This window comes from Adiantum capillus-veneris, chromosome 16, assembly GCF_014529385.1.
Source record: "Adiantum capillus-veneris isolate H3 chromosome 16, ASM1452938v2, whole genome shotgun sequence".
Taxonomy (NCBI): domain Eukaryota; kingdom Viridiplantae; phylum Streptophyta; class Polypodiopsida; order Polypodiales; family Pteridaceae; genus Adiantum; species Adiantum capillus-veneris.
In genome coordinates, this window is record NC_140946.1 from 82,276,564 (window position 1) to 82,420,742 (window position 144,179).

Consider the following 144,179-nt stretch of genomic DNA (forward strand, 5'->3'; position numbering starts at 1 on the left):
TTCAATGTAGAAGGGCATAAGGTGCACATGCCTGTCATTAGACATTTGGGGTAGCCCTTCAAATTCTATCACTGCAAGGACCTGCACCTGGACCCGAACCTGCATCCGAACCTGCCTCGTCCCTCAACTGTCGATGCTCCTTGCTGTGAAAGACCAGAAGCAACAATGCAAAGATTGCCGACCCTCTTTGTGCAAGGACTTGCACTTGGACATGAACCTGCATCCGAACCTACCCCGTCCCTCAACTGGCGATGCTCCTTGCTGTGAAAGAGCAGAAGCAACAGTGCAAAGATTCCTTTTGATGGGGAACATGCAAAATCGCGGCCACATACTATTTGAGCTTCAAGTGCAGCTTCAGAACATGAATAAAAAGTTGACGTTCAAACTTTACAGGTCATGCATGTGGCACACACAAATACACAACAGATGCACATTGCTTGCGCAAGAAAGCCAAAAAACTACATTTTACTCAACAGTGGAAGGCAAAACACATAGGATATACAAATCACATGAGATTAAAGCTTCCCATGAGCCAAGTATCCTGCGGAATATTGAGCTGCGAGCCTCCCAACATAGAAAAGAAAACTTGCCACACATTATCCATGTACAAGTTGCTTTGACAATGCCATTTTACACCTAGTCTTGATTAATTAAAATACTGCACTGCGCAATTAGACATGCCTAATTCAAACGACAACAATCAAATGCAAAGTCCACCTAGTATCCCACCCTCATGATTAAGTGAGGTAAATTTAACTTAAGGTATTAACTATAGGCAATATGCACCAATTTAATCCCCTTTGCACAGTTCAAAAAATTATCTTTTGACGGAAGAGAAAGTCGATGTCATCCAGCATAAGAGCATGCCTACGCGTAAGATCTAATTAGATCAGAAAATGCTAATCTAGGAAAGGCTTCTGATAGCACATGCCATCAATCTGCAACACCACGAGTTGATATATTCGTGCTATGAAATGCCGGAATTCTAAACCTTTTTCAAAGGGTGTTGTTGTTTCTGGAAATGGACTTGAAGGAAAAGAATTTCTAAACCTAAGAGAGATAGAGCACCAGATAGTAAACGCAGAAGGCAAACGACACAAGACCTGCACCGTAAATAACACAAGCACAATCCATATACCCAACATATGCTCAAGAAGAAGAACAATACCCGATACACAACTCTCAAAGACGCCCAACAATCCCAACCTCAAGACTCACCTATTTAAACCCGTCATCACAGACCACAGCCGAAAACGGGAACTCTGTAGCAAGCCATCCCGCAATAATGAGCCAGATCCGGAGCCAATCGAAGAACATGGGCACAACATGGCAGAGATTGACAAAGGTGAGCATCAGCGCAGACGCAAGCAGTCCTTGAATCCGAACCTACACACGTGTGCAGCAGAGAGGCACAAGAGCCGCCTTCGCGCGACTCACGCGCATCAGAAAGAACTTTGCCACGTCAATTCCAGAAGGGGAAAAGTAAGGTGTCTCCTCCCGACCAATGAGGGGGGGACACATAGATGCCCCGACTTTGAGCTAAACGCTAAGGCTGCCAAAATGGCAGGCCAAAAATAATCCGAGAGAGTGGCCATGGAAAGCCCATCCAATAGATCACACAGAAAGGAGATTACAAATCAGATGTCGTTGCATTCAAACTTCATAGGCAACCCGTGCATACTTTACTAGTACGTCCCAAAAGTGAGCGAAGCGCAAGTTGCAGCAACCAAACAGAAAAACCTCGGAGGAAAAGAGCACTCACGTGGATCCACCTTAACACTCTCTGCGCAGCCACCTGCTTCTACCCGCTGTTTGCCCACTTGCAACTTGCAAGCACACTCGCGCGCGCACGCGCTCGCTCGCACAGTCGCATTCACTCAACACACATACATTCTCTCTCTCTCTCTCTCTCTCTCTATACCCCCCCCCCCCCCCCCCCCCGCGACACACACACACACACACACACACACACAAGCTGGCCAAGCGGTGTCGCCCAGTTCGCCTGTCTTCTTGCTGCCAATGCCCATCAAAGTGTCAGGCCGACAAATCATCATCTCTCTGCATGGTGAAAACCAAGACTTGGCTTCCGATCAATTGAGAAGCAAAGAAGATGCACGTACGTGGCAGTCGAGTGGATTCGAGCAGGCCCCCCGATCAGGCTCCAACCTCTGTATCTGTATACAACAGCAATGTATCCTACATGGATGTAATGAGCAGATTGCAGCAAGCATCAATGCCCCCCCCCAAGACAGGGAACCTGCTTGCGAGCTTCAGAGAGACCTTGCCTGTCGATGTCCCTATATCGGGTGGCTTTTTGCCTGCATCCTCATCAGGGAGCACAAGAAGTTTGGGGATAATCCGGTCGGGCTTTGAAGGAGCTTCATCAACTTCATCTTCTAACTCATTCAGCACTATGAATGCAGAAACCTTGTTAGCCTCTATAGGGAGACCTCCACCTTCTATGGACTGGGGTTTGCAAAGTACTTGGAAACAATCTGCACCCGTTTTGAATGTGACATCCAAGGGCTATTATACGTCATCGGAGCTGGATTTGAGCAGCGACAATCTGAGCATAGTGGCTCCAATTATGGCACGGACCACAGCACCTTTACCACCCTCTCAGTCAACCACATTCAAAACGCATACGGCACCACAATTGGGCTCAGGAAGAAGTGAGAGTGTGCTCGCTATGGCACAGGCAGCAGCATTGACTCAAGTATCATCCTCAGGGCCTGCCAAAGATCATAATGTTCTCATAAACCAGTCTCTAGACCACAGCTTGTTCATCAAAGCTGGAGTCTGGCCCGCTCTTGTCGACACACCTTTTAGTTATGCTGCTCGGCAAGGGAGTGCAGGAAGCAGCACTTTCACCGACCTGCCCTCCACTACCATCTCTCCAACAATCTCCTTCAACACCTCTATAACAGGATCAAGCTACCAAGCAGAGCTTGCTGCTGCCACAGTGAATAGCTATGCAGTCGATCACATAGGCGACAATATAACATCTTCGGATATGTCTTCATGGGCTCAGCAAACTGAACAACGCTACAATCTTCAGCTTGCATTGGCTCTTCGGCTTGTGGCTACGGCAGAAATTGCGGAGGAGCCTTACATTAATGCGAATAACATACGGGAGAACTGGCTATCCATTTCTTCGGGTCATTCCTCAGCTGCGGCAACTTCCCTACGGTTCTGGGTGAGATTTCTATGTTGTGTGTGCTCGCATTTGTCAAGTTTCCTTACAGCATTATTGCATGTGCTTTTAGTGTTCTACTATTTGCATGAAAATATAAGTTTGTTGTCAGTTTGGTCTCAAGCTTAATCACTGTATGAAGAGGACTGCAGAATCATGATAATATCAAATGAGGGCATAGCCAGGTGCATGGGGAAAAACTCTGGAGAGACATGCTGAAGTGTGAAGTCTCTCTAGGTTAGGGTGATTTTCATGAGCATATAGCGACATTGGGAAGTAGTTCTCCATGTTTACAGGGGACTGCAAGTGGGTTTCCAGCCAACGGGTCATGGTTGTCATCATAATTTCTCTGTTCATTGGGCTTATCAACCAGATTTGACATTGGGCTTATTGTCGGTTCGGTCATTGGTATTTCATGCTCATTGCCAGGCTGGAGCATATATAAAAAAGCATCAGAGACTACCAAACCTTACATGGTGTTTCAATGCACCCTTTAGATGCACTTGTTTATCAGGGCAACATGCATTGAATTAAATATTTCTTGAGAAAAACAAGAGAAGTTGGTCTGGTTTAAAGCAATGGCTAGGGACAGAATGTTCTCTTGCTTAAGACTAAGGTTTTTTGGCCTGTTTAAGCAACAACTTACATTGTTATGCAGTGACAATTGTTCGGTGTTCACAAAATCAAATGGACTATATATAATAGGGTTGATGTGCATCTTAGAAGGCCTATCACGTGTGTTCAAAGCCTGTTTTGAAACCATAGTTTTTTAAGGACGTTCCTTCAATAGAACTTACTCTTCCTTTTCAATTTGCAAATCGATTAATGGGGTTGTTTGATGCAAATCAGAGTGTAGAAAGCATCAAGGGAGGTAGATGAAATCACCTAAGTGCCATGTTCTTCCTGTAGCGGATGTATGAGAGAGTGGAAAACCCGAGTTGCTTGCACAAAGCTATGCTCCTGTGATTTAGCTAACCCAGCTAGCTGCTTAGTTCACACCCAGCAGCTTAGGATTCCATAGTATTCTTATTCTTATTCTTATTTTTGTTACTCAAACTTTGTATCAGATCCACCACATGTAACTTTCTGGTCTTATAGGTCACTTTGGCCTTTTGAAGACGTTAATATAACATTTCATTTGTGTGTGTGTGTATGTGTGTGTGTGTGAACTCACACAAAACACAAATGAGTTGACACCACTATGGAACTCCGGATACACAAATGCCATTGCAACACTAAATTGAAGGTAACCAAAGTTCTCTCTCGGTGGGCGCACCAAAAAGATGTGGGGAACAATAAAAACAAACCCAATGCCTCTTTAGCTCGCCCTCACAAGCTTAGGAAGGACATCAACACAAAACATAGAAAATCAAACACGGTTTTCGTCAAGTTTTTGAAGTTACGAAACTTGTTTAGATAGGCTATTACATCGTTAAGCAAGAGATCAAGGAGTAAAAGGAGATTAAATGATGAGGATCAACAACAATAAATGCAGGTCTTTATGATTCACAGCACTCAAAACAGTATTCAAACACTAGAAACACACAAACAGTGACGCAATTAACTGTAGAAAAGCCTTCCATTAACTGTTGTTTGTTTTTGTAGAAAATTCTGCGATCCTGATGATATGCCTACATGGGGGGTCTATGAGGGTTTTACTTGGTTACACCCCGGACAGACATGTAGGTACCTGGGTTTTACTGTTGGAGTAGAAATATTCCCTCAGCTGCCCCCGTCTTGCAGTCTTTGAGCAGGAAGCTATATCATTAGTCCTTTCAACACATCTCTTTGTCAACCGGGTCCTCCTTGGCTGTGTTGGATTCTTGGTGCACAGGAGTTACGTCTCAGCTTTGACAGTTGGTTAGGAACTTTCTTTGGGGAGTTTTTGATGGCACTCATGACGCATCAGATGGTCTACCATCATCCTCCCTAGACAGAGGGTGGCTTGGGTATCACTGGTCTAGAGATGCAGAGTTGCACATTTCTTACCAAGCTAATTGTCCATGGCTTGTTTCCGTGCAATGAACCTTGGAAGATTTTGCTACAATCTACTCTAGCTTCGGTAGTCTTGTGGCTTGGAGATAGAGCTATACACCCTTGGCAACATGGCATGCGGTCCCTTGTAGGAATAAATGAGCCCTAAGGACCTCACTCTTGAGAGCATCTAGACGCAGAGTGTGAGAGTAGAGGACCCTTCGGGAGTTGTACTTTGCTCAAAGATTAATATAAAAGAAATACAGAAAGGGGCGCCAATCTTTGTGGCTAATCTCTCTGGGCACGAAACTACGCCGGGCCGTGTTGACCAAATTGAACTGTAGTTTTAAAGTTGTGAAGTATTTTAAGTGATTCTGCTAGGTGCAGCGGAATGAATGTTGTATTTTCTCAAGATTAGTGATCTTTATTTGCTCAAGGTTCCTTTTAGTTCTTAGGGAAGGAGAGAGCCTTCCGTCTTGTAGAGTGCTGTGATCACGAACAAAGTGAGTGGATATTGTGCGTGCAAGTGAATGAGACTGAGAGAAGGAGAGAGAGAGAAAAATACGACATCCGAGAGGTTGTAAAACCCTCCTCCGAAGGCCCCACTCTCGTCGGCGAGAGTGGTCTAACTTTGATTGCACAAAGGTGTACAATGCGAATGCAATGAACTGATGCAATGGGACTATGCCGATGATGACGACGGCTAAGGCTGAAATCTGTGAACTTCTAGGGCTGAATTCGGGGTTGTCTTCGTGGCTGAAAATGACTGTTTTCTTGCTGTTTTTAATGGCTGAAAATGACTGAGTTTTCGGGGGTCGTGCTGATGGTAAAAAATGCTGAATTCTTGTACCTGCTAGGCTGCGTTTAGGGCAGATTTGCACCTGCTGAAAAACGCTGCAAGGGTTGGAGGTTCTGCCGGCTGGAAATGCTGCAGATCTGATGCGGTTTGGGCTGAAATTCACTAACGCTAGGGCTGCCTTTCCCTTTGCCGAAACGTTGGGTTGTGGAGACAAAAACGCTAGCAAATCTGAGATGCTTGAGGGCGATAGGCTGATGCGGGGAAGCGCCAAGGTGATGGCTCTGCTGCTAGAGAAGGAAAACGCCAGGTTGGGGTGTAGATGCAAAAACGCCAGGGGTGGTCTGAGGGGGTACTGCTGAGAAGTTGCCTGTTGAGCGGGAAGCTCCTGCTGCCTCTTCTGCCAGAAAGTGCTAACTTGGGTTTGCTTATATATTAACTTAGCAAAATTGCCCTACCTACTTTTGTTGGAAAGTCACTTAAAAATAATAAGTGAAAATAACCAAAAATAGGAAAATAGGCTAATTGCACTGGAAAATTCCCCTAACTGATGCTAAGGATTGTGATGGGAATTCCGATGATAATGGTGTGTGCAACCGGAGGATATGCATCTATGCCAAGTGACTGGGCATGCACGGTCTACGAATAGCTCACAAAAGTGCCAGATCACTGCTAATCTAAATTGACTGGATTGACTGAACCCTGCTGTGGTGTAGCTTGTCCACGGACACATAGGGTTGGGATGTGTCACGTGACATCGCCTCCTTTTCAAAGTGAGGTACTGGTACCGAACTGTATGGCGTCGAGGGAGATCGCCAACAGCATCCGGAATCTTGGAAGGGACTCTTCGCCGGCCCACTTTGCTGTGTGGGTTGAGCGGTACTTGAACTTCATAAAGGTCTGCAATGCTTGCTTCTTTGGGCCGCGCCGAAAGTGACACAAAGTCTTCTGTGGCTCCTTTGATGTTTCAACTTCGTCGAGTATCCTGCTTCTATCGTCTTCAAGAATCTCCATGGCTGAAAATTCCTGAAACCACCTCCAACACAAAACCATGAACATACCTATTCCATGTAAAGTGAAGGAAAAAAATATTGTCTTTTCTAAAGACTGTGCATGCAATGTAGATGAACAAATAGACGGAGTGACAACCCGCTCATCAAACACATGCAAACAATGAGGTCAAATCTTTTCTGGTTGATCGAAATCAATCAACTGTGGCAAATCACCATGGAACTGCCCATGCTTGGTGCTCATACTATCATGTGCTCGTTCGGAAACTGTGTCATGCCAAGGAAGAGACATGGAATGCGACTTCCTTACATACAAACTTTTCAACTTTTCATGAACAATCCGCATACATTTGTGCTCATCCATGATAGAAACGTGCTCAACATACAATATGTCATGCCTAGGAAAAGGGATCACATAATGATGCTGACTAAAATACAGGAAACCTTCACGAATGAAACACTCGAACAATGAGTTCGTATCAATCATGCGAACACATAATACTTTCTGTGATGGTTCTTTGGACCAAGCCTCGAGAGCCAAGATCGCTTCTTCGGGATCTATCGAATCGTCTTGTGGGGAATCTGTGGACCTCGACTCGAAAGCCAAGATCGATTCTTGGTGATTGATCGAATCTACAACGATGTTAGCTTCGCTAGAAAAAGCATGAACTAACACATCATCCTTGTGAACAATCACATCTTCTTCATGCAACTCATCATGCTTGTGAGAAATCACATCTTGATCATGCAAATCATGATGCTTGTCATTGGCATCCAAATCATCATGCTTAGTAATATCATTCAAATCATCATGCTTATCTTTGTCATCCATCATGCTTGTCATTCAAATCATCATGCTTATCATTGTCATTCAAATCCTCATGTAAATCTTTGGCATCCAAATCATGATGCTTATCATTGTTATTCAAATCATCATCATGCTTCACACAATCATGCAAATCCTGTGTGTCATGCTTTGGAGAAGAAGAGACTGAGAAAGTCTTCTTTTTCCGAATTTCTTGCATCGGTGTCGACACTTGAGAAAAGAGTCGCAACATCGCTTGCATTCGTGCTTTGTTCTCGCGATAAAATTCTGCTTGTCTTTCTTTTTCTTCCAAGCGTGCTTGCTCGCTCTCACGCGCTATGGCTGCCATTCCTTCTTTGTATTCACGATCTATGGCTGCCCTTCGTTCTTCGTAAGCCTTTCTTTCTGCTTTGTCTTCTGCATGTCTGCGTTTCATTTGTGCCATTCTTGCTGCATTTCTTGCTTCGTGTTGTAATTTCTGTTCCATAAACAACAGCTTCAACTCCTCCATTGGAGTTAGTGCAATCGATGTCGTAGATGGGGAAGGGTCAGAAAAACCTTCCGGTGAGGAAAATTCTTCTTCGCCTCTCTCATGCTCATCACCTCCAAGCGAAGTATCCATTCCACTTCGAGTGATGATCATTCTGAAGTCGTGGGTTCTTGTAGGTTCTTAAGTTCACAAGGAACTTGGGTTCTTAAGTTCACGAGGAACTTGGGTTCTTGAGGGTCTTAGGTTCTTGGGGTTCTTGAGGTTTCTTTCGCTTGCAAATCGCGTTGGAGAAGGATCTTCTCTTCACCCGAGTTCTACCCTTTTCTGCGGGCGCACCCCTTGGCGGCCTTGCGCTCACACCAAGGTTGCTTTTTCCCACCTCACGTCGAGTGGCCGGCCGCTAAGTGCACGGTCCGCTCTCAATGAGTGAAAAGAGACACAAGGGGAGGCTGGACAAGCCCTTCTTTCTTGGGATTCCTGTCACTCTTCAACAAAACACGATTAGGGAAACTCAATATGCTAAACTTTGTGTTGGTGTATGCTCATGTGTGTGTGTGTGTGTGGTGTGTGTTGTGTTTGGGAGCATATGTTAGTACCTAGTTCTACACCCACTATTGGGCACTGACGACGTTAGTGGGGATGTCGTGGTATTTAGTCAATACTATGCATGATGGAGTTGATGGTTATATTGTCTTGTGGGTGACTACCATGGGTCTGTACCTTGCACTTTCCTTTTAAGGGTGAATCAGGGCCTATCCTGGATTCATCTAGGTATATTTTTTAGTCGTATAGCGGACATGTAGACTTCACATTGTGAAGTTTTCGTCCGAGTTACGACCAATTGATATTGTGCTAATTCTTTCAATCTTTTGCGGTGCGTATGTCCTATCAACTACCTCATTTTTGTGCTAATTTTTTCGATTTAATGCTTCTTTTAGTACTAGGCTTCATTATGGTTGAGTTTGCCCTTGATCTCCGGAGTCATGACAGAAACTCAGTACGCTGAACTTTGTGTTGGTGTATGCTCATGTGTGTGTGTGTGTGTGTGGTGTGTGTCGTGTTTGGGAGCATATGTTAGTACCTAGTTCTACACCCACTATTGGGCACTGACGACGTTAGTGGGGATGTCGTGGTATTTAGTCAATACTATGCATGATGGAAAGTCACTTAAAAATAATAAGTGAAAATAACCAAAAATAGGAAAATAGGCTAATTGCACTGGAAAATTCCCCTAACTGATGCTAATGGATTGTGATGGGAATTTCGATGATCATGCTGTGTGCAACCGGAGGATATGCATCTATGCTAAGTGACTGGGCATGCACGGTCTACGAATAGACTCACAAAAGTGCCAGATCACTGCTAATCTAAACTGACTGGACTGACTGAACCCTGCTGTGGTGTAGCTTGTCCACGGACACATAGGGTTGGGATGTGTCACGTGACAGATTCTCTCTCCCGTGTTGCAACAGATTCTTGACTTGAGGTGCCCAAGTTTGTGACAGTGATATTAGAGCATTAGGCGTGTGTTTTTCTCAAAGCACACTGGTCCTATCAAAGAGTAGATAGAGCACCTGGGCACAATGTTTGAATTTTAGAAATTGTTATTGAAGATCCCGGGCTTATTAGCCACTCCCACCCTTCATACATCGTGCTTGCTTCCGTCTTAATCGCTGTGTCTTACAGGGCATAAAGCCATTAAGAATGCCAGATTACACATGGGTTCGCGTGGAGAATTTGACAGAGATAACACCTGTCAATTGAAATTTGGCAGTGGAACTGAAGAAAAGAATAAAGATTTGAGCAAATTTTTGGTGGAGAAGTTTGCCAAAGTAGAATATCAGCGTCCGCTGCAAGTTGACATGGGTGTGAAAAAGTTGATCAAGTACTCTAGAGATCCGAGATTTGCTAAACACCTGAACGATATCCTGATTGATGAGATTCACTCGAGATGGCGTAAGGCCATTGGGTCTCCTCTCAGAACGGGGTGGAAAGTTGAAAGGACAGACGAGTGCAGAAGAGTGGAAGCTTTACTCGCAGGAAGACCTGGAACAAAATTGTTGACCAGAAGATGAACCTGGTACTGGAAAGGACACTGAAAGAGATACTGATGTACTGACAATTTGGTTGTTTGTTACAGATAACCAATAATAGGAGCAAGTAACTTGCATCTGTATGGATTCGGAAGCATGGATCTTGACATCCACTCTTTTGCAACGAGGTGAGCCATCTCCTTGCCTCTTTTGCAGGTGAAATCGATGATGAGATAGTGATATCGAGAGCGATGGAACTCAAGAATGAATCGGATATCCTTTCGGTTCGAGATAAGAATGATGAATTTGAATGAATAAATGATGAGTATGTTGAATGATTCTAGTGCGTCAAGATTCCCATATGAATGAGATGACTAGATGCTGTGGTGAGCGCATCAAGAGTTTCTGTAGGATGAGATGGCTACACAGGGATCTAGGTGCATTAAGACTTCTGGATGGATGAGATGACTAAACACTGTGTTCAATATGAACTAAGTGTGTGAATGAAGAACTTCAAAACATGAATTTCCGAAGATGATTATTGATTTATGATATTAATGTTGTCCGGAAGAACTTGCTAGTTGTGTGCAGAGAACAGGTGAAATCGATGAGGATGAATGCAATTGGGAGCATTGACCGCTCTAGAATGAGCCTGACAACGATAAGTATCATGAATTTTGAATAAAACTAATGTTTTGTGGAAGAACCTGCTATTTCTGAACGAATAACAGGATGATGTTTATGGAGCAATGACAACTCCAGAATGAACTTGATAACGAATCATGAATCAAGATTAATTCAATGGAATGAATGACTGGACCACTCTGTTCATTATGAACTTAGTGATGGATTGGGATCTCCGAAAATAATTCTTGCACACGATAATGCTTGAGGCAAAGGATTCTCGCATACGACAGTGCTTGAGGCGAATGACTACTTGCACACGACAGTGCTTGAGTCGAAAATCTCTATAGACATGGTCGCAATATGGGATTAGTTAATCCGACATCAGCGAGGTCCGGAATAGATTTAGATGCGATTACTAAATATGTTGCTGGCAGTCATGGTCTGAGATTTGGATTTTTTTTTTCTCTGTGATTTGTCATGTGATGTCGAGTGATGCCCTGTGATGTGAGTGTCGATTTGTACAAGTGCTAGATGTGTCGTGTCTAGTGTGTCAGTACTAACAATCAGTGTCTACTAAGACAGTTTATGGCCTCTGTCTGTTTTGCTGGCGTAATCGAGCGATTACAATTCTTTCAAGAGGGGGATATGTGACAAACTGATGACGTGGCATGACCACCCACGGGCAGACTTGATGACGTGGCAGAGAGCTGTACGGACAGGCTGGCAGCAGTATGGATTCGAGTTTTGCATTGACATGCTGACGTGGCAGATTGTACGGATTTCCGTGTTTCACGATGGTTGCTGACGTGGTAGGGCTGTACGGATTTCCGCAATTTGCGCTGATGCTTTTTTATAGTTTTTCAAGACCAGTTGCTTTTGGGACAGTGTGCTTTTGAGTTTAACTGCTTTTGGGGCTCTGCTTTTGGGCATCCCTTGTAAGTATAAAAGAGCCCTAAGGGCCTCACTCTTGAGAGCATTTGGACGCACAATTGAGAGCAGAGAATCCTTCGGGAGTTGTACTTTTCTTAAAGATTAATATAAAAGAAATACCGAAAGGGGCACCAGTCTTTGGGGCCAATCTTCTGGGCACGGAACTACGCTGGGCCGTGTTGACCAAATCGAAAAGTTGTGAAGTATTTTAAGTGATTCTCTCTCTCATGTCGCGATAGATTCTTGACTTGGGTGCCCAAGTTTGTGACAGCCTCCTTTTATGCATTCTATCATATAGGTCTGGATTTCTGTGAGGAGAAACTTGATTAGGATGCCACCCCGTTGCAAGGAGGAGATAGTGAGACAACCCCTTCTACGGAACTCTCTTGTTTTGGAGACAATCGGGGGAGAGGAAGCTCATTGCATGGGCCATTTTGGATTCTAGATAAGCACGATCTATGCTTTCTTGGTGTGAGGCGGCCAAACTCTTACCAGCATATCAGATGGCAGAGCGGTTTGATATTGATAGAGGAGTGAGCTAAAGGATAGTTGAGATAGAGGTGGGACCAGGCCTTCAAGGTGCTGCCACTATGCTTGAGCGTGTGGGTTGCTGGGCTTACTTTGATGAGAAGAGGATTCCCATCTTAGTTAAGCACCTTCAACTACTTTTTACTGGCAGGACGGTTTCTTGTCATTTTTGCATCCTTTTCTGTGAGGAGATCCAGGGCCCCATATAGCAGTCAGAGTGGTGGGTGCCAAGGGAAAGAGACACTCTGTGGACCCTTATTTTCTAACAGAGGAGGCTTTATCCTGGCGGTTATGGAAATAAGAGGGGAGATCGATCTCCAGATTTATTGGGACCCATGGCAATGGTAGTAGCCTTCAATGCAGCATGGCCAGGCTCCATGGTCTTTTTTTGAGTCTACAGTCTGGGTTGGGCGCATTGCTCTAGCTTGGTGGGCTACTCGGTTGTAGAGTTGGTTACAGGAGGTCTTTCACATGCATATCTGAGACAGTACTGGTCACCACTCTGGGACCTGCATATAGCTAGATGGATCTCTTATTTCCTATGGTTGCTAGTTCATTTGGGGGACATGGGTTGCTTCCATGGGACATGATTCCAGATTAATAAGATGTATATTTCAGATTGTTGAGTCACCATGTCATTGTTTATGGATCTGCCATGGCTCCTATGCTGTTAGGAGAGCGTGTGCACTTTTGTTGAGCAGATATGGTGTACAATTTCGCTTTGTCACTTGGGGTGCAGTATCTTGGTTCATGCACCTTCTTGGAGAGCATTTGTTTTATGGGGGTTCTGACATTGATCTGGTGTTCTGCCATATTTGGCTTGGTGCAGTATCTTGGCTCATGCACCTACCTGGAGAGCATTTGTTTTATGGGGGTTCTGACATTGATCTGGTGTTCATGCTGACAGAAGATGGATATTTCCGTGGCACTTTGGGCATGATCCCCGTGATAACTGGACAGGGCGATCCACAATTCAGAGACATGATATTTGCACGATAATCAGCATCACCTCGTAGAACGATTGGAAGGCTCATTGCCTCCACGTTCTTAGCGCAGCACCATTGGGCTTACAGGAGGTGCTCACCAGAATTTGGCTTGACATTATCCACTCTCTTTGGAGTCAGTGGAATACATCAGTTGGTACCTCTAGGTCAGCAGGGAGCGGCGACATGTTTTTCTTGAGGTCGGTGCATATCAAATTCGTGCTTTATTTTTAGCAGAGGTCAGATAGAGTGGCGGTACACTTCACCTTGGTTGTTTCTACTCTATTCATCACATAAGCCACCTTGATGTACAACTTATTGTGGCCTAAGCCTTCCACTTTTCCATGGCCATGTGTACAGTATTGTACACACCAGGAGATAGGCGTCTTTGAAGTTTGAACATTTCTGTGGATTTCTTACACAGTAAATCTTAGGCTCAGAAAATTAAAGCTAAAGCAGGAATTTTAGCAGACATTGAGATAGGATATAGAGAGAATTTGGATAAGACCCAATTTCCCTCATGACATGAGGAGGCCACATCACTAGAGTCACTTTTCTCAGCTCTCAACATATACACTCATCATACGACCTACCTACATGGATACCCTGCTATCACATGGATTACAAACAGCTATTGGCCAGATCCGTACCTCATCTCATTAGTTGAGGATGGACACAGGTAGACGGGAGGAATAGAGACAGGATCAGATATGCCATTTCTGTCAGAGAGAGAGCTAGAAATGGAGGGGCATTACTTCTGCAGATGGATGATGTACTATGATAGCCCAAGGAGATACCCTTGCTTGTTTTGGGAGGGTTTTGGGCCAGTCATGCAGTGTGAGGTTTAGAGACATTTTGGGTCTTTTCTCTTGGAACTTCAAAGACATTGGACAACTATAATAGGGGCTCACCAGCCAGGGCTTCTAGGCATATTATGATCACTAATTTCTTCATCTCGCCACACTTTTGAGTACAACTGCTGATACCGCACAAGCTTCACCGACATCAACAGGGACACAACATTGGGAGACTTCATCTTCTAGAGGTATTGTTCTTGATAGAGCAGTGGCGCTCAGCTGGGCGAGACACCCGCGCCCCACCTGGGAGGAGGCCTAGACACCCTCTCCATATGCAGATCAGAGCTGCCACAGGGCGATGAATCCAAGGCATCCCAATCATGCAGGAACTTCTTCCCCTGAGAAAAACACCCAAACAGAGAGATTTTTAATAATTTCTTGTACAGTTTGGGATCAGGCATACTTTTAGATACACAATTTTTAGCATTTTAGCTGTAGGCTGAAGTTTCTATTTTCCTTGTGGGGTAGCTTTTCTTTGTATGTATGGTTTTGATCTCGGAGGCCACTCTGGCCTCTTTGAGACGTTAATATAGTTAAAAAAGCTCTCTGTTCCTACATTTCAGAAAAAAATGCATTTTTACAATTTTCCTACTTATGGTTGACTCAGACACATTCTTTGCATATTGTCAGCTTGTGTACAGTTCTGTCATTATGTTGACGGAATTTTCCTCACAATTCTATTGCTTTTCAGGTTAATGGAAGCCTAGGCTACAGTGACAAGATTGCAGATGGATTTTATCAGATCTCAGGAATGAATCCTCACATATGGGCCCTTTGCAATGAGACAAAGGAGGTTGGACGCTTGCCCTCTTTGGATGTTCTACGGAAGGTGGACCCCTGTGATACTTCCATAGAAGTGGTTTTGTTTGATAAACGTGGAGACCCACACTTGCGAGACTTGGAAAATAAGGCACGGGCACTTTCATCTAGAAGCGTTTCTGTCAGCGATCTTGCAGAGTCTGTTGGAAAGCTTGTATGCAGTCTTATGGGGTGAGTATCTTCGGTCAACATTTAAATGAGGTGTAGGGGCTTCTTGTATTGGAGTTTTTATATGAGTTTTAATTTGTGATGAATGTCAATCTGCTATGTGAAGAGGAGCAGCAAATTCAGAAGATGCAGAATTGTTATCTCGTTGGAGAGCTAGCAGCAGTTTGTTGAGGGAATGTTTCAGCTGTTTGGTGATCCCTGTAGGCAGCCTCTCAGTGGGTCTTTGCCGGCATCGAGCTTTATTGTTCAAGGTCTTAACTATATTTTAATCTTCTATTGCTCTTTTATGCTCCTCCAATTTCAGCGATCTCGTTCTTGAACACAGATGTTGTTTTCCTGTCATTCTGACACAAGACATGTTGATGAGCATCCTCTAGGCCAAAGAGCTGAGCTTTGAGATCCTGAGCTGTCGTGGATGACTGCTTGTGACTCCTCAAAGTATCTACAAGCTTTGCCCATATACTATATCAAGTTCTAGATATGAAGGGTATTTTTTAATCTGTGAGAGAAACAATGAGGCTTCCATATGAAACAATCTAGTTATAGCAGCAGTAGTGCTGAGTATCTCAACATGTGTCACGATTTTGCCTCAAGGCTGATGGTATCATGTTGATCGTCTCTCTGATAAATCGATATAAAAGAAAGGAGCCTAATTGAGGGTGTATTCCCTTATAATTGCAGATGTGGAAGGTAGGGGTGAAAAAAATTCGCCCCCACAGATGAATTTTCAACTTTATGAAAAGGAACATATGAATTGACAAATACAATGCTGTCTAAAAGTTGTGGGTCTAAAGGAGACGTAAACTGCACTGAACATACCTGCTGTCATGACCAGTCCAACTAGACAAGCTGCCAACTTGGTAAATCCAAAGGATACTCACAACTCGGTACATAGAAAACATATCAATCTTCAACTTAAAATGGTGTCTAAAACCATTGCCTAGGCATTGCTCGAGGTTCTCAAGGAGGCGTAATATGCACTGAGCACACTTGCCATTGCATCCACCTAAAAACGTGCTTTCTGTGAGACAATTGACAGTTGGATACTCTCAAGAGAGTAAATAGAGAATCCCGTGTATAACCTAGTATGTCAGGCCAAGGGCAAACCCAGGGGGGTCACGGACCGAGGCCAAGGGCCAGCTGCCTAACGGTGGATAGGGGAATACCAAATACGGAGGCCAAGGGCCTATTTAAAGGGTGGTTGGGCAGATGTATTCTCACGGCAGTTGCCTCAGTCTTACACTGGTATCAGAGCTCAGGGAGAGGGCAGCTATGGAGGAGGGGAAGTACAAGGGCATGGCCTGTAAAACCTCTTCTTCACTTCTGTACCCCTCTGTGTTGCTGCCTTTCAACTATGAGAAAGCAGAATGGCAAGGATGACCTGGTGGAAGATGCCATCCAAAAATGCAAAAAATAATTGAGCAAGTCCATCAGCAAGATCAATCGCCACCTCCTAGGTACTATTAATGTACTCGACGCGCGCGTGGCAGCACAGGAAAGCACGTTACATACAATCGAGGATCGCGTGAAGGCCCAAGATGAGGAGATCGCACTACTCAAGAAAGAGCTTGCAGAGGTGCAATTGCAAAATTTCCTCGAAGAGGAGAGCTTCAACCCTCAGTAATTGAAGAGCTTAACACGATTAAGGAACAAGTGCGGGCCATCAAAGAAGGTGGGGAGCAATAGAAAGAAATGACGACCTTGTGGGTAGATGTCATCACAAAGACACAACAAAAAGCAGAAAAGGCCGAAAAATGGATTGAGATTGTCAAAAAGGGAAAGGCAAGGAGATAACCCCCATTCCCACACCAACCATCAACTTAACTCTAGAAGAGGAGCAAAGCAGACGTGTGCGGGCTTTACACGTAAGGATATGTGGCCTCAAAGACCAAGATAATGTGGATGAAGAGGTGAAAGAACTCATGACTCTGGTGGGGGTCAGCGAGCAGACGCATACGAGGGCTTGGAGAGTGGGCACTAAGAAAAGTGGGAGTAACGGAGAAACCTCGAAGGAAAGGGCACTTATTCTCCGCTTCCCCTCCATGGAAGCGAAGGACTTCTTGAAGAAGAGACCGACTCTAAAGTTCTTGGAGATGACCTCATCCTCTCGCAGATTGCTTATATGCAAGAAGTAATGCCGGAAATTAGAGCAACAAGGGAAAAGGGGAAGATTGCTTTTTACAGGGATGGAAAGGTGGTGTTATTGGAGCGACGTCCTGCATGACGGTGCGAGACCTATGGGACCACACTAAAGATAGAAACATCGAATTGTAGTGGGTCACTCAATCTTGATGTAGGGGCCTGCTTCACAGGGAGAGACCATTTTCTACTCTGAGACGTATGAAGCCCCTGGGCAATCCATGCCACAGGTGAGCGGATATAGATGGGAGACAGCTTGCAGATAGGAGACCAGATCGGAGCATCGAGGAGGGGCTCATGGGGAGTGGCAGTTTTATTCAGGGAGAAGTTGCAGCCATTGATATGCATTGCGCGCAAGGATGAACATGCTAGGTACATGTGGGTGAGGCTTAGGGCAGGGATGGGCAGACACCTCTACATTACTATTTGTTACTTTCCTCCTAGTACGTCAGTATATGCATCACCTAGAGGACAATCCCCCTTTGCTATTTTAGATAATGACATATGGGAGTTTTCCAAGGATGGTGACATTATCATACTAGGGGATTTCAATGCTAGGACTGCCCACCACCAAACAATATTTTATGATACTTCCGGGGAGATGCTTAGGGAGCTGGACGTTACAGAGATGGGTCTATCCAGACTATCACAAGATGAGGAATACACTGAGTATGGTAGATACTTGATAGATATGGGAACCACACATAGATTGGCCATTTTGAATGGCCTACAAAGATTTTCGACAGCCGGAGGTTTTACTTGCTTTCCACACCGACATGGTGCCAACATTGTGGATTATGTTATGGCCCAGCCAGGTCTCATTCCATTCTTTCATGATTTCATGGTGGACACTAGGCCAGTTGGAGTAGCAGTTGATCATGCTATCTTGTCTTTCATCTTGACGTTTCATTTCAGCACAGCTCCATTAGAAGAGGTCCCCACACACACTTGGTATACCTTCATGAGGGAGACGGATTCGGTGTATATGGATGAGATATATAGGCAGCTATGCACCAGGAGCCGGGACGGCAACTGGATGAACTCACTCAGATACTAATAGAGATGGAGCATCAGAGGCATACCCCCACAACCAGCCTACACGGAGACGATCTAGGAGCAGCTGGTATGATGAGGAGTGTAGAGAGACGAGGATCAAATCATAGAGGAAAGTGCTCATGGGTATTACCACACATAGACAGTCACGGATTATCTTTTGCCGCCTAGTGCGACGAAAGAAAAAGGCTTATCTATCTCAGCTAGAGCGGGATTTGTGTCAGTTATTTATAAGTCAGGACTTAGGCGAAGCATGGAGGCTATTCCATGAGTATTCACCACCACCAACAGTCACCTCTATTGAGACATGGGGGGAATATGCCACATCTTTCTACACAGCACCTGGGCAACCACCTCTGTCGGACCCACTAGAGACATGCCTGGAGACATGTTCTTTCTTTATGCCGAGAGGGTAAGGAAAGCCATTGACAGGATGAAGACAAGGAGAGCACATGATCATGATGGTCTTGTAGCAGAGCACTTCATTCATGCTAGAGATATGCTTGCAGAGCTCCTGGCTATGATGTTTAATCGAGCCATGTATGAAGGCTTCCTTGAGACTTGGAGTATGTCTACGATTGTGCCTATTTTCAAGTCAAGAGATCCCATGATTCCCGGGAATTATCGCACCATCATGGTTGGTCACACATTAGCTAGGCTGTATGCATCCGTTCTTGAGTAGGAGCTGAGTAGATGGGCAGAGCGAGAGGGCATACGAGCACCAGGGCAAGCAGGTTTCAGGAGAGGTTTCTCTACTCTTGACCAGATCCTGACACTCAGAGCTATTATTGGTCAGGCAGACACCATGGCAAGAGGATCTCTTGTAGCTTTGTGGATTTTCGCAAAGCTTTTGACACAATGCCGAGAGTCGGACTTATACGCAGACTACAGGACATGGGTGTGCCTACAGGGCTGATATCGGGTATTCTGGCTCTTTACAGGACAGTGATGGGCCGGGTACGCACCACACCCCCTCCTCGGAAAAGCTAGCCGAAATGGTGACGTGGCAGATTTCAAATTGCAAGCTGACGTGGCACTACCGTGCGGACCCCCGTAAATCACGCCGCAAAAAGCGTTGGAAGGTAGTACGGAAATTCCACCTTTTTTGCAACGAGAAACAACAGGGAAATTTCTACGCAAAGCTTGATGGGAAAAATTCTATGCAAGTTACTTTATTTTACAAAGCTTGTGAGATAAAATTGCTTTATTTTAGGCTTTTGATTTTGAAGCTTTTGGGGCTCTGCTTTTAGCATCCCTTGTAACCTTTATAATGAACCCAAGGGAGCTCCCTCTGCAGAGCATCTGGACGCAGAGTCTAAGAGCGAGCAATGGCGAGAGTTGTACTTAGCTCGGTGATTAATAGAAAAAGAAATACCGAAAGGGGCGCTAGTCTTTGGGGCCAATACCTCTTGGCACGGAACTCCGCCGGGCCGTGTCGAATCAATTGTGAATTGTTTTGAAGTGAATTTGTGCTGTGTCGCGGTAGAATCTTGGAGTGTCCAAGTCTGTTACAGTGGTAGCAGAGCGCAGAAAGATTCTTCTTCTACGGAGGATCCGATCCTTTTTACAACGCACATAGCTTTTGGGAAAAAAATTTCCTGCCCCGACATTGGGCTTATTAGCCACCCCCACCCTTCATACATCGCGCATCAGGTGCGCTCCCGTCTTCATCACTCTGTCTTACCTGGCATAAAGCCATTAAGAATCCCAGATTACACATGGGTTCTCGTGAAGAATTCGATAGAGATGACACCTCTCAGTGGGAAGGCAAAGAAAAGTTGAAGATCCGGAGAAAAGAATGAAGATTTGGGCAATTTTTTTCGGACAAGTTTGCCAGAAAAGGAGTACAAACGTCAACTGCAGATTGGCATATGTGTGAACAGATTGATTAAGTACTCCAAGGACCCGAGATTGGTAATACACCTGAAGAATTACCGGATTAATAAGATTTACTGGAGATGGCGTGTGGCCATTGCTTCTCCTCTCAGGTAGGGAGTAAAGTCGAAAAGACAGATGAGTGCAGAAACTGTACTCGCAGAAAGACATGGACAAGCGCAGCAAAAAGCAAGGCTTCCGAAAGGGCAAGAAAAAGTCAAAGAAGCCTAAGTTTTGTCCAGTTTTTGACAATTCTACAGAGGCGTCATCTTCGGATAGTTTGGACTCCGACGATCATAGATTTTATGCAAAGAAGAAGAATTTCTGTAAAGCCAACCAATATGACTTCCTCGAAGATAAAAGCAAGAAAAAGAATTTAAAGAAGGTGGACTCTCGATTTGAATCCTTTTCTGGGTTCCGTGATGCTCGAACTTGGTGGTTCACTCTTCTACTAAGAAAGGAAGCTCCGGTTAAATGGTTGAAAGGCTTTTTTATTTCTTCTTGGCTGACTCGGGAGTACAAACGAGATATACGAACTGCTTGGAATCATCTTCGGATGACCAAGGGAGATTCTTTGGATGCTTATTGCGAGCGATTTTGGAACTCTTTTCTACCAGCCTCTTCATTTACGAAGGTCTTCTTTAAGGAACAGATTGAGCGGTTTTGCTACGGACTTCCTAGAGAGATCCAAGACTACCGCTTGGAACATAAGTTAAATTTTTTTGAAGAATTGATGGGTCATGTGAAACGGGGTTTTGCGATACATTCGGGAAATTTGACTTACCCCACTGATGAGATCTTGACTCAGAGAACCCAACAAACCTCTCCCAATGAAAGTAGAAAGACAAAGAGTTCCCATAACAAATAAAAGAAAGATACAAGTCCCCTACAGACTCTTAGAGAAAGGGTTATCTATCTCAAAGAGGAGAAGTGTTTTGGATGCGGGGAACATGGGCACATCTCTGCAAAGTGCCCCAAAAGGGCACATCAAGAACAGACTGCAAACAGGCCAAAGAGTTCTACAGCAGTAGAGGAATGTGGTAGAAAAGGCAGATGAAAACAGAACTGGTACCACATTGCGTGGGGCCCGAACTGCATCAGATAAACAAAAGTACAAACTTTGTGGCACCTAGGGCAAAGTGAAAGAACAGGAAGCCCTCATTTTCGTTGATGGAGGAGCCAAGGCCAATTTCTTTTCACTTGAATTGGCGGCTTGATTTGGGATTACTCTCGACAGGCTGAGGCCACAGTCGGAGGAAGTTCTAGCGGCACTTGGATGGGATGATGCCATTACACTGATCATTGGCATACTTCGTTTGCAATGTCAGGGATGTTTAGGCACGAGGACTTCTACGTAACGCCTTTGGGAGGTTCTGACGTCCTCAAAATCGCTTGGTACCATAAGAACAATACCATGGTTGACTATCGGGCTGAGAAAGCTACTTTGACAAATGAAGGGCACAGAGATTGTACTTGATGAAATTCAGCTTCTCGATTTTCTGGAGACAACTGAATGATGATTGAAGGTCGAATATGTTTTGACCTTGATAAAGAACGCCAAGATTTTCTCCACACTCATGCCGATTGCTTTTCAGAGGGTCTCCCAAGCGAGTTGCCACCAGCTCGTCCTGAGGATCATACCATTGATCTGATACCTGGAAGTACACCACCGAACCGGCCACCTTATCGTGTGAGCCGAGCCCAGAATGAAGAAATTATGAACGAAGTGAAAGACCTCTTGGAAGTCTTATCCAACTGAGTACTTCATCTTACTGCTCTTTGGTGTTGTTGGTTTTGAAGAAAGACGGATCTTGGAGAATGTGCATCAATTATAGAGCTCTCAATAAAATCACCGTCAAGAATAGATTCCTAATTCCTAGGATCGATTGTATTCTTGACCGACTACAGGGATCCTCGTGTTTTAGCAGGATCGATTTGAAGAGCGGATATCATTAGATCCGAATCACGTCGGGAGATGTCTACAAGATAGTTTTTCGGACGACTTTTGGGTTATTTGAGTTTTTGGTGATGCCTTGTGGCCTAACCAATGCTCCTGCGACATTTAACCGGATGATGGACAAAATTTTTCGAGAGTATAGACTATTTTTTGGCACTTCCTTTGACGACATCATTGTTTTCCCCAAGGATGAGGCAGAACATAGAAAACATCTGCAACAGGTCTTTCAGGTATTACGAGATCACAAGTTGGTGATTAATGCGAAGAAAAGTGAATTTTTTCCTACCTGAGATACACTTTTTGGGACACATTGTCTCAACAGCAGGAGTGTAGATGGACCCGGCCAAGATAGAGACTATCCGTGATTGGCCCGATTTGAAGAATGCCCATGAAGCTTCTTGGGCTTGTGTTCGTACTATAGGCAGTACATTAGGAAGTTTGCAGAGGTCGCTTCCCCTCTGCATATGTTGTCACAAAAAGAAGTCCTTTTCTCGTGGGGATCCATAGAGGTGACTGCCTTTTAGACATTGAAAGAGAAATTGACTACAGGACCAGTTTTGACTTTGCCGGACTTGCAGAAGTCATTTGAAGTATATTGTGATGCCTGTGGTCGTAGTTTGGGTGCGGTCTTAATGCAAGAAGGCCATGTCATTGTCTATGAAAGCCGATTGTTTTCAAGGTCGGAATTAACAACACAGATTTATGACAGAGCTTTTGGCGGTTATCCATGCTCTTCGGTGGCGACATTACCTACTCGAAACAGATTTTATTGTCTTTACAGACGATCAGAGTTTACGCTACTTCTTGTCACTGAAGCTGCCTATCGGAAAAGCAGATGCGGTGGGCGAACATCTTGTCACAATTTCACTTCCAGATTGTCCATGTGGAGGGACAGAAGAATTTGGTGGCAGATGCTTTGTCCCGGAAGCCGTTGGTTCTGGCTATTTGAGCGATGTATCATAGGAGCTTCGAGGATATGGTTAATTAGTATGCCACAGATATAGATTTTGAAGATATTTTCATTCGGGATGGCTACTTGATGAAGAAAACCATGTTGTGCGTTACACAGCCGTTGAGGGAAAAGGTTATGACCGAATGCCACTATCCACCTTTTACGGGTCACCGCGGCATTGCTACCACCTTGAAAGGCGTAGAGAGATACTTCTTTTGGTCGAGACTCAAGAAGGACGTGGACGATTTTGTACGCGTTGCTTGGTATGCCACAGGCATAAAGCACAGGGATTGTTACAGCCTTTGCCCATACCCACCCATCCTTGAGAAAGTATTGCAATGGATTTTATTTTTGATCTCCCAAGAACACAGAGTGGTCATGATGGTATCTGGACTGTTATTGACAGATTTAGCAAGCAAGCTCATTTCATTCCGGCGAAGAAAACAGTCAAGCCGGATCAGTTAGCGAGACTGTTTGTGGCCCAGATCTTCAGATTACATGGCATGCGTGAGACGATTGTCTCTTACAAGGAACCCAGATTCACGAGTTTGGTTTGGAAGGCTATTTGGGAGATCTTGGCACGCAGTTGCAGTTCTCGTCATCTTTCCACCCGCAGACAGATGAGCAATCTGAGATTAGAATTCAGTTGTAGTGGATTTGTTGAAGTCTTTTTCGTTAGATTTGAAGACTACATGGGAAAGGTTTTTACCTTTGGTTGAATATGCCTACAGAAACACGATCAACTCTTTGATGGGGAAGGTGCCATTTGAGATTATTGAATTTGCTACGAAGGTTCCACCCTTTCTTAGCACGAAAGATAAGATTTTTCTTTGAAGCCGACTAATTCACGAGGGACTTGGACTTGGTCCAGAAGGCTTTGGAGAAATCTCAGAAAAAGGCAGCAGATCGACATCGTCGCGATTTGAAATTGAAGGAGAACGATTGGGTGCTCTTACGTTCTGAGAAGGCACGCCTGAAAAAGAAAAAGTGAAAGGAGCGGCTTTTTCGAAAGCTTAGCATAAGATACTATGGACCTTTCCAGATTTTTCGGCAAGATAAATGATGTCTCCTTTGGACTGAAGCTACCCGATACTTGGAGAATTCACAATGTTTTGAAGCCTTTTGAAGGTGATGTGCCCGATGATGGGGAGCGAGGTGAGCAACCCAAAGTGGAGGAAAACGAGCAGATACTCGTTCTAAAACAGATATTAGCTTAGAAAGATAGAAGGTAAAGCGATAAGACGGTTCTTGGTTAAATTCAAGACCTACTCCGCATTGGATGCGAAGTGAATGGAGGAGGAGGACCTAGTAGATACTCTTGAGATTGTGACCTTGAAGCATTTGGTTTAGCATAGTCTATTCTAAATGGAACCCCGAACTCAGCTTGGGCGGAATCTGGTGCAGCGGGTATGCACAAGAGGGGAGTCGCTCCGCTCCTTTGTCAGCAAATTGCCTCGATTTTTGATACTAAAGTCACGGATGTTTTTTTGAGTTTCAGGGATACTGTGAGCCGACAGTATTCTACTGTAAGGACTTTATGAACTGGAACTCTCGATAATATAATACTGACTTGTTCTTGACTTATTTAAGTGTAAGAACTGATAGACAAAATGACTGCAACATTTCGGTCTGAAAGATCTCGATAGGACCTAGATGCGATTGCTAAATACATTGCCGATTAATCATGGTCTAAGATCGAAATGAATTTTGAATGTGATTTGTCATGTGATGTCCTGTGATGTCTTGTGATGTGATTGTCGATTGGTACATGTGCTAGATGTGTGTTCCTAGTGCGTCGGTACTAACAGTTGATGTCTGCTAAGACAGTTTATGGCCTCTGTCTATTTTGCAGGCGTAATCGAGGGCGATTACAATACTTTCAAGAGGGGGGTATGTCACAAACTCGTGATGTGGTTGCCCTGTACAGTTGGTGACGTGGCTGTCCCGTACACACACACACCCCCGCCTCGGGAAAGCTGGCCGAATTGTTGACGTGGCAGATTTCGCGCTGCAGGTTGACGTGGCATTGCCATATGGACCCCCGTAAATCACGCCGCAAAAAGCGCTTGCAGGCAGTACGGAAATTCCAGCTTTTTGCGATGAGAAAAAGCAGGGAAATTTCTACGCAAAGCTTGATGGGAAAAATTCTATGCAAGTTGCTTTATTTTGCAAAGCTTGTGAGATAAAATTGCTTTATTTTAGGCTTTTGATTTTGAAGCTTTTGGGGTTCTGCTTTTAGCATCCCTTGTAACCTTTATAATGATCCCAAAGGAGCTCCCTCTGCAGAGCATCTGGATGCAGAGTCTCAGAGCGAGCACCCGCGGGAGTTGTCCTTTTCTCGAAGATTAATCTAAAAAGAAATACCGAAAGGGGCGCCAGTCTTTGGGGCCAATACCTCTTGGCACGGAACTCCACCGGGCCGTGTCGAATCAATTGTGAATTGTTTTTGAGAATTTGTGCTGGGTCGCGGTAGGATCTTGATTTGGAGTGTCCAAGTCTGTTACAATAACCTCACCGTACAGGTGCAATTTCAGCGCTGGTTATGCGCTGTATTTTGACTTTTTTTCAGCCATACGGACGCCAGAACCATTGGGAACAGGTCCCTCTGACAAAGGACAGTTCGGAAATTGTTTAGGGCTGAAAACAGGGCAAAAACCAGTAAATACAGCGAGCTGAATTTACTGTGTTTGGGCAGAAATCAGATGGTTTATGCCAATGGAAGTGAGTTCTAGCAGGGGAATAGGTTTCGCACAAGTTTTTGGGGCTGTTATGTTGCCGAAATTTGGCCAACATGGGTGGTATCTAGCTGGATACAGGTAAAGAATTTCGGGTGAAAGCGAAAGCCTACCGCCCCACTAGCAAGTCATTCTGGATAAAACTAGCGAAAGGGAGGATTAATACCGTCTTGCAAGGGTAGTTAGTCACTTTTTATAAGTAGAGACATTATTTTCTCTGGGCAGGGACATTGTTACTGACACAGACAAATCAAGGAGATTCTGGCTTAGTGCGACAAGAGGTTTGGCGTGGGTATCTCTCTGGCACTAGCTTTGAGGGAGGCTATCTCCTTACCACCTATGTAATTGATTCCAGAGCCTTCAATATATTTAGGTTGGGTATAGACATCAACACAGTATGCTGGCCATATACCTATAGCATTCAGAGATAGGATTCACCAGTATGGCCTTAAGACAATGATGAGAATACTAGCTATAGCTTTTGCCACCATATACACAACAAAATACTAGCTACTCTTTCCATGATAGAGAGATACAAAGAATTGTATATATTTCGATTTGTCTCATTGGCCAACTTGGCCTTTAGTAGACGTTCAATTTTGAGTTTTATTTCTTTCTTTCTTCGAGGTCACAGAATAGAAGAGAGCACTTGGTTCACACATCTGACCTTCCATGGGATGAGAACTGGGTAAGTATGTACTGCCTTCATGGCTCCTTTTCCCCATTTGATGATTTGGACTTTCTCTTTTCTTTGTGTTGGCGTGCTTTTGCATGTATGTTTGAAAAGAATGAGCTATGTATCTTGGCAACAGAAAAAATAAAGCTTCCCTTTTTATCTCAAAACAAAATGCCTAGACCTGTCCTTCAACTGCAGGGGTTATCATCACCATTTGGCTTATTGTAATCATATAACCATGCTAAACTTCTTCTTGAATAGACGAATACTTGCCAGTTGATAAATAAATAGGACTAAACTGCAATTGCGTTTGTTTACTCACTAAAATTGAAAACAATTGAATGCTAGTGCTTTCTTGTTTCCCTACCATTGTTGGAGCTCAAACATAACGGGACATTAGTTAAGTGTTAAAAGATTCGTTTGATAATTTGCATCTTATATAATCAATTTTAACAGCGTGTCACTTATAGAAATACTTAACTTGGAGCGAAACTGATTTTTGTTAAACTGCACAGCTGAGGTTCTTTATAGGTTACTCATTTAAGCTGCCGTGGTAAATGAATGCATATAGAGCACTTTCTTCTGTATCTCAAGAAATTATCTTCAGACTTTTGCTTAAAATGCAGCAGTTATAGAATATACAGCTGCAATAGTGATTCGGAGCATGCACATCCTAGAGCATATGCTTTTTCTCATTGCTATAGGTTTGTTCTGTTTCTTCCCAGGCCTTGGTTGATTGTGTTGATCTTCCATGTCGCATAATAAGTGGTTGCAAGTACTGTGGCCTGGCTGATGGCGCATCATGCCTGGTTTTATGCGGAAGCGACAGGTATCTTTTCTGACAAGTAAGTGTGCATGTGTGCATGGTCATGCATGTATGTGCTTGTAGTAAGTGATGTGGATGCTTTAATATGTAGTGACTCTTTTGGAATATTTGTTACTGTAAGCAGAGAATGGTTAGTTGATCTAATGAGGAAACCTGGAGAGCTAAGCAATGCAGAGCCTTTCCTCAAAAGCTTGCAATCTCCATTCATCCATTCACCTTTGTGACTTCCACAGTTCAGGAATTCCTTAAAATCTGATCTGGAACTGGACTTGCAGGCTTTGGATGCTTCCCAACCAGGTACTGAGAGCTATCATGAAGGAAAGCTTTCTGTAGCTTATCTTTTTTTCAAATCTTCTGCTTTTTTTTCGTTGCAAGAAAATCTCTATGAAAATTTCAAGAAATAATCAAAGACACGTGGATCTTACCACTCTTTCTCGCTTTTTTTTTAATGAAATAATAGGTGCTACTCAAATGTCACGTAAAGCTTTTGTGCTGATCTGTCCTAAACTGGAGCGCACACAATATGAATAAACTCTTATAAATTAACTTTATTAATCAGTGAGAACCAAGATTGACAAAGAGGGAGAAAGGGGGACAGAATAACCGAGATCAACATCGTGCTTAAACAAGAACCCCCCCCCCCCCCCCCCCCCCCCCCGGAACCCCAAAATAAAATAAAATAAATGAAGAATCTTTAGTTGATGGGGAGAAGTTTACAAGCACATGAATCGAGTAGGGAGTGAGATCTCTGGAGTTCCATCGAGTTTGAAGTTTAGAACGGAGTGTGGGGGTAGTGCCTCGAAATTTTGAGAATCGAAGTGCTCAGCTTGAAAGGATCTCAAAGTATGACAACCTCCCAAGTTCCATCGAGTTTGAGGTTCAAAACAGAGCGTGGGAGTAGTTTCCCACCTCCGCAAATTTCAAGAATTGAAGTTCTCAACTCGAAAGGATCTCAAAACACGACAATCTAAAGCAAGCCTCCTCAGATTCCGATCCTAGAGTTTCTTGAGAAGATACTGTAGCCTTTCCGCTCTTGGAGAGAGAATTCACTTGTACAACACAACTTCTGCAACCAAACAGGTCCTCTCCAATCCTCCTAAGGCTGCATGTCCTCTCCAATCCTCCCATGGCTGCATAAGCTCTGGTCAATCTAGTCTCTACTGCTCTCCTCAATAAAACCATTGGTCCACTGATGACTAGTGCAAGGTAGGTGTATGTATCTATATATTCCATTGTCTCATGACCGTAGGTAAATGTGGGTGCTGACCTCTTGACCCACAGCGTGTGGTGTTAAACACCATCACCTTGGTTTGCCAAGGTTGACAAACATTCCACTATCGTGGGCAAACGTATGCAAAGCATCCAAGTGACACTGCATCCCCTCCGGAGCCCCCCCCCCCCCCCCCCCCCCCCCCTCGCGCGCTGCCCTGAGCTGCCCGCCAATCCTACGTGCTGCCCTGTAATGCCCGTCCTCCCCACACACACTCCCTCCTTGCGTTGCCCGCAGCCTGCCCTCCATTCCCCCACTCCCTCCTTGGGCTATCCTTCGGTGTTGATTCCCAACGGCATCGACTCGCCTTGCTGCTTCACCTCACTCTCATCGATGCCCTTGACTCCCTTCGCTCGCCTTCGGAGTAGCACACAAATGAAAGATTCTGCTCCGCCACAAAGGGACTCCACTGAAGCCCCCTCGCACGACCCCTCGCAGAACCCACCATCCGACTTGCTCTTTCACTGACAGAGCAAGCGAGCTTAGAGGCAGAGGTGGCACGCCTTCATGCCACCTCTGTTATCTGCAAGATTCTCGGCACCAGACCCAGCAAAGGGGAGGTGCGTGATCTCCTCCAGGCCCACCTTCTTGCAGAGGTGGGCAAGATCCTCGATGTTCAGCTTCTTGGACGTGGCTCCTACCAAATAGAGTTTGAGACTCCCGAGATGGTGTCCAAGGTCATTGCGATGAGCCCCTTGGCTATCTGAGCAGTTCGAGCTCATTTTCGACAGTGGCGCCACGGTAGCTACTGATGTTCTTGTTGAGGAGGCAAACCTTCCCATTTCGGTCTGCTTCCCCAGCTTTGAGGAGAGAGACCTTCCGCTCCTGTCCCCAGGATTGACTCAGAGATTGGGACCGTCTTGGAGACACCTCGCACGGCAGCCTCTGTAGCTGCCAAGGCAACTGGCATTCCCACAATCTGTGTTCTCGTTCGGGACACCCACACCCTCCTGAAGGTCATTCTACTACCTCAGCTTAGTGGTTGTTGGTTCCACCAGAGCATGGTCAGAAATCAACACTATTATCAGTATATAACGGTAATGGGATCCATGTCCCTGCCAACTGTGCTCCTCTATCACCATTCTTCTCAAGGTAGTCAGAAACCTCATCCACATACATACCAAATAGCGTAGGAGATAGCGGGCAGCCTGTTTCACCCCGATAGTGGAATGAACCAAAGCCGATATCCTCTCTGGAGTGTGTACATGCCCCACTATTGAATTGTATAGAGCCATGATCTCCCAAATCAACTCTGTGGGTACCCCCATCTCTTGCAATCTGCGCATCAATCTGGCTCTGGGCGATGTGTCAAATGCTTTGCGGAAATCCACAAAGATACAATAGATGTCACAAAGCAGCCCTAAAAGTGAGGCGCATAACACAAATCAGCCCTAAAAGTGGGGGTGCCCTTCTTTTAATAGGCCAAGTGATTGGACAATCGAAAAGCCAAAGATGGGACAGTGAAAAGCCAAAGGTCGGACAAATGAAAAGTGGCAACGCCAGCTCCGCTATCAAGATGGCCATGGTTTTTACACCTTGGAATTCCACAGCAAGAGTGGTGTTCTCATCTTCTCCCTCGTAGTACTCGCCCACCTTGTTAAATGGCACTGGCCTAGTGTTTAGTTGAGGCATTTCAAGTTCTTTGATCCCTTCCTCGATTTGAGTCATTGGGTTTTTTATGCCAAATTTCTCTAGGTATTTTCCCACAGTAGTCCACATGTTTGGTTTTATTTTGAGTAACTCTGCTAATGTTTTTGTACAGGTGACTAGAGTAGATAGAATATCTATTAATTCTTTTGAGTTGATGACCTTGTTGGAAGATAGTCTTTGTGATGGGACTGTAATAACATCTGACTTGGCCTCGTGTCCTCCCGTACAGGACGGTAGTGTTCTTAGTGAATGGGGTTGACTGTCCTTAGATTGTACACATCCTTTGTCTCTCCAATACGATTGCACGTCTAGATTCATTTGAGATCTAGTCTCAAATTCCTCTATTGGTGGAAGAGACACCTCTCTTCCATTACCCGTTTGGTTTACTCGTTTGCTTAGTTCACTTGCTTCATTGGCCTCTCTGACTTGTTTCCACAATTCGTCAAGACCATCTATTTCTTTACAACTTTCAGGTATAGCTAGGTTAAATCCCTCGGAAGAGTTATCCGTAATATTCAACACTGTCCTTGGTTCTGATGTTGGGTTCTTGAGCTTTGGTCCATGCTTACGACTGGAATCTAACTCGTTTTGTTCTTGGTTTGATGGGATTACTGGTGTAGGTGGGACAAGGAACACATCCTCATGTTTTCCAACAGGTGGTTCTAGTAAAGCTTGGGCTGTTTGAATCATTTTCTCGCACATTTCAAGCCTTTGCTTTTCTAGTTCCGCATATGGATATGTCATCCACCTCTGTTCTTGGGTTTGGATGTTTTTGAGTCGTGTTTCATAGCTTTTAGGAGGGCATCTAATGGTTCATTAACCTTCTCGACCAATACTGATCCTTATGAACTAGCACTTCTCGGTTTCTTCTCTGTGGATGATTCTTTTGGAGGTTGAGATGTCCGCGTAAGAGAAGGTGCAACCCTCTCCTCATGTTGTCTTATCTTCTCTTTAGCTTAGGTAAGCTCCTCAGCTAGGGATTTCTGCTCTCGTTCCCTACTGCTTTCATCCTAGCCCTTCTAGCTTTCCAACTATTCCGTTTGCTCTTGGTTTTTTGACTAGGGGCGTCGGTCTTTGGCTCACCCGTCTTTGGACTCGCATCCGTTTCCGTTTTCTTTGTCTCTGGGTTCTCATCAGCTTCCTTTTGAGCTTGCGCTCTTGTAACTACTTGAATTGGTACTACGTTTTCGTTTTCCGAGCTATTGGGTAGCTTAACGATCCCTGAGATACTCATTGTGATCTTTTTGATTTGTTTTGGATTTTTTGGACAGTCGAGGATCAAGTGAATGATGCCATAGATTCAAGACGATAGGCATTTACTTGAGTGATCTTTGTCTGAGGACATTGTTTGACCAAGTGGTTGTCACAACTTTTGTGACGATCTTTCTCTAATTGAGGAGCTCCTTCTTGCACTTCTTCTTAGCTGTAAAGAGGCTCTGACCTAGCTATTCACAGTGAACCGCAATATCCTTTCGTCTATCTCATATCTTCTTTCTTCATGTCGAAACGTAGGAGGTGGAGGTTGTACCGGCCTCACCACTCCATGTGTTTCTATCATCTTCTGTGTCGCTTCGAAGGGCAGTACCAGCTTTGGTTGCTATAATACATTGTAGTTGGTACTAGCGCTTGTTTCTTAGATGCTTCCATCATCGGCGTGTCTATAGGCATTGTAACACCTCGTACCACAGGTTGTTTTCCTAAGACCGACTTTAAACTTTTGGAGCATTCCTTGTAACGTATCTCGGTGGAGTAGATGCTATTGGAATAGGTTGTACATACCTCTCCCTAGCATATTCCATGCTATAGTAACACTCTTCTCTCGTAATTTTCTCTCAATTTCGCACCACATAAGCTCCCCTGGATAAGATTTTACGAGAGGAGCTAACCTTTTGACCATTTCCTCGATAAAACGTTTCTTGATTGATAGGTGGTTTTGCAATGGACTTAGTCATCTGTGAATCATTGTGCTGAGAGGATATGTTGTCCTCTTGAATTTTACAATCCTTTTCTTTATATTCCTCATAGTTATCCACTAGATAAAGAGCTTCTTTGATTTATTGATTTAGCGTTAGGCTCCTTATTATATGCAGATCCTTCTGAAGACCCGCATGTCTCATTCCCTGGATAAAAATCAGCATCAACAGTCGTGACTGCGTAGGTAGTTCCGCTCTCGGACAGTACTTGACATATCTCTTGAGCTGTAATGCCGCTTTCCGCACTGATTCACCCTCTTTCTTTTTGAATCTGTGGATTGGCGAGATCTATTGTGAGCTATGTCTTTCTATGAGAATTCTTCAATGAATTCCTCAAACAGTTCGCCTAGAGTCTCAAAATCCAATCTTTCCACTAAGTCAAACCATGTAGCAGCGTCATCTTCCAAAGTCAATCCGAATCCCGCAAACTGTATCGCAAAATGCAAAACTTCCTCTGCTCTAATTACTCTTCTGAAAGCCACTACCTGATCTCTTGGATCTTTATCTCTGGAGTATTTCCTATTTACCCATTTTTGGACTTGGGATGGTCTAACTCGCCGATTGTCTACAAGTCTAATCATAGACTCTCCCAATTCTTCTCTCGCTTCAGGCCTTCTACTATGGCTAGGTTCTTCTTCGAAGGGATGGGTCGTTCTCTTGGAGATTGGTCTATTAGGGAGAGTCACTTGAGGAGGCATGTCTGCCATCTCTGTGATCATTTCGTTTCTCGTTATCCCTCTAGAGGGAATCCAGGTGGCTCCCTTTTTGGGATTCTCGTAGGAATTCTCGTGTTTGGTGGGGGTATCTGTGGTCCTTCATTGACCAAATATCCACCTATTTCGAATGCAGGCCGTGGATTTGTGCTTTCTACAGCTATGTTTTTGTCGTCCATACTTGTCAACAACTATAGATTTCTATTGATAGTCGACTCCGTATGTATAGACATATAAGAGCTTGTATTCGTCAGCTCTTTTGGGTATGGCTCTAAGCACCTATAAAGGTTGACCTCACTGTCGTCACTGTATTTATACAGTCATTCACTCTCATGATCTGTCATCCAAATTCTCTTAAGAAAATTGGTCTTTATCAATCGCAAGTTTGGAAGATCCATTAGGGGTGGATGTTCCTCTACCGCTGGGATACCGTAGCTTGTATAAGCTGAGTTTGAATCTAAAGTAGACATGATTTCTGGGCTTAACAGCTTTAGCTTGATGTAAGAAGACCTATTCCAATATGTTCAAGTGCTTTGGTTAGGAAAAAGTCGAAATTATGCTCAAAGTTGTGACCGTTTTCTCACAATTCTCTTAAATTGTGACTTTTAGACACCCCTAACTTCCGGATAAATTTTGAGGCCTTAAGCGACGTTTTTTCGGACACTGACCAACATTGAATGACCCGAAGGGTCTTTAAATATTGTTCAGGGACCACACTGAATGTTGTAGAGCTACTCTGGAGCTTCGTTTTGATAAAACAAGTTTCTGAATCCGATACCGAGAGCTCAAGTTATGGCCAAAATAGTCAATCTGTGCCTGAGACTTCATACACGTATTGATGTCTATCGACTCAGAATTTCTCTAAACTAGCTCAAGTTATGGCCAAAATAGTCAATCTGTGCGTGAGACTTCATACACGTATTGATGTCTATCGACTCAGAATTTCTCTAAACTATAACTCTAGACTCTCCTTGATGTACTTTAACCATTCCAAGTCTTAGTTTGTGATTCTGATACTTTTAGACAGTTCTATTACTCCTTTTTCTGTTTGGTTGCTTGCAAATTCCCTGGGGTGTTAACTAAGCCCAAAGTGATCCAAATTGAATGAAATTTGATCTCTAGGCCTATTTTGCAATGGCAAACACTTATGTGAGCTCATATGTAAGTTTTGACCTCTAATTTGGCACTTCAAACATCATATGCGTATGATGTCTTTTGTGGAAAACTGAAGCGACTTTTATTCCACAGACTCCTTATCACTCAAGCAACTCTCAATAACTTCTAGAATTCAATTTGAACACTTTTTGTGCAAGTTATGATCAATAAAAGCACGAACCTTGCCCAATTTTTGTGTTCTGGCACTTTTTAGCCCAAATGTGCTCCAAATGCAATGAAATTTCAGCTAGAGACTTCTTTTATGCTGCAGGACACTAGGGTATACTCAGATGTTTGATTTGACCCAAATTTGGTCTCTAAGACATCATACGCATATGATGTCTTTTGGCTCAAATTTTACTTATATGTCTACCCAAGGTCTTTACCTTCTTGGATCTGCAAAAATCTCCTTAGATTCACAGATATGTGTCCAAATGTGTTGAAATTTTGCAATAAGCTTAACACATCACTTTCAAACCTCCTATGTAGTCAAAAGTGCTCATATGCGTATGATATCTATGTGCTCAGAATTGGATGAAACTTGGTCTCTAAGCTTGTTTTGTGGTGCTAAACACCCTGGTATGCTCCGGTGTCAGCTTTGGTTCCTAAAATTGCCCTTTAGACATCATACGCGTCTGATGTCTAACTGGTCAGAATGAGGTGAAACTCACTCCAAAGGTTCTTCACTACATTGGTAACCCACAACAACTTTCAGAATTCAAATCCAACATTGGTAACCCACAACAACTTTCAGAATTCAAATCCAACATTTTTTGTGCTAGATATGATCAATTCAAGCATTCAATTTGCATAGATCCGTATTGTGGCCTTTACAAGTCCAAAAATGCTTTAAATTCAATGAATTTTGGCCTATTTGCTCCCTAAATGCTCTAGATCACAAGGGTGCACTCAAATGTATCTTTTGATCTAAAATCTGGCCTCTAGGACATCATACGCGTATGATGTCTAGGTGGTCAGAATGAAGTTTTGTTTCTACCCTAGGTACTCCTTGATATGTAGATCTTGACTATGTGCTCACAACAAATTTTGGATGTCAAAATTACACGAAATCACCACTTTTTGACAAGGACATCCCCCAAAATAGTAAAACTCCGTCAATTCTCAATCTATATGCCCAAATGAAATGAAATTTGGTGTATGTGCTTAACACTACATGCAGACTATGGGTATCAAGTCAAAAAGTCAATTTTGTTGCCAGAATTACCCTGCAGACATCATATGCCAGACTTCATTCACAAGCATCCCCAAGTCTCTAGCACTAGTTTTCAAGCACTGCTACCAATTTTCATGCAAAAATATGTTGAGAATCACAAGTTTTTCTTTTTTCCGTTTCCGACACTCCGTCTTTTGCCTTTTGGGTGTTAAGAGTTTGTCAAAACTCTAGTCTCAGTGTGTACCTAGGGTAAAACCCCCCTTCTGAACACTTTGGTGCAGTCAAAATTTTCAAATTTGGTCTCTAGGTGCCTCTTGAGACAACGTACGCATAGAATGTCCAAGTTTACAGAATTGGAGTTTTTCTTCATAGAACCCTTGCACATGCCTCTTATATGCACATCACCAAACAACCATGCAAAAATCTCAACAGAAACTTGTTTATTACATTTTTTCCTCAAAAGCAGACTTTTCCGTGATTTTAAATGCACACAAGCCCTTCAAAAAATAAATCAGTAATGAATAGCTCTAGATCAAAATCAGCATGTCCTACATAAAGCTACTCCTACACATCATATGGGGTTTTGCATTTATGAGTAGAAAAACACTTTAGTGCCACACACAGACTAGCAAATGCTGTTATCACCTCACAAATCACTCGACCATCACAACCACTCTAATCTACAACTAATACCACAAATCCTAACTAAATCTATCTAGTCGCAAACCCTCGGCAAGACACATGCTTCCTCGTTGTCCACTTGATCTCGGAATATCCTCTTCCGGATCCACTTGAGAAAAATGCTCTCTTTATTTAAAACTTAAGCAAGCTACCATTATACGAGTGTTAGTAGGATTACCTACTCAAGGTCTTGTGTCCTCGGTAGCGGCGCCAATGTTGTGGGAGCGAATCACACCACCTATAAAGTGCATGCAACACTACCTAGATCTACGTAATGTCAATCGAGGACAAAGATGACACGATAGACGCACGGAGGCAATCTCTTTAGCTTGTCAGGCTAAGACCATCCCACACATACAACACTCTCGAAGGCCAACTAAACCACAATCAAGAATCTCTCTGTTCTCAACTACACCACCCAACCCACGTACACACAAACAGAAGGAAACTCACCAAATCATAACAGAACCATACGAAACTTAAGGAACACCATCCCCTCACTAGGATACACCTGTCCCAAAGCCTCTACAATCAAAATCCTCACTCCAAACTCATTTGCGAGAAACGTGTATGAAGACAGAGCAGAATTTTGGAAGTGACCGAAATTGAAATCTATGAGTACCTATGCGTAGCTTATGTCGCCACGATTCTAATGACTACTTGCACATAGAAAACAGACATCGTTTGATACACTTACGGTTGCAAATAGCTCATATATGCGTTAGCACGTGTGCTCCGTTTCATGTGGAATGTTTGGCGTTGTTGCGTAGCTCTCTCCGAGCCTATCGCGATGGTGCAGTCGAATCTCCAATGCGATGAGCGAGCGGGAAGTAGTGTCAGGATGAAGCTCACTCTCTCTCTCTCTCTTTCTCTCTCACACACAGTCGACGGTAGCTCAAAACTTTGATTATGATAGTTCTTTTTACAAAATGACCTAGGTACCTTATACATTAAGGCTACCATAGGTTAAACCTAAAAGAAAGTTCAATGGGTCAAATGGCTTTGTATTTGCAATCTGGAAGTGCCATTGCACCTCGGCTTCTGCAACTAGACTAGCTACTCATTACAAATGATGTTAACTATTGTTAGCATTTCATAACTCTCAAGAAATAAGACTTTGGTACGGAAATTGAGTTATGTTGCACTGTTGACCCGTGGGTCAACAACAGCTGTAAGATGTGGCGGACAATTGCTTCTAGTGGAGCTTATTTCAAGCTGTTTACCATTGATCTTCAATCTTCATAGGCTGTTAAGAAGTTTGCGAGACAAGTGGGAAGACGCCAGGTTTTTGGCTGTGAGATTTCGCACCTTAGCGAATGAAAAACACACTTATTTGAAGAAGAAAAACAAAGGAAAACACTCAACACAAAAGTCAATTCTCTTTCACCGAACTAAGTGACCTTGGACCCAATAGCACAAGTATGGTGCCAATTTGCCAAGCAAAAAGCAATAGAGTATTTCTTTGATTCAACATCAATGCACAGCCATGAAAGCTTAAGGACTTCCACACACACTTTATATAACCTTTTTGAGGAGATTAACCCCTAATTAGGAGCCTCACACGCTCGACAACAGGGTAGGAACAATGTGGGACTGTACTAGCACACCATAGAAGCAGCCTGTGATTCCCTTCACAGAGAGGCTTAATGCGCTGATCTCCTTCTTTCAAAAGATTCCCACACACTAGTAGTCATGTCCACCGTTGTTCATGTGGCATTTTGACCCATCTTTTGCGAGTTTTGGGTTATTTTTTACCATTTTATGGCCCTTTTTTGGGCCATTTTAACCTAAAAATGGTATTTACCCCCCGTAAAAAGCCCAAACCAGTTGGGAAAAGTCCCTAAATCTGTGGAAAATTCCCCCTGGGCTCATTTTACATGTTGCATCTCAACTTTCCACTTGGTAGACACTTTAGATGCATCGTTTACGGTTGCGCTTGCAACTTGCTATTTTTGGACGAGATCGCCCACATTGAACTTTCTTGGCGAGACGAGTGCTCGACCACATTGCATTAGGTCCATCAATATTTCCAAAGCATGTTAGGATCATTTACATTTGAAAAGCACTCACAACACTCCATCCAAGGCCATCACTCCCCATTAAGGTATGTACACGACAGCAACCGTTCCCACACATAACACACTATGTACATGATGGCAATTGTTCTCATTGACCAAAAGGCATAGAAAGTGAGTTTTTAAGAAATTTTCACATTTTATGCGTGCCACAACACGACAATGCGTACACAAATTTTTAGCACCCATTTCACACTCACCCTAGTAGTCGAGCGTCAATGAAGGTTGAGATAGGGTTCTGGGGTAATTGCATATCTACAGCATAGTTTTTTGCTCAATTGAGCCATATACAATTTTTTCGATAGGCTCTACTCTCTCGAGTGTTATGGCACCATCATTTGTCATCTCAGAGGACCTAGAATACAAGACTGGTGATCGTATTGATACTCTCTCTTGGAGAGGCGTTGTTGGCTGCCTCGTCAGATCCTCCTATGCTCTGATCAACATCTAGGAGTGGCTATAGTGTAGGTTGGTCCCTTCGAATGAAGGCGTAGTGGAGGATGTCATCTAATTGGGTAGGGTTACTTTCATTTCCATTTTCTCATCACGGGGCTGCACTCTTTTCGCTTTCGGGGATAGAATGATTTTTTTTGCGTCCATGGTATGAGGATTTTACTCTAGCTGCTTTCAAGGATAGATGTCAAGTCTCGAAGTACCCTATAAAAAAGGCTTTTCTAGAGCTACTTGCATAGTTTTGGTTGCCTGACATGTCGAGGCAGATGGGTTCTATTTTTGGCATACCATTCATACATTCACTTTAGACCCAAACACCTGTACCATCTATAAAGGTGGCTACCACCCCTTCCATAGAGTTTCTACGTGCCATCACTTTTGAGTGGAAAGGTCTTACACTCGTACACGATTTTGGTTATGGGAAGATTGAAACAATGACTTAAATGTCACAAGATGGGGCATCTGGTGAGGGATTACTCTGGAGGGTGAGAGCAAAGACAGATTGGTTGCAATAGGGGACAACCCTCATAGCCCCAATTGACCCTACAAATTTCTACATAGTAGCAAGACCATGCAAGACAGCATGATAGAGATCAGAGGGGTTAGAGTGAGCAGTAGCAAAGCACTTAGCATAACATAGTGTTGATGAGACACAGATTAGAGACAGGAAGGTAGACAAGGACAAGCACAACCTATCCTTGCTTATAGAAGGGTAGTGAGACAGAAATTGGAGGAGGCAAAGCAGTCCCCCGAGTACCTTAGGACAGGTTAGCAGATCACGATCGAGAGGAGGTACCAAAGTTGGACAGAGATATAAAGCATGAGGACTAGTAGTTGGTAACAGTTCAAGATCAGCCTGAGATGCCCCATGATAGGCTAGTTCAATAGGCGTTTGATTCCTTGGAGATTCAGTCGTAGTAGGTGCCTCTTACAGTAGGCACTAATGGGGGTGAACAGGAGAGTGATTTTCCTCAGTTTGCAGAGGATTTTGACCATTCAACAGGTTTTGCATCACCGGCAGATGTCTTGGTATCTGAGATTTTACCTTCCCAGTTCTCCGTAGTTGGTCCATGGACATTTCTAGATGTCTCTTTAAGGAGTGGGTCACTTTAGGTTGACATGTTTTTCCACCAGGACGATACGTTTTCCTTGGTCCAGCGAGAGCTTCCATGACCAGATTCAGAGTATAGGTTTTACATGAGGTTTCCTTTTGGATGATATTCTTGTCGATGCTAGAATCCTCGGGCATCGATGATGATGATTTTAGTTTTCCGTTTTACATTATTTTTATTTTGTACCCAAACATTGTATTAGATCCACCAAGATTGTGTCAGCTTGGTCTCATAGATCATTTTGGCCTTTTGAAGACGTTTAATATAACATTTCATTTCATCTCTCTCTCTCTCTCTCTCTCTCTCTCTCTCTCTCTCTCTCTCTCTATACCTCACCTAGAGGGCAGTCCCCTTTCTCTATACTTGATGATGACATATGGGAGTTCTCTAGAGATGGAGATATCATTCTCTTGGGAGACTTTAATGCCAGGACGGCCAACTCCCAAACGGTATTTTATGATACCTTGGAGGAGATGCTTAGAGAGATGGATATATCGGAGATGGGGCTTGAGAGACACTCACAGGATAGAGAGCACACAGAGTATGGGAGATATCTCATGGAGATGACGACTACGCATGGTTTGGCCATACTTATGGTCCAGAGATTTTTCCTTCGTCTGGGGGATTCACATGCTTTCCACACATACATGGGGCCAGTACAGTGGACTATGTCATGACTTCACCGAGCTTCATCTCTAGTATTCAGGATCTCAGTGTGGGACCCAGACCTGTTGGAGTAGCAGTGGACCATGCTCTCTTGACTTTTTCAGTCTCTTTCCAGTTCAGTGCCTCTCAGATACCATGGAGGATTGCACACACACGGTATACTTTTACACCAGAGACGGACTCAGTTTATGTGGAGGAGATTTACAGTCGGATGTGGGCAGCCGAGCCTGTATATACCGTGGAGGAGATCACCACTCTATTGACGGACATCTTGCATGGGGCAGCAGCAAAGGCATACCCACACACTCAACCAGATCACAGAAGACGTTCTGGGAACATGCCTCAGAATAGTTGGTATGATGAAGAGTGCAGAGAGATGAGAGTTCAGATTCAAAGCGAGCTTATACGTGAAGTCATTACATATGGACAGTCTCGGATTGCCCTTCGGAGTTTAGTGCGACGGAAGAAGCGGGCCTTTTTAGCCCACATGAACGTGATTTGTATCAGCTCTTTTTGAGTCGAGATTCAGGTGAGGCCTGGCGTCTCTTCCATGAGCACTCACCTCCTCCAGTGATTACTTCTCCCGAGATTTGGGGTCAGTATGCAACATCATTATATACAGTACCTGGGCAACCACCATTACCAGACCCTCTAGAGCCATGTCCAGCCACTAGTACCTTCTTTACCACTAAGATGGTGTAGAACGCCATTGACAAGATGAAGACTAGGAGAGCATATGATCATGATGGTTTGGTGGCAGAGCACTTGATACATGCTAGAGATTTACTTTCAGAGGTTCTTGCGTGGTTGTTTAACCGTGTCATGTGTGAGGGACTACCCGAGTCTTGGAGATTATCTACTATTGTACCTCTCTTCAAGGCAGGGGACCCCATCGTGCCAGGGAACTACCGTACTATTATGATAGGGCACACGTTGGCACGGTTGTATGCATCCATTCTTGAACAACAACTAAGTAAATGGGCAGAAAATGAGGGCATACAAGCAGCAGGACAGGCTGGATTCAGGAGGGGTTTCTCCACTTTGGACCATATTCTTACACTCAGAGCCATTATTGAGGAGGGTCGGGCACATGGGAGAGGGATGTATTGTTGCTTTGTGGACTTCCGCAAAGCATTTGACACAGTGCCGAGGGCCAGATTGATGCGCAGGCTACTGAAGTTGGGAGTACCACCCATAGAGATCATATGGGGGATCATGGCTTTATACGGCTCAGTGACTGGCCATGTACGCACTCTTGAGGGGATTTCTGACATTGTTCATTCCACTATTGGAGTGAAGCAGGGGTGTCCTTTGTCCCCTACACTCTTTGATATGTATGTAGATGAGGTTTCTGACTACATTGACAGAGAGGGCGACAGAGGCGCTCAGCTAGCAGGGACATGGATCCCTTTGTTATTATATGCTGATGACATTGTGTTGATATCAGAGTCACCAGAGGGCATGCAGAGACAGTTGGATGCATTGCACAACTTTGCAGAGGATAGTGGCTTGTCTGTGAACCTTGGTAAAACCAAGGTTATGGTGTTTAACACCACACCACGGTGGGTCAAGAGATCGGCACCTACACTCGTATATGGTCAGGACACTGTGGAGCACACAGATGCATATACATATCTGGGGGTGGTATTCACGGGACCAAGGTTTACTCTGAGGAGAGCAGCAGAGACTAGACTGTCCAAAGCCTATGCGGCATTGGGAGGGCTAGAGAGGATGTGTTCGTAGGTTCAGTTTCAAGAACCACGAACAAAGCTGTGGCTCTTTGATACTTTGGTTGCTTCAGCTATGCTTTATGGAGTCTAGGTTTGGGGACCATTTGTGAATCATGACAGTTGGAGGAGCACGGAGAGACCCTTGGTATTTATGATATCCTGGATGATTAGAGCCAAGGCCTCCATACCACATGCGATTACTCGAGCGGAGGTAGCCGTCCCTCCTATAGAGATTGAGGCTTTACCAGATCAGTGTCCTTTATGCACAGTCTATGGGATACACATAGAGGTAGATATACTAGATTGGATCGAGTCCTCTAGACAGTTAGCGATGCAGGGAGACGCATCATGTTGGTATGCGTAGATGACCTCATGGTTTTAGAGGCATGGTTTCAGCATGGATAGACTGCCTCCTTTTCAGTATTCTCTGGATGCACCCTCATTGCCAGTCACACAGACGGAGATCACTAGACTCATTCGTCAGGATCTTATACAGTTGGACACCAGGAGGACATGGGTAGAGCCGATGCAGGAGTTGGGCACAAAGATGGCTTTCTACAAAGAGCATCTTCTCCAACTTTCGGGAGATGGGTTTGTGATTCGTCCGAGCTACACGGACACTCATTTGTCTCATGGTCTGCGATGTGCTATTGGTCAGATTTGCACATCCTCACACCAGCTGGAGATTGAGACGGGTAGATTCAGAGGGATACCACCGGAGTATAGGATATGCCAACTATGCGATAGAGAGCCAGAGACAGAGCTACACTACATATGCCACTGCACTCTGTATTATGAGATACGAGGGCGCTTCCATTGCTTATTCAGGGAGGGTTTTGGACCCCTAGATAGAGACATGAGGTGTCAGGATCAGAGATGCCTTGGCTTATATCTACTTGAGCTACATCGACATAGAGATAGTCTGCTGAGGAGACATGGAGTGTGACAGTCATAGAGACGGATCACATATTTCTTTGGATCGAGGGAGCCAGGAGACCAACCACCAATACAAAGTTGTACTCACATTCATACCAGAGGCACCCTCATTGACAAGGCGACTGAGCTCGGAAGATCGAGACGACCACGACCGAGACATAGGAGCACTCTCCATCGACGGAGACTTTAGCAGAGTATCAGAGGCATTCTAGCACGACACCTAGAGTGTCATTGAGGGCCTATTCTACATTTCACATTTCACATTTCACACTTCATTTTTCATTTTTCACATTTTACATTCAGAACTTTTTGTACTTGTACTTCAGACATTGTATTAGATTCACCACTTTGTATCTGATGGTGTCATAGGTCATTTTGGCCTTTTGAAGACGTTAATATATCATTTCATTTCATTTCATTTCTCTCTCTCTCTCTCTCTCTCTCTCTCTCTCTCTCTCTCTCTCTCTCTCTCTCTCTCTCTCTCTCTCTCTCTCGATCAGATTTGGATGCTCAGAGCCATTATTGAGGAGGGCAGACACCATGGCAGGAGGATTTATTCTAGCTTTGTGGATTTCTGCAAAGTCTTTGATACAGTGCCACGAGCCAGATTCATACATAGATTGCAGAACATGGGGGTGCCCACCACAGAGCTGATTTGGGGGATTTTAGCTTTGTACAGGACAGTGGTAGGGTAGGTATGCACTACTCAGGGCATGTTCGACATGGTTCACTCCACAATTGGGGTGAAGCAAAGCTGTCCCCTATCTCCGACTCTCTTTGGGATATATGTAGATGAGTTTTCATACTATGTATAGACAAAGGGTGATAGAGGTGCCCAACTGGCAGGGACGTGGATCCCATTGCTATTATATGCTGATGATATTGTGCTGATCTCAGATTCTGCAGAGGGGATGCAACGTCATTTGGATGCATTGCATGTATTAGCACAGGATAGTGGATTGTCTATGAACCTAAGACCAAGATAATGGTGTTTAACACTACGGTACAGTGGGTAAGGAGGTCTGCTGCCACCTTTACATATGGTCAAGAGACTATGGAGTATGCAGATGCATATACTTACCTTGGGGCTGTTTTCAGTGATCTAGTATTTTCCCTGAGGCATGCAGCAGATACGAGATTGACCAGAGCCTATGCAGCATTGGGGAGACGTGAGAGGATATGTTCGCAGGTTCAGTTCCATGAACCTCGGAAAAAGCTTTGGCTCTTTCATACTTTAGTCACTTCGGCCATTCTATACGGAATGGAGATATGGGGCCCCTCAGTCTATCATCGTAGCAGAGTTGGCAATACTGATGGTGTCTATGATTTCACGGATGATTAGGGCCAAGGCCTCAGTACCACATGACATTGTTAGGGCGGAGCTCGCTGCTCCTCCATTGGTAGTGGAGGCACTCATTCAATCAATTTCATTTATGCATAGCACCTGGGCTCTCCCTAGAGACTGATATACTCGATTAGCACTAGAGTCTTCGCGACAACTGGCATTGTAGGGAGAGAGATCATGTTGGTATGGAGAGATGGCATCTTGGTTTCAATTACATGGCTTTAGTATGGATCGGCTATCCCCACTTCAGTACTCTTTGGATGCACCCTCCATCTCCCTCACTAGGGCAGAGATTTCCATGCTCATCAAACAAGATTGATTCAGTTGGATTCGAAGAGGACATGGATATAGCCTACACATGAATTGGGTACGAAGATGGCTTTCTATAGAGAGCATTTTCTCCAGCTTACGGAGGATGGTTTTGTGATCAGACCAAAATACATGGATACTCATCTATCCCACGGGATACGATGTGCTATCGGTCAGATAAGCACATCCTCACATCAGCTAGAGATCGAGATAGGAAGATTTAAAGGAGTACCCGCTGAGTCCAGGATTTGTCAGCTTTGCCAGATAGAGCCCGAGACGGAGCTACATTACATATGTCACTGCCCAATATACTATGAGATATGAGGCCGCATTCACTGTCTATTTAGAGAGGTTTTTGGACCACTTCTAGAGTCATGAGATACCAGGATTAGAAATGCCTCGGATTATACTTACTGGAGATTCGCAGACATAGAGAGGAATTCTTGAAGAGGGGCACAATGAGAGAGAACCAACGGAAAATTATAGATTTCTTTCAGTCATAGACAGAGGAGTTTGAACAACCCCCACAACATAGCAGCACCAGAGGCATATTGATTGATCGGGCAATAAGAGTTGGGACGGTCCCGTTGCCCATGGATGAGGGGGCCCTCTCGACATCGACGCAGATTGCGACAGAGGATCCATACCAAATTGGCGCGACACAGGAGCCGTCAAGACAAAGTGCTTAGCGTGGAGGACATTGAACCTCTACATCCTTTTGGATACTGATGTCTCTACTGTCAGAGAGCTCCATTGTATCAGACCCCCCCGCCCCCCCCTTTTTGTATCCCCCTTTGTATCAGCTTTCACCCCACCCCTACCCACTATTTTGTTTTCAGTTCTCCGTACTTTTTGTACCCAGACTTGGTATAAAATTCACCACATGTAACCTTTTGGTTGGCCTTTTGAAGACGTTAATATTACATTTCATTTCATTTCGTCTCTCTCTCTCTCTCTCTCTCTCTCTCTCTCTCTCTCTCTCTCTCCACTAGATGAGGAGCAAAGGAGACATGGGCGGGCCTTACACGTAAGGATATGTGGTCTCAGAGGCCAAGATAATGTGGATGAAGAGGTGAAAGAACTCATGACTATGGTGGGGGTTAATGAGAAGACGCATACGAGGGCTTGGAGAGTGGGCAATAAGAAAAGTGGGAGCAAGGGGGAAACCTCGAAGGAAAGGGCACTCATCCTCCGTTTCCCCTCCATGGAAGTGAAGGACTTCTTGAAGAAGAGTCCGACTCTAAAGAAGACAGGCATCTATCCTTGGAGATGACCTGACCCTCTCGCAGATTGCTCATATGCAAGAGGTAATGCCAAAAATTAGAGCGGCAAGAGAAAAAAGGGAAGATTGCTTTTTACCATGATGGAAGGGTGGTGATATTGGACCGACTCTCCGCATGACGATGCGAGACCTATGGGACCACACTAAAGATGGCACCCTGGAATTGTAATGGGTCATTCCGTCTTGGTGTAGGTGCCTTTGAGGATAGTTTCATTGGGAGAGACATCATTTTCTATTCTGAGACACATCAAGCCCTTGGGCAATCCATGCCACAGGTGAGCGGATATAGATGGGAGATAGCCTGCAGACAGGAGACTAGATCAGAGCATCGAGGAGGAGGCTCAGGGAGAGTGGCAGTTTTATTCAGGGAGGAGTTGCAGCCATTGATATATATAGCGCGCAGGGATGAGTAGGCTAGGTACATGTGGGTGAGGCTAAGGGCAGAGACAAGCAGATACCTCTACATTGCTATCTGTTACTTTCCTCCTAGTACGTCAGTATATGCATCACCTAGAGGACAGTCCCCCTTTGCTATTTTGAATAATGACATGAGCAGTTTTCTAGGGATGGTGACATTATCATACTAGGGGACTTTAATGCAACTGCCCATCACAAGACAATATTCTATGATACTTCCGAGGAGATGCTTAGGGAGCTGAATGTTACAGAGATGGGCCTATCCAGACTATCACAAGATGAGGAGTACATTGAGTATGGCAGATACTTGATAGATATGGAAATTGCACATGGATTGGCCATTTTGAATGGCCTACAGAGATTTTCTACAGCGAGAGGTTTTACATGCTTTCCACATTGACATGGTGCTAGTAGAGTGGATTATGTTATGGCCCAACCAGTTCTCATTCCATTCTTTCAGGATTTAATGGTGGGCACTAGGCCAGTTGGGGTAGCAGTTGATCATGCTATCTTGTTTTTCACTCTTACGTTTCATTTCAGCACAGCTCCATTAGGAGAGGTCCCCACACACACTTGGTATACCTTCGTGAGGGAGATAGATTCTGTGTATATGGATGAGATATGCAAGCAACTATGCACTCAGGAGCCGGGACGGCCACTAGATGAACTCACTTAGATATTGATAGAGACGCTCCATGATGCAACATCAGAGACATACTCCCACAACGAGCCTACACGGAGATGATCGTGGAGCATGTCCCAGAATAGTTGGTATGATGAGGAGTGTAGAGAGACAAGGATCAAATTACAGAGGGAAGTGCTCATGGGTATTACCACACATAGACAATCACGGATTATCTTTCGCCGCTTAGTGTGGTGAAAGAAAAGGGCTTATCTATCTCAAGCTAGAGCGGGATTTGTATCAGCTATTTATGAGTAAAGACTCGTGCGAAGCATGGAGGCTATTCCATGAGCATTCACCACCACCAGACGTTACCTCCAAAGAGACATAGGGGGAATATGCCACATCTCTCTCCAGAGCATTAGGGCAGCCACCTTTGCTGGACCCACTAGAGTGTTTAATCGAGCCATGTATGAAGGCTTTCCTGAGACTTGGAGTATGTCTACGATTGTGCCTATTTTCAAGTCAGGAGATCCCATGATTCGCGGGAATTATCGCACCATCATGGTTGGTCACACATTGGCTAGGATGTATGCATCCGTTCTTGAGCAAGAGCTGAGTAGATGGGCAGAGCGAGAGGGCATACAAGCACCAGGGCAGGCAGGATTCAGGAGAGGTTTCTACTCTTGACCAGATTTTGACACTCAAAGCTATTATTGAGGAGGGTAGACACCATGGCAAGAGGATCTATTGTAGCTTTGTGGATTTCCGCAAAGCTTTTGACACGGTGCCGAGAGCCAAACTTATACGCAGATTACATGACATGGTGTGCCTATAGAGCTGATATGGGGTATTTTAGCTTTATAAAGGACAGTGATTGGGCGGGTACGCATTGCTGAGGGAATGTCTGACATGGTCTACTCCACTATTGGAGTGAAGCAAGGATGCCCCCTATCTCCGACTCTTTTTGGGATGTATGTGGATGAGTTTTCATACTATGTAGAGCGACAGGGAGACAAAGGGGCTCAACTAGCAGGGACATGGATATATGCTGATGATATTGTGTTGATTTCTGACTGTCCAGAGGGGATGCAGCGTCATTTAGATGCTTTGCACACATTTGCTCATGACAGTGGATTGTCTCTCAATCTTGGGAAAACCAAGGTTATGGTGTTCACACCACATCACAGTGGGTCAGGAGGTCAGCACCCACATTTACGTATGGCAGGAGATTGTGGAGTACACAGATGCATACACCTATCTTGTGGTAGTCTTCAGTGGACCGGTGTTTTCACTGAGGAGAGCACCAGAGACTAGACTGATGAGAGCCTATGCAGCCTTGGGAGGATTGGAGAGGATCTGTTCGCAGGTTCAGTTTTAGGAACTACTAACAAAGCTATGGCTTTTTGACACTATAGTGACTTCAGCTATGCTCTACGGAGTTCTGGTATGGGGACCCTCAGTTGATCATCACGGGAGATCTGGCAGCATAGATGGATGGAGATATATGAAGAGGCCTTTGGTCTCTATGATCGCTCTGATGAATCGGGCTAAGGCCTCACTGCTGCATGAGATTATCCGAGCCGAGCTAGCCGCCCCCCCCGTGGTGGATGCATTGACTAGATTAGTGTTCTTTATGCACGGTCTATTGGATCTCCCCAGGGACAGACACGCTCAGCTTGGCTTGGAGTCATCTCGACAACTAGCTCTACGAGGCGATATAGCATGTTGGTATGGACAAATGACAACATGGTTTCAATCGCATGGTTTCAGCATGGATAGATTGCCTCCGTTTCAACACTCCGTGGATGCACCCTCCCTATCTCTCACACGGATAGAGATTATCAGACTCATACGTCAGGATCTGATTCAGCTAGATACCAGGAGCACATGGATACAGCCGACACAGGAGTTGGGCACGAAGATGGCATTCTATAGAGAGCATCTTCTCCAACTCACGGAGGACGGTTTTGTGACTAGGCCTGCATACATGGATACGCACTTATCTCATGGGATACGATGCGTTATTGTGCAGATACGCACATCCTCACATCAGCTCCTAATTGAGACTGGCCAATTTCGAGGAGTACCAGTAGGGGCCAGGATATGTCACCTATATCGCTTAGAGCCAGAGACAGAGCTGCACTACACATGTCATTGCCCGGCGTACTATGAGATACGAGGCCGCTTCCACTGTCTTTTCAGAGAGGGTTTTGGACCATTTTCTAGAGTCAGGAGATACGAGGATAAGAGATGTCTCGGATTGTTTCTACTACGCAGACTTAGGGAGAGCTTGCTGAGGACATCAGGGGAGAGACAGTCTCAGAGACAGATCACAGATTTCTTTACACCAGCCAGGGGGGAGCCAGAGGAGCAGTCATCACAGCAGATCTCAGAGCCCATCCACACTAGAGGTACGTTGATTGATCGAGCCATTGAGCTAGGCAGATCGAGACGCCCACGACCTCGGGGGTCTGCCACCATCGACGAAGGATGCAGCAGAAGATCCAGATCACTCTAGCTCGACATGCAAGACGCCCAACCAGAGTACTGACCATGGAGGATATTGATGAGATTCGACAGCGAACGATGAGAGATTTCATTTGAACCCACTACCCCCCCTCCCTCTATCTTGTCTCAGTTCCGGATCAGCTTCAGATTCATTTCCTTAGTGTTTTAGTTTTGGTTCTTTGTACTTTCCGTACTCAGACATGGTATCAGATTCACCAATTGTAACTTTTTGGTCTCATAGGTAATTTTGGCCTTTCGAAGGCGTTAATATAACATTTCATTTCATTTCTCTCTCTCTCTCTCTCTCTCTCTCTCTCTCTCTCTCTCTCTCTCTCAGGAGCGAGTGGCTCAGATGAGGGCTGACCCGACAGCTTTCATCCGGGTAGCCTTGGCACCAGACCCACCCATGTACCACATCTTACATCTCCCCATTAGTACAGGATGGAGCTAGATAGCTTGATGCATTCTCATGATTGTACTACCTTGAGCATACAGACATGCATATACCCCTAGAGATAGAGCTCCATCCCTCCTCAGATACTCCACTACCTACATTCAGTTCAGTTTTGTATCAATTTTGTTTCATTTGTCTTTCCGATAGACGGATGACATACACACAATGTACATTTGATTTGTCTCATAGGCCGATTTCGGCCTGACATAGACGTTAAAAATCTTTCTTTCTTTCTTTCTTTCTCTCTCTCTCAGTCTGGCTCTAGTCTCGTGACACTCATTATCATGCCACTGGCAACTGTTTCTTAACTTTAAGGAGGATCTTTTTGCCAAAGAAAGAAAACTGATACATAAGAAGAAGGTAGCCTTAGCTTTCATTCACTCATCATTCAAAGTACAGTTTAGGTAATGGAAACTGTCAATGGTGCAAAACCTGACTCTTGCTCATTCCTAAGGCAAAACTCTTTTGAGTAATTTTTTCTGTTTGAGAAGATATTTCATAATGATTACTGTCTTCATAAATCTCAGGTTCAAGAAAAGTACCTGACAAACTCGGGGTATCCTTGGCTTTCAATGGTCCTGTGAGCGCAAGACTTGGTGACAAATGGCCTGTTGTGTTTACTTCAGAGACGGGTTGCAGAAGCTCCAGTCTCAGGGTTGCGAGGGTTGATCATAAACCTGCGTACGGAAAGCTAGAAACTGATACAATGCTTATAACAAACGACTTGGAATCCTTGGACAAGCCCGAAGCTGTTATCAAAGGTCAAACACAATTGGAAGGTCATCCAAGAGAAGGTTCTCCTCCAAAGGAATGCCAGGGCAAGGCCTACAAACAAGAAATCTTCCATAAACCACAGAGTTTGGACCCATCACTTGCTTTAGATGGCCTTGAAATTGCTTGGGAAGAACTTATCTTGAAGGAGCGGATCGGAGCAGGTATACTGCCTCCACCATGTTTAATTTTTTCGAGTGCTACAAGGCATATGCTGTAGCATGGAATTTTCTTTTGGCAGGGTCATTTGGAACAGTGCATCGAGCTGATTGGCATGGCTCTGTAAGTACAGTGGAGTGGACTATCTCTTGTGTTGGTTTCTGAGCTAAAGATGTAGAAATTTAACCCATTTTATGAGCTCATACTGTGACAGGATGTCGCTGTAAAGATTCTGATGGAGCAAGATTTTCAGGATGAAAGTCTACAAGAGTTCGTGCGTGAGGTACACATAATGCCCCCCGGTCTGTCTAATTTTGTTGTAGTAGCTGTGGGGTTACATGTTTTCTTTTTTCATATTCTGCCAAGGGTTTCTCCTTTTTGTGCTAGAATTACATGATTCACTTCAAAGTTATGAGAAACAGTAGGGTCAAGAAAGCAGTCTTTCTAAGAGTATTATGTCTTGTCCCATCTTGGTGTGCGCAGCTAGTGAAACTGATTGTTCCGTGGCCAAACAAACTTGCATTTCAATCTGCACCTTCACATGCATGTTTTTGAAAGTACCAGCAACTGTGTGCACCGGAGCTTTTGGTCTGTGTAAGAGTTTGGATGGCTGTTGGAGTTTGGAAACACACTAAGTCTGCTTGGGGGCCTTTGGTGACTTTGGGGCACTTACGCTTGATGGACCTTAAAGCCGTAGAGGACCCATCCAGAGGCAGGCCTCAGATTTCTTTTAGAGTAGCTTCTGTTAGGAGAAGCCCCACGACCCGTTAGTTGTCAGCTCATGGGACTCTCCCAGATAGAGCTACAGAGATTTCTATTTTTTGCACGAGGTAAATATGGGTCTACCAAAGACCGATCACTCTCGAGTGTTTATGAGAAGATTTGAGTTGGAAAATTGTTTTTTGTGATGAACTCATTTGGTCAACCATCCAGAATATCAATGATTGATATGGTACTTGGTAGTTCTCCATCAGATTAACTGCTACTTCGAGCAAAGCTTTCCCTAAGCTTGAGTACCTTGCGTGCCCAAAACCCATACCTGTAAAGGGAAGATATGGTAGTGCTTTCTGCACAAGTACATGAACACTCTCTCTTTATGGAATGGAGCAAGAGAAGGCTACGGCTTGTGCTTGAGAAATTCCATGATTTCACTCGCAGTTCACTTGACGAGCACGTTTTCTCTAAGAACGAGTTGAGGGATCCTCGAGTGGAGTGTTTTCGCTCTAAAGATCTTGACTAGGCGAAGGAAATCTCTTGTGTTTGCCAAAATTCAACCACCGCGTGAGTAATTATGTACACCTTCGGGTGCACGGATAAAGCATGAAGATGTAGACCTTGCTACTAAAGCAAGTTGACTAACATTCAATTTGTTTTCGCTAACCAGAATGAGATGCCAACTTCCTTTTCAGGAAGTGGAAGGGAGTTTGCGATACACTCTTGTGCGCAATGATGTTCAGACATGAGGGTCTTTTTATGGGCTGTGTTCGGTGGTTCTAAGCTTCTCTATTGAGGAGTTTCTGATGGTCGTTTTACGATCATTGAGTGCGCTTTGTGATTTGATCACTACAGTAGCAAGTTATGGTTGCAACATACGCTTCTCCATAAGCAAGTAGAGTAATATTGGCATGCTTCTAGATTGAGCTTGAAGTACTATGTTCGTGCGTGTATGATCGGCCAACCGTTACTCGACGGAAAGAACAACCTTAATCCTTAATGGAAGAACATCCCCGAGATCCAAAGCAGGTTCGCTCTTATGTGAACCGAGTTCAAGCATACATTTAGAGGATGCTACGGCTAGAATTTTATATGCCTACGATTTTGCATCATTGATGCTTGTGACATGAAAGTCCTTGAAGAGATTTAGCCAACTTCTAGCGAGATGGAAGATTGCGTTTGCCCAAGGGGAAGACATGCTCAAGCGAGATGAATAATTCATGATTTGCCCTCTGCTGCAAGTGTGAGTGTGTTTGTGAGTGGAGATCGGATCCTATCCTTTTGTGAGAGCTACTTTACTTTTCCTCATATATCTTATGAGTATGGAGGTGTTATAGAGGCCACCCCCAAATCCTTAACACCAGGAAGGCTGGAGACGTATGGAGAGGCCCTTGGTATCTATGATCTCTCGCCTGATTAGAGCCAAGGCCTTTGTACCGCATCATATCATTCGAGCGGAGTTAGCTGCCCCCCTATGGAGGTTGAGGCGCTTACCAGATCAGTCTTCTTTGTATATAGCCTATGGGATACTACAGAGATAGATATGCCAGGTTGGCCCTAGAGTCCTCCAGATAGTCAGCTCTACAGGGGTATACATCATGCTGGTATGCACAAATGACATCATGGTTTCAGACACATGGCTTCACCATAGACAAGCTGCCTCCTTTTCAGTACTCTCTACAGGCACCCTTGATGTCTCTAACTTGGGTGGAGATTACTAGACTCATTCGTTAGGATCTGATCCATCTCGACACGAGAAGGACATGGATAGAGCCGGTACAGGGGTTGGACACGAAGATGGCTTTCTATAGAGAGCATCTTCTCCACCTCATAGAGGATGGGTTTGTGATTCGACCTAGCTATATGGACACACATCTTTCTCATGGTTTGCGTTGTGCCACTGGCCAGATATGCACATCCTCACATCAGCTTGAGATTGAGACTGGCAGATTCAGAGGGATACCAGCAGATAGCAGGATATGCCGCTTATGCCATCTAGAGCCAGAGACAGAGTTACATTACATATGCCATTGCACAGTGTACTATGAGTTACAAGGTCGTTTCCATTGTCTATTCAGAGAGGTTTTGGGCCTCTATCTAGGGTCATGAGTTATGAGGATCAGAGATGTCTTGCATTGTATCTACTTGATTTACATAGGCATAGAGACACTTTACTGAGGAGAGCTAGAGAGAGACAATCCCAGAGACAGATTACAGATTTCTTCACACTAGATATTGGACACCCAGAAGAGCAGCCAGAGGAGCAGCCACCATTGCAGAGCTCTGCCCGCACTCATACTACCACTACTGGCATTCTCATAGACCGAGCATTGGAGCTGGGGAGATCTAGACGACCGTGATTGAGGACAAGAGCTACACAGTATCGACGGAGATTACAACAGAGGATTCGGGCCATACTTGCTCGACGTCTAGAGTGCGGATGAGGATGGATCTCTACCATATCTATCTCCCCCCCCCCCCCTTCTCTCATTGTACTACACAATGTGCTAGGCACCTTTTGTATTAGCTGGCACATCCATACAACCCCAATTTGTAGTAGTTGTGATTTTGTTTCAGCTCTTTTTTGATTCCGGACATGGTATCAGATTCACTATGTTGTAACAGCTTAGTCTCATAGGTCATTTTGGCCTTTTGAAGATGTTAATATATCATTTCATTTCATCTCTCTCTCTCTCTCTCTCTCTCTCTCTCTCTCTCTCTCTCTCTCTATATACAACAGTGTACAAACAGGAACCACAGAGCACGACTCTCTCTCTCACCATTCTTGCTGCTGCCCATTGCTCCCGTCACCTGCACATTTTACCCCCATCACACCCAACCATAGTCTTTACACACAGCAGCAGCACAAAACACTTTCACTCCACAATATTCATACAGTATGTCATCACACACACACTTGGATTGCATCATTACTACATAGTGTTGCACATTGCACTTTATTAACAGAAGCAGCACCACAAAAAAAAAAAAAAACAACAGGAACGTACAGATTGTCAGCCAAAACCAAACAGCAGGATCAGGTTACAGATCTTCAGACCTATCAGATTTTCAGCAGGCATAGAATTTCGAGAATTGCTTCTCTCTCAGCATAGAAATTTTCAGCTATATTATGTATGCATAATTGAGGACAACAAATATATTCACATGGTGCAAGTATCTTGAATAAACCAAAATGGGGCTGAGCCTCTGGATATTTGGCAGAGCAGATTGAGTGTCCCGCAGTGGGCTGTGGTAGTGCATATACCCGCATTCGGGTTGTGGTTATTACTTCTCCTCCTGGACTCAGCCGAGCCAGGGCGTCGAGCTATACCCGCATCGCTAATGGAGGCCATGAGCGCTTCGCCAGTGGAGGCCATGATCGTTTCGCCAGTATGTAAGCCCCATACGAAGGCAACCTTTGTGCCTACAAACAAGCGGATAACACAAATAGAAAGGGAGATGAAAGAATGGAAAGCAGAGACGGAGGGATGGTGGAAAGAGAAGGCCAACCTTCTTCAAATGTTCCTCAACGAAGCGCACAATGGAAGAAGGAGAAAGAGGACTTGCACGCAGAGCTACAAGCACTTAAGGCGGATTCACAAGCACTTAGAGAAGAGGTCATAGCCCTCAAGCGAGAGCTTGCGGATAGAGTAAGCAGTGGTCTGGAAGAAGGGGAATTCCAGCCCTCGGTGATAGAGGAGATCAAGGTCATTAAGGAGCAGGTACGGATGATCACAGAGGAGGAGAAGCAGAAGGTGGTAAAGACGTCTTTGTGGATGGATGTGATCACGAAGACGGAGAAGAAGGCGGATGAGGCCGAGAAATGGATAGAAGTCGCTAAGAAAGGGAAAGGGAAAGAAACCACATCCGTTCCCACTCCTACAATCATCAACATGACTCTAGAAGAAGAGCAGCGAAGGAAAACTAGAGCCTTGCATGTAAGAGTAACCGGTCTAAAAGACCGAGATGATGTGGCAGGAGAAGTCGAAGAACTTCTCCGCATGATGGGTAGTGAGGCTACTCATACAAAGGCATGGAGGGTAGGGAAGAAGACACAAGGCAATGGGGAGACTTCAAAAGGGAGAGCTTTAATCATCCGTTTCCCAGCCATGGAGGCAAAGAAGGACTTCTTGAAGAAGCGCACTACACTAAAGAAAACGGGCATATTCCTTGGAGATGACCTCACTCTCACACAGCTTGCGCATATGAGAGAGGTAATGCCAGAGATTCAAGCGGCAAGGGAGAAGGGAAAGACGGCCTTCTACAGAGATGGCCAGGTGGTGATTGTAGAGCGGTGCTCCACATGACGGTGCGAGACCTATGGGACCACACTCAAAGTTGCCACCTAGAATTGTAATGGATCTATGCGTCTTGATGTGGGTGCTTTTGAGGATAGTTTTACGGGAAGAGACATCGTCTTCTACTCTGAGACACATCAGGCCCCGGGGCAATCTATGCCTCACATTAGTGGATATAGATGGGAGACAGCTTGTAGACAGGAGACACGATCAGAGCACAGAGGGCGGGGCTCGGGAGGAGTGGCAGTGTTATTCAGGGAGGAGTTGCAGCCATTGATACATATAGCCCGTAGGGATGAGCAAGCTAGGTACATGTGGGTGAGATTGAGAGCAGAGACAGGCAGATATCTCTACATTGCTATTTGCTACTTTCCCCCGAGTACGTCAGTTTATGCACCACCCAGAGGACAGTCCCCCTTCTCTATTTTGGATGATGACATATGGGAGTTCTCTAGAGATGGTGACATCATCATTCTAGGGGATTTCAATGCTAGGACTGCCCATCATCAGAAAGTATTTTATGATACTTCAGAGGAGATGCTGAGAGAGTTGGATGTTGCAGAGACGGGCCTATCCAGATTATCACAGGATAGAGAACACATTGAGTATGGAGGATACTTGATAGACATGGGGACTGCACATGGATTGGCCATCTTGAATGGCCTACAGAGATTTCCCGATGGGGGGGGGTTTTACATGCTTTCCACACAGACATGGAGCCAGCACCGTGGATTATGTCATGGCACAGCCGAGCCTCTCATCTCTAGTATCCAAGATCTTATGGTTGGACCCAGACCTGTTGGTGTGGCAGTGGACCATGCTCTTGTGTCATTGACCATCTCTTTTCAGTTTAGTGTAGCACACAGGCTACGGGCAGCAGTCCCTACTCGCTACACCTTCACACGGGAGACGGACTCTGTATACATAGATGGGATCTATAGACGCCTATGCACAGAGGAGCCAGGGCGACCTCTGGAGGAGCTTACTACTATACTGACACAGACACTACATGATGCAGCAGCAAAGGCATACCCACATACCCATCCTGAGCAGAGACACCGTTCGGGGAGCATGCCCCAAAACAGTTGGTATGATGAGGAATGCCGGGACACTAGAGCTAGACTTCAGAGGGAGGTGCTTTTAGGGGACATCACTCACAGACAGTCACAGATTGACTTCCGACGCCTAGTGCGACGGAAGAAGAGGACATTTTTGGCTCGCCTAGAGCAGGATCTATACCAGCTATTCTTGAGTCAGAACTCAAGTGAGGCATGGCGGCTCTTTCATGAGCACTCCCCCCCCCCCCCTGCCATCACTTCTACAGAGGCCTGGGGCCAGTATGCATTATCTCTGTAAACAGTTCCTGAGCAACCCCCCCTTCCCGACCCCGCCGATCCATGTCCACACACACATGCTTTTTTCACCGCTGAGATGGTGAGGAAGGCCATTGACAGGATGAGGACTGGGAGAGCATATGATCATGATGGCTTAGTGGCTGAGCATTTCACGCATGCCAGAGATTTACTAGCAGAGCTTCTAGCAGTTATGTTTAACTGTGCCATGTGTGAGGGCTTGCTTAATACTTGGAGCCTATCTACTATTGTACCTATCTTCAAGTCGGGAGACCCTATGGAGCCTGGGAATTATCGCACTATCATGATTGGACACACATTGGCACGGTTGTACGCATCTATTCTTGAGCAGCAGCTGAGTAGATGGGCAGAGAGGGAGGGGATACGCGCGGCAAGGCAGGCAGGTTTCAGGAGGGGTTTTTCTACGCTTGACCATATCTTGACACACAGAGCCATCATTGAGGAGGGCAGATCGCATGGGAGACGGATCTATTGTAGCTTTGTGGATTTCCGCAAAGCATTTGACACAGTGCCCAGAGCTAGATTGATGCGCAGATTACAGTAGATGGGAGTACCCACAAAGCTCATTTGGGGGATCATGGCATTATACAGGTCAGTAGTAGGGCATGTACGCACCCCAGAGGGTCTATCCACACCGGTTTACTCCACTATTGGGGTGAAGCAGGGCTGCCCGCTCTCTCCTACTCTATTTGGTATGTATGTGGATGAGGTTTGTGACTACATTGAGAGAGATGGTGATAGAGGTGCAAAGCTGGCAGGGACATGGATTCCACTATTGTTATATGCTGATGATATTGTGTTGATCTCCGACTCCTCGGAGGGGATGCAACGTCACTTGGATGCTCTGCATTGGTTTTCCCAGGAAAGTGGTTTGTCCGTCAACCTTGGTAAAACCAAGGTCATGGTATTTAATACCACCCCACAGTGGATCAGGAGGTCAGCGCCAACATTCACATACGGCCAGGAGAAGGTGGAGTATACAGATGCTTACACTTACCTTGGAGTGGTTTTTAGTGGGCCAACATTTTCATTGAGGAGGGCAGCAGAGACTAGATTGACCAGAGCGCATGTAGCATTGGGTAGATTGGAAAGGATGTGCTCACAGGTTCAGTTTCAGGAGCCTCGGACGAAGCTCTGGCTCTTTGACACTCTGGTGGCTTCTTCATTGCTTTATGGAGCTCAGATTTGGGGACCTTCATTGGATTATCACGGGAGGACACGCCGCACTGATGGATGGGGGAACATGGAGAAGCCTTTGGTCTCTATGATCTCGCGGCTCATTAGAGCCAAAGCCTCAGTACCACATACTATTGTACGAGCTAGCTGCCCCGCCACTAGTGGTTGAGGCGCTCACCAAATCTGTCTCCTTCATACACCGCATGTGGGAACTTCCTAGAGACAGATATGCACGCCTTGCACTTGAGTCCTCGCGACAGTTAGCCATGCAGGGAGATACAACATACTGGTATGGGGAGATGGCATTGAGGCGGTCCGGGGCGGGCAACAAGAAGAGCAACCTCTAGACACCCTTCAAGGCTCCCGTGCTGCTCAATGGGGCTGGGGCACAACAAAACACAAACCAAAACAACAAACCCACAGCCAAATCCCAACTACACAAGGGGCACCACCTAGTTTAAGAGCGAACTAGGACGCAAAAGAGGAGAATCGTTAGAGCAACCCACAAACAAGCAAGGAATTTACACTAACCCTAACACCAATGGAACACTCTCACACACTAAAACACGAGAGAGAGAGAGAGAGAGAGAGAGAGAGAGAGAGAGAGAGAGAGAGAGAGAGAGAGAGAGAGAGAGAGAGAGATAGTGCTCGGGCTGCTTTGAAACGTATCGACAATGATCAAGCAAACACAACTATATATTTAAGAAAGAGAGAGAAAGGGGGAGGGGGTGCTTGTTGCATTAATACCTTCTTACAAATCTGTCATGACAAATCAAAGTGAAATTAGTATTTGTTCAACATAGCTTGCGTAAATTTCACCACAACACATCACAAGAAAAGCCACCCCAATCACTGTCTTAAGGCCAGGGGAGTCCTCTCCACCCTGTCGCCCTCTTACAGTATGTGGGATTTATGGCTAGATTGATGACAACACCAGAGACAAGCTATCAAGAACTTAACAAAAAACACCAAGACACTTACGCATCATTGTTGTCCATTACTTCACGTTGGAAGGGAGACAAAGTATCCAAGCTTAGTCCAAATCCACCCTCCTTGATTCAGCGAATGTTGGGCTTACACTAGTAGGAGAAATGATAGATTTCCTACTCTCAATTGAATGATCACTCTCTCTCTCACAATGGCATAGAGTTCCCTTGCTAATCCCCTATTACAACACATGCACATGCATAAGACAATGAGCTTCCACTCAAGAGCTCCTTCTAGAGAGGTTGAGCTTGGCTTCTCAAGCTATAGCATAGTGCTCTTGCTTATGGCTCCCCCTTTTGTGCTAGCCACACCCTCCTTTTATAGCAATTTTGAAGGCTAGGGTTACTCCTCTAACCATGGTTGGGTTAGATTTTCAGCAATTTATCTAATTTCTTTTGCTTGGAATTATCAAGAAGTTGGTGGGGAAAGAGAGAGGAGAGAAATGGAGGTGATAGGACTTTTCATAGTGGGTTAGTGTTAGTAGAGTTAGTATTAATTTACAAATGGAATTGGATATTTACAATGGGAGTATCCATGTAGGATACAAATAAGGAAGAAAAACTCTTAAGAGGTAAGAAAAGGTGGATTTCTTACAAGGTTGATGCTCCAAGTGTCTTGAGTAGGGCCAATTTTGACGCTTGTTGACGGTCCACTAGCTTTGACGGTACATTTTTTCTCCACTCTTGACCTTCCTTGAGAGACAAGGTAATTGAAGCTGAGTAATCAACCACCATGATGCTGTCTTTTAAGAGAAGAGGCTGAATTTTGTGGTTTTTTTGATAGATATGGGTAGTTTGGAGGAGGAAAAATAAGACTAGGTGGTCAATTTTGGAATGGAATTGTGTGTGGGAGGTATGAGTTCACCATAGTTTCTCTTATTCTTCAAGGTTGAGGAGAAGGTGAGTAGGGTGCAGAGAGGAGTGGTGAGAGAGGTGGGGATGATGAGTGGAGAAGTGTGTGTGAAAGAGGAAAATGATAAAGTGGAAGAGAGAGTGTGGCTGCATAGCATGGGAAAACTGGGGTCCACTAATAAAATCATAGCTCACAACTCGTAGCTCAAAAAAATATGAAAAAATTTGAGGCAAAAGTTCAGCCCACGAGCTACAACTTTTGTTTGTATCACCTTTTCAAATTCGGAGAGCAAGTGAACTTTAAAAATTCAACAAAACCGACCGTTTTTTTCCACTGCACAAGGTCCTTGTGGGGTCCTTCTTTGGATGATTCTTTTGAATACCTCCAAGAGTGAGCCCTCCATAGTGCATGTATGCATGCCACCTACCCTTGACCTTATTTGGTAGGTCTATAATTGAAGATATTGTTGAGATCATGATATAAGTGAAAAGTACAACTAAGAAAATCAAATATTGAGGGGTCTAAAAAATATGTACATGTCAAATATAAATAATATAAGTGGAAAAAATATAAAGGGGTCAAAAGAAATCTCTCTCATTATGAAGCTACCATAAAAAGATAAATATTTTTGGTGTTCTAATTTTTTAGAAAAAAAACAAAATAGATGTAAGAAGGGAAAAATCACAATAGTGAAAAAATATACACATAAATAAAACTAGTTTTTTTTGGATTTTTGTTGGGGTGGAGTTACACCAAATATAAGAGGAGCTTACATGAAAATATTTCTATATGGAATAAAGAGTATGAAAAATTGTAAGAAAAATTGTGGTAATGGTGAGGCAATGTACAGAGCATAAATAACACACACCTAGGTAAAAATATTTAAATAAATACCAAAATAATTATGAAAAAATCTTTTATTTAGGCCCTATATACAAAGAAATATTTACATACGCATGGGCCATAATATACTTATATTTTTTATATTTTTTATTTTTTTGGCTCAACTAGCCCAATGCCTAGCTAATTGATGGTTTTTTATTTCAGTAAGGAGATATGGGAAAAGTCCCCTAACTCACACGCACCTATATACAGTGAAAGGGTGAGGGTAACCACAGTGTTTGAGTGATTTGATAGGGGGGGATAACTCACTATGGCAATCACAGAGAGCCGAAAAAACGGCTATCATTAGCCCTCCCCCAGGATGATGGTATATTCATATACCATCATAGAGCATCTTTTCCAAAGAGAGTGCTTCAGAGTCCTTGACGAGATTTTCATTGTTTGGCCCTCAGAATTTTGGCTGGAGTTACACTCATGCTTCATGTAACAATACTTACATGAGACAGCGGCCTTTGGATAGATCTTTGGTAGATCCTTTGGTAGAAGGCGACTCAAATAGGGCTTCAAGTGATACCCGTTTACCTTCCTGGAGTGCTCTTTACCATTCAAGTCCATAAGCTGATAGTAACTAGAATTGAAAGCCTTCTTGACTATGTATGGCCCTTGCCATCTAGTTTCAAACTTGGCATCAAAACGATTGTCAAGTCGATTGTCATACCTCAGCACAAGCTCTCCTTCCTTGATGCCTTTGTCCTTCAGTTTCTTGTCGTGCGTTTCTTTCGCTTGTGTGGCTTTCCTCTTGTAGCACTCATATGCTGCTTCTCTTTTCCACTCAAGCTCTACTAACGTAAGAAGTCGATCCATCCATACCTCTTGATCATCTTGTGCTCCTTTGCCATGAAGTCGCATTGTTGGAATGTTGAGCTCGATAGGCTGCAAAGCCTCTTGACCATAGACCAAGTGAAATGGTGTGAACTCCGTGGCTTCCCTATATGTGGTTCGATACGCCCACAAGGCACCATCCAAGAAGTCATCCCACAACTTTGTCTTGTTTTTCACCATCTTTCTAATGATGCCTGCAATGACACCATTAGCTTTTTCTACCAAACCATTTGATTGGGGATAGTAGGGTGTACTGTGACGATGTAGAATGTGAAGTTCTTCACAGACTTCTGTGAGCAATCCCTTCCTAAACCCTGGACCATTATCAGAAACAATCTCCAAAGGTGTGCCAAATCTACAACAAATGTGAGTGTAGACGAATTTGCTCACTGTCTTCTCATTTACCTTTGCCACACTTTGTGCTTCCACCCATCTAGTCATATAGTCTACAGCCACTAGAATGTAGAGTTTACCATTTTTTGTCCTAGGCAGAGGACCCATAGCATCAATGCCCCACTTTTCAAAGGGTCCATTTGCAAGCACTATTTGCCTCGGGCCATGCACCAACCTTCTATTTCCATTTATCTGACAATTGTGACAGCTTTTACACCAATGTTGAACATCCACATGCAAGCTTGGCCAAACATACCCCGCAAGCAAAATCTTCTTCACAGTTGATTCTTGGGCAAAATGACCACCACATGCCTCTTCATGCAAACCTTTTAGAATGGCTGGAATTTCCTCAATAGTTGGTACTCTTCTGCACACTTGATCCTTCCCTCTTTGATAGAGGGAGCCTTCTAGGAAGAGATACATGCTTGCCTTCTTCATGAGTCTCCTCTTCTGAGCTTTTGTGAAGTCTGGTGGAAACTCACCCTCCAAAATGTAGCCAATGATGGGAGCCAATGACTCCAATCCCTGGTTCCTCGGTTGCTTCACAACAGTCGTCACCATGATGACCTGCACTTCTTTATTTACACATGCAACGGCTTGTTGTGCAAGTAAATCAGCATCTTCATTTTGTTTCCTAGGAATATGATATAATTGCACCTCCTCAAATTGATTAAATAGCCTACGAATGGCATGAACTTTTGTCCTTAAGCTTTCATTCTTGCATGCCCAAATGCCTAAAATCTGTTTAACAATGAGAAGTGCATCTCCTTTTACCATGAGACGTTGTATCCCTTGGCCAATGCACCTCTTCAAACCATGAAGTAGAGTGTCATATTCTGCTTCATTGTTGCTAGCTGAACTTGGTAGATTGAACTTCTCTTTCATGACCACCTCTCCACTTGGGTTGAGCAACACTAGCCCTCCCCCCGCTTTTCCTGTGGCTCGACGAAAAGCTCCATCAAAGAACAAGGTAAAAGCATTAGGAATACTTTTTGGTGGCGGCAATGGTAGGGTCTTTACTTGAGGCACCTTAATTTCCTTCTCATGTACCCTATAAGTGAGAATCCCTGCCAATTGTGCACGCACACTATCTTCTACCTTGAAAGAGTATTGAAACTCTTGCAACTCCATAATCCACTTTGAGATCCTAGTACTAAGATTCATTTGAGATGACACCCAAGGGAACAAATTCTCTGCGGTGAGGATTACAAAAGGTTTTGGGAGCAAGTAGGATCTAAACTTTCTCACCGCAAACATGAGAGAAAGCATCATGAGTTCTGCTTCTGTGTAGTCTCTCTCCAAAGCATTCATGACCCTACTAGCAAAGTAGATGGGTCACATCCTTGTACTGTGGGGATCTTGTTGTAATAAAACTGCACCAATTGTTTCCTTCCCAACACTAGAGCTAACAAAGAATGTGTACTCCCAACATGGAGGCATGAGTGTTGGTAGCTCTGACAAAATGACTTTAATGTTACAAAAGTACTCTTCAAGCTCATCAGACCATGCAAATTCTACTTGTTGTGTCAACTTTTGCAAAGGATGAAGCAACTCCGAAGCTAAGTGAATAAAGCGTGACATATACTTCACTTTTTGAATGAATGATATGACCTCCTTAAGACTCTTGGGTGATGGTAGCTCAATAAGAGCCTTTGCCTTTGAAGGATCTACTTCAATGCCTTTGTAAGAAACTTTATGACCAAGCAAGATTACTTCATCCTCACCTATATGGCACTTATCGGGGTTGAGTTGACCTCCCATGTCGTAGAGCTTCTTTAAACCTTCTTCTACCCTTTGTAGATGCAATGATTTTGAGCTATAAATGCAGAAATCATCAATGAACACCCTAATTGACTTTCCAAAGAATGCTTGAAACACCATGTTCATGAAACGTTGGAATGTTGCAGGAGCATTTGTCAGGCCAAATGGCATGACTCTAAAAGCATAACAACCCCAAGGAGTGATAAACATTGTTTTTAATTGATCTTCCAATGCGATACCTATTTGAAAGTAGCCTGAGTAGCCATCACACACAGTGTACTTCTCATGACCAGCTACCTCATTTAGTATCTCATCCTGAAATGGGAGGGGAAAGTGATCTCTTTTTGTTGCCTCATTGAGTGGACGGTAATCCACACACACCCTCCACTTTCCGTTTTTCTTAGGAGTGACAACAACGGGAGAGACCCACTCTGAATTCTCCACTGGATAAATGAAACCTGCTGCTAGAAGCTTTCTTACCTCCTTGAGTAAAGCCTGCTCCTTGATGACTCCGAGCCTTCGTAGCTTCTGAGCCTTAGGTGTAGCCTCTGGCTTCAGCTCAATTTTGTGTTGAACAACATCTACCCCACGCACGTCGGTGTAGTCTTTAGCAAAAATCCTAGGAAACTTCCTTAGCACACATTTGAACTCCTCTCTTTCATCCTTTGTAAGTATTGTTGATAGCATACCTTCCAGCATCCCTTCATCTTGAACACCTTCGTTCTCTTGAGGACCTACCTCCTCCAAGCCTTGACAAGAGGTCTCTTGGTTGCTTGGCTTAAATCTTACCCCCATGACTTCGATGGAAGACTCCTCTTCAGTAATGCTGCCGCTACTTTCTTCTTCTGAAGTGCTATCGGTCCAACCTTCTTCCGTCTCACTTTGAGATGATTCTTCATGGAGCTCCTCTTGGCGTTGCTCCTTCATGTCAAAGACAACCTTCTTATGATTGTCGTTCATGCAAATTAGCTTTCCACTCTCCCAATCCTGCAAAGCTCGCATTTTCATTAGCCATGGTCTCCCTAGGATAAATGGGTAACCATTTCCTTTGGTAGACATGACATAGATATCCACTGCCTTCTTAATGCCAAAGGCCTCCACAAAAACATTTTTACAAATGCCTACGCACCTAGCCTTGCTATTGTTTGCCATTTTCACTTTGATTTCAGGTGTCTCATGGATGTGCATGCCTAGTCTTTGCATGAGCCCTTCTGTCATGATGCAAATTTGTGCACCCCCATCCACTAGACCTTTCCTAACCAATCTTCCTTTTATGTAACAATCTAGCACAGGTGTAATATCCTCGTTCATTTCAGCATGTGCAATTTTTACAACAGGAAAACTCTCTTTTACCTTTCTCCTAGTGCTAACTGCCTTTGTTAAATCCCTCCTAACTTGTGGGCATAATGCAAGAAACTGAGGCCATGAGATATCAGGACCCTTACCTCGCATGTCTTCTAACAGGTTGTATGGAGCCATACCTTGTCCAAGAGGGAAGTCTTGGAGATTGATACGACGTCGAGTCCTCTTAGCTTCCTTGGTCTCCTTTGCCTTCTTGCCTTGTCCATGGTCACTCTGTGATGGGACACCCTCTTTCTCTTTACCTTTTCTTCGGCCACGCTTAATGCCATTTGCTTCCATGTTAACCTCATTTGAGTTTGTCACCTCTACCACATGCACATTTGGATCTGGCAAAGGTGGAACTCCTTCTACCCCTTGTGGAGGTGGTCTTGGTCCATTTGGTCTTTGTAGAAGCCTTGGTTGTTGACCAGTTCCTTCACCTGCATTCATCACTGGGTAATTCAAGTTAGGTCTCCCTGGCTCCCCACGGGGCCAAGGACAATTATATATCCCATGTCCAGACTCTCCGCAATTCCAACATTGCAAGACTCTCCTAGGTCGTGGATCTCGCTCTTCAGACTTCTTTGCTTGTCCCTTTGGACCTACAGCTTGTGCAAGGTGAATTGACAGGCTGCTTAAAGATTTGTTTAACTTCTCAATTACTTCTGCCGTTACCTCAGGAAGCTCCCTCGATGTTGATGCTTGTGACTTACCTTTGGATCTAAGACCTTCTATTGGAACCTCTCCCCTTAAGCACTTGAGTTTCCTATATTTCTCAGCAGCCCTAGTTTCAGCTGCATCAAAGGTAGCAGGTGCACCCGCCTCAACTTTTACCTTAAGGTCAGGAAAGAGTCCGGCTATGAACCTCTCCTTCTTTAGAAATTCTGCACCATCACCAGGGTTAGCAACATTTCGTATCCATAGAGCCCAAAGACGTAGAAACTCTTGCTTGTACAAGTAGTAGTCATCTAAGTCTTTTTGCTTATGAGAAACAATGTCTTGCCATAATTTTTGAGTGTTTTGGGGATCAAAGAAGTATTTCTTGAAACGATTCAAAACTTCTGTGTAATTCCCCTTAACTTCCTCATGCAAAGAGTCAAACCAAGTGCTAGCATCTTTCCTAAGGACCACCTCAAACATTTCTACACGTTCTTGATCAGTTATTATCCTCTTGATACGGCAAGACATCTTGAAATTCGCTAAAAATAATTCAGCATCCTCTCCAGGCTCTCCAAAGAAAAGAGGATACCCAGACATTTGGTGTTGGCTTTCCATTGAATTGATTTCAAAGTGACACCCGTTTTTGTTTTTCTTTCTTAAAAAGATTTACACGATAATGTATCTAGCTTGCAATCTATTCTACAACAAAATAAAGATATTTACATCAAACGACCTATGATAATCAATAAGAGGTAGGATGACAGGGTTTGGTGATGCAAGAATTTCTCCTACTCTTTGGGCACCAAACATGAACACCATACGTTGTTGAAAATGGATTTTCCTACTAATTGCAATGTTTATTCTAATGTGTGGAGTGAAATGGAAGGGGAAAACCTCTATTCCTGGGCCATTATCCATGGTCTATGCATGACCTAATGCTTAAAACAAAACAAAAATATAGACGTCCAAACTAAGGTCGTACCTAATGAGAGGCAAAATAAAAGGATTTACTGAAGCGTTTATCTCGGCCAACTTAAGAGGACCTAAAATTCTACGAATGACACGTTGAAATTGCAACTTAGTACTAACAATTATGTGTACCTTTTGCCTTGCAATGGGAATGAAGGGATCATACAAATTTTCGTGATTCATGCAAACTACTTGACTATGCTAAAGGTTAATTCTACATAAAAATACACAAGCCTTTCCTCCGTGGAGGCACCAATTTGAGGCGGTCCGGGGCGGGCAACAAGAAGAGCAACCTCTAGACACCCTTCAAGGCTCCCGTGCTGCTCAATGGGGCTGGGGCACAACAAAACACAAACCAAAACAACAAACCCACAGCCAAATCCCAACTACACAAGGGGCACCACCTAGTTTAAGAGCGAACTAGGACGCAAAAGAGGAGAATCGTTAGAGCAACCCACAAACAAGCAAGGAATTTACACTAACCCTAACACCAATGGAACACTCTCACACACTAAAACACGAGAGAGAGAGAGAGAGAGAGAGAGAGAGAGAGAGAGAGAGAGAGAGAGAGAGAGAGATAGTGCTCGGGCTGCTTTGAAACGTATCGACAATGATCAAGCAAACACAACTATATATTTAAGAAAGAGAGAGAAAGGGGGAGGGGGTGCTTGTTGCATTAATACCTTCTTACAAATCTGTCATGACAAATCAAAGTGAAATTAGTATTTGTTCAACATAGCTTGCGTAAATTTCACCACAACACATCACAAGAAAAGCCACCCCAATCACTGTCTTAAGGCCAGGGGAGTCCTCTCCACCCTGTCGCCCTCTTACAGTATGTGGGATTTATGGCTAGATTGATGACAACACCAGAGACAAGCTATCAAGAACTTAACAAAAAACACCAAGACACTTACGCATCATTGTTGTCCATTACTTCACGTTAGAAGGGAGACAAAGTATCCAAGCTTAGTCCAAATCCACCCTCCTTGATTCAGCGAATGTTGGGCTTACACTAGTAGGAGAAATGATAGATTTCCTACTCTCAATTGAATGATCACTCTCTCTCTCACAATGGCATAGAGTTCCCTTGCTAATCCCCTATTACAACACATGCACATGCATAAGACAATGAGCTTCCACTCAAGAGCTCCTTCTAGAGAGGTTGAGCTTGGCTTCTCAAGCTATAGCATAGTGCTCTTGCTTATGGCTCCCCCTTTTGTGCTAGCCACACCCTCCTTTTATAGCAATTTTGAAGGCTAGGGTTACTCCTCTAACCATGGTTGGGTTAGATTTTCAGCAATTTATCTAATTTCTTTTGCTTGGAATTATCAAGAAGTTGGTGGGGAAAGAGAGAGGAGAGAAATGGAGGTGATAGGACTTTTCATAGTGGGTTAGTGTTAGTAGAGTTAGTATTAATTTACAAATGGAATTGGATATTTACAATGGGAGTATCCATGTAGGATACAAATAAGGAAGAAAAACTCTTAAGAGGTAAGAAAAGGTGGATTTCTTACAAGGTTGATGCTCCAAGTGTCTTGAGTAGGGCCAATTTTGACGCTTGTTGACGGTCCACTAGCTTTGACGGTACATTTTTTCTCCACTCTTGACCTTCCTTGAGAGACAAGGTAATTGAAGCTGAGTAATCAACCACCATGATGCTGTCTTTTAAGAGAAGAGGCTGAATTTTGTGGTTTTTTTGATAGATATGGGTAGTTTGGAGGAGGAAAAATAAGACTAGGTGGTCAATTTTGGAATGGAATTGTGTGTGGGAGGTATGAGTTCACCATAGTTTCTCTTATTCTTCAAGGTTGAGGAGAAGGTGAGTAGGGTGCAGAGAGGAGTGGTGAGAGAGGTGGGGATGATGAGTGGAGAAGTGTGTGTGAAAGAGGAAAATGATAAAGTGGAAGAGAGAGTGTGGCTGCATAGCATGGGAAAACTGGGGTCCACTAATAAAATCATAGCTCACAACTCGTAGCTCAAAAAAATATGAAAAAATTTGAGGCAAAAGTTCAGCCCACGAGCTACAACTTTTGTTTGTATCACCTTTTCAAATTCGGAGAGCAAGTGAACTTTAAAAATTCAACAAAACCGACCGTTTTTTTCCACTGCACAAGGTCCTTGTGGGGTCCTTCTTTGGATGATTCTTTTGAATACCTCCAAGAGTGAGCCCTCCATAGTGCATGTATGCATGCCACCTACCCTTGACCTTATTTGGTAGGTCTATAATTGAAGATATTGTTGAGATCATGATATAAGTGAAAAGTACAACTAAGAAAATCAAATATTGAGGGGTCTAAAAAATATGTACATGTCAAATATAAATAATATAAGTGGAAAAAATATAAAGGGGTCAAAAGAAATCTCTCTCATTATGAAGCTACCATAAAAAGATAAATATTTTTGGTGTTCTAATTTTTTAGAAAAAAAACAAAATAGATGTAAGAAGGGAAAAATCACAATAGTGAAAAAATATACACATAAATAAAACTAGTTTTTTTTGGATTTTTGTTGGGGTGGAGTTACACCAAATATAAGAGGAGCTTACATGAAAATATTTCTATATGGAATAAAGAGTATGAAAAATTGTAAGAAAAATTGTGGTAATGGTGAGGCAATGTACAGAGCATAAATAACACACACCTAGGTAAAAATATTTAAATAAATACCAAAATAATTATGAAAAAATCTTTTATTTAGGCCCTATATACAAAGAAATATTTACATACGCATGGGCCATAATATACTTATATTTTTTATATTTTTTATTTTTTTGGCTCAACTAGCCCAATGCCTATCTAATTGATGGTTTTTTATTTCAGTAAGGAGATATGGGAAAAGTCCCCTAACTCACACGCACCTATATACAGTGAAAGGGTGAGGGTAACCACAGTGTTTGAGTGATTTGATAGGGGGGGATAACTCACTATGGCAATCACAGAGAGCCGAGAAAACGGCTATCAGCATCATGGTTTCAGGCACATGGGTTCAGCATAGACAGATTGCCTCCCTTCCAGTACTCACTAGATGCGCCGTCTCTGACTCTTACACAGTCCGAGATCACCAGGCTCATTCGCCAGGACTTGACTCAGCTAGACACGAAGAGGACATGGATACAGCCGGCACAGGAGCTGGGCACGAAGATGGCTTTCTACAAAGAGTATCTCCTCCAGCTTACGGAGAATAGTTTTGTGACGAGGCCCAGATACATGGACACCCACTTGTCTCATGGGATACGATGTGCTATTGGCTAGATACGCACATCGTCACACCAACTGCGGATTGAGACTGGGAGATATAGCGGAGTACCAGCAGAGGCCATGACATGCCCCCTGTGTTACATCGAGCCTGAGACAGAGTTGCACTACACATGCTACTGCCCCGTCTACTACAAGATACGAGGCCGCTTCCATTGCTTGTATCATGCGATACGAGATATTCAGAGAGGGCTTTGGACCATTCTCTAGAGTCATGCGATACGAGGATCAAAGATGCCTGGGTTTGTTTTTGCTCGTGCTGCGCACACAGAGAGAGCCTCATGAGAGGAGAGGCCAGCCAGTCTTAGAGACAGATCAGAGACTTCTTTAGAGCTGCCACTGGACACCTGGAGGAGTTACCACCGCAGCAGAGCTCGTCGCCTCACACCATAGGCACACTGATCGACCGAGCGACTGAGCTGGGGAGATCCAGACGCCCACGACTGAGGAGGACTACACAGCATCGACGGAGGCTGCATCAGAGGATTCGGATCACTTTGGCTCGACATGCACGACGCCCGGTCAGACTACTGACCATGGAGGAGATTAATGAGATCCGCCAACGATCGATGCTGGATCTCTTGTGATCTAGCTATCCCGGCTAGCTATTTAGCTGCTTAGTTCACACCTAGCAATTCAGGATTCCATAGTATTTCATTTTGTCATTTTGTCATCTTGTTACTCTGACTTTGTATCAGATCCACCACATTGTAACTTTCTGGTTTCATAGGTCACTTTGGCCTTTTGAAGACCTTAATATAACATTTCATTTCTCTCTCTCTCTCTCTCTCTCTCTCTCTCAAAGGAATGCTTGGTAAGCGCGATGAGATGTACACGTCATTGAAGGCCGAAATGCAGACTATAGTGAGGGCAGAAGTGAATGTAATGGAATGCGTGACACAAAAGAGATTAGAGGTGCACTTGCTGCTTTTGAATTTTGGAAATAAAAAATGGAAGAACGCATGAACGAAAAGGATGCACTGATTGGGGCACTAAAGGGAGAACTCGTAGCTTGTAAAAAGACCCCCACAAAGGAAGGTGAAAATAAGCCCTCAATGATAAAGAAGCTTAAAAGCATTAAGGAACAAGTGAAAACTGTACGAGAAGAGGTAGAGCAAAAGGCACGAACAACCTCTTCATGGATGGAGCACCTATTCAAAACACAAGGGAAGGTTGACAAAGCTAAAAAGTGGATCGAGGACGCAAACAAAGGAAAGGTAAGATGCATGTAGCCACACGGACATCCACTATCATCAATATGACAATTGAGGAGGAGTAAAGGAGGAGGATCAAAGCCCTTCATGTGTGTTTTACCGGTCTCAAAGACATTGGAAAAGTCGACGAAGAAGTGCAAGAACTCTTGAAGCGCATGGGTGTTTCTGAACCCACACCACACACAGCTGCTTGGAGAGTTGGCAAAAAGGGAAGTGATGCGAGAGGAAGCCCCAAGGAAAGAGCACTCATTATACGTTTCTCTACGCTGGAAGCTAGGAAGGAATTCCTAGAGAAGAGACCAACACTAAAACAAACTGGGATATTTTTGGGTGATGACCTCACCGTAGCACAAGTAGCACACATGCAAGAGCTGATGCTAGAGATCAAGGCGGCAAGGGAGAAAGGGAAAATTGCTTTCGACAGGGGAGGGAGAGTAGTGGTGCTAGAAAAACGCACCACATGACGGTGCAAAACCTATGGGACCAACCTTAAAATGGAAGCATGGAATTTGAATGGATCAATGAAGCTAGATGTAGGCGCATTTGAAGATAGCTTTAAGGGAAGAGACATTATGTTTTACTCAGAGACGCATCAGAATCTTGGCGGCACATTACCTAGAGCGACGGATACTATTGGGAGACATCTTGTAGGTAGGATGTGAGATCAACGCATAGAGGACGGGGGTCAGGAGGTGGCAGTCCTATTGAGGGAGGAGCTTCAACCCCTTATTCCTATTGTTCGAAGAGATGAGCAGGCTAGATATACGTGGGTTAGAGTGAGAGCAGAGACAGGGAGGCCACTCTACATTGTAATATGCTATTTTTCCCCCAGCACATCTCATTATGCATCGCCCAAGGGGTAGTCACCCTACATGATATTGGATGAGGACATATGGGAGTTCTTTAGGGATGAAGATGTCATTCTTTTGGGAGACTTGAATGCCAGGACGGGCCAGTCTCAAACAGCTTTCTACGATACCTCAAAGGAAATGTTGAGACAATTAGATGTCAATGATATGGGATTGGCCAAGTGTTCACAGGATGAAGAGCACACTGGATATGGGGGATACCTGACAGGTTTGGGGACTTCACATGGACTAGCCATCTTGAATGGCCTCCAGATTTTCCAGCGTCGAGTGGATTCACTTGTTTTCCTCATACACTTGGGGCTAGCATAGTGGATTATGTTTTGGCTCAACCCAGTTTCATACCCTCTATTCAGGACTTTACAGTCGGGCCAAGCCTATTGGGGTAGCAGTAGATCATGCCCTCCTCACGTTTACCGTCTCATTCGAGTTCAACACAGCTCGACTGGCTCAGACAGCTACGCATACCGGATACATTTTTACTTTGGAGATTGACTCTGTCTACATAGATGGTATCTATAGATGCTTATGTACAGAGGATCCGGGGAGAGCTCTATAGAGACACTACAAGATGTAGTAACAGAGGCATATCCACACACTGAGCTTGGTCAGCGACGACGTTTTGGGAGCATACCCCAAAATGGCTGGTATGAGGAGGAGTGCAGAGAGAATAGAGCCCGAATGAAGAGGGAGGTAGTTCTAGGAGTCATTACTCATAGGTAGTCACGGAGTGCTTCTCCGCGTTTGGTATGACGGAAGAAGAGGGCGTTTCTAGCTTGACTAGAGCAGGATTAATATGAGTTGCTTTTGAGCGAGGATCCAGGCGAGGCATGTTGACTCTTCCATGAGCACTCTCCCCCACCAGTCATCACTTCTATGGAGGTATGGGTTGAGTATGCATCATCTCTCTACAAAGTCTTGGGGCAGCCACCTCTTCCAAATCAGCCAGAGCCATATCCACACACATGTGCTTTCTTTACCGCTGAGATGGTAAAGAAAGCCATTGACAGAATGAAAACTAGCAGAGCAATGATCACGATGGCATGGTAGGAGAGCATTTTATACATGCCAAAGATTTGCTTGCAAAGCTTCTAGTAGTGATGCTCAACTGTGCCATGTGCAAGGCCTACCTGATACTTGGAGTTTGTCCACTATTGTACCTATCTTTAAGTCAAGGGACCCTATGGAGCCTGGGAATTACCGCACTATCATGGTTGGACACATTGGCACGGTTGTACGCATCCATCCTTGAGCAGTTGAGTAGATGGGCAGAGAGAGAGGGTGTACGGGCAGCAGGGCAGGCTGGTTTCATGAGAGGTTTCTCTACTTTTGATTGTATTTTGACACTCACAACCCTTATTGAGGAGGGGAGATCACGTGGGAGACGGCTCTATTGTTGCTTTGTGGATTTCCGCAAAGCCTTCGATACAATGCCCAAAGCATGATTGATGCGCAAATTGCAAGAGATGGGGGTACCCAAAGAGTTGATTTGGGGGATCATGGCTCTATACAAGTCAATAGTGGGGCATGTACGCACTCTAGAGGGTATATCTGATTTGGTCCAGTCCACTATTGGGGTGAAACAGGGCTGCCCGCTATCTCCTACACTATTTGGCGTGTATGTGGATGAGGTCACCGACTACATTGAGAGGGATGGTGATAGAGGAGCACAGTAGGCATGGACATGGATCCCACTACTGTTATATGTTGCTGATTTTGTGTTGATTTCTGACTCCCAGGAGGGGATGCAACGTCATTTAGATGCTTTGTACACATTTTCCCACGAACGTGGATTGTCTGTTAACCTGGGGAAAACCAAGGTTATGGTGTTTAACACCACACCACAGTGGGTCAGGAGGTCAGCACCCACTTTTACATATGGCCAGGAGATGGTGGAGTATACAGATGCATACACCTATCTTGGGGTCGTTTTCGGTGGACGGGTGTTTTCATTGAGGAGAGCAGGAGAGACTAGATTGACGAGAGCTTATGCAGCCTTAGGGGGATTGGAGAAGATGTGTTCGCAGGTTCAGTTTCAGGAACCTAGAACAAAGCTGTGGCTTTTTGACACTCTAGTGGCTTTAGCTATGCTTTATGGGGTTCAGATTTGGGGACAGTGGACCACCATGGAAGATCTGGTAGCATTGATGGATGGAGATGTATGGATCAGCCTCTAGTCTCTATGATCTCTCGGCTGATTCGGGCTAAGGCCTCAGTGCCACATGAGGTAATTCGAGCCGAGCTAGCTGCTCCCCCTCTCGTAGTTGAGGCCCTTACGATCAGTCTCCATGCATAAATTATGGAACCTCCCGAGAGGCAGATATGCTCGGCTAGCCCTTGAGTCATCCCGACAGCTAGCGCTACAGAGGGACACAGCATGCTGGTATGGGCAGATGACATCATGGTTTCAGTTGCACGCTCTAGCATGGATAGACTGCCCCCATTCCAGTACTCCTTGGATGCACCCTCTTTCTCTCACATGGATTTTGATAGGATTTGATTCAACTAGATACTAGAAGCACATGGATACAACCAGTACAAGAGTTGGGCACGAAGATGGCTTTCTATAGAGAGCATCTTCTCCAACTAACAGAGGATGGATTTGTGATGAGACCGGCCTATATGGACACTTATTTATCGTATGGGATACGATGTGTTATTGGTCAGATGCACACATCATTGCATCAGCTAGAGTTTGAGACTGGCAGATTTAGGAGAGTACTAGCAGAAGCCTGGATATGCCAGTTGAGTCATATGGAGCCAAAGACAGAGTTACATCACATTTGCCATTGTCCGGTATACTATGAGATACGAGGCCACTTTCACTGTCTATTCAGAGAGGGCTTTGGACCGTTGGCTAGAGTCATGAGATATCAGGATCAGAGATGCCTCGGGTTGTTTTTGCTAGAGCTGTGCAGGCACAAAGAGAATCTCTTAGAGGAGACCAGGCAGGGGAGACATTCATAGAGGGAGATCACTGACTTCTTTAGAGCAGGACTCAGCAGCCAGATGAGCATGCTTCACAGCCCACTTATATCAGAGGTACATTAGTGCACAGAGCCACTGAGCTTGGTAGAGCTAAACGCCCACGTCTATGAGGGCGACCACGATATCGATGGAGGCTCCATCAGAGGATCGGAACTATTCTAGCACAATATGGGAGACGCCCGGTACAACTATTTACAGAGGCGAACATTGATGAAGCTCTTCAGCGACATATGCAATATTTTCTCAGACAATGCCCGATACCGGGCATCATCAGGCATTGATGATGATCATGATGATTTTAGTCTGACGAATTTAATCTTTTAGTTTTAGTCGTTTAGTCTTTCACTTTACTTCATTTTATTTTTGTACCCAGACATTGGATTAGATCCACAAGGACTGTATTAGTTTGGTCTCATAAGGTGTTTAATATAACATTTCATTTCATTTTATTTTCTCTCTCTGAACAATCTCCAAAGCCTTCAACTCAAGTATCATTATGACTTGCATTTGATCCGTAAAGCACAGAAATCACTCCATGTTACTACTCCTTCAACTTCTGCATAAGTTTGTCCTTTAAGAGAATAGGAAGTACCAAGCTTGAACTTACCATGCTTAAGCTGCAGGGAATAGGGAAACCATGCCTATTTAATTGTGAACATTGATGTATTTTAATAATCTGTTTTAATATGGAAAGAACCTGCTTCAGAGCCTGATTAAAATGATGAAAATTAGAGTTTACAGCTGTCAAAACAAAACTAACCTTTCCCAGGGGGGTTTTATTGTGGAATGAAAAACTGCTCCAAGCACAATAACAATGGATTCTTTCTCTTCACCGGGTTCGTCTGCTTGTTTGTTAGGTTGTTCTTATGAAGCGCATGCGACATCCAAATGTGGTGCTATTCATGGGAGCAGTCACAAAGCGCCCAAATTTTTCCATTGTGACTGAATATCTTCCAAGGTATGCCATGTCATTACTGCAATTGAAGTGAATGATATACAACATGTAATTTACAGTGAGGATCAGTGGTGTTGTAAATGTAAATACAGAGGAAGTTTATTCCGTCTCATACACCGAGCCGGAGCTAGGGAGATGCTGGATGAGAGACGTCGAATTCGAATGGCGCTTGATGTGGTCTGTTGCTAAATTAATCAGACTTTTCATCATCTTTCTTATCATTAAGTCACACTGCTTTCATGCATTTGTATAAAATATTCGTTCTGCTGATTTTCAAGTTGCACACAATTTGTTTGGAATGAGTGTCTTATGTTCTGTTGGATGATCAAGGCAAGAGGAATGAATTATCTGCACCGGTTGAGTCCTCCCATTGTTCATCGAGATTTGAAGTCACCGAATCTACTGGTGGACAAGACCTGGACAGTGAAGGTGTGCATGTGATGTGCATTCGTTGCTAACTTCGTATCATGTCCAATATGACTGACTTGATGTTTAAGCCTAGGCACTAGCTAAACTTTGAATTCTGCCACTTGGTGCAGGTTTGTGACTTTGGGCTTTCACGATTAAAAGGGAACACCTTTCTGTCTTCTCGATCAGCTGCTGGCACGGTAGTCAATTGTTTCATCCCAAAATTGTGTTGTTCTTTAATGCTGGTGGAATGTCCATTGTTGTGCGGCACTATTTGACTTGTCATACCTAGACTCATGATATAATGTAGGTAGTACAGAAGTTAATGCGATTTGAACTAGCAAGTGTGGCATTTGTGTCCGCTGCTTTTTCCTGTATATATCTACTTTGTCTTGATATCCTACCTGAACAGGTACTTTTTGGCAGATGTAAGAGAACATAAAAACAGGTCAATAAGCTGGCACTAGATAACCAGACTTGAAACACAACTTGCAACTTCAAACACATACAAGAGAACATCTGCAAGAGACAAGAGAGGCGGAGTTCCTCTCAGAGACGCATTGGCCCGTAAGGTAGGTGCCTGTGGCAGTGTTTCTTTTTATATAAATAAAGAATCAAGAGATTACAACAGCTTTCTGTTCGGAGAGACCACTCTTAGATTTTGAATAAAGAAGGAACTCTGGCCTCACTTTTATGTTTTTTGATGCTTAAAAGAAACTCACCAAAAGCAACAAATAAAAACATCTCATGAATAAAAGCAGCCTGTGCACTTGAGACGATAAGGCCTCAGAATATAGCTGTAAGGTCTGAGAAGGCCTTCTCCACCTGCTCCTGTCTCCAGTCTGGCTCATTGGTGCCGTGCACAGATCTCTTGTAGCTCCCTCTAATATGGTCTTTGAACTCGGTACCCTGGTGCTGGGGGCCATTTGAGGGCTTAGACAGTTTCTGCCTGCTGTATTGCACCTCCTTCTGGGTGGTATGCAAGGGTACCAGAGTATCTCTCTTAAAGAACTTTGTGACCTAGGACTGTCGCCCCCCACTGAATGTGGTAGGTGACTGGTGGAATACCTCTCTATGTCTCTTGATCTCAAACATGAAACGACGTAGTTATCTTTGGTCTCTCAAGTCCATCATCTCTCTAAGTGTGGGCTGTCCTGTGAAAAGAGTGTTGTACCAGTTCCATATACTCTCATAAGCTAGTCTAGCATTGGCAGAGAATCCCCTTAGCTTTAACAGACCTTAGTGTTATTTTTATGGATGGAGGCAGGGGATGGATCTAGCTAGTCTCGGTGAGGGTCTTGCAGTTACAGTGAGATTTCCATATTTATTACCAAAGTTTCATCTGCATATATCAGAAATTGGCAGTAGCCTTGGTGTAGTATTGGGTGAGGGTGGTGCACCATCTGATGGTTTCTACACCCCGACTCTATGATTGATTCTTCACCCCTCTCATGAAGAATCCTCCTTGATTTATCTCTCCCTCTATCTATGGAAGTGACGTATGGCAGATTATTTTTCATTGGTGTACTAGACACTGTTTTGTATGAGTGGTAGAGGAGGTCATATGGCAGCTAGATGACTAGGAGGATAGAGCGTCCGGAGCAAAACCAACAAGCAGCGTTGCAGGAGGGACAGGAGGTATCATGAAAATCGAGGAGGTCAGAGACTGAGAGAGCTAGGAGGAGAGAAGCAAAGAAGAGAAGAAGGCGCTAGAGGCAGATAGACGTGGCTCTAGTCAAGCAGGTCTACAGACGCAAGGATCACCACCATTAGATCCACTTCTACAAGCTTCCTTTTCTTTGGCAGAGATACAACCTGCTTCTCTTAAACCCCGTTAGGGTTCCTAGGGATTCTACTGTACCTTTGTTGAGTTCCAATAGAGATGATCGTCCTCTTGCTGTCTATGACATAGTATGAGGAAGATCTCTTAAACCCATAGGGTTCCTAGGGATTCTACTGTACCTTCACCGAGTTTTGATATAGATGATCTTCCTCTTGCTGTGGGGAATTTCCCCCCTCTTGGATGGCAAAAACTTGTATATGTCAGGAGATCTGAGAGACTCTTTTTGAAAACCAAGAAATACTCTTAGTCACTCATTGTCTATTCTATGGACATTTTTGGGATCACACCTCTGTGGTCATCGGCTTTGTACATTATCTTGAGGCTGTGCTCTTGAGACGTTTATTTTGATACAACGTTTTCTCTTGATTTTAAAAAAAATAGTTGGGCATCTGCATAGAAAATATGCCTCCGTGTCCACCCCACTCTGCAAGTCCTCTTCTCTCAAAATTGTAGGTTGGCCATTACTAAGGTTTACAGGTGCAAGGATTCCACTCTTGGGATTCTACCCCCTCTTCAGGCCCATCTTCCTCCATCCCTTGTGGAGCCTGGTGACATACGTTACCTCCCATATGGATAGTTCCTCTGATGTATTTGTATTTTATCTTAGAGGAATGTGCCCTCAAAATATTTTAAATAGAAGATGTTTGATAGAGAGAAGAAGAAGAATGTTTGATAGAGGAATGTGCCCTCAAAATATTTTAAATAGAAGATGTTTGATAGAGGAATGTGCCCTCAAAATATTTTAAATAGAAGATGTTTGATAGAGAGAAGAAGAAGAGAATTCTTAACGTCGTGGGAAATTATCTCAAGAGACCTCAAAGATCTATTTGGCGCGCGAGAGAGCGAGAGAGAGAGAGAGAGAGAGAGAGAGAGAGAGAGAGAGAGAGAGAGTCCAAGCTTCACTTCGGGTCTTGCTTTTACCGTTTGCCAGTCTCGCCCATTCTTCATGGCGGCTTTGCCGGTCTCGAGTGCTACACACGGCGCTCCATCACCACTTGCCTGTCGCGCGGACTGCACTGGCGACCTGTTAACACGCATTGACTCCAAAGTACAACACTTGGCTCAGCATGCCTTGGTTGGCCGGATGATTGGACAGTCTCCACCTCGATCTTCTATACGTGATTGGTGTCAGACTGCATTGGGCACTGCACAGGAACGGATCTCGGAGCTTACATTCCTTGGCAGGGGCATCTTCATGGTACGTCTTTCAGATCCCGCCACTGCCTCAGCTCTCCTGGCTCGCTCTCCGATACTCTCTGATCCCAGGATGATTTACTTGACCAGGTGGTATCCCGAGTTTTCCATTGAGGAGTTTGACAGTCGACACCTTATTCCTAGATTCCCTCTGACGCTCTCCTTCCCGGATATGCCTCTCCATTTTATTGATGAACATCTCCTTCAGATGATTGGTGCTCATTTTGGCACGGTAGTTCCAGGATCTTGCATCTTCTCATCTGGCCCACCTTGCATTCAGGTCTTGGTGTTTGGGGATACTTCATTACCAGATACAGTTACTGTGGTTGTGCGCGATCGTGACTACTCTCTCCGAATGGTAGTCACTGACCGCCCAGGACAGTGCTTACGCTGTCTCACGAGATGAGACACTTGGCGCGAGATTGCCCCACCTTGCCACGCCATCGTCGGCAACAACAGCCGGCTCGTGGCAGTCATGCTCAGCCACGCGGTCAGCGTCAACAGCCGGTTCCTCCTTCTACTAGTAAAGCACCTCAGCAACCTACAGGCGCTCCTCGAGCTCCGACCCTCCATGTTCCCCCCTCTGCTTCAGCTCCCACTGAGGCAGCATGGTAGATAGTGGGTCGTAATCATTCCTTCCGTCCTCGTTAGCAACCAACAACACAGCCAGACCCCAGTGTTACCTCTCCTGCTCCCTCTCAAGTTTCCACCACCCCCTTATCCCCTGCATCTCCTCGCCATCATTCTTCTTCGCCACAGGATCACTTACCTCTGCTACCAGCTCCTCCTTCACCTGTAGTTCCCCCGCCCGCTCCTTCCCCTCTTCCCGAGGTCCCTGTTCCCATGCAGATGGATCATTCACCGTTACTACCTCTCCCTTCTCCTCCTCTTCCTCTCGCCCTTACTCTCCCCTCTCCACCTTCTGGTCCTCCCCCTCCCTCAGCAGCTCATACTTACGTCCCACGCAGTGTTCTCAGCTCTTGCCCTCTTTCCTGGGGCACTCACCGGGCTGAGATGTGCGGTGACTCAGAAGGGCCATTGCGGGTGCAACTCTACCTTATGCATCACAAGACAGGTTGTGTTCCCTCTTTAATTGGCAGTCGCTCTCAGCCTACCCATTCCTTTTTCCTTCCATTCCACGCTGCTCAGGAATGGTCCGAGGATCAGGTTCTACATTTTGTGCACGCACAAACTATGGCTCAGCTTCATTTATGGTTGTCTACTTCCGCTCCTGATGTTTTGTCTCTTCACTACCCTTCATGTTTTGGTGCTATGGAGTGGAGTGATGTTTATGCTTGCTATTCATTGCCTATGGTCATTCATGTATCCTCAGATGTGGTGCTTCCTATGTCTATGCGCATTTGGGGTGTCAAAGCTGCAGCATCGGTAGTGCAATGTAAACAAGCTGAGGTCCGCAGTTGGTGCAATGAGACACCATATTTTAGAGAGGGCTTGCGGATTGCTTTCCTATCGCCTGAAGCTCACCCCTTGGATGATCCAGCTGCCTCCAAGAAGATGCGCAGTTAGTCAGATACTATACAAACTCTTTCATGCAGTCTATGGATTTACATGTAGTTTCTTGGAATGCTAATGGTTTACGGACTTCTCGGCTAAAAGGTTCCCGTAAGCTTTTACTTCGCAGAGATTTACACACTCATGTAGTGGGCACTGTGGATATACTACTAGTACAAGAGCATAAGATTGCCACTCCTTTTGGCAATCTCATGCCCTCGGGCGCTCGCACTTTTTGGGAGCCTGCCCTGGGCCTTCATGGACAGAGTTGCGGTGTATGCATCTCAGTGGGACCACGTTACTTGGCCTCAGTTCAGCAGCATGGCACACTTGTCGCTGGCAAAGCAGTTTTTGTTTCTATTCGGATTCGGGAATCTATCATTGGTTTTATGTCAGTCTATGCACCCACTACCCCTCGGGAAAGGGCTACTTTTTGGTCCTCCTTGGATACTGTTCTACCTGCTGTAGACTCTTGGGTTGTTGGAGGTGACTTCAACAACGTTGAGAGCGACTTTGATTGGCGGGCTATCACACCTCCAGTTCTATCATCCATTTCTCTCGATGAGCAGCCAGCTTGGGATCGATTTCTTCTAGCTATTCAAGGTGTTGACGCCTGGCACATACCCTCTTTTGGTCACCACCCTGCTACACTTCATTACTCTTGGGGGTTTCAGAGACAGCAGGGGAGATTATTAGAGCGACTTGATCGTTTTTACATTGGCCCTTGGGCAGCAGCTCTAGGCGGATTTACTACTATATGGAGAGGGACCAGCCTCTCAGATCATTTACCCACCTCATTGTTTATCTCCTTCACTAGATGCTCTGCACAGAGACGAGGCTGCCGCATCCCTGACAGTGTTCTCACCACTCAAGTATTGCAGCAGCAGATTCGTGACTTATGGTCCACGGATGCTTCTTATTGTGGACCCCTTGGAGAGTTTCTTGCTCATTGCATTACTCAGTCTAGTATTTACTGCCGTGACCAGATTGCTATAATTCATCGTCAGTTGAGAGTACGCGAGTGTGATCTTCACATCCCTCTTGGTTCCACTCAGCGCTTGCTTGAGGAGTGGCTTCAGGATGCTTATCTCGCTGCTAGACAGACAGAGCTCACAGAAGAGATTCGTCGCGTACAGGAGGCTAGGTCTGAGTTCACTCATTATGCTTCAGTATCTCATTGGATAGCTAAAGCTGATCGAATGAATAAAGACTTCTTCGTTGCGCATAGAGAACGCCCTCCTGGCACCACCCTTCGGACTTTGTGCGATGCTCAGGGGACACTACATATGCATCCTGATGTTATTCTTGATATGTCTGCAGATTATTTTGAGATAGTGTTCACTGCTGATGTATGCACTATTGAGGTTTTACTTGCCCGTGAGCAGATCTGGCAGCACACTCGACACCGTTGTACAGACACTATGGCAGAGATCTTGTTGGCACCCTTCACACTTGCAGAGCTCCATACTGCTATAGAGTCTTGATCCATCCTCCTGTCCAAGAGAGGATGGCCTCACTAGAGCTTTCTTTTTGACATATTGGGATGTATTGCATATACCACTGCTTCGCGGTTGTCAGGACATCTTTGCATCAGGATATATGCATCTAGATCTTTGTTCATGTCTCATATCTCTTATTCCGAAGGGGGGTGACACCACTCAGCTCCGACAGTGGAGACCTATTACCCTACTCCCTTCGGTCTGTAAGATATTAGCGTTACTGATCAGCCATCGCTTGCGGCCGTTCTACCAGATATTATTCATACTTCTCAGACAGGCTTTGTCATGGATCGATGCATCCTGGATAATATCTTCACTTTTTATGAGGCAGTAGAGCGGGCTAGATCATCTTCTGAACCTCTCGCTTTTTTCATCCTTGACTTCGAGAAAGCATACGATCGTGTTGAGTGGGACTTTCTCGAAGGATCTTTAGCCAGGATGTGTTTCCCTTCGAGATGGATCTCAGGCATTTCCGCTCTCTTCAGAACTGCCAGTAGTGCTATTACTATTGGTGGCCGTGTTAGTCGTAGTTTTGAGCTTTCTCGATCTGTCCGTCAGGGATGTCCTTTAGCAGCATATCTGTATCTGTTTGTGGGAGAGACTATGTCCGACTTTCTTCGTGCTCACAGTCATGCATTTCGTGGCTTGACCATGCCAGTACCTACAACTCCAGACCTCATCGATCAGGAGTTTGCTGATGACACTATGGTCATGTTGCGCTATTTGCTACCTGCTCTTGACGCCATGCGGGAGGCCCTACAGGTTTTTTGCATTGCCAGTGGTGCACGCATTAACTGGCATAAATCCTATGGGTTACTGGTTGGCAGTGATGACATACCTACCTGGGGGGTAGCTGATGGTTTCACATGGCTGTGGCAGCCGGGTCAGACATGCAGATATCTGGGCTTTCAAGTTGGATTTGATGTTTCCTCACAGCAGTAGTTTGCACCCGTACTACAACCTATTCGCAGGAAGCTATGCCATTGGTCTTCACGTCGTCTGTCGTTGGCTGGCCGTGCATTAGTCGCCAACCAGGTCATTCTGGCTACAGTATGGTATACGGCCTCTTGTTGGATGTTACATTCCGGTGTGATAGCTCAGCTCCGCCGACTAGTTATGGAGTGGCACAGATGGGACTACTGATACTCGTGCTCGAGTTCGCTGGTCCACGATCATTCGTCCTAGGTCAGAGGGAGGCCTTGGCATTATTGATCCAGAGTTACAGAGCCGCGCACTTCTTACCAAGCTTATTGTTCGGGGTCTTTTTCCCGGCCAAGAACCTTGGAAGATGCTTCTTCAGGCCGCTCTTTGCACAGTGACTCCACGACTCGGCACTAGAGACGGTCATACTTGGCATTCAGGGTATCGTTTTCTCTTTACGGATGCCCCCTTGTCCACCTCCACCCTCTCACCCTTCCTCCGATCGCTCCTTCAGATTTGGGTTTCCATGCGACGGGCTATCATACGCTGACCTCCCTCATGTCGTGAGGAGATTGAGTTCCAGCCTCTCATTTGGAATGCTACATTTCTTGATTCTTCGGTTAATCCACCTCGTCAGCTTGGAGAGAGGACTCACATTGATTGGGCTGCTTGGGACACTAGCCCTGCTGCCTCTATGCAGTTGTTTCGTGAGACACGTATGCTGGATGCAGATTTTGTGGCAGAACATTATGACATTGGTCGTGGGGTGACAGACAGACTGCTTGAGATTGATTCTGCCGTTCCTTCACAATGGGATGCAGTCATGCGAGGCACGGTTCAGATGCCCCCCCATTGTGGCTGGGAAGGCCTCTTTGATCAGAGCGCTCTCTTATTAGTTCGTTTAGCCTCTTTGATGATTGCACATGCGGGACTTCCAGTTGGGACTTGGCTAGCTAATATGGGTCATGATCCGTTATGTACTCGTTGTCCTATGCGACTACTTGAGTCACCTGCACACTGTCTTCGATCATGCTCAGCTTCCCATGTAGTGTGGCTTGCAGTTTGCTTTCTGCTCAGCAGAACAGGTGTTCAACATGGATTTCTCACTTGGGGATCTGTCTCATGGTTGATGCCGATGCGCGGCCCGCATCTTTTTTACGAGGGCTCAGCCACAGATCCAGCCTTCATGCTTACCTCGGCTGGTTATCGGCGAGGGACTTTGGCTATGATACCACTGATTGCTTGGCAGGGGGATTCTCAGACACGTGACGAAGTTTTTTCAGTCATCACTAGTATTACACCATGGAATGTTTGGAGAGCTGGTTGTCTTCACATTCTAAGTGCGGCTCCACAGCTCCTTCAGGATATCCTCACTGCCATTTGGCTGCACATCATTCACACCCTGATTTGGCAGTGGGATTCTTCCTCAGGTACATCTCGAGCAGTCGAGGCTTGCCGATTTGCCTTCCCTCGGCGTTGGGCTCGATCCTCACTCTTCTTCACACTGACAGGTGGTCAGATTACTTGGCATTATGCCCCTCCTCAGTGGTTTCTCCTCCACTCATCACACCGACCACCATGAGATTGTTCTAGTCTAGTAGTCACTATAGTAGCTCTCCTCCTTACATTCAGCTTGTACACCCCACGTGATAGGCTATTTTGGCATCCGCTGGGGATTATATTGTACTCAGTAATATACAGCCCTGACTTTTTCCGAGAGAGAGAGAGAGAGAGAGAGAGAGAGAGAGAGAGAGAGAGAGAGATGAAATGAAATGAAATGTTATATTAACGTCTTCAAAAGGCCATAGTGACCTATGAGACCCGAAAGTTACAAAGTGGTGGATCTGATACAAAGTCAGAGTAACAAAATAACCTAACAACAGTACAAAACAAAGATATATACTATGGGGTCCTAAGTTGGTCGATGTGAGCCAAGCAAAACACTAAGCAAAAAATGGGCGGCTTGTCGGGATAGCCGAATCACAAGAGATCTAGCATCGGTCGTTGGCGAATCTCATCAATTTCCTCCATGGTTAGTAGTCTGATCGGGCGTCGTGCATGCCTGGCCAGCGTGCTCTGAATTTTTTGTCGTAGCCTCCGTCGATGCTGTGTAGTTCTTTGCAGTCGCGGGCGCCTGGATTTCCCCAGTTCAATCGCTCGGTCAATCAGTGTGCCTCTGGTGTGAGACGAGGGGGAGCTCTGCTGTGGGAGTGGCTCTTGCGGCTGTCCCGTGTCTGCTCTGAAGAAGTCTATGATCCGTCTTTGAGATTGGCTAGCCTCGCCATTCATCAGGCTATCTCTGTGTCTGTGCAGCTCGAGCAAGAACAAACCCAGACATCTCTGATCTTTGTATCCCATGACTCTTGAGAGTGGTCCAAAACCCTCTCTGAACAGGCAATGGAAGTGGCCTCGTATCTCGTAGTAGATGGGGCAGCGGCATGTATAGTGTAGCTCAAGGTTGGATCAAAACGTACGTACTGATCAGTTCCGTACCGTACGGACGTTATGTACGGATCAGTACCGTACGGAACGATCCGGACGCCGTTTTTTTTTTTTTTTGGGTGTGGGAAGCCCGTATAGTGCTGATTTAAAATAAAAATCCAAATCTCTTGCAATAGTTACACAGTATATGGTTGTCTTTTAAAACGTGTCTTTGAATGTCTCTATATGTACGTACTCTTGTTTTTTATTGGAAATGTCCTAGAAAATTTAGTACTTTGCAGTTTTTTTTACAAGAGTACGTATTTTTACGTACGTAAAAATTTTTCCTGTACGGAACAACGTATAGTACATACATATACGCCATGTACAGTACGTTTGGTACCACCTTGGTGTAGCTCTGTCTCAGGTTCCATGTTACACAAGGGGCATGTCCTGTCCTCTGCTGGTACTCCGTTGTATCTCCCAGTCTCAATCCGCAACTGGTGAGAAGATGTGCGTAACTGGCCAATAGCACATCGTATCCCATGAGACAAGTGGGTATCCATGTATCTGGGTCTCATCACAAAACCATCTTCTGTAAGCTGGAGAAGGTGGTCTCTGTAGAAAGCCATCTTCGTGCCCAATTCTTGTGCTGGTTGTATCCATGTCCTCCTGGTATCTAGCTGGGTTAGTCTTGGCGGATGAGTTTGGTGATCTCTGACTGTGTAAGAGTGAGAGATGGTGCATCCAATGAGTAATGTAATGGTGGCAGCCTGTCTATGTTGAACCCATGTGCCTGAAACCATGATGTCATCTCCCCATACCAGCATGTTAAGTATCTCCTTGTATGGCTAACTGTCGAGAGGATTCAAGTGCTATGCGAGCATATCTGTCTCTAGGAAGTTCCCATGTGCGGTTTATGAAGGAAACTAATTTGGTGAGCGCCTCCACCACTAGTGGGGGGGCCGCTAGCTCTGCTCGGATAATGGCCCGTGGTACTGATGCCTTGTCTCTAATGAGCTGCCAAATCATAGAGACGAGAGGTTTCTCCATGTTCCCCCATCCGTCTGTGCGACCCAGCCTCCCGTGGTGATCCAGTGAAGGTCCCCATATCTCGGTTCCATAGAGAAATGCTGAAGCCACCAAGGTGTCAGAGAGCCAGAGCTTCGTCCGGGGCTCTTGAAACTGAACCTGCGAACACATCCTCTTCAATCTACCAATGCTGCGTGGGCTCTAGTAAGTCTGGTCTCAGCTGCTCTTCTGAGTGAGAATGCAGGTCCGCTAAAAACCACTCCAAGGTAAGTGTAAGCGTCTGTGTACTCCATAGTCTCCTGGCAGTATGTGAATGTAGGTGCTGACCTCCTGATCCACTATGGGGTGGTATTAAACACCATAACCTTGGTTTTACCCAGGTTGACAGACAAACCGCTTTCGTGGGCAAACGTATGCAAAGCATCCAATTGACGTTGCATTCCCTCTGGGGATTCGGAGATCAACACTATGTCATCAACATATAACAAAAGTGGAATCCATGTCCCTGCCAACTGAGCACCTTTATCCCCATCGCTGTCAATGTAGTTAGAAACCTCATCCACATACATACCGAAAAGAGTAGGAGAGAGCGGGCAGCCTTGCTTCACCCCAATAGTGGAGTGAACCGGTGTGGAAAGTCCCTCCGGGGTGCGTACATGCCCTACTATTGATCTGTACAATGCCATGGTCCCCCAAATGAGTGTTGCGGGTACTCCCATTTCTTGTAATCTGCGCATCAATCTAGCTCTGGGTACTGTGTCGAAAGCTTTGCGGAAGTCCACAAAGCTACAATAGATCAGTCTCCCATGAGATCTGCCTTCCTCGATGATGGCCCTGAGTGTCAGGATATGGTCAAGAGTAGAGAAGCCTCTCCTGAATCCTGCCTGCCCAGTTGCACGTATTCCTTCCCTCTCTGCCCATCTACTCAGCTGTTGCTCAAGAATGGATGCATACAACCGTGCCAGTGTGTGCCCAATCATAATAGTGCGATCGTCGATAATTCCCAGGCCCCATGGGGTCTCCTGATTTGAAGATAGGTACAATCGTAGATAGGCTCCAAGTGTCCGGTAGGCCCTCACACATGGCACAGTTAAACTACACTGCTAGAAGCTCTGCTAGTAGGTCTTTGGCATGCATGAAATGCTCAGCGACTAGGCCATCATGATCATATGCTCTCCCAGTCTTCATCCTGTCAATAGCTTTCTTCACCATCTCAGCGGTGAAAAAGACACATGCGTGTGGGCATGGATCGGGGGGGTTGGGGAGGGGCGGCTGTCCAGGTACTGTGTACAAAGATGATGCGTACTGACCCCAGGTCTCTGTGGAGGAGATAGCAGGGGGGGGGGGGGGGGGGGGGGGGGGGACTGCTCATGAAAGAGCCACCACGCCTCACACAAGTCGTGACTCAAGAATAGCTGATATAGATCCAGCTCGAGTCGAGCCAAAAAAGCCCTCTTCTTCCGCCGCACGAGGCTCGTCGGAAGTCAATCTGTGAGTGTCTGTGAGTGACATCCCCCAACAGCACCTCCCTCTGAAGTCTGGCTCTAGTCTGGCTGCTGCCTCATGTAATGTCTGTGTCAGTATAGTAGTTAGCTCCTCCAGAGGTCGCCCCGGGTTCTCAATCCATAGGCGTCTGTAGATTCCGTCCATGTATACAGAATCCGTCTCCCGTGTGAATGTGTAGCGAGTGGGGGTTGCTACTCGTGGCCTGTGTGCTACACTGAACTGGAAGGAGATGGTCATCGACACCAGAGCATGATCCACCGCCACCCCGACCGGTCTGGGCCCAACTGTGAGATCCTAGATACTAGAGATGAGATTCGGCTATGCCATGACATAGTCCACTGTGCTGGCTCCATGTTTGTGGGAAGCATGTAAAACCTCCCGCAGCAAGAAATCTCTGTAGGCCGTTCAAGATGGCCAATCCATGTGCAGTGCCCATGTCTATCAGGTGTCGCCCATACTCAGTATATTCCACATCGTGTGATAGTTTGGAAAGGCCCGTCTCTGCAACATCTAGCTCTCTTAGCATCTCCTCTGAAGTATCATAAAACACTGCCTGATGATGGGCAGTCATAGCATTGAAGTCCCCTAGGATGATAATGTCACCATCCCTAGAGAACTCCCATATGTCATCATCCAAAATAGAGAAAGGGGACTGTCCTTTGGGTGATGCATAAGCTGATGTACTCGGGGGAAAGTAGCAAATAGCTAGATAGAGGTATTTGCATGTCTCTGCATTCAGTCTCACCCACATGTACCTAGCCTGCTCGTCCATGCGGGCTATATGTATCAGTGGCTGTAGATCCTCTCTAAATAACACTGCCACTCCCCCCGAGCCCCGCCCTCTGTGCTCTGAGCGTGTCTCCTGTCTGTAGGCTGTCTCCCACTTGTATCCAGTGATGTGAGGCATGGATTGCCTAGGGGCCTGGTGTGTCTCAGAGTAAAAGATGATGTCTCTTCCAATAAAGCTATCCTCAAAAGCTCCCACATCAAGACGCATAGATCCATTGTAGTTCCAGGCAGCTACTTTTAGTGTGGTCCCATAAGTCTCGCACCGTCATGTGGAGCGTAGCTCTAGTATTACCACTGTTCCGTCTCGGTAAAAAGCGATCTTGCCTTTTCCCCTTGCCGCTCTAATCTCCGACATTACTTCCTGCATATGAGCGATCTGCGAGAGGGTGAGATCATCCCCGAGAAAGATGCCAGTCTCTTTAAGAGTTGGTCTTTTCTTCAAGAAGGACTTCTTCGCTTCCATGGAGGGAAAACGGAGGATGAGTGCTCTTTCTTTTGAGGTTTCTGCTCTGCTTCCATTTTTCTTTATGTTGCCCACTCTCCATGCCCTTGTGTGTGTCAGCTCATGAATCCCCATCAAGGCTGTGAGTTCTTTTACTTCTTTGTCCACATTGCCTTCGTCTTTAAGACCGCAAATTCTCACATGTAAAGCGCGCACCCTTCTCCTCTGCTCCTCCTCTAGTGTCTGATTAATGATGATGTTGGGTGTGGACGTGAGCGTTATCTCCGTGCCTTTTCCTTTCTTGGCCACCTTGATCCATTTCTCGGCTTCGTCCGCCTTCTGTTGAGTTTTGGTAAGAACATCCACCCAAGAAGTCGTCATTTCTTTGTGCTGCTCTTCTCCCTCTTTGATGGCCCGTACTTGCTCCTTAATCGTGTTGATTTTTTCGATTACTGAGGGTTGCAGTTCGCCCTCTTCCAGTGTGTTTCTTGATCGTGCTTCGGCGAGATCTTTCTTGAGTGAGGCGATCTCTTCCTCTTGGGTCATCACTCGGTCTTCCAACGTGCTTATCTTGCTCTCTTGGATCAGCACGCGCCCTTCGAGCATGTTTATTGTGCCCCAGAGATTGCGGTTTATCTTGGTAATGATCTCCGTCATTTCGTCTTTGCATTTTTGAATGGCATCCTCTAGGGGGCTTTATCGTTCATCTTCCTCATGCTTGATCGCCGTCCGCAAGGGAGTTAGATGTACGTGTGTACCCACACTAGCAGCGGGCGCGACAGCTGGGCGAGTGGGGGAGCCGTCCGCAAGGGAGTCACTAGATAAGTGTGCACCCACACTAGCGGCGGGCGTGGCGAGTGGGGGAGCGTGAGACGGTATGGCCAGGGAGGGGCTGCGAAAGTTACAGACGGGAGAGGGGGGGGGGGGGGGAGGGGGGGTAAAGTATGGTAAAGAGAATGGGGGAGGGGGGATACAGTATGGTATTTTTTTATATTTTATGTTTTTATTTTTTTAATTTTGTTTTTATTTTTATAAATAAATTAAAATGAAAGGAAATGAGATGAAATGTTATAGTAACGTCTTCAAAAGGCCATAGTGACCTATGAGACAGGAAAGTTGCAAGGCGGTGGATGGGTTTAAAAAAAATAAAATAAAATAAGACTTCCTACACGTAGAAGAAAAGGGGGGGGGGGGGCGCTATGAGACTTTCTACGCATAAAAAAAGGGAGGACATGCTACGCGCAGGGCTACGCTAAGACATGCTACGCGTAGGGGAAGCGGGTAGCAGATTCATCGCGCGAGCGGGTGGGCGGGGTGACTCTGGACAGTGGTCCAAAGCCCTCTCTGAACAAGCAGTGGAAGTGGCCTCGTATCTCGTAGTAGATGGGGCAATGGGCCGTGGCATGTGTAGTGTAACTCTATCTCAGGCTCCATGTCACACAGGGTGCATGTCCTGGCCTTTGCTGGCACTCCGCTGTATCTCCCAGTCTCGATCCACAGCTGGTGTGAAGATGTGCGTATCTGGCCAATAGCACACCGTATCCCATGAGACAAGTGGGTGTCCATGTATCTGGGCCTCGTCACAAAACCGTCCTTCGTAAGCTGGAGAAGATGCTCTTTGTACAAAGCCATCTTCGTGCCCAGCTCCTGTGCTGGCTGTGTCACCAGCGTGTGACTACTATCTATCCTTTTTGTTGATTTCTTTCTTATTATCTATTTACTTTCACTTTTTGGAAACACCCCTCGGGAAATCTAACTGCCCTGCATTGCATAGCTAGTGTGGAACTGTCCAGAGGGAGTCCAGGCCTGAGGGCAAGAGAGCACTAAGGTTGGACAAGGACTATGGTTAGCCAAGTGGGGTCATTGACTAGCCAAAGTGGAATCCTTTGCTACAGAGGCTACATTTCAGTTCTGGATGTGGCCGCAGTGTACAAAGAGGGTCGGATGACCTAGAAAGATACAATGGCAGCATCTCCTAAAATTTAGGGAACTGCTATTTTGGGACCTGAAAATGTGTTGACGTCATTACCTCCGGAATGACAAGGGGAACATTTTCTTACTCTGCCGTGAAGTCAACTGGGCAACCGGTTGGGAGATTTTTAGGCGGCAACCCCGAAACGGGAAAATGCTTATAAATGTGCCAAGTGGCACCTTCTGGTGCACTTGCCTCATGCAACAAGAAGTGGCGCTGAATTTTAAGCTGGGAGAGGCTCATTTGCAGCTTTTGTCACAGGTTAAGAGCTATGGAGTGCTTGCTTTCCCTCTTATGCACAGTGCGGTGCCAGGAGTGATGCCCTGCACGCTACGCACTGCCCTCTCTCTCCCCTTTGGCAGTATGTTATGCCCCTCTAGTGGGCTCTTCATTTGACCAATGTACAGTTGTGTGGGTTCATGCGCGATTGCCGAGGCAAGAGCCTCTTGCACAGGTACCGGATTAGCTAGCGGCTAATCCCCCCGCAGGTACAGGTGAATTCGGAGAGGTTTCACGCCAGAAATCTCGTCCGATTCAAAGGGCAAGTAGCCCTACAGGTGCGGGAGCTCGAGGACTTGCTAGGGATGCGACCGGCACGCGAAACGGAGCCCGAAACAGTGAATTACAGCCTGCTGTGTATTTTTGCAGGTTTAGGGTTTTGGCCCTAAACGGACCCTAATACCCCCAGGAGGTTCGGGGACGCAAGGGGACCGCTGTACAGGCGATCTGGCGCATTTTCAGGGCTGAAAACAGAGAATTCAGCGTGCTGCAGATTCTCGCCAGGTTTTGCAAAGTGCCCGTATGCGTCGGGAAAGTCGGTCAATGCGTGGGAATACTGACCGTGAAGGGTTCTAGTACAGTTATGCTGCCAAAATCGGGCTGGAACAGTGGAAATTCAGCCGAGTTTGTGCGGGGCAGCTTGTAGGGAACCACAACGTTTATTCCCTCTTTTTAACAATAAAGAAATACCGAAAGGGGCGCCTAAGTTAGGGGCCAATCTGGTGTCTGTCTACTCATACAGGTGCAATCTAGCAGCCTGTATCCCTCTCCCCTTTGTTGTGTCTTGAAAGTACAGGTAAAATAGACGACTAATAATGGGTGAAAGCTAAATCAAGGTTTAAAGTAAAGTCTACCGCCCTTTTTGGATTGAACAGGCCGGTTTCATGGTTCCATCGACGGGATTAAATCACTTTTTCCCATAGAAGTGAGCCTTGGTCAGTTTTGGGCTTGAAGACACAGGGGATCATAGACCAAACACAGGGAATTGCAATTATGGCTGACAGACCAGATGATGTGACTGAAGAGGTTTCCTCTTCACAGGGTCAACAGACACATGAAGTGGGTGAGTCGTCAAGACCACCACAGACAGATGACGATATATTCAGGACCCAGTTGGTTACTGCTGTGGCTATGTTCACACAAGTAATGCAGAATCCGAGGTTTTTAGCCTTTCTGCAACCTCCTGTTCCGTCTCAGCAAGTTGGGTCACTGGATCATATTCAAAAGCCTGTTAAGGCTCGAGCACAGGTGATTCATACCGCACAATCAATGGAAACACCTTTACACTTGACGGAGAACATGCAGTCTCCACAACCTGTGCCTAAGGTGCAAGAACAGGTGGCTGAGATGCCAGTCTTTCAAGCTGTACCAGTTCAGCCCGCCACCTTTCAGCAGCCTATAGCTGGTTCTAATGGGCAGGGAAGCAACCTACAGGCTATGCAACAGGTCTTCCCACCACCTTCAGTACACCCTGGCTATTTTGGAGGTGGATCCGTATTCCAGAGCATGGCTGGTCATGCACCTGGAAATCAGTTTTACACGCCAGGAACAGTGTTTGGGGGTGCTCAAACGATGATGCCTAACCCCATGTACAGTGTCATGGGTATGCAACCAGGGTTTCAAAGCACTCAGGGACAATTTGGGATGCCATAAGCAAATTTTGGTATGGCTGGAATTACAAATCAGCAGCCAAATATGGCATTTCCAGGTCAAGTTAATAGCGGCCAAGGAACACAGATGAACCCTAATAGTGTTCCCATGTTTCAGTCACTTCCATATGACAATTTAACGCCGCTGGAGAGGCCAACTCCGTACAAAGAAGGTGGCAAAGGAGTGTCATTCACGACCTTTACAGGGTTTGATGACAGGAAGAAGGCTCTTTCATTCCTCCAGCAGTTTGACAAGGCCTATGCAGGGGGAAACTTTACAGAGGCTTCAAAGGTCCGCAAGGCAGCCACTTTCTTGACAGGGAATGCGGGACAATGGTGGACAACTTTATTGCTTCAAGGGCAAGCTCCGTCCACATGGATTTACTTCAAGCAGATTTTTGCAGCAGCATGGTTATCTGATGATTTCGAAGCAGATGTCATGACAGAATGGCACCAGCTAAATGCTGCCACTTGCAGAAATCTGGATGATTACAATCGGAAGTTTTGGAAAGCTCTACTTCCAGTAACTTCCTATAGGTTTGTGCCATTGACAGAACAGATTGAAAAATACTGTTGTGGCCTACCTAAAGGATTGAGAAAGTACTGCACGAAGACAAAAGTCACTACTTTGACGCAGCTCATCGAGGTAGCAAACACTGGCAATGGTTTGCTCAAGGGAGAAGATTGTGAATTTAACACTGGCGTCAAGGCAGGATCAGGCAAGAAAAATTCAGCCAAGAAGCACGTTCCCAATGAGGCTCCTAAAGGGACTCAGGAGTCAGCCAATGCAGGGACAGACAAAGCTACGGCTGAATCAAAAAAAGGACCAACAAAGAAATGGAAAAGACGTTTTCCTCGCAAGTCAGAAGAGCAAAAGAAGGTCCTGAGGACAGAGAACAAATGCTTTATATGTGAGCAGCCTGGCCACATTGCTTACAACTGTCCTACAAAGAAAAGGCCAGCTGATTTTGAAGACAAGGAGGACAGGAAAGGAAAGAAGCCCATGGCTGGTCTAGTGCCAGATATGGTGGGCGACAAGCCAAATTCAGATGCAAGTGAGCTTTGCAGAGCATGGGGAAAGGTTAGGGATCAAACAGTGCTTATCTTCTTTGATCCAGGTGCCAAAGCCAACTTCATTTCCCCAGAATTGGCTTCAAAGTTGGGAATCAGACCTGAAGAGATGGGGTATACAGCAGAGGCAGGTTTGGCATGTCCTGGCCATACAGAGGCTGTGACACCCATCATTGGAAAGTTGCGTCTACATATCCAGTCCTATGTAGATGCTGAAGAATTTTACATCATGCCACTGGACGGATGTGATGTGTTGTTAGGTATTCCTTGGTTGTTTCGTGTACAGGGAATCATGGATGCCTACAACAAAAAGATCACTGTACAGAGCAGGGGAAAGACTCACATTCTGGATGTAAAGCTTAAAGGGGAGTCTATTCCTACTGTATCAGCTTCTGCTATTACTTCTGTAATGAAAAAGCATCTTTCTGCGTACTTGGTTTTTGCACGTGAAGTGTCAGATTGTGATGAATCAAATTTATCTGTGCTAGATAAAGAAAGGTCAATGTTTTTACAACAGTATAGTGACTGTTTTTCCGATTCATTACCGTCTCAATTACCGCCAGAGAGACCCGAGGACCATGCGATAGATTTGGTGCCAGGCTGTAGCCCACCAAATAAGCCTCCGTACAGGGTTAGTGCGGCTCAGCAGAAAGAGATAATGGGCCAAGTACAGGAGTTGTTAGAAAAGGGGCTGATTCAGCCCAGTTCATCTCCGTTCTGTTCTCCAGTGTTGTTGGTGCAGAAAAAGGATGGCTCATGGCGTATGTGCATCGACTACCGTGCACTGAACAAGAATACCATCAAGAATAGGTTCCCTATACCTAGAATTGATGATATTATGGACAAATTAGAAGGAGCAGCTATGTTTAGCAGGATAGATCTAAAGAGTGGGTACCATCAGATCCGCATTAGATCAGAGGATGTGCACAAGACTGCTTTTAGAACAACGTTTGGTCTTTACGAATTTTTAGTGATGCCCTTTGGTCTCACAAATGCTCCTGCTACGTTCAATAGGATGATGGACAGAATTTTCCGTCCACACCAGCAGTTTGTTGGTACATTCTTTGATGACATGATAGTCTACTCAAAGAATGAAGAGGAGCATAGGCATCACTTGGCCATTGTGTTCAAAGAGCTACGCAGTCATAGGTTGCTCATCAATGCAAAGAAAAGTGAGTTTTTTCTGGAAGAGATTCACTTTCTGGGACACATTGTCTCAAAGGATGGTGTCAGAATGGATCCTGCAAAAGTTGAAGCGATCAAGTCATGGCCAAATTTGAAGACGGTGCATGATGTCCGAAGCTTTTTGGGACTATGCTCCTATTACAGAAGGTTTATCCGAAATTTCGCTGAGATTGCTTCACCTTTACATGCTCTTCAAAAGAAGGCAGTCACCTTCAGATGGACACAGAAAGAGATTTCAGTTTTTAATCTCTTAAAGGAAAAGATGACTTCAGATCCAGTCATTGTGTTGCCAGATCTTAGGAAGTCATTTGTGGTCCAGTGCGACGCCTGCGGTAGTAGCATTGGTGTTGTGCTAATGCAAGATGGCAGGGTAGTAGCCTATGAGAGCAGAATTTTGCAAGGGCCAGAGATGACCATGCAGGTCTATGAGAAAGAGTTACTGGCTGTGATTCATGCGCTCTTAAGTTGGAAACACTACCTGCTAGGTGCAGACTTTGTTGTCCAAACGGACCATCAGACCTTGCGATACTTCTTGACACAAACAAAGTTATCTGAAGAGCATATGCGATGGGCAAATATTTTGTCCATGTTCCATTTTCAGATTGTGCATGTGGAAGGCAAGAAGAACGTTGTGGCTGATGCCTTGTCAAGGAAGCCACAAATTTCAGCTGTGTCGATTCCTTATCATCATGAACTTGATGATATGAGAGAACAGTATGCAAATGATGAAGATTTTGCAAGGGTCTTCGAGCAACTAATGGATGGACAACGTCATGAACACTATCTTCTTAAAGACGGGTTCATGATGATGCATGGCAGATTGTGTGTCACAAAGCCATTGCGACGCAAAGTTATGGAAGAGAGTCATGTCCCACCGTATGCAGGGCATCGTGGTATCGATGCTACAGTTAAAGCGGTAGAGACATTCTTCTATTGGCCTACATTGAGAAGGGATGTGGATGCCTTTGTGCGAGAATGCCTAATATGCCAAAAGGTCAAGTTTGACAGGCAAAAGGCACCAGGGTTATTGCAACCACTACCTATTCCAGATAAACCATGGGAAAGTATTGCTATGGATTTTATCTTTGATCTTCCGAGAACGCAGACAGGAAATGATGGTATTTGGACCATTATTTGCAGATTCAGCAAACAGGCTCATTTTATTCCTGTCAGGAAGAAGATAAAGCCAGATCAGATGGCACGCTTGTTTATGAGCAATATTTTCAAGTATCATGGCATGCCACAGTCGATTGTCAGCGACCGTGATCCACGCATGACAAGTTTGTTCTGGAGAGGCTTGTTTGAGAATATGGGTACCACGCTCAAATTCTCTTCGTCATTTCATCCTCAAACAGATGGGCAGTCAGAAGAGGCAAATTCTACTGTCCTAGATCTGCTGAAGTGCTATGTGTCAGAGCATAAAGGAAAGTGGGAGCAGTATTTGCCATTGGTGGAGTATGCATACAATAATACAGTGCATTCATCAACTGGCAAGGCACCCTTTGAGATAGTTGAAGGTGGCAAGAAAGTTCCTCCCATACTGCATACAAAGGACAAGATATTTGAAGCAGATAAGTATGTTCAAAACATGGATGAAATGTACAAGAAGGTCAAAGTGGCCTTAGAAAGGACTCAGGCAAAGCAAAAGAAAGCAGCTGATCGTCACCGTCGTGAAGTGGTATATTCACTTGGTGATTGGGTGCTTTTACGCTTTGAAAAGGCAAGGTTAAAGAAGATGAAGGGCAAGGAAAGACTGTTTCCAAAGCTCAGCATGCATTACTATGGGCCTTTTCAAGTATACGACATAATCAGTGATGTTGCATATAGGCTGAAATTGCCTGACAGTTGGAAGATTCACAATGCGTTTCATGTGAGTCTTCTCAGACCCTATGTGGGTGATGTGCCAGAAGATATGCTAGCTGAAGATCAGCCTGAAGTCGAGGAACTTGACGAGATCTTGGTCCCTGAACAGATTTTGGCACACAAAGAAAGGAAAGTGAAAGGCAAGGTTGCTAGGCGTTACTTGGTAAAGTTCAGAAACTATCCACCAATGGATGCTAAGTGGATGGAAGAAGGTGAACTTGCAGAGTCACCAACTGTGTTATCACTTTACCTGGAAGCCTTCGATTTGCAACCTACCTTGACCCCTTGAGTTTCAAAGCTACATGGATTGTCAGTGTAACAATGGCTTCTGAAACAAATGATGTACATGGTATTTAAAGTGAGCTCAAATCAAATACCTGTTACATGAATGTTAGAGCTGTACAGATTGTCAGTTTGGCAATTGCTCTTATGGAATGTCCAAAAGTTTGGTTAGTGCTATAGAAGTGAGTATTTCTTGTCAGTTTGTCAAGGATACAGTGATTGCTTCTATTGAAGAGTACATGTGTAACTGCATTCTTAAACTGTCGGTTTGGGTATGCTCGAGAGTGTTACGGGATCCAACGTGTACTATAAGACACTGGCAAAATGTGCAGCTACCATTTTGTCATTGGCAAGTTAGTGACTCAAAGCAATGGCAGAGTGCGTAGCTACCACTATGTCATTGGGACAGGGTTCACACGCAGGCAATACATGAGTCAACAAGGTGTTGAATACACCAGGGTTGACAATGAGCATGTATGTGTCGTACATGTGTCGACAGGTGTTGAATACATCAATGTTGACTAGGAGCTTGTACGACATAGATGCAAACGAGGACGTTTGAGATTTCAAGAGGGGGGTATGTCACCAGCGTGTGACTACTATCTATCCTTTTTGTTGATTTCTTTCTTATTATCTATTTACTTTCACTTTTTGGAACACCCCTCGGGAAATCTAACTGCCCTGCATTGCATAGCTAGTGTGGAACTGTCCAGAGGGAGTCCAGGCCTGAGGGCAAGAGAGCACTAAGGTTGGACAAGGACTATGGTTAGCCAAGTGGGGTCATTGACTAGCCAAAGTGGAATCCTTTGCTACAGAGGCTACATTTCAGTTCTGGATGTGGCCGCAGTGTACAAAGAGGGTCGGATGACCTAGAAAGATACAATGGCAGCATCTCCTAAAATTTAGGGAACTGCTATTTTGGGACCTGAAAATGTGTTGACGTCATTACCTCCGGAATGACAAGGGGAACATTTTCTTACTCTGCCGTGAAGTCAACTGGGCAACCGGTTGGGAGATTTTTAGGCGGCAACCCCGAAACGGGAAAATGCTTATAAATGTGCCAAGTGGCACCTTCTGGTGCACTTGCCTCATGCAACAAGAAGTGGCGCTGAATTTTAAGCTGGGAGAGGCTCATTTGCAGCTTTTGTCACAGGTTAAGAGCTATGGAGTGCTTGCTTTCCCTCTTATGCACAGTGCGGTGCCAGGAGTGATGCCCTGCACGCTACGCACTGCCCTCTCTCTCCCCTTTGGCAGTATGTTATGCCCCTCTAGTGGGCTCTTCATTTGACCAATGTACAGTTGTGTGGGTTCATGCGCGATTGCCGAGGCAAGAGCCTCTTGCACAGGTACCGGATTAGCTAGCGGCTAATCCCCCCGCAGGTACAGGTGAATTCGGAGAGGTTTCACGCCAGAAATCTCGTCCGATTCAAAGGGCAAGTAGCCCTACAGGTGCGGGAGCTCGAGGACTTGCTAGGGATGCGACCGGCACGCGAAACGGAGCCCGAAACAGTGAATTACAGCCTGCTGTGTATTTTTGCAGGTTTAGGGTTTTGGCCCTAAACGGACCCTAATACCCCCAGGAGGTTCGGGGACGCAAGGGGACCGCTGTACAGGCGATCTGGCGCATTTTCAGGGCTGAAAACAGAGAATTCAGCGTGCTGCAGATTCTCGCCAGGTTTTGCAAAGTGCCCGTATGCGTCGGGAAAGTCGATCAATGCGTGGGAATACTGACCGTGAAGGGTTCTAGTACAGTTATGCTGCCAAAATCGGGCTGGAACAGTGGAAATTCAGCCGAGTTTGTGCGGGGCAGCTTGTAGGGAACCATAACGTTTATTCCCTCTTTTTAACAATAAAGAAATACCGAAAGGGGCGCCTAAGTTAGGGGCCAATCTGGTGTCTGTCTACTCATACAGGTGCAATCTAGCAGCCTGTATCCCTCTCCCCTTTGTTGTGTCTTGAAAGTACAGGTAAAATAGACGACTAATAATGGGTGAAAGCTAAATCAAGGTTTAAAGTAAAGTCTACCGCCCTTTTTGGATTGAACAGGCCGGTTTCAGGCTGTACCCATGTCCTCCTGGTGTCTAGCTGAATCAGGATTGGCGGATGAGCCTGCTGGTCTCAAATTGTGTAAGAGTAAGAGAGGGTGCATCCGGTGAGTACTGGAAGGGGGGCAATCTGTCTATACTGAATCCATGTGCCTTGAACCATGACGTCATCTCCCCATACCAGCATGCTGTGTCTCCTTGCCTGGCTAAGTGTCGAGAGGACTCAAGTGCAAGGTGGGCATATCTGTCTCTGGGAAGTTCCCACAAGCGGTGTAGAAAGGAAACAGATTTGGTGAGCGCCTCAACTACTAGTGGGGGGGGCAGCTAGCTCTGCTCGGATAATGGCACGTGGTACTGAAGCCTTGGCTCTAATGAGCCGCGAGATCATGGAGACCAGAGGCTTCTCCATGTCCCCCCATCCATCAGTACGACCTGTTCTCTTGTAATGATCCAATGAAGGCCCCCATATCTGAGCTCCATAGAGCAATACAGAAGCCACCAAAGTGTCAAAGAGCCAGAGCTTCGTCCGAGGCTCCTGAAACTGAACATGTGAACACATCCTGCGCTGACCTCCTGATCCACTGTGGGGTGGTATTAAATACCATGACCTTGGTTTTACCAAGGTTGACAGACAAGCCACTTTCATGGGCAAACCTATGCAAAGCATCCAAGTGACGTTGCATCCCCTCCAGAGAGTCGGAGATCAACACAATATCATCAGTATATAACAATAGCGGAATCCATGTCCGTGCGAGCGGTGCATGGAGAGAGAGAGAGAGAGAGAGAGAGAGAGAGAGAGAGAGAGAGAGATTTGATTTGATTTGATTTGGTATTAACGTCTGCGGGGGGCAAGAAATGACCCATGGGACCTCAAAGTGATACATAGTCTCCCCTCACGGGGGTGTATGGTGTGGTGTGTGTTATTCTCTTTTTGTGTTCCTATGAGTGTCTTTTGATGCTCAAGTATGCTGGTGAGGTATGTTCCGAGTTGTAGGGGAGGGGTCTGTCTTGGATAATAGGTCCGCAAAGGTAGAACAACCGCTTAGAAGTGGTTGAAAATTAGCCCGGATGTGAGCGTATTCTGGGCATTCCAATGTCACATGTGCTTCATCTTCGGGAGCTTGCATTGTACATGAGGTGCATATTTGTTTAGAAGCATCAATTTTCCGCCAGCCCTCTGTTTCTATTTTGAGCATATGTGACCTTGTGCGCATCAAAGAGATGGCTCTTCGTGCCATGTGGGGCATGGGTGTTCGTATCTGGGCCTGGGCTTCCATTGGGTTTGTGCTATAGCCTTCCCAATACTTTGTGTTGACATGCTTGCAATAGTATTCAAATTTCGAGCGGTGTTGCGTTGTCTTCCACTTGGTGTGGAGGCTATTTAGTAATGCAATGTCAAAATTCAGAATGTGTTCTCCCTCCTTGCCCTCCTCAATAAGCATGTCCACATATGCCTCTACATTCCATTTAGCGAACCATTTCTTAATGTCCTGTATGAGGCTCGATGACAAAAATTTGCTTTTTTTTTTCTTTTGTGGCACAACATCCCGTTTCCCATGCAATGCGGGGGATTCGAGTAGGAGGCATCGCTTTGACCTTCATAATATACGTGTACATTTTTTGCAATGCTTTCATTTCTAGTGGTCTCTTGCCTGTCTCCAAGAATAGCACGGAGTATGGTGTCGTCTTCTTGACCCCTATGTGTCGACATAGAAACTTTTTCTGAATTTTTTCAATTTCATTCCATGTGTGGGCTGAAATTCTTGCTGCCCAGATTTCCACTCTATAGAGGATGGCTTGCACCACGCATGTCTCAAAAATGGTCGCTTTTATCTCCCATCTTTTTATGCTCCTTTGTGTGCACATGTTTTCAAATTGATAGTACTTGGCATGGCCGATGTCAACTCTATTATGTGCGCATTGTCCCCAAGCATAGTTGCACGGGATGTCAATCCCCAAGTACTTGAAATTGTCGACTTTCTCAATTTGTTTCCCTTGATACATGAGGGGGGCGTGGATATCCATCTTACGAGTCTTTGCAATCATGAACTTTGTTTTGTCTACATTGATTGATAGACCCACATTTTCACAAAAAGCATGTAATGCATCGACCAATTTCTGTAGAGCTGTAATGTCATGGGCGAAAAGAGCCACATCGTCTGCATAGATGAGCATGAGAAGTGTAAGCATCCCGATGGCTGGTTCATCCCCTTCTAGTTGAGGGAGGAAGCTTTCTATTTGATCAATGCACAATCCAAAAAGAGTAGGGGAGAGAGGGCATCCTTGTTTGACCCCCACGTTGCTCGAGAAAGCTTTGGACAACCCTTCGTGCGTTTTTAGTTGACATATGACTCTGTCATAGAGACGTGCTACCGCACTCCTGAGATGCATCGATACTTTTATGCATTCCATCCTTTTCCATATACCCATTTTCGGGACCGTGTCAAAGGCTTTGGTGAAATTTACAAAGCAATAGTATAATGTTTTTCCCTTTAGCCGACTCTCTTCCATTAATACCTTGAGTGAAACAAGGTGATCAATGGTGCTATGTTTTGGTCGGAAACCTGCTTGTTCTTTTGCTCGTTTACCATTTTTCTCCGCCCATGTGCTTATGCTTTGTTCTAAGATGCTTCCCAATTGCTTTGATCCAGTTCTTTTGCCAATCCTCGGGTAGCCCTTGAACAATGGCTTGGTTTAGCATTCTATGTATCCACTCTCTGGCTCTCACACCTGACCATTTAAGCATTTCTGAGTTCAAGTGTAGTATGTCCGGAGCTTTCCCATTTGCAAGTTTTTGTATGCCTTTTTTACCCGTTTCGAAATCAAAGTAGTCTTGGGCATGGAGATCGGTTTGCATGTGTGGCATTTCTTCCGCATTATTATGCACATATAGTTGTTCCACATACATGTACATGTCATCTGAGCTTATGTCCCCCATAATGTCATGTCTTCGTCCTTTTATTTTCAGCCATTTCTTATTGGGATTTTTCTTGAAGTTGGCTATGGCTTGTGTCTCCGTGCATAGCTCATAGTTTCTTCTTTTCCGCCTCTTGAGATTTGTGTAGTCTTTTGATAGAGTTTCCCATTCCGTGTTTGTCGTTGACAGTGCCCGCAATTGTTTTTTTACATACTTGCACTCTTCATCAAACCATGGGTTATGCGGTATCCCTTTAACATGATTTCCTCGCCGATGCGTTTTTCCCATTGTTTGTTCCACGGCGTCACATAGAGCTTGTTTGAAAATTGGCCATGTTTGTTTAATGTGTGATGGCATGGGTACATGAGCAAGTGCATTGTCTAGATGTTCTGCATACATTCTTTTCTTGTCCACTTGCATTTTGTATGTCCATGATCGGGCATGGGGCTGTTTTTGTGCTTTTTGAGTGGGAACTTGTAGCCATACATGGATTGGGGTGTGGTCCGAATTGGGTGACCTCTTCCCAATTGTAAAATTACTTACAATATGGGATGCCTCATATGCAATCAATACATAATCAATAACACTCATGCCTTTGTTGGCCGTGTAGCATGTGCATTCTCCCGATTTTTCAAGCTTACTTGTTCCATTGACGGCGATTAGTTGTAAGGATGTCATCATACTGAGCAATGCAATATCTTGCGGGTTTGTAATGAGATCTTTCGAACATCTCTCCCATGTGGGATCTAGTATCTCATTATGTTCAAGCATTGGAGGTGTCATGAGATCCACCATTTGCATTTGCGCATGTGCTATGCGAGCATTCATGTCCCCAATAAGCATAATCATCCCTTCTTGTGCATAGGCATGGATATCGGCATATAGATCCTTGAAAGGGTAATTCTTCTCTACATTGAAGGCACTATAGAATGGTGACTCTCTATGGGGGATGTAGCACCGGGCAATGAACATAGGTTTAGGTTTTGTGTCAAACTTGATCCATATGTACCGGTTATGAGCATCTGTCTTGCAAATTGTGATCATTTTTCTGAGTTCCTCTTGGTATATCACCGCGACTCCTACTTGTCCCCTCATTTTTGTACATGGCAACCGTAGGGAGTGTGTGACATATCCTTCAATGTGTGGTATTCTACATGCATCGTGTTCCCATGTTTCCAATAAAAAGAGAATGTCGGCTTGTGGTAGGACTTCCGTTAATCCTTCTCCTTTATGCCACGGGAAGCCTCTGCAATTCCAACTTGTTACGTGTAGTTCCGTGAACCCATGGGTCTCGCATTGTCATTTTGTTTCCTCTTTTTCTTCCCCTTTCATGTCCGCTTGGGCTGTTTTTTCGTTCATGCGAGCTTCCTATACTTCACGTCTGGTCTTTTGTTGGTTCGGCGTTCTATCTTCATTGATGTATAGTGTGCTGTCCTTTAAGTAGATGAGAGAGAGAGAGAGAGAGAGAGAGAGAGAGAGAGAGAGAGAGAGAGAGAGAGATGAAACGAAATGAAATGTTATATTAACGTCTTCAAAAGGCCAAAGTGACCTATGAGCCAGAAAGTTACAATGTGGTGGATCTGATACAAAGTCAGATTAACAAAAATGACAAAATAAAATACTATGGAATCCTAAACTGCTAGGTGTGAACTAAGCAACCAGCTGGGATAGCTAAATCACAAGAGATCCAGCATTGGTTGTTGGCGTATCTCATCAATCTCCTCCATGGTCAATAGTCTAACCGGGCGTCGTGCATGCCGGGCCAAAGTGATCCGAATCCTCTGATGCAGCCTCCGTCAATGCTGTGTAGTCCTCCGCAGTCGTGGGCGTCTGGATCTCCCCAGCTCGGTCGCTCGGCCGATCAGTGTGCCTCTGGTGTGAGACAACGAGCTCTCCTGTGGTAGTAGCTCCTCTGGTGTCCAGTGTCTCAGAAGTCCGTGATCCGTCTCTGAGATTGGCTAGCCTCTCCCCTCAACAGGCTCTCTTTGTGTCTGTGCAGCTCGAGCAAAAACAGACCTAGGCATCTTTGATCCTCGTACCGCATGACTTTGGAGAGTGGTCCAAAGCCCTCTCTGAACAAGCAGTGGAAGCGGCCTCGTATCTCGTAGTAGACGGGGTAGTGGCATGTGTAGTGCAATCTGTCTCAGGCTCCATGTCACACAGGAGGCATGTCCTGGCCTCTGCTGGTATTGTCCTATATCTTCCAATCTCGATCCGTAGCAGCTGGTGTGAAGATGTGCGTATCTGGCCAATAGCACATCGTATCCCATGAGACAAGTGGGTGTCCATGTATCTGGGCCTTGTCACAAAACCGTCCTCCGTAAGATGGAGAAGATGCTCTCTATAGAAATCCATCTTCGTGCCCAGCTCTTGTGTTGGCTGTATCCATGTTCACCTAGTGTCTGGCGGATGAGCCTGGTGATCTCGGACTGTGTAAGAGTCAGAGAGGGTGCATCTGTCTATGCTGAACCCATGCGCCTGAAACCATGATTTCATCTCCCCATACCAGCAATCTGTATCTCCCTGCATGGCTAACTATTGAGAGGACTGAAGTGCAAGGCAGGCATATCTGTCTCTGGGAAGTTCCCACATGCGGTGTATGAAGGAGACAGATCTGGTGAGAGCCTCAACCACTAGTGGGTGGGCGGATAATGGCACGTGGTACTGAAGCCTTGGTTGTAATGAGCTGCGAGATCATAGAGAGTAGTGGCTTCTCCATGTCCCCCCATCCATCAGTGCGCCCTGTCCTCCCGTGATGATCCAATGAAGGTCGAAGCCACCAAAGTGTCAAAGAGCCAGAGTTTCGTTTGAGGCTCCTGAAACTCAATGAAATTGCTCTCCTCAATAAAAATGCTGGTCCACTAAAAACCACTCCAAGGTAAGTGTAAGCATATGTATACGTCACTGTCTCTTGGCCGTATGTGAATGCGAGCGCTGACCTCCTGATCCACTGCGGGGTGGTATTAAATACCATGACCTTGGTTTTACCAAGGTTGACAGACAAACCACTTTCATGGGCAAACCTATGCAAAGCATCCAAGTGACGTTGCATCCCCTCCGGAGAGTTGGAGATCAACACAATATCATCAGCATATAACAAAAGTGGAATCCATGTCCCTGCCTGTTGTGCACCTCTATCACCATCTCTCTCAATGTAGTGAAAAACCTCATCCACTTACATACCAAATAGAGTAGGAGAGAGCGGGCAACCTTGCTTTACCCCAATAGTGGAGTGGACCGGTGTAGATAGACCCTCTGAGGTGCGTACATGCCCCACTACTGACCTGTTTAATGCCATGACCCCCAAATGAGCTCTGTGGGTACTCCCATCTCTTGTAATCTACGCATCAATCTAGCTCTGGGTACTGTGTCAAATGCTTTGCGGAAGTCCACAAAGCTACAATAGATCCGTCTCCCATGTGATCTGCCCTCCTCAATGATGGCTCTGAGTGTCAAGATATGGTCAAGAGTAGAAAAACCTCTCCTGAACCTTGCCTGCCCGGCTGCGCGTATCTCCTCCCTCTCTGCCCATCTACTCAGTAGTTGCTCAAGAATGGATGCGTACAACCGTGCCAATGTGTGTCCAATCATGATAGTGCGATAATTCCCAGGCTCCATAGGGTCTCCTGACTTGAAGATAGGTACAATAGTAGATAGGCTCCAAGTATCATGCAATCCCTCACACATGGCACGATTAAACATAACTGCTAGAAGCTCTGCTAGTTTTGGCATGCATGAAGTGCTCAGCCACTAAGCGACCATGATCATATGCTCTCCCAGTCCTCATCCTGTCAATGGCCTCACCATCTCAGTGGTGAAAAAAGCACATGTGTGGGGGCATGGATCGGGGAGGGGGGGGGGACGGGAAGGGGTGGCTGTCCAAGAACTGTGTACAGAGATGACGCGTACTGGCCCCAGGCCTTTGTAGAGGTAATGGCAGGGGGGGGGGGGGGGGGGGGGAGATGGGTGCTCATGAAAGAGCCGCCATGCCTCACGTGAGTCCCGACTCAAGAATAGCTGGTATAGATCCTGCTCTAGGCGAGCCAAAAATGCCTTCTTCTTCCACCGCACTAGGTGTCGGAAGTCAATCTGTGACTATCTGTGAGTGATGTCCCCCAAAAGCACCTCCCTCTAGAGTCTAGGTCTAGTCTCGCGGCATTCCTCATCATACCAGTTGTTCTGGGGCATGCTACCAGAACGGCGTCTGCTCCGGCTGGGCGTGTGGGTATGCCTCTGTTGCTGCATCATGTAATGTCTGCGTCAGTATAGTAGTAAGCTCCTCTAGAGGTCGCCCCGGCTCCTCTGTACACAGGCGTCTATAGATTCCAACTATGTATACAGAGTTCGTCTCTCGCGTGAAGGTGTAGCGAGTAGGGGCTGCTGCTTGTGACCTGTGTGCTACACTAAACTGGAAAGAGATGGTCAACGACACAAGAGCATGATCCACTGCTACACCAACAGGTCTGGGTCCAAACTGTGAGATCCTGGATACTAGAGATGAGACTCGGCTGTGCCATGACATATCCACTGTGCTGGCTCCATGTTTGTGTGGAAAGCATGTACCTCCCGTAGTGGGAAATCTCTATAGACCATTCAAGATGACCAATCCATGTGCAGTCCCCATGTCTATCAAGTGTCGTCCATACTCAATATGTTCCCCATCTTGTGATAGTCTGGATAGGCCCGTCTCTGCAACATCCAGCTCTCTCAGCATCTCTTGTGACGTATCATTAAAACTGTCTGATGATGGGCAGTCCTAGCACTGAAGTCGCCGAGAATGATGATGTCACCATCTCTAGAGAACTCCCATATGTCATCATCCAAAATAGAAAAGGGGGACTGTCCTCTGGGTGGTGCATACACTGACGTACTCGGGGGAAGTAGCTAATAGCAATGTAAAGATATATGCTTGTCTTTGCTCTCAATCTCACCCACATGTACCTAGCTTGCTTATCCCTGCGAGCTATATGTATCAATGGCTGCAACTCCTCCCTCAATAAAACTGCCACTCCTCCTGAGCCCCGCCCTCTATGCTCTGATCGTGTCTCCTGTCTACAGGCTCTCCCCCATTTGTATCCACTAATGTGAGTCATAGATTGCCCAGGGGCCTAATGTGTCTCAGAGTAGAAGACGATGTCTCTTCCCGTAAAACTATCCTCAAAAGCACCCACATCAAGGCGCATAGATCCATTACAATTCCATAGGCCTCACACCGTCATGTGGAGCGTCGCTCTAATATTACCACTCTCCCATCTCGGTAAAAGGAAATCTTACCTTTTTCCCTTGCCGCTCTAATCTGTGGCATTACCTCCTACATATGAGCGATCTGTGAGAGGGTAAGGTCATCCGCGAGAAAGATGCCCGTTTTCTTAAGAGGTGGTCTCTCCTTCAAAAAGTCCTCCTTCGCTTCCATGGAGGAAAAACGAAGGATGAGTGCCCTTATTTCGAGGTTTCCCCCTTGCTCCCATTTTTCTTGCTGCCCACTCTCCAAGCTCTTGAGTGCATCGGCTCATGAACTTCCATCAAAGCCATGAGTTCTTTTACCTCTTCGTCCACATTATCTTTGTCTTTTAAGCCGCAAATTCTCACATGTAGAGAGCGCACACGCCTTCTTTGCTCCTCTCCTAGTGTCAAGTTAATAATGGTGGGTATGGACGTTGTTTCCTTGCTTTTCCCTTTCTTGGCAACCTCAATCCATTTCTTGGCCTCATCTGCCTTCTGTTGGGTCTTTGTAATAACGTCCACCCAAGAGGTCGTCATTTCTTTGTACTGCTCTTCCCCCTCTTTGATGGGTCGCACTTGCTCTTTGAGCTCCTCTAGTACTGAAGGTTGCAATTCTCCCTCTTCAAGTGTATTACGTGATCGTGCCTTAGCGAGCTCCCTCTTGAGTGACGCAATCTCTTCCTCTTTGGCCATCACACGATCTCCCAGTGCAGTTATCTTGCTTTCTTGGGCCAACACACGTTCTTCGAGCATTTTGATTGTGCCCAATAGGTTGCAGTTGATCTTATTAACGGTTTCGGGGGGGGGGGTGCTACAGGTTACGCGTTATGAGAGAGAGAGAGAGAGAGAGAGAGAGAGAGAGAGAGAGAGATGAGATGAAATGTTATATTAACGTCTTCAGAAGTCCAAAATGACCTATGAGACCAAAAAGTTACAATGCGGTGAATCTCATACAATGTCTGAGTACCACAAATAAAAAAAGAAAAGGTACTAAAATGGAACTGCGTATGATAGGAGGGGAGGGGTGAGAGTAGTGAATGAGGGCTAATATGACACAATGTTGTCGTACAAAGATGAGCAGGGTGAACAGTCCTCAGAACAGCTAAATCATAGGAGATGCATCATCGGTCGCTAATCTCCTCCATGGTTAGGCGGTGTGCATGTCGGGCCAAAGTGACCCGTATCCTCTAATGCAGTCTCCGACGGTATTGTGTAGTCTTGCGTTGTCGTGGGCGTTTGGATTTCCGAAGCTCGGTCACTCGTTCGATCAACGTGCCTTTGGTATAAGGAGAATGTGAGCTCTGTTGTGGTAGCTGCTCCTCCTGCCACCTAGTGTTCGCTCTAAAGAAGTCTGTGATCTGTGTGAGACTAGCTTGCTTCTCCTTCATCAGGCTCTCTCTATGTCTGCATAGTTCAAGCAATAAAAATCCCAAACATCTCTGATGCTCATACCCCATGACTCTAGAAAGTGATCCAAAGCCCTCCCTGAACAGGCAGTGACAACGGCCTTGTATTTCATAGTAAATTGGGTAGTGGCATGCGTAGTGCAACTCTGTCTTCGGCTCCATGTGACATAGGGGACATGTCCTGGCCTCTACTGTCTGGTACTCCGACGTATATACCAGTCCTGATCCGAAGCTGGTGCAAAGATGTGCATTTCTAGCCAACGCATCGTATCCCATGAGGTAAGTGGGTGTCCATGTATCTGGGCCTTATCACAAAACCATCCTCAGTGAGTTGGAGAAGATGCTCTCTATAGAAAGCCATCTTCGTGCTGAGTTCCTGTGCCGGTTGTATCCAAGACCTCTTGGTATCAAGCTGAGTCAGGTCTTGCCAGATGAGCTTGGTGATCTCGGACCATGTAAGTCATAGAGGGTGCATCCAATGAGTATTGGAAAGCGGGAAATATGCCCTTATAACCATGATGTCATCTCCCCATGCCAGCATGTTGTATCTCCTTGCATAGCTGAGTGTCGAGAGGACTCAAGTGCTAGGCGGGCATATCTATCTCTGGGGAGGTCCCATAAGCGGTGTATAAAGGAGACTGATCTGGTGAGCACCCACAGAGACCAGGGGCTTCTCCATGCAGGATAGATGGAGCCAATTTGTCAAAGGATAATGAAACCAGCACAAGAATTGAAGGTACTAGTACTAGGAGGGGTAGGTACCAAGGAGGCACTAGCAAGTGCAATGGTAGATGGGATTTTGCAAAGCAATGCCTGAACTTCTACACATGCGAGAACTATAGTCACTTTGAAACCCAAAGGCCCAGATGCTGCAAAGCTAGAAGTTTTTGACCAGAAGGTACTAGAACTAGTGTCAGTCAGGGTAGTCACCAGAAGCAACGGTGTTATCATTGAGGAGATTCCAAATGTAAATGAGGAAAATCAAACTGTTGATACTAGAAAGTGGGAGCAGCACAGAGTAGTTTTGAATACGAAGGACAAGGAGAAGGTAGTGGATAAATGGCAGGAACAACATGAGCTTGCATTGTGGAAGCCACCAGGGTGTCAAAAAGCCAGAGCTTTGTCCGAGGCTCCTGAAATTGGATCTGTGAACACATCCTCTCCAATCTCCCCAATTCTGCATGGGCTCTGGTCAGTTTTGTCTCTACTGCTCTCCTCAATCAAAGTGTTGGCCCACTAAAGACCACCACCCAAGGTAGGTGTAAGCATCTATATACTCCACCGTCTCATGGCCATTGGTGAATGTGGGTGCTACTCTCCTCATCCATTGTGGGGTGGTGTTAAACACCATAACCTTGGTTTTACCAAGGTTGACAACACCGGCCACATGGGTTTATTTCAAACAGATATTTGCACTTGCATTGCTGTCAAATGAGTTTGAAGTTGATGTTATGACAGATTGGCACCAACTCAATGCGACTAACTGCAAGAATTTAGAGGAGTACAATCGCAAATTTTTTAAAGCGCTACTTCTTGTAACTTCTTATAGATGTGTGCCGTTGACAAAGCAGATAGAAAAGTATTGTTGTGGGCTGTCTAAAGGGCTCATAAATTACTGCACAAAGAACAGAGTGGCCACTCTTACTCAACTGATGGAGGTTGCGAGCACCAGAAATGCCTTGTTGGAAGGAGAAGATAGTGGATTCAAGGGCAACTTGAAAGGGGGTCAATCAAAGAAAAAATTCAGCAAAGAAGTTCTTTGCGAAGCGATTCCTGAAGCGTCCCAAAGGTCACGAAAGGCAAAGAAGTCTGAAGACTCAGCCGAGACTTTCAGAGGACAGGCCAAGAAACAAAGAAAGACTTTTGTACATAAGTCTTTCGAGGAAAAGAAGGCTTTAATGGCGGAGGGTAAATGCTTTACTTGCGAGCAGCTTGGTCACTTTGCTGTGGATTGTCGAAAGAATAAAAGGCCAGCTGACTCAGATGACAAAGAGGATAGGAAAGGAAAGAAGTCCAAACCTAGGGCCGGTTTAGTGCCAGATATGGTGGGGGATAGGCCAAACTATGATGCCAATGAGCTATGTTGAGTGTGGGGTAAAGTTAGGAATCAAACATTTCTTATTTTCTTTGATCGAGGTGCAAAGACAAACTTTATCTCACCATAGTTGGCTATCAAGTTGGGCATAAGAGCTGAAGAGATGGGGTATTCACAGTCTATAACTCCCATCATTGGAAAGCTCTGTCTACAAATCGAGTCTTATGTAGATACATAAGAGTTTTATGTCATGCCTTTAGGAGGATGCGATGTTTTGCCGAGAAATCCATGGTTGTTCCGAGTACGTGGAGTGTTAGATGCTTTCAACAAAAAGGTTACCTTGCGACATAGGGACAAGACTCATATCTTGGATGTAAAGTTGAAAGGAGAGTCTATCCCTATTGTATTAGCTTCTGCTATCATTTTTGTAATTGAAAATCATCTTTTTGCGTACTTGAATTTTGCACGTGATGTTTCAAATAATTGTCAGTCAAATATATCTTGGTTAGATATAGAAAGGTCAGCTTTTTTGCGAGAGTTCAATGAGTGTTTTTTTGATTCATTACCATCTTAGTTACCGCCGGAGAGGCCTGAGGATCATGCGATAGATTTGGTGTCAGGTTGTAGCCCACCAAATAGGCCTCTGTACATGGTTAGTGCGGCCCAACAGAAAGAGATTATGAGCCAAGGAGAGGAGCTGTTAGAAGAAGGGTTGATTCAACCTAGTTCTTCACCCTTTTCCTCTCCTGTTCTCTTAGTGCAGAAGATAGATGGTTCTTGGCACATGTGTATTGATTACTATAAGTTGAATAAGAATACCATCAAGAATAGATTTCCTATTCCAAGGATTGATGATATTCTTGATCGCTTAGAGGGTGCGCAACAGGATAGATTTTAAGAGTGGATAGCATTAGATTCGTATTAGGCCAAACGATGCACACAAGACTGCATTTAGAACGACATTTGGTCTAGAGTGATGCCATTTGGTCTAACAAATGATCATGCTACATTCAATAGGATGATGGATAGGATTTTTCGTCCACATCAAAAGTTTGTTGGCACACTCTTTGATGGTATGATAGTCTATTTGAAGAATGAATATAAGTGTAGGCATCATTTGCCCATTGTGTTCAAAGAGTTACGCAGTAACGGTTTGCTCATCAATGCCAATAAATTTGAATTTTTCTTAGAAGAGATCTACTTTCTAGGGCCCATAGTTTCAAAGGATGATGTCCAAATGAGTCTTGCTAAGGTTGACACAATCAAGACATGGCCATATTTGAAGACTATGCATGATGTCCATAGCTTCTTGGGACTATGTTCCTGTTACAAAAGGTTCATTCGTAACTTTGGCAAGATTGCTTCACCCGTGCATTCTTTACAAAAGAAAGAGGTCACTTTCAAATGGACTCAAAAAGAGATTTCAGCTTTTAATCTCTTGAAAAAATGATGATTGCGGATCCAATGATTGTTTTGCCAGATCTTAGGAAGTCATTGGTGGTCCAATATGGCACCTGTGGCAATAGTATTGGTGCAGTACTAATGCAAGATAGTCAGGTAGTAGCCTATGAAAGCAGAATCTTGCAAGGCCCATAAAAGACTTTGCAAGTCTATGAAAAAGATCTAATGGTTGTGATTGCTCTTCAAGCTGGAAACGCTACCTCCTAGGTGTTGATTTTGTTGTCTAAATAGATCATTAGACCTTGCAATACTTCTTGACACAGTTAAAGTTATCTAAAAAGCATATGCAATGGGCAAACATTTGTCAAAGTCGAAGATGCAGAAGCATAGAGCAATGGGGAGAATGTGAGAGAGAGAGAGAGAGAGAGAGAGAGAGAGAGAGAGAGAGAGAGAGTTGAACCAACCAACCTTAGCAATGAATTGATGATACTACAATGGGGGCAATGGGTTACATAGATACTCATCTAAGTAAATTGCCCTACCTAGACCTTTACAAATAAGTAAAATAAATATCTAAAAGACAAAATAGATATTGGGATCACATTGGGTAGTTCACTTTTGTTGTTTTAAATACATTTGATTGGTTCCCTACCTTGTGAACCACGGGTTCAAACACCAAGAACTTGAACTCCAACAATGGGGGCAACGGGTTACATATATACTCATCTAAGTAACTTGCCCTACCCAGACTTTTACAAATAAGGAAAATAAATACCTAAAAGCCAAAATAAATATTGTGATCACATTGGGTAGTTTAGTGTTTTAGATACATTTGATTGGTTCCCTGCTAGATGCATGTGCCTTGAACTGTGACCCACGCATTCAAACACTGAGAACTTGAACTCCTACACATGGGTCCAAATCAATTATAAGGAGCACTGCTTGCCACTCTCTGCCACTCACCAGCCTCTCTTTAGTTGAAGCTAGTGGCAGCATGGGCCTCATGATAAAAAAAATTGGCGTCGTGGTCACTGTGGTCTCCACCATGTGTGCCATGGCAATCTCCTCTGTCAAATCTTTATCTGTGTCCAGCTTGCCTTTGCCTTTGTCTCTTTGTGAGTTCTTGCTTTTGTCTTTGGCTTCAAAATCCTGAGTCAAAGACTCTTCTTCACGGCAACGCCCTCTCCCACAATCAATGACTACCAAGTTCTAATACCATGTCAAAGTCAACGATGCGGAGGTGTAGAGCATCAAGGAGAATACACGAAAGAGAGAGAGAGAGAGAGAGAGAGAGAGAGAGAGAGAGAGAGAGAGAGAGAGAGAGAGAGAGAGAGAGAGAGAGATACTGCTGAACCGACAAACCTTGGCAATGAATTGATGATACTACAATGGGGGCAATGGGGTACATATATACCCATCTAAGTAAATTTCCCTATCAAAACTTTAACATATAAGTAAAATATTATCTAAAAGCCAAAATAAATATTGGAATCACATTGGGCAGTTTACTTGAGATGCCATAACTTTAACAATTTGTCTATTTTCCCCTTTCAGATTGTGCATGTGGAAAGCAAAAAGATTGTCATGGTTGATGCATTGTCAAGAAAGCCATAAATTTCAACTGTGTCAATTATTTACCATAATGAGCTTGATGATATGAAGGAATAGCATGCTAATGATGAAGATTTTGCAAGGATCTTTGAACACTTGTTGGATGGACAATGCCATGAGCACTCTCCTTAGGGATGGTTATGTGATGATCCATGACAGACTATGTGTCACTAGGCCATTGCAACATAAGGTTATGGTAGAAAGTCATGTCCCACCATATGTAGGGCATCGTGGTATTGATGCAACAGTGAAAGCGGTTGAGACATTCTTTTACTGGCCTACTTTGAGGAGAGATGTGGATGCCTTTGTGCGAGCATGCGTAATTTGCAAAAAGGTCAAGTTTGACAGGCAAAAAGCACCGGATTCTTTGAACACTTGTTGGATGGACAATGCCATGAACACTCCTCAGGGATGGTTATGTGATGATTCATGACAGACTATGTGTTACTAGGCCATTGCAACATAAGGTTATGGTAGAAAGTCATGTCCCACCATATGCAGGGCATTGTGGTATTGATGCAACAGTGAAAGTGGTTGAGACATTCTTTTACTGACCTACTTTGAGGAGAGATTTGGATACCTTTGTGCGAGTATGCGTGATTTGCCAAAAGGTCAAGTTTGACAGGCAAAAAGCACCAGAGTTGTTACAACCATTGTCTCTTCCAGATAAGCCATGAGAAAGTATTGCTATGGATTTATCTTTGATTTTCTGAGAACGCAAATTGGGAATGATGGTATATGGACCATTATTTGGAGGCTACAAACAGGTCCATTTTATTTATGTCAAGAAGAACATAAAATTTTATTAGATGGCAGGCCAAAGTGGCCTGGCAAGTCATTACCTTACCATGTTCTTAGGGGGGGGTTGGGAATCATCGACCTAGAACAACAAGGTAGAGCCCTCCTAGGGAAGCTTGTGGTCAGAGGACTACTTCTTGGGGACGAGCCTTGGAAGGAGCTGTTGCTTCACCGGATTCGAGCTCGAGTCTCTCATGCGGGCGGCCCTTAGAGCCCCCGTTCACCAGGTGATGCGCAGACTTGGTCTCAGCAGGAGGTTGGAGGACCGATTTGCTGCAAGCCTGCTTAGATCCTGGGAGCAGTTGAGGAGTGGCCTGGAGCAACAGCAACCCACTTCCATGCAGGAGTGCTTGAGGCAGTCTCTTGTTTGGAACCCCATGGTTAGCACACAAAGAGGCCACCTGGTTGGTAGCAAGCCTCATGTTTCTTGGGGTCCCATGATAGAGGGTCCAACCCGTACTCTCGACAACTGGCTATAATTTTTAGGCCTTCCTAAGGAGCTCGAGAGCATTCAGCTATGAGGCATGAGAGGGGTGTAGGGCATGTGTCAAGATATTACATAGGCTAGACCAGCTGAGTGTCTTACCCCTCTAGAGGCAGTAGTTTCCAGATGGATGGGGGCTTTCACGCGGCTACAGGTCTTCATTGCAGCTCGAGCTTGCTCGGAGTCAGTACGCCCATGTTCTTTGAGGTTCAGGGAGAGGGTTGCCTTCACAGAGTCTCAGTAGAGGCTCCACAAGTTGCAGAGTGTTGTTTTCAGAGGATCCAAGTTGTGGGCTTTTGTTGGAGGACTTGGGTCATAGATCCTGACCCAGCAGATCTTGAGTCAAGACACTGTCGGCTTTGGGCTTAGGAGAGTCGTCCTTTGGCAGGAGTGGAGTGGGACCCAGGAGAGTGGTTCTGGCGGGATCCTTTCTCTTCAGTTGATCACCTAGGGATTCCCTTTTTCCAGTACACAGTTCGTTTGGTGCGACACATACTGGCCGCACGAAGAGAGGCTCGATCAGTCGCAACACTTACATTGGTAGGAGAAGGGTCTCACAGTCGAGTCCTTGTCAGGCTTCTCGGAGCGTTCGTGAGACAACAGGCAGCCGAGGAGAGTTATCATGTTTTAGTGGCTTGTTGCGCATAGGGCTACAACAGTTGGGAGCTGGTTGGTACACAGCGGCTTCTCGACAACATGTGCAACGTGTGGCCATCCTTTGGAGAATCAACATTACTGTTTGTGGGCATTGGGACTACCCCATGGCACAACAGGTTTGGCTTCGGGTTCTCCGGCTGATGCCAACCCTCTACACAGTCCGACATTACACTTGGGGTGTTGCAACTTGGTCCACACTCACACGCCCGACGCTCCACTTTGAGTTGGCTTCCACCAGCAGGATGATAGTGATTCAGGGGGATCGACCTACACTTTAGCTTGCCACAGAGATCATCCCCCAGGAGTGGTGCTAGGAGCTCATTTGCGGCGTGACACTCTGGTTCATCTGGCGGGCCTGCTACTTTCGCATCTTTGAGGCTCTCTCTATTCCACCGGTAGAGACTATTTGTGACTTTTGGCTGGAGCTGACCCATACGCTCAAGGGTCAATTTGAGAGACTTCAGGGAAGTTCGGAACGCATGCGGGAGAGCCGGGAGGCTTAGTTGCGACTTTGGCGCCCAGGGCCTTTTTCACCATGGTTCAAGGTGTGTCTAGATGGCACTACCGGCCACCAGTGTGGCTTCTTTCTCCTCCCATCTCGTGATTTAGCTCTTATTGTACTTACTTTGATTTCTCACGGGGAGAGTCTCCCCATTGTTTGATGTAGCCCTCTCTCGTAGAGGTGGTTGTACTATGTAGCCCTTATGGTAGTTCTATTAACTAATGGAAGGATCTTTTTCTTGCAAAAAGGAAATTTGATCAGATGGGGCGATCGTTCATGTACAATGTGTTTAAGCACTGTGGTATGCCACAATCAATTGTTAGTGATCGTGATCCTCGCATGACAAGTTTGTTTTTGGAGAGGCTTGTTTGAAAACATGGGCGCTACTCTTAAATCTTCATTTTCATTTCAACCACAAACTGATGGGCAGTCAGAAGAGACCAATTCTATTGTCCTGGACTTGCTTAAATGCTATGTCTCAGACAATAAGGGCAAGTGGGAACATTATTTACCTTTGCTTGCATATGCATACAACAATACAATGCATTCGTCAACACACAAGGCACTCTTTTGAAATTGTTGAGGGTGGCAAAAAGGTTCCTCCCATTTTGCATACAAAAGATAAGAATTTTGAAGCAGATCGATATGTAGAAAATATGGATGAAATGTATAAGAAAATTAAGCTTGCCTTGGAGAAGACTCAGGCAGACTGAAAAGGGCGTGAATTCTTGTTCTCACTGGGTGATTGGGTTTGTGGGCCTTTTCAAGTAATTGACAAGATCAATGATGTTGCATGTAGACCAGAGACGTGCCGAAGGATATGCCAGTCGAGGATTCTCTTGAAATCAATATGTAGAAAAGATGGGATCTTCAACCTTTTGTGGGAGATGTGCCGGAGGATATGCATGTCCAAGATCCACCTAAAGTTGATGAACTTGACGAGATCTTGATACCTAAGTAGATTTTGGTACATAAAGACAGAAAGTTAAGAAAAAATTTACAAGACGTTATTTGGTGAAGTTCAAGAGCTATCCACCTATGAATGCAAAGTGGATGGAAGAGAATGAACTAGTAGAGTCACCAAATGTATTGTAGCTTTACCTTGAAGCCTTTGGTTTTCAACCCATGTATTCTCCAACTCAGATCACTTCAATAGAGCAAAGGTCAAAGGTCTTGACACCTGATCAAAAGGAGGGTGATCCTGGAGCTAGCACTTCTCATGTACACACGGATTTAGTGCAATTGAAGTGTACATTGCATGACAAATATTAAAGGTACAATGCCCACTTCTATGATGGACAGAAATGACAAGAAGTGTGAAGATTTCATTAAGTCATTTGTACTCCTGTTTGATAGTCTTTCTTACGTATACATGCGTTTATAAAAGGGTGCTAGTCACACTAGATCATCTGTGGCATGTATAGCATGAATGCAATCGAGGACGTTTGCGATTTCAAAAGAAGGGTATGTCATGAGACTGTGACAAACACTAATTTTATTTGTTGGTTTGCCTCCCTTTATTTTTTAATTTAATTTTTGGGGCCCTCTTTTTGAAATCACAAATGCTCAAACCTTGCGTGGCCAGCGTAAAACGGGTGTTGGCCGAGAGTTTCACCGGTAGTAGTCTAAGCCAGGCAACCACGAGATGGTTATCAGAGTGAGAAGTATGCGAATCGGACGGAGCGCAAAACAGAGAATTACAGCTTGCTGTAATTTTTTTGCAAGTTTAGGGTTTTGGCCTGTTTTGATGCCTACAGGTCCTAGGAGGTTCGGGGAAGCTTAGGTTTTTTGTAGGTTTAGGGTTTTTTGCCAGTTTTAATGCCTACAGGTCCTAGGAGCTTCGGGGAAGCTAGGGAATCACGAAATAGGTATTTTGGTGAAAAAACAGAAAATTCAGCATGTTGTAATTTCTCGCTAGTTTCTGTAAAGTGCTCTAAAATGTGTGGAAAATCAACGTTTACTTGGAATCCGGGGAGACCTCTATTATTGTTGTGTTGCTGAAATTGGGCTAGAGTAGGTGAATTTCAACTCGATAAAAGTGAGACAGCTTATAGAAGCTCTAGCTACAATTCGTGAATTGTTTTGCAGTGGTGTATTCCAATTAAAGGTTTATTTGTGAAGTTACTTTGTGCCGTAAGGTATAGGTTAAGTTAAGTGACATAGAGATCGGGTCAAAGCCAAAGTTTACCACCCTTTAGTGAGGCTATTGGCCGGTTTCATGGTTCTGTTGCTAACACCAAGGGAGCCTCGGGGAAGCCTTGGGGTGCTTATATAGGGCTTTGGGCACGTGACAGTGATCAAAACAGGAAATTACAGCATGCTAGAATTGACCTATATCTCACCGGAAAACTTCTAAAATGCAAGGGAATCCGCCCTGGACGTTTATTTTTTACCTGCAGGCGTTTTCGTGTCGTTATGCTACCGAAATTGAGTCGAAAACATGCAATTTCAACCCTTGACAGGTTTTGACAGCTTGATGAGAGTTTACTGCAAGTGTTGGGGTTGTTTGTTTGCAATTGAATAAAGAAATACCAAGAGGGGGCGCTAGACTTTGGGGCCAACATGGTGTCATTGTCCATTGGGAGCACTCAAGTTGATTGTTTTGAAGTGGTGAATGACTCATTTGTGAAGTTTTTTTGTGTCATAAAGTGCAGGGAAATCTAGACAACATAGTTTGGGGTAAAAGCTAAAGTTTACTGCCCTTTAGTAAGGCTACAGGTAGGTTTGAGAGAGAGAGAGAGAGAGAGAGAGAGACGCAGTCTCTTCAGTTTTCTTTTCCTAGTATTCTGTGACTTTTGTATCATATCATTCTTCGTAATAATTTCCCGGCTGTCATAATGTTGCAGCCAGAGTGGATGGCTCCGGAAGTTTTGCGTGATGAGCCCTCAAATGAGAAGTCAGATGTGTACAGTTTTGGGGTGATCTTATGGGAGCTGGTAACTTTACAACAGCCTTGGGGTGGTCTCAGCCCTGCACAGGTTCTGTAACTCTTAACTGTCTTCACCACGGAATTCCTAATATTGAGTTTTCTGATGACTCCGCGGCTGGTGCAGGTTGTTGGTGCTGTGGGGTTTCAGAATAGAAGGCTTCAAATACCAACTGGATTACATGATCAAGTCACAGCTCTCATAGCAGCTTGCTTTGATGAGTACGTACGTTGCCTTATCTGCAGTTTTTCAGGAAGAGAATAAATTTTTAGACCTTCACAGAAACTCTCATGAATTGTTTTGGATGTAAATGCAGTGATCCAAGAAAGCGACCCTCTTTCGCAAGCATCATGGAGACTTTGAAAAGCATTCCAAAGATCTGTGCGGCACCCAACTGATAAAACAAAAGCGCTGTATGTGGTCCAAATTATTCACAAGGAGCCTCAGTATAGTATATACTAGTACGGCCGGCCTTCTTCGGCGGCCTCTCTCTCTCTCCCTATCTCTCCCTCTTTCTCGTGTGCAAAGGGGCTTTTTTTAGTTTTGGACTTTAGCCTTCAGGTTGCAGATTGCGACACGTGTAAAGGGCTCTCTCTTCCGCCATATTATGTTAGTAGATACCTTTATATTAGGTGGATGTACCCCAATTTCAGACCTTGCCAATGTAGGTGTACCATGAAGAAGACCAATTTTATTGTATCATAGAACTCTAAACACATTTGTCGTAAAATATACATGCTTATTAATCCTGTTGTACAATCAAATTTGTTAGCATTAAAAACAAATGCATGCTTTCTTATCCCGTAGTACCGCACAATCATACACATTCATATATTTTTGAATTTAAAGTCAGCTTTTGAAGGTGGTGGTTCTTCCAATGTTGAATGGCAGCAACAATTTATTGATGTGCTCGAGGGCATCCTTTTGTTGTCCATCTGACCAGAAAATTGCTTGCAACAGACATGTCACATATCAAGAAACATGTGAGAACATCTCTCTCTCTCTCTCTCTCTCTCTCTCTCTCTCTCTCTCTCTCTCTCTCTCTCTCTCTCTCTCTCTCTCTCTCTCTGAGTGTGTGTGTGTGTGTGTGTGTACAAGTCTGCAGATGCGTGGGGGTGGTAGGTATGTGCTCCTTGCGGAGCGTCACATCATCTCCTCTCGTTGTGTCAGTTGCTCCGCTGGTGAAGAGACTGTCAGACATCCCTTTGGGATTGTCACTCCACTAGGGCTTTTCTTCACCATGTTTCTTCTTTCATGTACCTTTAATTTCCTTTAACGGTTTTCCATAATCGATTATGGGTTTTTGGCATTCTTCTAAATTCTCTTAAATGATTTTCCATCTTCTTCACATGTGTCAGATTTTGGTCGCTATAATCTTTGTGGCCCCAACACAGTTTTCGCATGTTTCACCAACATGAAGCGGATCTGAATTATTGAAACATAATACTTCAAAATCCACATGGAAAATAATAAAAAGAATCATTCAGATAAAATTCTTTAGCATCAATCTTTGAATATAAAATAAAATTTCAAAACTCTTAATTTATAAATCATCAAAGCCATAACCTTTCAATATCTACGATGGATACAAATCATTCTCTTCAAGTAAAACATTACACATCAAATCTCTACGTTGGATTTGATATGATGGATGTAATTCTCTCTACAATAGCACCACATAACTCTCAAAAAGTTCAAGAAAAGACAATCTTCATTTGATAAAGCATTTGATCTTTATCATAAAGCATACGCAATGAAAAAAAAAAAAAGGATATAAAGTGATATGACTTTGATTTAATTGGACACACATACATTGAAATATATGTGATACACATAAAGAGTAAACATAGAGATTAATCAATTTATCTACTTCTTCTAATCTATAAATAAAATTAAAAACGATGTGAATTCAATTTGTTTAACTTTTGATCTGATTTTTACATAAACTGAATTGCATATAATGCATGAAAAGAAAATCCAAGAATCACAGAAGAAAAAACTCAATACTTATCAATATGTAAATGTAATTGAATATAAAATAAATTCAAAATAATTAACTTGTACTTTAATTTTTTTAATGCAATCAAATTGTAAATACTGTATAAAAAGAATATCAAAGATTTATAACCGGAAGCTTAACACAATTAAATTTGAAAATATGAAAGCTTTTAGCTATTGATAGTTTTGATTGAAAACATATCAAAAATAATAACCGATTTCTTATAAGTTAGTCCTGGTATATAAGTTGACAAATCCATCTTGACGAGCAACTTTGCAATGTCCTAAAACCTTAAGAACAACTCTTCAAACACTAGAATCGAAGTTTTGAGTAGAAAGTTATGACGATTTTATGTTTTGATGAATTGTAGATTTTACTGTGCGCATTGTGCGAAGCCGTGGTGGGAGAAAAAAAAGGGCATATTTTTGTGAAGAAAAAGGAAGACCATATTGAGAAGATAGAGGAAGAGAAGAACAGAGAGATGATACGTAGAGAGTGCGACTCCAAAGTGTAAATAGAATACACACATAGTATGATATATATAGAGGGGGCCAAGGCTATATTTAGAGCAACTTCACATATAAGATCAACTCATCCTTTCCATGATCTAAACTTGAAAGCGATGTGTAATTTTTAAACTTGTCAGAGTTCCATATCGAGCAACGAAATAGAAAGGCCTCTTCGCTTTGAACTATGAGGCTACACCGTCTAACCACACCCAATGTTCTTTGATCAATATGCCTAGCTCTTTCAACCACCCGTAATGGAGCATAAATCAATGTTAAAAAAAAAAGACTATCACTTCTTTTACCATCAGATATATAGGATGATAGTACTTTTAGACATTATTTGCAATCTGCACATATGTGATGTGAACAAAGACTGTGACCGTGCTAGAAACCAATGCATGGATTAAATTTCATGTTGTTCTTTAAATGTGTATTTTTTAGCGAAATCCACAACTGAAACTACCACATCTTCAGGGAAGATATGTAGACACCCTTTAAATTGTCCAACCTACTATCGGTAAACAAAATTGTGCTTTATAAACTTGCTGAGATGATCCGTGAACAATACAAAAAGTTGTCGCACTGTATCTCCTTGTTCGACATAACTTTTCTTTTCTTCTTTTTTCTTGTATCTATCTCACCAACTTCGAGATCTTCAAATATCTTAATTGTTACCATGCATGCATTGTTTGAATCGTCATTTGGACAAATGGCTAACTTCTTTGAAGGCCCACATTAGAAGCATTCACCCATCAAACACTTCAATCAAAAGAAATTTGAACCGCGAGCCTTTGAGCATAAAACCGATTCCCAAAGCTTTGTAAGGCTATGATTTTTTTTTTTGGTATGAACATTGCATTTTGCATCTACACCACAAATGTCACATTGACAACCACACTCTTTCCCATGCACACCATAAGTAACTTGCCTTATATGGTTCATGGCATCCCTCAAGAATAACATTTGAACATGCATGATGCAACAACAACTATGTTGATCTTGAAGCTTGCATACAAAATAAGGCTTCATTTTTTCAAATGTTCTCTAGTAAATTTGTACCTCGGGGTGACTCTATTTGAAGGCAAGAAATAATTCTACATATTTGACTCTGTTTGAAGGCAAGAAATAAATCTACTTGCATTAAATAATGATAATCAATACACATATTGGCAAAATCCAAACTTATTGTCAACATGAAAAACTGAAATCAATATGGTAGGAGCTAGTCTAAGGCTGGTAAGTGACACTTTTTTGGTCGATGAAAGGGGGAAAAATACAAGAACTTGAGTCCAATAGTATCCAGCACTGTAAGACTAGTGGCTACCATAACTAGTACTATGGGGCTAGGTAGCAACCAGATTGACAATGGAAGCTCCCATTCAAACAAATAACTACCACTATCAGATTGGCAGCTACCAAGACTAAGAATATAAGATTGATTCCTTCTAGAGTACTAGTGGTATCTACCAATACTACCCTGGAAACCTGGTAGCTACCATCATACCATTATTATATTGGTAAATAACATCGTGAGAGTGGGAGCTACCTTCAGATAGATGGCTACCACTATTAGATGGAGAGCTACCAAGACTGTGACTATAAGACTGATTCCTTCCAAGGTACTAGTGGTAGCTACCAATACTACCATGGTTGACTGATAGATACCATTGTACCACTATTATATCGATAAGCTAACACCCTGAGAGCGGTAGCTACCTTTCCCAGGACTAGTATGGTAGCTAGCATTATGAGAGTAATAGCCATCAGATTGATAGTGGTAGCTACCAGTCCACCCAAACTTCCATTGTAAACTGGTAGCTTCCATTGTAAACTGGTAGCTATAGATATAAAACTTTGTGGCTACCTTTATGGGGACTAGCAAGAAGGTTGACAGCAAAAGCTACCAATCCACCACCATGGCAGACTGACAACTACCACTCTCAGAATGGCATGTACCACGACTAGTACTAGAAGACTCTTGCTTCCTCAACACTAGTGGTAAATACCAGGCTAACAATGTTAGCCACTAGCCTGCTAGTGCTCACCTATCATGAAAAACTTGTAGAACATTATAAAAAAACTACACTACTATGTATCAATATCATAGTGGTAGCTACCTCTCCTAGCACTATCATGGTAGCTATCACTAGTTATGAGACTGGTAACTAGCAGGTTGATAGTGGTAGATACCAATCTACCACAATCACAATGGAAATTGGAAACAAGAACTATCAGGCTAGTGGCTACCTTTACCGAGGATCGCATGGAAGCTACCATTGTCTGATAATGGTGATTAAAAGTATCACAGTGGTAGCTACCAATCGTGGTACGAAACCTAGAGAGAGGAAGCATGTAGAGTTAGCTACCTATTTGACAGTGGTAGTTACTAGGCCTGAAGCAATATGTGGCAACCAACAAACTATTATGTAGCTACCAAAATCAATCAAAGGATGCTTGAAGCGGTTCCATTACAATGAAAACAAAACTTTTATTGCGCTCAAGAAGTCAAAACAAACCTGAGGTTGCTGAAGAAGATGCAATGGGTGTTTCTCACAAACACTTTCCGTGCAAATATACACGTCCAACACACATCCTTCTTGTTGGGTGATATGCATGTATTTGTTGGTATTAGGGTTGCAGAGAAACGTACACAACTTGGAGAAGACGAAGGAAGCTCTAGGCACACAATAGAGAGTGTATTACTTAGTGTGCAATGGAAAGATCGATAGCCCTAGAGTGATGGACGTATATATAATGCACGGTGGAAAAAACCTCCTAAAGAGGGAAAAAATGCCTCGGCGGTCCTATTGTGTCCACACACAATAGGACCACACACATCACTACTACATGTATATGGTAACAAATCCCCCCTGGAGTGATGCGGTGAACGAGAGCTGGCACATGAGTAAAGGGAAGTGCCATGCCCTGAGGACATGATCAGTCCACAAAGGGGAGTAAGCCCAAAGCTTTGCGGAAAGCTTCAAGCTTCTCACGAGACAATGCCTTTGTGAAAAGATCTGCAAGGTTGTCTTGTGTTGGCACATAATCCAAGCTGATCTCTCCTGCTGAGAGCCTCTCCCTGACATAGTGGTAATGCACCTCAATGTGCTTTGTGCGAGCATGAAAAACTGGGTTCCTCGCAACTGCCAATGCGCTCTGAATGTCTCTGAATGTCACTGTAGATAGTGTTGGCAGTGTCCTGTCCAACATCCAAATAAGCCATAAGGCGTCTGATCCATACACACTCAACCTACCTCTGAAGACTGCCCTGTACTCAACTTCACAACTCGAAGTGGCCACAGTAGGTTTCTTCTTGCTCAACCATGATATACATGTACTGCCAAGCATGAAACAAAAACCACTTGTGAACACTTGTGTGTCAAAACAACCAGCCCAATCTGAGTCCGAAAAAGCATATAAGTCTAGCGACAATGATCCCCCCTTGGGATAAAACAAGCCAAGATGTAAAGTGCCACTAAGGTAGCGGAAAATCCTCTTGACAGCCTGCCAATGCTTAGACCCTAGGCTATGCATAAATCTGCTGACCTGTGAGACTGCAAACTGAATATTCGGCCTTGTGTTGCATACATAAATGAGGCAACCAACAACAGTTTGGTAAAGAGTGACATCAGCAGGATTACCAGCATCATGTAGACTCAACTTCAAACCTATTTCCATGGGAGTGGCAATAGGTTTGCAATCCTCAAGTTCAAACTTACATAGCAATGTTTCTATGTAACTTTTCTGACACAAGGAAATACCACCATCACATTGCTTAAACTGTATACCCAAGTAATGATGCAACAGCCCCAAATCTTTCATCTTGAAAGTAGCATTCAAATCAGCCTTAAATTCAGCAATATGTCTCTCATTTGGTCTAGTGATCAGCAAATTATCGACATAAAGAACCACAATGAGAAGTACATCACCCTCACGCTTTACATACAATGTGCTTTCTGTTGGACTGTCACGAAAGACTCGTTTAACCAAATGAGTGTCAACTTTCTCATACCAAGCATGAGGAGATTGCTTCAACCCATACAAAGCCTTCTTACATCTGCACACTTTGTCCTCTTGTCCTTTTATGACAAAACCGCGAGGCTGCGTTACATAAACTTCCTCAAATATGTCACCATTCAAGAAAGAAGTAACAATGTATGATTGATGTACATCCCAACCAAAATGAGCTGCCAATGCACATAGAAAACACACAGTAATCATACGACAAGTGGGAGCAAAAGTCTCTTCATAATCTATGCCTTTTTGCTGTGCATAACCCTTTGCAACAAGTCGAGCCTTATGGCGATCGATCTCACCATCCGGCTTGCGTTTCAACTTGTAAACCCACTTTGTACCAATGGCCTTTTTGCCAGGAGGCAAATCACATAAAGTCCATGTGTCATTTTCTATAAGTGCATCATATTCTGATTGCATGGCAGCCATCCAATTTTCTAAATTCTGTGCTTCATCAAAAGACAGAGGCTCCTCAACATCATGTAAGCTAGACACAGCCAAAGCATAACAATCTGATGCATAAGATGCATGGTGAGAGCCTGAACAAGTACGACTAGACAAAGGTGCATCCAACTTACTGTCACGCAAAGTGTGCACCAGCCATTTTGGCATGCCCCTAGCCTACTCATTTTTAGCCCTTTCCTCATCAAGTACATCATGTACATCTGCATCAGTAATAGGCTGATCTATAACATTTTCAAAAACCCCCATAGGCTGTACATTTGCCTCATTGGAACTTACGTTCGTATTTCCACCACTGAAAAGAGGCAGTAAAGTGTCATAAATGTCCTGTGAGCTTACATTATTGTCTCTAGTACATGACGGCAAGGGCTGAACAGAATCTTCCACAAACACTACATCCCGTGAAACCAGAATACGTTTTGTTTGCGGATGATACAACCTGTAACCTTTTCTTTCAGCACTATACCAACAAAAATACATTTGACAGTCTTATCATCCAATTTTCTGCGCTGTGTTTGTGGCACCAAAGCATATGCCAAACAGCCAAAAACACGCATGTGCTCAATATAAGGCTTTCTATCATGCCATGCTTCATATGGAGTAATAGACTGCAAAGCTTTCGTAGGACACCTGTTCAGTACATAAGTGGCACACATGATGGCCTCAAGCCAAAAAGAATGCGGCAAAGCTTGACTTTTGACCATATATCGTGCCATTTCCGTAAGTGACCTGTTTTTCCTCTCAGCAACACCATTTTGCCGAGGTGTATAAAGCACTGTACATTGGTGTTTTATCCCACGACTAGCCAGAAATGCATTAAATTCATGAGACATATACTCCCCCCCTCGATCGGAACGGAGGGTGCCCATAGTACATTTCGAGACATTTCCAGTCATAGCCAGAAATTGTTTCAAGCACATAAAAACTTCGGACTTTGCTTTAAGCGGAAATACCCATGCATGCCTGGAGTAATCATCAATGAAAGTCACGAAGTACAGGTAATTTCCCAAGGACGGAGTTTGCATGGGCCCACAAACATTACTATGTACAAGCTGCAACCTGCATGTGGCCCGAATTGAACCATCCTTTGGAAACTTAAAACGCTGCATTTTACCCAAAATGCAGCCTTCACAAACATGTTTGATAGGTGCTTCAAGAGGCAGCAAAGAAGCAACCATATCAGATTCCTGAAAACGCAGCAAACTGGCAAAATTCAGATGACCAAAACGTGCATGCCAAAGTTTTGTATCTGAAATAGCCCTTGAATCTGCAACAGCATTTGCAAAATTTTGTCCACACTTGTCATATAAAGTGAGCTTATATAGCCCACGTGCAAAAGGCCAGATGCAACAATTTCATCACCAAAACTGAGATCATGAACTGTACATCTATCATCCACAAATTTGACTACAAGTCCAAGTCTAGCAAGTGCGGATACAGACAAGAGATTCTTCTTGATCCCAGGTACATAAAGTGCATCAACAAGTGTGAAAGAACTGCCATTAGTAGCAGTAAGCACAATCTTTCCAACTCCCTCAACTGGATAAGAGGCATTGTTGGCACAAGTGACTGAATTCCCATGAGGGATAGAATCGAGAGAGGTGAACAATTCAGGATGTGAGGTAATGTGCTTTGTAGCACCACTGTCGAAATACCACACATGTGAATCTGCAGCAATTGACAAGCATGCATCATGGATAGCAGGATTGTTAGTGCACTTTGCGCTAAAAGCCCATTTTACATCAACATTAGCATTACAGTCTCCTTTCACAGAACACTCAACAATGGTTGCATTTGTAGTGGAACCAGCATTTGCAGTGGAACCATCCTCTTTCTTCTAAGCCTCTTTGGCCTTCAACTTAGGACACGACTTGATCAAGTGATCATTAGCTTTACAATAATGGCAACGCATCTTCTTTTGCCCTTATCACTAGAATTGCCAGACGAAGTGCTGCCAGCAGAAGCATTAGGAACAAAATTTTTGCCACTCGTAGCAGAACCATAAGAAGTGGCTGCATTACTGTTTCCACCCTTTCTTTGAGAAGCAATAAAAGCCTGTTCAATTGTACGCTGCCTAGTCCTGTTTTTTCTAGAAAGTGACTCTTGCAACAGCAATGTGCGTAATGCATCAAACTTGACAACTTCAGGATTTCCTTGGGTCATCAGTCTCCAAGTACTAGCAAAAGTATGGTAGGAATCTGGTAAGGCATCAAGAACAAGTCTGCACAAGGGAACTGTCTAAAATGACTTCACCTACAGAAATAAGTTGCTCATTGATATCCTTGACCCTAGCAAGGAAAGTGTCCATATCATCTTCCTCATGCATAATCTTCGACTCCAGCTCTTTACGCAGCAAAGCAATTTTAGGCTCATTGCGGCTTGCATAAAGACCTGCTAGAATATCCCAAGCCTATTTTGCAGATTTTGCTATACGGATGTGAGGAACAATGGTGCGCTTCACAGACAATGCAATCAATGCATGAGCCTGCGCATACTTTACATCCCAACGAGCTTGTTCTTCCGTAGGCAAAACAACTCTAACAATAGAAATCCTTGCAGTAAGACCTGCAACATCCTCAACATCGCCTACATCCTCAGAACCAGGACGTACATCAATGCCCTGCACAATGTTCCAAACCCCTTTTGACACAAGAACATGTTGCATCATATAAGCCCACATAGGGTAGTTGTCCCCATCCAACCTGTCCTCAGGAGCAAATATCTTGAACACATCTGTGTTGTTGTTGTTAGCCATGGTAAATGTTGCACTTGATGTGAAAACTGCCGGAAAATAGGAGAAACCGAGCGGGAACAACACGTGCTATATAGCACAAACCGTAGAAGACTATAAGGTACTTGTTATGTAGAAAACGGCACTGACAGAAATTTTGCACAAAATGACAAAATAGCATGTGCAGTACTGCTTGTAGTGGAAACGGAGGCTGAAATGAGCCCAAATCAAAAATTTGAGCAGACCAAGCTCTACGAGTTCACTCGAAATATTTGTCGACCTGTGAACGCTCGCCAAAGCTCACTGAAATCGAAGAAATTGAGCAGGCGTGTACTGGAGCAGCTGGCGACTAAGCTCCGGAGGACGCAACCTACTCTGATACCAATTGTTGGAATTAGGGTTGCAGAGAAACGCACACAGCTTAGAGAAGACGAAGAAGCTCAAGGCACACAATAGAGAGTGTATTACTTAGTGTGCAATGGAAAGATCGATAGCCCTAGAATGATGGGCGTATATATAATGCATGGGGGCAAAAACCTCCGAAAGAGAGAAAAAATGCCCCGGCGGTCCTAGTGTGTTCACACACATCACTACCACATGTATATGGTAATAGTATTGCTAGTTCAAAATGTCACCACTATGGCCTTCACTTCCTCTGTAATTACATTGTTTGTGTGTGGTTGGCACCCACACAAATGAGCTACAAGGGGTCGAAACAGTTCCCTCTCAGAACCCAATGTTGCTGAGGTGAGAAGAGTCCACTAATGGTTGTGCTCTCACATATGTAGAGAGAAAAAAGCATTTGAAGAGGATTTCTTGGCCCTTGTGTGGAGATTATAGGGCCAAAAAAGTTTCGAAACTTTTAGATTTTTGTCCCATTTTTGCTATCAAGACATGAATAGACTCTTTTCCTAGGGCTATAGTTCTTTTAAGCTTGCTTTAGCAAGCACATGTTGAAAGGGCGGTGGTAATGCGTGTGCTAGTCTCCACCCAACCGTGCTATCTTATAGCCTTCTCCTAGCGTACACACTGTCCGGCCGTGCCGGTGGCCTTGCCCATAGGACCCATGTCCTTACATTACCCCCCCCCCCCCCCCCCCCCCCCTCCTTGGAGAATCGTTTTTGTCCTCGAAAACAAACGTATGAAAATGTTTCTTAAGTGCGGAGACATTCTCCCATGTAGAGCCTTCTTCAGGTCTATCTAGCCATTTGACCAATACCTGTCGTCTAACATGATGTCTGGTGCGAAGCTCATGAGAATCCAAAATCTTTTCGGGCTCATGAGGAATGCTTGGCGGTTCGATAAGGTCAACCAGCACACCTATGTCAATGACATTATCATTCTGTCCTAGCTGTTTTCTAAACGGCTAACATGGAAAACAGGATGAACTCGTGAGTGCTCTGGAAGAGCTAACTTATAGGCCACTTGACCTATACATTTGAGAATGGTAAATGGTCCACAATAGCGTGGTGAAAGTTTAACAACTTTTCCCATCTTCAGACTTTCTGAATGCTCCGGAACTTTGAGCAAAACCTTGTCTCCTTCTTCAAAAGTAGCAAGACGTCGATGCTCATCTGCGTACTTCTTATATCAATCTTGAGCTTGCTTAACATTCTGTCGAGCAACTCGAAGCATGTCAAAGTGGTCTTGGAGAAAATCCTTCGCTTGTTGTATCTTCTCCTTAGCCAACCCCACCGTAACGGGTGATCTAGGTTGAAATGTATACAAAAGCGTCACATGCTTTGAATTGTTATTAGCAAATTCCAATATAGGTAAGTAGTCTTCCCAATCGGTTTGCTTCTTGCTAACGTATGCTCGTACCATATCCTCTAGCACTTGATTAACTCTTTCTGTTTGACCATCCATTTTTGGATGATCAGTCGTACTTAGATTAAGTTTAGTTTCCAACTTTTGGAACACAGCTCTCCAGAAGTGATTATCAAACTTTCGATCTCTGTCACTAATGATACTAGCTGGAAGACCATAGAGTCTATATATATGCTCTACAAATAGCCGTGCTAATTCCGGTGTCTTAACCGTAGTCTTAGTGGGAATGAATCGACCCCTCTTTGTGAGACGGTCTACAATCACCCAAATGGCATCATGGCCACGATTTGTAGTAGGTAGTCCTACTACAAAATCCATAGAGATACTCTCCCACTTACCTTGTGGAATCTCTAAACGATGTAAAAGGCCACCTACCTTGAGGCGCTCTGCCTTATTAACTTGGCACTGTTGGTAGTTTAGTACGTACTCTTGAACATCATGATGTAAGCCCGGCCAATAACATTGCCGTCGAACTAAGGCATACGTCTTACGGATACCTGGATGACCAGCACTTGGACTATCGTGACACTCAAATAAGATTTGGCGCCTAGTGTCTGAGTCCTTTGGCACACATACTCTACCTTTGTGGAGTAAGTAGCCATCATCAATGGAAAGATTCTTCCATCGCTTAAGCTCTTTCTGAGTAGGGGTGGAGCTTTGTGTGTTGGAGTTTCTATCTGCGCGTGCAGAGACATGTTGATCTGGCTGTTCAAAGACATGTGAGTGTGAGGGATCCCTTTTTAAAACTGCATTCCACACTTTAGCATATGAGTGATCTTGTGCACACTAGCCACGTAATGACTCCAAAAATCCACTCTTTAGTTTTGTGAAAGCAAGTGAATTAATATGAGGCATCCGACTTAGTGCATCCGCTACTACATTATATCGCCCCTTGCGATATTGTAGCTTACAATCATAATCTTGAAGGATTTCTGCCCATCTAGCTTTACGGACCTTCAAGTCTGTTTGAGTAGTAAACCATTTGATACTCTCATGGTAAAAAACTACTTCAAACTCAGCACCATATAAATAGTGTCACCACTTTCGTAAAGCGTGAATTATGGCATAGATCTCTCTCTCATAGACAAAATAATGTTGTTGAGCTCTATCAAACTTTTTACTTTCAAAGGCTATAGGTCTTCCCTCCTGGAGAAGTACCGCACCAATGGCTTTATCACTAGCATCAGTCTCTACCACAAACGGCTTAAGTGGGTCGATGATTGCTAGGATGGGATAAGTGGCTATAGCTACCTTGAGCTGTTCGAAATTGCGTTTTTGGGCTTCTTCCCAAGAAAAGGTCTTACCTTTTGCTTTAAGTTGAACCGTCATAGGAACAATGATTTTGGCATAGTCACGATATACTGTTGATAAAATCCAGCCATGCCTAAAAATATTTGAAGCTCCTCAACCGTGTTGGGATGTGGCCATCGAAGAATGGCAGCGACCTTGTCAGTGTCCATCTTGATGCCAGAATAAGAGATTACATGATCGAGGTAATGTATCTCTGTTTTAAAGAAATTGCACTTGCTTTGCTTAGCATACAGCGCGTGAGCTCGTAGCTGTTCAAACACTAATCGTAAGTGTTTTATGTGTTCATCTTCAGTCTTACTGTAAATGAGAATATCATCAAGGAAAACAAGACAGGGACGTAAGACACTATCCATGAGTGTCATAAATGTAGCTAGAGCATTGGTTAGACCAAAAGGCATAACCAAAAATTCAAAATGCCTGAACCGTGTTCTAAAGGCAGTTTTGGAGATATCTTGCAGTAGGATACGTACATGGTGGTATCCTGAACGAAGATCTATCTTTGTATAGTATCTTGCCCCGTGGAGTTGATCAAATTACTCATCTACTCGAGGCAGAGGATACTTGTTCTTGATGGTTATCGCATTTAATCCGCGATAATCTACGCACATGCGCATAGTACCATCTACGCAATAATCTTTGTATAGTATCTTGCCCCGTGGAGTTGATCAAATTACTCATCTACTCGAGGCAGAGGATACTTGTTCTTGATGGTTATCGCATTTAATCCGCGATAATCTACGCACATGCGCATAGTACCATCTACGCATAGTACCATACTTGTTCTTGATGGTTATCGCATTTAATCCGCGATAATCTACGCACATGCGCATAGTACCATCTTTCTTTTTTACCAATAGAATTGGTGATGCCCAAGGAGAAGTGCTAGGTCTAATGAAACCACGAGCGAGGTAGTCAGCCAACTGACTCTCAACCTCCTTGGCTTCTTTAGCACTCATACGATAAGGTGGTTTACTCACCGGTTTAGTGCCTGGCAAGACATCTATGCCATGCTGCACATCACGTGTAGGAGGTAAACCCAGTGGTAAATCACTTGAGAGCACATCACTATACTCCGTGAGTAAGTGAGTCAGCTTTTGCCATGCGCAAAAGGAGAAAGTAAACTAGAGTTATGTTGGGATGGAGAATCTTGTAATTCTTATAATGTTTGTTTTACAACAGTTGCACGTGCTCTATAGAATTAAAATTGAGAGCACTTTTCTTGTTAGATTTGTTAACACTTTGTTTATGAGTATAATTCATTGCACTTTGCATACCATTACTAGAATTCATCGCACTTTGCATACCATTACTAGAATTCACCGCACTTTGCTCTTGAGAATTCACAAGACTTGAGACCAGTAGTAACACAAAAAGACTTCATCTATTAAATTTGCTTTCTACAAAATAGAAAGCTCGGCTGTACATATAAGAGGTGCAGATGGTATATTTTTCTCACCAAGCAAAATCACATGTTTACCATTGGCCATAAAGGATAAGGAGTTGTGTTCATAACTAGTGTGCAATGTGTTTCCTAAACCCTGCAGCCACTCCCGTCCTAACTACATTAGCACGGTCCATGTTTATAACTTGGAAGTCAAGGGTCATCGTATGATCTTGAACAATAAGCTTAACCCCTTGAACTACCGTGTCCCATACTTCTTTATCATTCCCAGACATCTGCTCCACCACATACTTGTGAGAGCAGGGAGTCTCTGTAAGCTTCAATTTCTTGACTAGCTTATAGTTCAAGAAGTTATGAGTTGCACCATCATCCACTAAAATACAAACATGTTTTTCGTTAGTAGTGCCATGCATGCGAATCAAATCATGGGGGCCAAAGGTGGGCTGCCACATTGAAGCAGGCACACAACACTTGTGCTTTTCTTCCATATGAAGAACCTCTACAACACAATATTTAGGAGATGAATCTAATGTGAGGCGTTGCACCGTGTGCATGGCCTTGTCTTTGCCTTGCAAAAGAGGACAATCTTTCTTGTTATGTTGGTCCGAAAGACATCTAAAACACAAATTGTGTTTCTTTGCACACTCAAAATCAGCAATGCTGAGAGACCCACGCGGAGTATCTCGTGATTGCTTAGGCTTCTTAGCCTCTTGTGGGCGTGGAGAGGTAGATTGTCTCTTATTCCTCTTGGAACGTGTGGGAGATCTACCTTGCCATTGGCTCTTAGCCACATTTCTCTTAGCAAAAGTATTCTTTGAGTAGGGAACATTTCCTTTCCTCTCTTGGTCATCATCATATCTTTGTGCATGACTAATGGTTCTTCCTTTTTTGGATGTTGGGTCTTAACATGAAGACGATAGTCTTTGTCAAGATCCCTATTAAACGTATCTTTTGGAATTCATCTAGACCTTCTAGTTTTAATATGATTTCCCGATACTTTGAAAGGTACTGTGTGAGAGAGAGGCCAGACATGGGGCATGCATCCCATGCTAACCAATTCTTATCTTCTTCATTGGAGTCCAAAAACTCTTTGGAGAAAGAAACTTGAAACACAGCCCAAGAGGGAGGACGAGAATCTATTGGAAATGTCATCCACCACTTATAGGCCTTGCCTTTAAGAGATAGACTTGTTTCCACATCTGTCTTTATATCCGGGGTGTGTTTCAATCTATGAATATCACTCCATTTGTGTAAGAACGTATTGACCGCATCCTTGTTGCGATCACGCTCTTCCCCGTGAAACTCAAGAATGGTGATATTCTTAAGTAATGCATTGCTACCTTCTGCATTTTCTGCAGCACTTGTCTCTTGGACTCCTTGAGTCGTGCGAGCTTGGTTCCCTTGAACCGTGCCACTTGTGGCTCCTTGAGTTGTATGTGAATTCATAAATTTCACAAGTAACTCTGTAAGATTGGTAACATTTGCATTGAGTGCAGAGAGGTTTCTTTCAAGTACACTTTGGTGATGTTCCAAAGTCTTGAAAGAAGCCATATCTACAAGTCCATGATCTCCTAGATCATCATCATCATGCATATTAGTGTCAGAAACACCCGTGGTGCCCTAATTTTGATCTACGTGCTCAAAATCAAACGTGTGTGTAGGTCGGATATCCTCACTGGCCATGGTAAACACACACTAATGCAAAGAGAGAAAAAGAAACGACAACTTGTACCTTGAGAAATTGAAGTCTTTGTGTTTTGTATGCTCCGCGATTTGCGTTGCATGCGAACGTCGCCTTGCGAAAAGTTGAGCGCTTCACTTGTCGTTCCTTGTAAGAACACCTTTGATGATTCTTCACAAAAACTCATCGTATTTGTGAAGGCTTTTCTTCACTTTGAAGCTACCTCCTTGAGGAAAAAAGAATTTTTGGAGGAAAACTTACCTTCCTCCAAGAAGTGAAAAGGAAGGGTAAAGCTACTTCCTTGAAGTTTGAAGCTTTCTCTTTCCTTCTAGTTTTCCTTTCAACACAAGTAGACTATCTTTCCTTGTTATACACAACAAGGGCCAATAGCTTGATGGTAAAGTGTTGACCTCTTACCCTCACGGGATGGGTTCAACCCTCCTTTATGCAAGGGTTAAGTGGGCCTTCCTACGCACGCAGCCAATAGAAGCCTTCGGAGCCTCAGTGCAGTCGAGTTTGCCTCGATTGCCCGTCTTGTTCATGCACTGTGGAGGGCGTGGGTGGGGCGGTCGCGGTCGGTTATCGTTGTTTGGCCATGCGCTACCCGCACAAAAAACTGCACTTGTCTTCTTTTTGCTGCATAGCGGAGACGTCGCTGTCTGCGAAACATGGGGGAGAAGCAGGGCGTCGCACACACATGCAAGCCGCTTTTAGCCTCCTCCCAAAAATAGCTCGGATATCAGTGAAAGGACGGTTGCATGTGCTAGTCTCTACCAAACTGTTCTATCTTATAGCCTCCCCCTAGCGTACACACTGTCCGGTTGTGCCGATGGCCTTGCCCATAGGACCCATGTCCTTACACATGTACATGAAGGGAAAGTCGCTAGTGTAACGCCAGCTAGAGAGGTTACTGTAAGTGCTCGTTTGTAAGTTTTTTGAAGTGAGACTTGTATATAACTAAAAATCAAGGGATCATATTCCTTTTGATTGGGATTTACTAAGAGTTTTTTTGGTATACCTTTTTGTGCTAAGGTTGAAGTTTGAACGCTCTTAGACTGTAAAGCGATAGAGGTGTCCCCCTTTTTCTTTTTCTCAACAATGTCAAGCTGTGGGGAAGAAGCTAGTCTTCTATGAGGAAGAAGATGACGGTTATAGTGGTGTACTCGCAATGGTGGATAGGGATCTAGAGACTAAGGTGGTGTTGAATCGTCCCTCCAAAAGAGATTTAGGAACATAAAGTGGGCAGATCAACATATCACCATCATAAACATTTACGAACTTTTCTTTGTTAGGCCTAGGTTAAGATCGTACAGGCCAAAGGCCAGGACAAACATGTGGTCAAGGGGGTCCTATTATTAGCAAGACGGGGCCTATATAGGGCATGATTGGGTGGAGATTTGCATGGTCCACAGTCCCGTCTATCTTACACTAATATCAGAGCTTAGGGAAGGGGGAAAGACGGATAGCAAGGCATGGAGGTCTTGTCATGATGCATGCATGGTCTCTCTCTCTCTCTCTCTCTCTCTCTCTCTCTCTCTCTCTCTCTCTCTCTCTGCTGAATCAGACTATGGGCAAGGTCCCTTATGGTAATATGGCATTCTTGACGTGCATGTGGGAAATAGCCCTTGTGTGCAGGGAAATAGAGGGGCGCACAACACCGAATCCGGCAAAGGAAGGCTCAGGAGGATCATGGTAGTATGAGGGGCAAGTCATGTTTTTGCACCATGCAGATGCTCCCTTTTGTTTTTGGGGTTCACAAGCAGGCACCCCAAATTGGGCACCCTACCCACCTAAGGGCCTTAGCCCATGATAGACAAATGCAAGTTGGCAAATTGCACGTGAGCATCGATGTGAAGACCTTGGGGCTAAGCAGCCTTGACAAGAACAAATTTTGAAGTTCTAAGCTGCAGCAAATAGAAAGCTTGAAGCCTTTCGGATTGTGGGGTTTACAATCACATGTCTGGAAACACAAGGTTCTTGAGAAACTCACGCCTATGAAGGGCATGCCGGTCGCATTACGTCAAGCAACTGGGTATAGCATGCAAAGCATGTAGCAAGATTTTTTTGGAAATCCATGCAAGGCATCAACTTGCTTGCAATCTTGGAAAAGGACCATTCTAGCATAGACACCTTGGCAACAAGCCTTGGTAAGGCCATCTTGGCATGGTCTGAAAATAGGCAAAGAGTCTTGAAGCTTCATAACTTTGACAGACACAAGATTTCATGGAAATTCATGGTACAAGCAAGCCAAGGACTATCAAGCAAATGTATTTGCTAAAAGGCCATTTCTCTCAAATCGGACCATATGGGTCTCAAGGTTAAGAAGACGGACAAGATCAAAGTAGTTTTTGATCATGAGAATGAGGTAACTTCTTTTCGTTTTTTTTTCATTTTATTTCTCAATTATAGCTTCGAAATTTTGACAAGGTTGCTTGGAAACAAAGTCAAGCCAGGCAAGGCGTGTGACTTGTAAGGTCAGGATATGCGACAAAGCTGATCAGTGTTGCATTTTGTAGAAGCTGGCAGGCATTTGTTTCCATTGTTTGAAGTTTTGGTTTTGCTAGGGCATGGCTCCTAGGCAAATTTTCCAAACCTGATGCAATCATGCACATGCCATTGTTTTCAAGAATACATGGTAACAGGTGCATGCAAACCATATTGGGTAACTTAGATACGCTTTGTTTGTGAAATTACTACAATTATTATTTTTACTTCTAGTACGATAACCTACCCAACAAGGTCAAAAATCACCAAGATTAATTTTCTTTTAACTTTGTTTAATATGAAAATGACATACCATACACCAAGAAAGGTTTTATGAATTGTGTAGGGCTTTCAGAAGCATGGCTCCCTATCTACATGTATTGGGTATAAGATCACTCTACAACAAATACAGATTGCTCAAGTGCAACAAAAAATACTTACATGAAGCACATTGGACACACATGGACGTCCACAACTATGAGTTGCATCCAATGTCCATCACCATATGATAGGATGCTATAACTTTTGATGCCAAGGACAATCAATATGTATGTTAACTTTAAGTTTCAATTTTGAACTTATTCACTTTTGCAGGACTTTATACAATGCCAACTTTGACAAGCAAATGTTGCTACAGTCATTTATAGTGGCAGTCGAGGTTCTCTCCAAGATGTACGAATTAGAAAGGCCAACTCTTCAAGAAACTTCGACAAGGTCATTCCTGTTTTGTTTCAGCTTGAGCATCTATTCGCTATGAGCACTCAATCACTGTTTTGTCTCATCTTTTTGATGAAATTATGCAAATCAAGGCTTCACTTTAAGACATGTTCCATGTATGCTTCCAAAGTTTGAAATATGCTATTAGCATGTGAGCTTGGGGAAACTTGCCAATGTATCTGTTTGATTTTTAATTGGAGGTCGGTTTGAACCAAGCCACGAGAGAAAGCACGGTACATACATTGATAGCTCTAAATTTCTCAGCATACATGGCTATGAGCCAGACTCAACAAATGGGCAACTTGTCTCAGAGGAGCGACGAGGTTAGACAATTTCACGTTCTACTTGTTTTTTTGTCTTTAACTTTTCATTTCAAAGATTTTCTTTGTTGTGCAATGCAAAGTGCTTTGCCAGCATTACCAAAGTACTATCCATTGACTTCAAATCAAGAATAATGGCACACATATTTGGCACTAAGTGGATATAAGTTCATAGTTTCAGTTTGACAATGATAGTGTGATGTATCCATGCCCATGTAGCTGTGCAAGGCACATATAGCAAGAGTATAGTAGTAGCTCATAAGGTTGAGACAATCATTGAAGCCAAGGGATTATCAATCTATTTTTATAATATGTATTCATGGCATGCAAATAATATGGCAGTATGTCCACTCCATCATTGTTTACACTCCTGCAATAACACCATCTACTCTATCCAAGAAGAATTGAGTCTAGTAGATGGGCTTTCAATCATTGCATATATTTACAATGGGGAGCACTTCACATCATTGGCTCTATGCACAAGGTGCAACCAATCCCAATGATGGTTTCTATGCATAGCAATCAGGCATGGCCTAACTATCAAGCAATCGATTCATGGCACGACATGGATAGATTAAGGGAGCCTCCACATTAAGAGTGTTTGTGTGCTGATGCATGCGTGCATGGTGCAGATGTGGTGTGATGTGTGTCTGTGGGAAGGGGAGAAGGAGAGTGTAGACCGTGTGTGGGTGGAGTCAACCTCTAAGTGAGGATACCCTATTCTTGGTATATGTACAAGAATAAGATGGTGTCAATGGGCGGTTTTGGGGATAATTGGTTTGTGAGGTGAGCTTTTGGGTCAGCACCGATCTGCTTGTTGTGAGAAAAAATAAGAGACCAAATTCATGACACCAAGCAAGAGAACTTGAATAAACTTAACTTACTCAAAATTGACACCATGAAAGCCACAAGCTGCTAACGGCAGTTAACCAAAGTGGGATTTGATTACAGTTGGCCATTAACGGTGTTGTTGAGAAGCTCTCAAGCTTATGAGATCTTAATCCTCCCAAAAATCCTGTGCAAGGGAGTAAAATTAACCCTAATTACAACATAAAATCTTGTCCACTTTAGTATGCCATCTTGTAGAGCTTAAAATTAGCACCCTTTTCTTTGGTCAAGAGGAAGAGAGTGAGATTCAAACCATGCATTTTCTTTTGTTTTTCATCTCCCCCTTCTCATCCTATATTGGTATCTCCTTATTCAGTACAAGGCCAAGCTGTCACACTTCCTTGCTTTGTACCTTCATCACCATAAAGGCTTATCTCCTCCTTCATGATGTCCTTGAACCTCCTAATAAGCCAAGAAAGAGATAAATTGGGGCCAAACTTACTTCCAAGCTTGGTCAAAAGAGGGAAAGATCCATCCCGACCTTAGTCTCTTGATTTTCCCTTAGTATCCTTGCTCCTTTGCCCTTCCTTATCCATACTTTGTGCCTCCTTTCTCCAAGGTCGAAAGAGAAAGAGAGAGATAGAGATCTACCGACCTCTCCTTTCTTCTTCACCTTGATCAAAAGAGAGATTGCTAGTGCAATACCCCCCTTCTTGCTCATTCTTCACCCTCGTGTCCTTGAAGATTTCTTCCTCGCCTTCTTCCCTCTCCTATGCTTGCCGAGAGAGAGACGTCGACTTCGTTGCTAGAGGGAGAGAGCAAGCCCTCCTTCTTCTCCTCTCTCCAAACAATTTGTTTCATCATGCTATATCACCTATCCTTTTAATCCCCTTACCTTATGCTTAAAATCCTCGGGGGGGGGGGGGGGGGGGGGGGGGGGGGGGGGGGGGGGGTGCCATGACAAGGGGTAGGAAGCCCGCTTGATGACGTGGTAGTCCAGAGAGTCAGACATCACCAAACACGATGGGAGTGATGCCAAACCGGGGTGCCATGGAGAGGTGAGAAACTTTGCCTTCTTGACTATGTCATAAGAGGCCCTCCATGGTGGCTATAGGAATTTTAAATCAATTCCTACATAGGAAAAACCTATGTATCTTGTAAAATGTATGTGTTCTACTAGTTATACCAAGCTGGATTTCCTATATATATCTAGGAAAAGGAAATGTCTACATAACACGACGATTCTATATAGGAAAACAAGTGGATTATCTAGGTAACATACTATTCAATATAAGAAAATGATCGTACCTTCTATTTCCTATATAGGGTTAACTAGCACACTTCTATTAAATAATATTCTCTATATAGGAAATGTAAACACGTATTTAACTACAATGTAGTGAATGTCCAAACTTTTATTATCCGTAAAAAAAAATCACCGGAGTTGCTCAACAATGAAAAAAAAAAGCACCATCTATACTACTTTATATAGCTTTAAAAATATCGAGCTGTGAGCGTTGCCATGTCACGAATGTGTGTACACCTCCTAGAGAGAGAGAGAGAGAGAGAGAGAGAGAGAGAGAGAGAGAGAGAGAGAGAGAGAGAGAGAGAGAGAGAGAGAGAGAGAGTTTTGCAACGTAAGGTGAGCAACACTTTGAGTATGATGGCCATCTCTGAAGGTGAAATTAGGAAGGGACGCTATGGTGCCTACTGGATTGCAGGTTGCATAGATGGTAGAGAAGACCTATAAGGATAACGGTGATGATGATTGAATTATGTTGATTTTTCAGAGCTATCTTGGTGCTCGACATCTTCCCTTTGCAAGCTTCATTAAACAAAGTTTATGAGCACAGCTCAAGAGGAAAGCAAGATGCGGAACTAAGAAGAATAGTGTGAATGCTAAAATGTAGCACTTTTATTTATTGACATTACATCATCAAAGAGTAGGAAACAACTCATGTTTAAACGACATTTTGGATGAGCCTGATAGAGATGTACGGTTTGTGAACCATGAAACAAATATACTGCAATTAATTAATCCATAAAGATGCAATGTTCTATGGTTTTCTTGCAATCTATACTACTACTTTATAGAGCTCAAAATATTCTCGAGCTGTGAGCGTTGCCACGTGTCACGAATGTGCGTGTACATCCTAGAGAGAGAGAGAGAGAGAGAGAGAGAGAGAGAGAGAGAGATGCGGTACATCATGGGTCAGAGAGAGAGAGGATTTTGATATCTATTACAACACTCTCTGTGTCACGGGTCGGAGAGAGAGAGAGAGAGAGAGAGAGAGAGAGATGCGGTACATCATGGGTCAGAGAGAGAGAGGATTTTGATATCTATTACAACACTCTCTGTGTCACGGGTCACAGAGAGAGAGAGAGATAGAGAGAGAGAGAGTTTTGAAACGTAAGCGCGAGCAAACCATACGTTAATTCTAATAGATCGTACAGAGTGAAAGCGATAGAAATGATCATCATGTGCGTTATTCATCTAAGATAGTATGTGAGAAATGTAGATATGAGAGAAGTGAAGAGATGAGAATTTTCCCTCCCAAGCCCTATTCTTGCCCGTAGGCAATGAGGATACTGGAGGGGAGAGATGTACCTGTAGCAAAGAGAACCTAAAATTTGTAGAGAGGATGAATTACTAAGAGTGAGAGAGATAGGTTTGGTTAAGGAGATGAGATTATATATATATATATATATATATATATATATATATATATATATATATATATATATATATATATATATATATATACATATATATATATATATATATATTGGATTAGAGATGAAAAAGAAAACAACAAGAAAACATCAATGTAGAACACATCTTACTTGACAAACCCTTTGGCACCATTATTGATGGAGAGAGAAGACCTTCTTTGATTAGAGTTGATCTTCCAAGGATAGCGTACAAGAATGGCTAGTCTTCCTCTAGGAGAAAGTGTAGGCTTGGGCTTATGTTAATGGCTAAGTACAATTAGGCATTACTACTCACTCCCTCAAGAATTCCTCTCATCAATGGCTTGAATGCTTGAGTTCCTTTTCAAGGAAGAAGAGGTCCTATTTTATAGGTGAAGGTAACTCCGAAGGGTTTACACAAGAAGAGAGGAGCCAGTGTGAATAGGAATTGGAAAAGTTGGAAATGAGCTGTCCCTGCATGATGTGGACAGACTGGGGTCCAGTATTTTGATCATATCTCCTCAACCGTGGCTCCAAATAAAAAAGTAAAAATATGGGCAGAAACTTCAGCTCATTAGCTACGATTTTTGTTTTAAAATCCTTTTCCAATTCGGATTGGAACCTTGTGTAAAAAATTCATCAAAATAAGGTCCATTTTTGGCAGCAAAAGTCTTCATGTGGTCCCCTTAGCCTAGACTTTCATTTGATTCCAAAGGACACCTCATGCCATATGAAAGCATGACATTGCTCCTTGACAAAGTTTTGTAATCATGCTTGCAATAATGCATTAAAATAAGTGTATCTTTGAAAACGTGCCACCTAGCGTCCCACTAGGATATGATTCCCTCCTAGTAGCTATTTAAAAAGAAATATAAGAAAAATATGAAAAATACATAGAATATATATATATATATTG

General features: G+C 44.4%; 1 pseudogene across 1 annotated transcript; it reads left to right on the forward strand.

Annotated features, from left to right (window-relative positions):
- The first annotated feature begins 1,926 nt into the window (after positions 1–1,926).
- Positions 1,927–121,103, forward strand: LOC147439354 (serine/threonine-protein kinase CTR1-like; annotated as a pseudogene). Its single transcript, XR_015184578.1, has 15 exons — positions 1,927–3,196; positions 14,918–15,216; positions 15,320–15,464; positions 27,326–27,429; positions 27,551–27,723; positions 50,482–50,889; positions 50,967–51,007; positions 51,099–51,167; positions 76,316–76,416; positions 76,506–76,590; positions 76,744–76,842; positions 76,953–77,021; positions 120,207–120,338; positions 120,414–120,508; positions 120,604–121,103. The product of XR_015184578.1 is annotated as a serine/threonine-protein kinase CTR1-like (transcript).
- Positions 121,104–144,179: the final 23,076 nt, after the last annotated feature.